Genomic DNA, 107639 nt, shown 5'->3' with positions numbered 1-107639 from the left:
AATATCTATTATTGATTTTCTTATCCTGCAAAAGGAATTGATCATTCAATTGATAATAGAAATATCTGAGAATGAATTTAATAGTAATTGGTATATTTAGTATAACTATATTATGAAGATGCTTTAATATGTTTAAATGATGTGTTCTTATTATGTGTTTTAATTCTATATTTAATATTCTATTATGTTAACTTGTAAGTTTCTTATTCTATATATTTATGGATATTCATATTGATGGATATAAGATTTATTATGTAAATATATGTCTAGTAGATATTGCTCTAACACACACTATATTTAAAGACAAGAAATATTTTTCCTACTTGACAAAAAAAAAAAAAACCAATGTCAATTCAATATCTGGTAGTCTAAGATTAATTGAAGGCTCTAGAAAAGCTAATATTTTACTACCTTAAGGAATAAAGTAATAGAAGATGTATTATTTTCTATTAAGTCTCAAAGAAGTTTATTAAGTTTTAAAAATATTTGTTTGAATAGATATCATATTGAGACAACAAATAAAAGAGATACTTAATACCTTTATATTACATCTATTATCTCAAGTAGAAAATGTATGTTGAAAAAAAATTACTCGCTCTATTCTTAGAATTAAACAATATAAATATTACAATAATTGAAACCCATAGTAAATCAGAAGTTTACTAATAATTTTAATGTTTGGCATAACCGGTTGGACCATCTCGGATCAATAATGATGCAAAAAAAAATGATTGAAAATTTATATGATCATTCATTGAAAAATCAGAAGATTTTTTAATCTAATAAATTTTATGTGCTGCTTGCTCTGAAGGTAAATAAATTATAAGGCTATCACTAGCTAAAGTTGGGATTGAATTCCCTACGTATTTGAATAATATTCAAGGTTATATGTGGATTCGAACATCCACCATATGAACCATTTAGATATTTTACGATTTTAATCGATGCATCGACTAGATGGTTACATGTGTGCTTATTATCAGCTTACAATTTGACATTTGCAAGCACATTTTCTTGATTATGTAATCAAGATTATTTGTCTTGATAGTGCTAGTGAATTTACATCTCAAGCCTTTAATATTGCATATTAGTTGGACTAACTATTGAGCAGCCTGCTGCTTATATTTATACACAAAATGGTTTAACATAATTATTTATTAAACACTTCCAACTAATTGCAAGCTTATAAAATTTAAACTCCCAATATCTACTTGGGGGCATGCCATTTTGGATGGAGCAGCATTTGTATGCATCAGGTCAAATGAGTTATTATAAATTCTCTCTATACAATTGGTTTATGGTCAGGAACCAAATATTTATCATTTAAGAATTTTTGGATGTGAGGTATATGTTTCAATTACTCTACCACAACGCACAAAGATGAGTCCTCAAAGGAGGTCAGGAATATATGTTAGAGATAAATCTCCATTTGTAATTAAATATTTAGAATTATCAATAGGATATTTATTCATGACAAAGTTTATCAATTGTCATATTGATGAAATAATTTTTCTAACATTAGGGGGAGAAAAAATAAGCATCTAAAAAAGAAAAGTTCTTATAATAAATTATCATTATTTAGTTTTGATCATAGCAAAAAGCAATATGAACTTGAAGTTCAAAAGATAATTATTTTACAAAATATAGTAAATCAATTGCTAGACGTATTTACTGACTTAAAGAGTATAACTAAATCTTATATACCAGCTGCAAGTGCTCTTATTAACATTAATGTCCTTATAGGACAAGGCACGCCAAAAGCATTAAAACCAATCGATTCCAAAGATAAAATTCTCAAAAAAGAAAAAAAACAAATATTTAAGATGGTCAGAAGGAGGAAGTAAAAAATCTAAAAGAGACCCCTGACATAATTGATAAACATTCTAAAAGAAATTCAGGTACCTGAAATCATTGAAAATAAATATATCTCAATCAATTATGTCATGATGGAACCGGAAAACAAACATCAATGATATTTTGTATATAATATAGAGCTCAATATTATGAAAGAAAAACGAGGATTTTAAACTTATATTTATTGAAGAATGTAGACATATAAATGATTAGCCAATATGGAAAGACGTAATCAAAGTGAAATTAAATTGCAAAACGTGAAGTTTTTGAATCTGTAGTCCATACATCAAATGATGTAAAACTAATGAGATATAAATGAGTATTTGTGCAAATATGAAATGAGAAAAATAAAATTATGAGATATAAAGCACGGCTTGTCGCGCAAGGTTTTCTCTAAAGATCTAATATTGAAGATGAAGAGATATTCTCTATAGTGGATATAATTATAATTCTATATTAACTAGTCTAGCAATAAATAAGAAAATTAAAATGCATCTAATGAATGTAGCTACAGCCTATCTATATGGCTTATTTGATATTGATATTTATATAAAAATCCTTGAGGAATTTAAGTTGCCTAAATCACAAAATTTGAATTCTTGAGAAATTTATTCGATCAAATTAAATAAATCTTTGTATGAATTAAAGTAATCCAGACACATGTGGTATAATCGCTTTAATGCATATTTGTTGAAAAAAGGCTATAGAAATAATCCTATATACTTATGTATTTTATAAAAGGGTTTAGATATGAATTTATTATAATTGTTATTTATGTTGATAACTTGAACATTATTAGAACTCCTGAAAAGTTATCAAAAGCCGTAGATTACTTAAAGAGAGAATTTGATATGAAAGACCTTTGAAAAAATAAAGTTTTGTTCGAATCTTTAGATTAAACACTTGACAAATAGAATTTTTGTCCATCAATCAAATTATATCACAAAAATACTAAAATGATTTTATATGGAGAAAGCATATCTATTGAGTTCACCAATGTTTGTAAGGTCATTAGATGTGAAAAAAAATCGTTTTTCGACCTTGTGAGGATAATAAAGAACTCCTTGGTCCTAAAGTACCGTATTTTATTGAAATTTGAGCACTAATATATCTTACTAGCAATACATGACTTGATATATCAATTGCTGTGAATTTTTTAGCAAAATATAGTTCTTCTGCAACTCAAAGACATTGAAATAAAATTAAATATATATTTTGATATCTCCGAGAAACAATGGATATGGGCCTATAATATTCAAATGCATCAAAATAAAATTTAATTAGTTATGTAGATGCAAGATATTTATCTGATCCACACAAAGCTCGATCTCATACAGGTTATTTGTTCACATATGAAGGTATGGTTATTTCATGGCATTTTATAAAGTAAACTATAGTTGCTACTTCTTCTAGCCATGCAAAAATTTTAGCAACTCATGAGCAAATCGTTAATGTGTTTGGTTAAGATTTATAACTCAATATATTCAAGAAACGTGTGGCTTGTCAACCAAGAAAAAAATTCCAACAACGTTATATGAGGATAATACTGCTTACATAACACAGTTAAGGGAAGGATATATTAAAGGCGATTGAACAAAATACAAAGTTCGCTAAAATTCTTCTTCACTTATGATCTCCAAGAAAATGGTGAAATAAGTGTTCAACAAATTCAGCTAAGTGACAATATAGAAGATTTGTTCACTAAAGCCCTTCTTACTACAACATTTGAAAAATTAGAATGCATCATTTCAAAGATCTCTATAATGCAATCATAAGGGAGAGTAAAATACGCACTGTACTCTTTTCCTTCAACAAGATTTTTCCCACTGGGTTTTTCTTAATAAAGTTTTTAATGATGTAGTATTTCAAAAGCCTATTCTTGAAAAGATTATGTACTCTTTTTCTTTCACTAGGATTTTTTTTTTCATGAGGTTTTTTTCTAATAAGGTTTTAATGAGGCATATTCTTAATACAATGAATATTCAATGGGGAGTGTTATGAATATTTTTGTGAATATCCATTTATATTATCTATATCTAGATTTGATATAAATTAGATTGGATTAAGATTTAATCCATCTAATCCCTAAATGTTATATTTATCTTGTAAATTCAATCTAGATAAGGGGTTATTAACTTATGTGCTTGTTTGGTTTGACTTTTTTTTAACTTATCTATCTCTTAAAAGTAAAAGTCATGCCAAACATAAATTTTAAAAAGCTCTTAAAAGAAAAGTAATTTTTTTTAAAGAATAAAATTTAAAAAAAAAAGAGTTTATGGAAAAGCTCTTATGACGAGAGTTTTTTTCTCTTCTTTTAAAAACGTAAGAGAATTTTTATTTTTGTTTCAAAAATATCCTCATCTGTTAAATATAATTACAATATTACCCTCTGAAAAAAAATATCATTTATGATAATTTTAACCAAAATTATAACTTATAAAAAAAATTTACCAAACAATTTTAACTTAATTTTAAAAGTTATTATTTTTCATAAGAGCTTCATAATAGCTTTTATGCTAGAAAAAAGTTAGGCCAAATAAGTTCTATAAATAGACCCTTTCACTTCATTTGTAAATATATACTTGAATAAAATCTTCTTACTCCCTCTAAATACTTTCTTTTATAGTTTTTTTTTAGATTTATTTTATAACAAAACTAACTATTTATTGTTTCATTGTATTTTATCATTATAAGTGAGGTTATTTTGTGCATTAGAATGTTTAAGACCTCCTTATTAATGAAATTGAAGTTAAGATTTGATTTCTATTAAACCACTCTCCGATCCCAATCGCATTAACATTTAACAACTAAGTTGCAAATTAACTTGAATCTCGTAAAATATGAGTTCCCTGACCAGCTTTGGACACAACTCCTAAAGCCTTTTTACTATCCGGGCTTAAACTTTTGCTGCCTTTTTCTTGAAATCATGGCCCGGACCTCCTCTGTGGCTTCTTTGGAGGGGGATTACGAGCCGAATATACACACAATTTTGCACATTCAAGGCAGTAATTAGACGATCAGAATACTTTTCAAAATAAGCTTACTAGAGGGAAATATGGCTGGATATTGCTTGTATATCAACTGCTGAGTGGGAAAGAAAATCTTGGTGACAATTATTATTATGAGACCTCATTTAATTTGTTTATAGCCACACTCCAACTGACAATCAATTGGGAATTCCATGTTACAGCCAATTTAATATAATTAGACTAAAATCAAAAATTAATTTAATTTAATTTCAAAAAACCAACTATTGAGGAAACCATGTTTATGAAGTCTTGTACAATCGATGTAGGAAACAAGAGCAGATGCCAATTATAATCATAGACAAACATTTTACAACCATCCTTGGAAAACTATATACCCCGTTTATTGGATTGTTGGATATTATGCTCACACACTTGAACAAATCAACAAACTCAAACCATGTTTTAATTAATTGCATCATGCCAAAATCAATCTTAATTACCATTTCCATCCCAGCTCAAGAACCTTGTTATCGAGACCAATATTTCCTTTTCTCTGCCCTGAGGCACTGACCAGATTCCTCGTATTTTCAAGGTTATGGTTCATGCAAAACCCCCTGTCATTGCTTGGTACCTTAGCTTGATCTGATCTTCCAATTTTCCTATTAATAATAGCAGGGCTTGCCCCTGCTCTCAGACTCTTAGCCCAATCAAACTTCTTACCATTAGAGCCAAGCATGCCTTGCACATTGTTTGATCTAGAACTCCGGGGTGGCAGAGGCAGACCCTTTTGATGATCAGGAGATTCTTTCTTTGTCTCTTTTATCTCAATTTTGGTACCACCCTCCATTTTTATACTTATATTCACCTCAGAAAATGTTTTCTCCTTGGTATCACATGATTCTGATGTGTCCTTAGCATTCCTTTCCTTTCTGCGCTGGTAAAGCCGGTGCAATCTGAGTGCCAGATGGCATATCCCGTCTTTAATCTCTTCCTCTAAATCTCTTTCAATGTCACTTTCAAGCTCACCTCGAATCTTCCATTCCTCTTCAGACTTAACTGCTCCTTGGTTTTCCTGCTTCCGGATTTGAGACCTTAAATGGTTTTCATGACTAAAATCAATCTGCACCACCGCAATACTATAACTTAGCACAACAATTAACCTCTAAATTAAACGAGCATTTACTTGAGTAAAACAAGAATAAGAAGATGCAAAATTGCATGGTCACCCTGGAGTCATCAGCAGATGGCAGAACAGATAAATCTGCAAGAACCCAACAAATGATGCAATCAGCAAAGCTTAATCAAAGTTCATAAAACAAATAACATTATAGCCAGAAAAAAGAAACTGAAGAACCTAGTATATCTGCTGGTTTGGAGTGTTTGGCCTGCTGGTCCATCCTCTAGATTATGCTTTTCCTTGTCTTATGTGTGGTCCGGATAGCAGTGGCAGACCAGCCATTTAAAGCCGAAGTACAAGGATTAAGACGTGTGGAAATGGGACCAATGGTGGAGTTGGAACGAAATGGACTTGCATGGGATGTTTTTAGGGACAAATGACCGTTAGAGAAGTTATTTTAGTTGGCTGATTGAAATTTAGGGGTCAAATATCTCTAAATGAAGAAGGAGACAGAATCATGAATTTGCTATGTATAGAGAGGATAAGCGGAATGATATTTTCCCAAAATAAGTAAGTGCTTTACGTGGAAGGGATCAAAGGGGGTTTTGGGTTGCCCTTAAAGCATAATCAATATAGGGTACAGTACCCACATGCTTGATGTGTGTTCTTGGATAGTTACCCTTCACTAAGGCCCTCTCATAGGTTGGTTGATGGGGCACAAAGCTTCCGCTCACGTTTTTCATGTTCCCATCCCGTGGGGTCTTGTGGTTGGGAAACTTTATGTAAAATTCTTGCTTTTTACCTTTCTAAGGGCTTACTTCAAGGGGCCCAAAATAAAGGTGCCAATCTTTCAGAGCTGATATGAAGCGGGTAAGGTGATTGAGACTTTGGAAGACTATTAAAACAGCCCTCAAATGGCTCAAGCCCAGGCCAATCCCTTTTCTATCCTGCCTCAATTTTTAAAAAAAAAAAAATTCATAAATTGTGTTTTTCCCCATAGTTTCATGGAGAAAATTCCAACATGAACATGACATATTCTACTCAAGAACAATGTTGAGTGCTATAGATAATCTCTACATTTATTTTATACTAAAATTCGAACATGAAGATTTAAAACACATGAGTTATTAAAAAGGATGTGCTTTCCTTTCCTCTTTTTAAAAATTATGGATTTTGTATGATGAGAGAAGTACTATTGTTGTATCCTACAAAAGCAATCCTACCTTATCTCAAAACATTCAACCTGAAATTCTAATTCGTTTTGAATAATTAAGGGGAAAGCCATAAATGAAATTTTAAGACTTGTTAGTATTGCAAGTGAAATTCTATTTTATTTATTTGATAGGTATATCGTACGTGAAATATTTATTTTTTATTTGTTTTTTAAATAAAATTATATATAAATACAAATGCATCAAAAGTGTAAAATTTGAAGTATAAATAATTAGAAAATTTTATAATAGTAATTTATAAGTTATTTAATCTTATTAAAATTAAGAAAAAGATTTATATACAATTAAAATTTTATTTTTAAATTAGATAAATTTTACTATATATTAATTTATAATAAAAATATCTTTAGTAAAAATCTTTCAATGCAATCAGAATTTTTAATTATAAATTGAATAAATTTTATTAATACTTATGATAAAAAAATATTAACAATAACAATTTAAAATATAATGAATCAAATCTCTGTTTTCGTTAATCGAAAAGTATTTCAACATCCGTAATAATATATATACAGATAAACCTGGCATAAAACAAGTAAATAAAGTAAATCGTTGGTATCAGGAAGATATTAAACAAGAAAGATCATCATCGGCCAGATCCAATTAATCATAGTTTGCTCCGAATTATATACAATGTTCTTTACCAATTTATAGGACGCATTTCATTCAAAACAAACAAAAGTCTCCATTGACTGAACAATTTGTATTTGCATGATACGCATGCATGCTTTGTTGGCAAATTGCTAGTCCACAGCTGACATTTTACAATAATTTAGAATTAGTCATTAGTATTTTTTTTTTCTTCGCCATTTTATTCATTCTCAATGAACATACTTAATTAGCAGTTTGATGTTACCAAGTAGTGTACTAGTAGAAATTGTTATAATTATATCATTTTTTTTCTTACTCTATGAGAACAATAAACTAAAGTGAACAACCCAGTAAGAACAATTTCAGTGATGACAATGACAATGATAATAATAATAATAACAAAACCAATTATAAAAATACTTGTAATGGTCAAAATTGTCTTTTATGGGTAAATTTGGTGATTTTCTCGATCTTACACAAATAATTAGAATTACACAATAACAAGTTTGGCTACACATACCCATATAAGTATTTTTTGAAATTGCAAGCTCGTAACATTAATTTTCATGAAAAAAATAGATAATGTTCGACTACGAAATATTTTTTTTTAAATATATATGATGAAATTTATCGAGATAAAAGCTACTGAAACTTTGGATTTGAACCTTAATAAAGAAGAATATTAGGATAACATTAGCTGAGTCAAGCTTTAAATTATTATCACTAAAATAATAACCAATTACATGGTTGGTTCTCTTGATTTCCTTCCCATTGAAAGCGATGGAGTTATCACTAGGCCAAGACTCCACCATTGTCATGATCTAATATAAGAATATAAAAGCCAAAGTCTTTGCAAAAGAGGAAAGCGTCCTATGTGGAGGATTTATTCTTAATGAGTGATTATCATTATGAGTTGATACATGAACACTATCTTATTCATAATTCAGTAATCAAAATAAAATATCTAATCAATTATGAATATAACATCAAGTAATTTATAGTAATACCCATTATTACTGCTTTCCATGAATTACTTTCATTCGAATTTATAAATTTGAGTGTTTTATTCCATAAGCTATAAAGGGCAGTATAAGATTCTCAACTTTGTTAACAGTTTTCCTTTTTGCACGTGTTATGTATTTCTTGATATTTTTAATATTCTTGCAATTATATTTGTAACGATCTAAGTCCAACTACTAACTCAGTAGTTTTTTGGGCTTAAACCATGTGATCCTCAAACGCTTGAACTCAAGTTGCTAGTAGTGATGGACTTATATTGTTATACAAGTCTTAACAAACATATTCATATCTGATGTGGGGTGTGAGTTATCACAATCTTACCCACTCAAATCCTTGATGTCCTCATCAAGGCCACACATCACATCCATGGGACCAAGATTTTATCAGAGTAATGTGAAAGCTCATATCGGACTGACATAGGCTCTAATACCATTTGTAACGACCCAAGTCCAATCATTGGTCCAGTAACTTTTTGGACATAAATCACATGATCCTCAAAAGTTTAAACTCAAGTTACTAATAATGATAAACTTGAATTGTTATATAGGTTTTAACAATTATATTCATATTTGATGTGGGATGTGGGGTATCACAATAAAAAATTTGAAGGAATTAGTGAGTTCAACTACTCAACAAATAACTAATACCTCTTCAGCTGGATTAAGCATGCTTAAAACATTTAGGCCAAAATGTCATGAATATAAATATCAAAACAAAATATTGGGTAATCTTATTCAGAACCATATACTTCAAAATTTCTACATTTAGATAACAGAACAAACATATTCATAAATATTTAAATTTTAGTGGTTTTCTGTAACATGCTATGACCACACTTAACCCCTGTGGTATAGGTCAGAAATAGAACCACAATTAACCTCGGTGGCACGGGTCAGAAGTATATCAAAAGTAATCATTAGCTGCACTGAACAGATATCACAAATACTACTATTTTGTAACCAGTGCTGTGGATGGGAAATCGATCTCTAATCACAGAATACATGTCGACATGGCTAACATTTAACTCCCATTGGCAGAGTTAGAGCATAGCCATACTATGAGATAAAATAGAAACATATATTTTTAGATTACTCAAATTTCATAAAATAGTATATCAACTTTATCAAGCATATCTCATACGCCTCAAAAGTATATTTGTTTCAAACTAAATATTTATGTTTATATTCACGAAAACATATATACATACATTATACAAAATCATATACAAATTTTAAAATAAGAAATCACGCTTTGCATAAGCTACAGTCTAAATCCAACATATAAAACTCATATACATATACATTTTGTATGCTCAATTTGATTTTAATAAATCATAGGACAAAATATCATATATTATGTACAAATTCACATTGAGGCAAATTTTTAGAGTGTGAAAACACCGAAGGAATATCAATCACTTACATAATTTTGTCAATTTCACTTTCAAGCAACAAATCAGAAAATTTTCCTAGTAGCATAATATTTCAAGAAACACATACAAAAATCATAACTAAATTTGTAAACAGATCATGCAAGGTGACTTTTCGTTGACCATCCTAAGCATTTAGGGTGTGTAGCGACCTCTATTGAAATTTGGCAATATTTTTTTTAATTAATAAGATAATATTTTATTATTATATATATTTTGAATTAAAAGAATTTCAAATAAAGTTGAGAATTAACTTAAATCATAAAATTAGTAAAGATTTTAATTTTTGATAGAAATATGATATTAATTTCATATAAAAATCATGTTTGTAATTTTTCCTTAATTTTTGATATTTTTATAAAATTTACTAACTTAAGAAATAAGTTTACAAAATATAAATATATATACTTGTAAACATAAAAATATATTAGAAATCACACATTTAATATTTATGAAGTTTACAGCAAAATTTATCACATATTAACTAAAATTGAATTTTTAAAAAAATAAAAAAAGAATTTTTTATTTTTTGAAATTTTTAGAATCTAGATAGCCATTGGGCCTACTTTGAGCTCTTGTAACTTTTAACCCGAATTATTTCTAGTGATAAAATAACCACCAATATGAAGTATTCATATCATATTACAACACCAAAATTTGTTTCGAATAAAAAGAATACAAAATTCCTAAGTTTCGAAAGCTAAAAAATCTCGAAATCATCATAGAAATATTCAGATTTATGGGTTTCTAATATCAACTAGCCTAATTTAAGGCTTTAATTCTCTTAACATAGGAAGGCCCTAACCAAGCCATTGACGCCAAATTAAACATCTCATTTCATACTACAAAAGCTTTCAAAGAAACGACCAAAAATGTTATCATAATATTGAGTTCCGATGACTCAAAATTAGATTGTCAAAACTGTTGAAAATCAGGTTCCAATTAACTTCAAAAATTTGTATCTTCCTAACCGCAAGACCAAACGAGATGTTACAAAAACCATTGGAAAGATCTTTTTAAGACCTTTCCATTGGTACCCATCATGCCACTAGAGAGTCATTGAAAAAGTATCAGGATTAAATAAAATTTTAAAAAAATATAAATAATTTAGGACTTTTGTACCCAAACTATGAAAATACAACCCTAAACATACCTTAATCAACAATCTCTTGAATAGTTTTTCTTTTCCTCTATCTTTCTTCTTCCTTGGTGTTAAGCTCTTCTGACTACCTATCGTTTGAGTTTGATAAAATAAACTGACGTGAGTTTTCGTTTTTTTAAAAATTGTAAAATAACCTAACCCCACTAACGTAAACGTGATAAATAAAACTGACCTTAACCCCACTAACTTAAATGTGATAAATAAAACTGACTTTAATTAAACTTCTTTATTTACTTAAAGACCCCTTCTTCTATTTTCTAATTATTAAGGCACCCAAAATACTAAAACAATATTTATTTATTTATCTTTATAAAACTATAGCTTAATAAATATATATGTTTTTATAATATATACTTTGTGAGGAGTATTACATCCTCCGCTCCTTCAAAGAAGTTTAGTCTCTTAACTCTTACCTTGGTTCTCAACAAGGTGAGGATACTTCTCTTTGATATTTTCTTCCAAATCCCAAGTCACTTCTCGTTCTATATGATTACTCCATTAGACTTTAACATATGAAATAGTCCACCTTCTTAGAACTTGCTCCTTTCTATCCACAATACGTATAGGATGCTCATCATAGGACAAATCTTCTCTAAGTCTCAAAGGAGCTAATTCTACCACATGATTAGGATTTGGAACATATTTTCTCAACAAAGAAACATGAAACACGTTATGCAATCTTGATAGTGCAAGTGGAAGTGCCAATCTATAAGCCACATCACCGTCCCTTTCCAAAATCTCAAACGGACCCACATAACTAGTACTAAGGTTTCCTCAAATCCCAAATCGCATTACTCCTTTAGTAGGTGAAACTAGCAAGAAGACATGATCTCCAACCTTAAATTCTAACTTCCTTCTTCTATTGTCTGCGTAACTCTTCCGTCTACTTTGAGTCGTACGAAGATGTTTTCTGATTAACTGAACCTTCTCAACTGCTTGTTGAATAAGATTTGGACCCAATAACTGTTTTCACCCACATCATCTTAACAAAGATGTGACCTGCAGTTCCTACCATACAAAGCTTTGAATGGAGCCATTTGTATACTAAATTGATAGCTATTATTATAAGAAAATTTCGTCCATGACAAGTGTTGATCCCAAGAACCTCCAAAATCGATGACACAAGCTCTCAACATGTCCTTAAGAATTTGATTAATTCTCTCAGACTGACCATCTGTTTAGGGATGAAAAACAGCACTAAAATTAAGTCTGGTACCCAAAGCTTTATGCAAACTCTTCCAAAATTTTGCCACAAATCGAGAATCTTGATCAGATATAATGGACACTAGCACCCCATGCAATCTCACAATCTGCTCCACATATAATTTCGCTAACTTTTCTAATGACATTCCTATACGAATAACCAAGAAGTGAGCAGACTTTGTTAATCTATAAATAATCACCCAGATGCCATCATTACCTTTTAGGGTTCTTGGCAAATCAAATATAAAATTCATAGTAATTTGTTCCCATTTCCATTCTGGAATGGGGAAGGGCTGCAATAACCCTGCTGGCCTCTGATGTTTAGCCTTAATTTGCTTACATGTTAGACATTTGGCTATAAACTGTGTAATCTCTCTCTTCATATTGTTCCACCAAAAAGTGTTCTTCAAATCTTTATACATCTTGATACCACCAGGATGGATTCTATAATTATTATAATGAACTTCCTCCAAAATTTCTCTTTTCAATTCTGCATCATCAGGAACACAAATTCTATCATTAAACTTTAAAGGGTCATCGTCATGAATCCTAAAGTCTGGTTTCAAACCAGATTCAATCCCAAGTTTAATGTGCTGAAATCAAAGATCATCTACCTTGGCTGTCTTAATCCCGTGAATTAAAGTTGGTTGTACTTGTATGTTAGCCAATAATGCTTAAGAACCCTACATACGTACACTAATATCTATCTTTCGCAAGTCCTCCAAAATTTGTTTTTAGGAAGTAATCATTGCAGCCATGTTCCAAGACGTCTTTCTAAGAGCATCAGCAACTCTATTCGCCTTACCTGGGTGATCATTGATGGTCAAGTCATAATCCTTCAACAATTCTAACTATCTTTTTTGTCGCATATTTAACTTTTTCTACATGAAAAGATACTTCAAATTTTTATGATTTGTAAAGACGTCACAAGACACACCATACAAATAGTATTTCTAAAACTTTATTACGAAAACCACTACAGCAAACTCTAAATCATGAGTAAGATAATTCTCCTCATAAGGTTTTAACTACCTAGAAGTATAAGCGATCATCCTATCATCCTGCATAAGAACAAACCTAAGTCCCTTTTTGGAAGCATCACTATAAACAACAAATCTCTTACCACTAGTAGGTATGGTATCAGAGCCTGGGCCAGTCCGATATGGGTTTTCACATTGCTCTAGTAAGATCTTAGTCTCGTGGATGTGATGTATGGCCTTGGTGAAAACATCAAGGATTTGAGTGGGTAGGATTATGATACCTCACACCCCACATAAAATATAAATGTGATTGTTAAGACTTATATAACAATCCAAGTCCATCACTACTAGTAACTTGAGCTTAAGTTTTTAAAGGTCATGTGGTTTAGGCTCAAAAAATTACTAGACCAGTGATTGGATTTGCATCGTTACAATATTTTTCTTTAAATAATGTAAAAATTTATTATCAAATTAATATTGATTTTGTATTATTTGATTATTTTTCTTCTCTTTTGTCCTTCCAATTTTAACTGTGTTTTTTAATATTTCTCTACGAAACAGATTTAATTCTTCTTTTATTTTCTTTTCTTTTGTAGTTGCAATGTTTTCATAGTAAAAATAAACAGATGTAATGTTTCGAAAAAGAATTTGAATAATGGTGAATTTCTATCATTAAAAATTTGATTTCCCTTTTTTTACTTAACCTCTTTTAAAATTACTGAATTTGATCTATATCTGTATTTTGACCTTTCACTAAAATATTATTGGTTTCAAAGAATAGACTTTTACAGCACTCTCTCTTAAAGCAAGCACAGTGGTGATGTACAATAATTTCAAATATTTGAGTGAGAGGGGTCAAAATCCACCCCAATCAAACTAGCAGGTGCAAAATGTGAGTAACCTAACACCGCCCCAACGTGGCAGTCCACACGGCTAAATGACCTAACTCGGTGATCTTTTTGAGTAAAAGAAGCCATAATTTTCGCCAAAATTATTCCCTTTCGAATCATGCTTCCATTAAAAGGAAATAAAATTAAATAAAAGAGAGAGAACCATTTTCTTAGCTTATTGTCTTCACATAATAAGAAGAGAACAGATTGGTCAACAATGAAAGAGGTAGAAAAGACTTGGAGTTGGTAATTAAATGCTGAAAGCGGAACAGAGGATAGAAAAGTGCAAACCGCAAGCTGTCACCAGTCATGACTTTGCTCTTTGCCAAAAATAACAAGAGATGCGAATCTATAAGCTCTTATTTTTAGCCCGTGGCCCATGGCCCATGGCTGGGGTAGGTAGCCAAGTACTTTGACTCCATCGACGAGTCAGCGGCTCCCTGCCGCTACAGTGGAATCCAATTCCATTTTCAACTAATAATCCACCATTTTATTCGTTAATGAAAAAGTTGAAAGCAGAATCTATCCAAATAAAGCTACATCTTTTAGGAAATACAAAGAAGCAAAATTTTCCTTTCCTTGATGACCGCAATTAGAGAAATCGGGTGTTATTAACAATTACTAATATAATTTTTTTTATAATATACATGTTATTGTTTTTATAGTATAAAATATAGTATAAAGAGATTAGATTTAGAGTAGTAATTATTACTATTATTTATTTTATTATCTATGTATTGGCAATTTGATGACCATTGCATGCAAATTGAGATTTAATTTTAAATGGAAAAACAAAAGGTTAATTTGGTCAAAAGAACTCCTACCCCGTTGAACTTTGAAAAGCCTCCTCGGTTTTATAAGCCAAAAAAATTTTGGAGTTTGTACGGCCAAAACCGGCTGCCGTTTTCAATTTGTCTGCTTTCTCTGTCTCGTTTCCTTTTTCCTCCTTTTCTTCTCACTCCCTCCAGTACTTCAGTTAACCAAACGGACCTTCGATCATTCTCTGCAACGACCAAAACAAAGAGAGAAAAAAAAAAAAGAATAAGGAAGCCAAATCTCGACTTTATTTGTCATTTCATGGAAACTCTCTCCCATGCGATCACCACTTCCTCTTCCCCAAAGTTCACTCTGCCTCGAAACGACAACGTCTCTCGTCGTCTCCTCCGTTACCGCCATGGATTCAGTTCTTTGAATCTCCGTACACTAAGATCGCAGAGGAGGAGTAGAGTTTTCTCCAAGGTTGAATGTAGTCAAAGCTCGAACAATAACATCGATTTCAGCGATCCTGATTGGAAGTCCAAGTTCCAGCAAGATTTCGAAAAACGATTTAATATTCCTCACATCACCGATATTTTTCCCGATGCTCACTCTTTTCCTTCCACATTTTGTCTCAGAATGAGGTAATACAGTAATTTTGCTCCTCCTTATTCCTTTCTTCAATGTTTTAAGCTGGTTTTTACTTGGAATTGTTATTTGTTTTACTTCAAGAGTGAGAAACATGTAAAATGCAGTAGTAACTTTCTTTTTCTCTTCGCTTTGGAGTCCAGTGGAATTTGCTTGAAAATTTTCTGTTTATTTTTTCCCGATGTTTGATCGCCTTTGATTTTTCTTAATTATTTATTGATTTGTAGTTAAAATAATTATTTAAATTAATTATTTTGATTTTTCTTACAGAACTCCGGTTACTGAGGATTTTGCAGAAGGTTATCCATCGGATGAGGAGTGGCATGGTTACATAAATAATAAGGATAGAGTACTTCTTAAGGTAAAAATTTTTCATTTTATATTTTAAATTTCACTTTTTTGAACCAGTTTCTTCAATATATGCCGTATCGATCAAGTGCTGAATTGTAATATGAAGAATTGAAAATTTTCTTATGCTTTTCATTGAGAGCTTGGAGATCATTTTACTAAATTTATCCTTGTATTCAGTTTTCAAAATTGAAACATCCTAGCTGTAGAATAGGTAGTTGAAAAGAAAATTCAAAATCACCTGAAAAGTCTGGCATAAATAATTTTAAGAAAGAAATCTGCTAAGTCTTGCTCTTTTAAAGGTAAATTTTTACTTGATTAACACTGTTATATCTTAAATCAAGATATCAGTTGAATTTGTCAAGCTCTATGGAAATAAGACTGCAATTATTTTGGTCAAGTATCCATGTCTAATTTTGCATCGGTCACAATTTCTGAACTTTTAAATATCTCAGGTCATACATTATTCGTCTCCAACATCTGCTGGTGCTGAGTGCATAGATCCTAACTGTTCTTGGGTTGAACAATGGTAAATATAACTCTCAACTGAATTATAAGGTGTTGCAAATTGGCAAGCCATGCATTCTATTGCATTAACTACAACACTTTCATTACATGCTATGGTATTTGAAATAATTTGTGGTAAAATAATGTTATGTTGTTTTATCATTATTATTTCCAATTTTTGTTTTGATTTCAGAGAATTGGTAATTTTAGATCCAATCTCATCACATGTGTCTACATTTCTTGTCATTTTGTGTATTTCCTTTTCTTTGTCTTTGTTTATTGTTTGTAACATTGAATTTCATTTGGCAGTCTTTCTTTATGTTTAATGTTTGCAACAGTGAAGTTCATTTGGCAGTTGTAATATTATGTGAAATGACATGTCATCTTAGGGTTCATCGTGCTGGGCCTCGAGAGAAAATATATTTCAAACCAGAAGAAGTGAAAGCTGCAATTGTTACTTGTGGTGGGCTTTGCCCTGGTCTCAATGATGTCATTAGGCAGGTCAGTGTCGTTTTTAAATTTAAATTTTGCTGCTGGCCGCCTGTTTGTAATAATCAACAACTGCTAGGCTATCTATTCGATTGAAACCAGCATACTTTCACCGCTGTAGTTATGTAAGAATTAACTGGTTTTTAATTTTCTGTCTCCTGCAAAAATCTAAAGTTTATTTGAGGTGCCTAATGAATGAGATTCAGGACATGGAATGTGCCTCTGACTGTTGGCTTGATAAATAGTTTCAGTCTAATTTCCATACACCGTGTACTAAGGGTTTTCTTCTACTAGAAAACTGAACAACAGTAATTGTTTTTTTGTTTGGACAAAGCAATTTTGCCTACTTTATATGAGTTTGTACAAAATTCCATGAATTTATTATTTCACGTTTCATTGTTAGCATACCATATAAAAAAAAAGGTATTTACAATATATTAATTGAGATTATAGTTAAAATTCTCCCTTTCATGGTAGGTTAAACTGGTGAAGTAACAATGATTGGATCTTAGCCCAATAAAAGTTGGTTTGAATTGAAGTTTCATATTGTTCTGAAATCTGATGCTTTAGTCTTTATTGTTCTGTACATAATTGAATAATTAAACTTGTGCAGATTGTCATCACACTGGAAATATATGGTGTAAAAAACATCGTGGGGATTCCTTTTGGTTATCGTGGATTCTCTGACAAAGACTTATCTGAAATGCCGGTAAGCCGTGTTTCTTTCCTAATAATGGTTTGTTGATATCTATTGTTTCATCCAAGATTTTCTGTTGTTAATTTGGCTTTGATTTCCAGCTGTCAAGGAAAGTAGTCCAAAATATTCACCTTTCAGGTGGAAGCTTGTTAGGAGTTTCACGTGGAGGACCCCCTGTCAGCGAAATTGTCACTAGAATGGAGGTGCTCAAAATCTTTTACTATTATCAGATTAACTTACAGTTGTCTTGAAGGCATTGTAGATATCGAATTAAAATTTTCAAGAGGCCAAGTATGTAGTGTCTCTGATGTGTATCTAAAATTGATGTCAGGAAAGAGGAATCAACATGCTTTTTGTGCTAGGTGGAAATGGTACTCATGCTGGGGCCAATGCTATACATAATGAGGTTCATATCAGATCTGATGTCTTCTGCATTTATAGCACTATTTTTAATCTTTAACTTGCTATTTCCTCGGTTTTAACTATCCCAAATTCAAAGTAGGGACTCAGAGAAACTAAGGTAGGTTTTTTTTTTTTTAATTTCTCCCCTTAAGTACAAATTAGTGTTTATAAATTTGTTTACTCTTTTAATTAACTTTATGGCATTTCAATGATTTTACGGAAATGGATTCAGATTTATTTTCCATATTTGGTATTTCTAAGCTATGTTTTCCATTTCAAATTGAATTTGATTGAGAAATCTGTATGTATGAATAATATATTACATCAGGAGGGATACTAAAGGATCTCCTTTTGAGACTAAGAATCTCTGAAAGTTGTGAAAACTAACTTTATTAGAAATAGGGGTGGTTGTGTTTTCTTAAATATATATGCTTTTACACTTTTGCTTTCAGTGCCGTAAAAGAAAGTTGAAAGTGGCTGTAGTTGGTGTGCCAAAAACTATAGACAATGACATTCTGCTGATGGACAAAACCTTTGGTTTCGATACTGCTGTTGAAGAAGCACAACGAGCAATCAACTCTGCATACATTGAGGTATATCAGCTTTGGTTATTGGTGTTGATATAAAAATCTTGTTTGACTTTTGAATTCATGCGTTATATAATTCCTTTCTACATAAATTCATGTGCAAAAACTCCTTGCTGTTACTAATTCGTCAATGTTAAACTTATTACTATTTCTTTTTTCTCCTTCAATTAATTACCAGGCACATAGTGCGTACCATGGAATTGGCATTGTGAAATTGATGGGTCGTAGCAGTGGTTTCATAGCCATGCAATCATCCTTAGCTAGTGGACAAGTTGATATATGTTTGATTCCAGAGGTATTTATGCTGACTGTTAACAATGAATTCACATATGCTCATCACAGTCTTCACTTGCATGTTTTTAATTCATCCAGCTTATTCATTTTCTAGGTACCTTTCCATCTGCATGGACCTCATGGCGTATTAAGGCATCTGAAATACCTAATTGAGACAAAGGGATCAGCTGTGGTCTGTGTGGCAGAAGGAGCTGGGCAGGTGACTAAATACTTTATGTATTTAGCTATTTGAGTGCTTCTTGGAAGTGGTATTTTAATCACAAATTTATGGTTCTGATGTGCATAGTAAGAGTGGTCAAATAACTCCCTCTTTGGATGTCTAACTCAATGACCTTTCCATTGGTGAAGAAGATGATTTTTTTTTTTGTTTGACAATATTTAAGCTTTTTCGTGCTGTCGGTTTGATTTATTATTGCTTTTCATGTTTCAATTTTTAATCTGTTGTCTATTCTTTTGCTTTCTTCATTTAAATTCTTTTTAAAAGTTTTGGATCCTTCTCAGTTTCAGTAACTACCTCTTTTCTTATGAGGATTAGAGATGTGGAATTAACTCACAAATAAATTCCCCGTGTTTTCTCTATTATATGATGTTTTGTCAGTGTAAATGTTGTGAGGCTCAGATCAAATTCATAGTTGCTTAGTTGAAAGGATAAAAGCACCAATAAGTTGAATATTGTGTCCCCTCCTATATTAGGTACTTTCAAAACAGGAGTTAAGGCACCAGAGTATCTCTTTAGGTTTGTTTAATGAATTGTTTGTCATCTTTTTCCCTCTTTGAAGAGGAAGAGTCAGTTCTAAGAGATATTCAAATTTGATAGCATGATATACTGAGTAAAATATGTGATTTGAGCTTCCCTAAGGTGCTGCCTTTTGTTGCAGAATCTTGTTGAGAAAACTAATGCTACTGATGCATCTGGAAACATTGTACTTGGAGATTTCGGTGTGCATATCCAACAAGAGGTATTTCATTGTAGTTTCAACTGTTTCTTGCATTTGCTTATTTGTAAGCTTTTGGCTGAAGAAATAAAAATCTAGTAAGATTATTTTTTATTTGTAGTCACCTAGTCCAGTTATTTGCATTCTTCCATTAAGTAACTCAGTATCTTCAAAAAGAAAGATTAAACTGCATGTAGCCCTGTCCCATAGGGATTACGTCTCTTTGTGAAGCTACCAATCATGCATTATTTAATTGACTTGAATGAGAATTGGTACATGAGTTTTTATAATCACCAAATTGTCCTTTCTTTTTGTGTTAAAATTTCATTTTATTAATGATTATGCAATTTCATATGCTAGATTGCCCACAAAATTGTCAGAGTGCTTTTGGTTTGATTTTGATTATATATGGATCAGTACTATGCACATATCTCACAGAATAAATCAAAGTAAATTCACTGATAAGATGATTACTAATTTTTATTGGTATTATGTTTTTGTGGATCAAGTTATTGCATTTAGTGATGCTGGTTATCTTTATATAGTAATTTTCACTGCGTTAAGATGTAAGAATCTTCTCTGAGGTGGTAATCTTAACCCATTAAAAAACTTAAAAAATAATGCTATACCACCTAGCCCCTTAGAAAAAATGCTTTCATAACCTAGGTGCCTCTTTTTGATTGTGTTTCTTAGAGATGGCAACATAAATCTGCTTTATAGGTCCTTTCATTGGATGATGTGTTTATTTCTCTAAGTATATTTGATGAACTGTTATGGTACTAAATGCTAATTCACTATCTTCCTGCCAGACAAAGAAATATTTTAAGGAAATTGGCATCCCAGCCGATGTCAAGTATATTGATCCAACATACATGATCCGTGCATGCCGTGCAAATGCATCAGATGGAATTCTATGCACTGTTCTAGGACAAAATGCTGTAAGTTTCCATTACTTTCCCCTCGTCCCCCCCAACGCAATTAATGCATTTGGACTGCTTTGCAGAACCTTTTTTTCTTTTTCATTTTGATACAAGAAGAGAGTGCTATGGCTTGAACCTAGCATCTATACCATAAATTTCCCCTACCATCTAAGCTATATTAGAAACCGATAACATGGAAATGACTGGTATTGCTTAGATGCAAGCTGCTAAATGAGCTGAGCTACTAGAAACCAACACTTTCGATAAAGTAAATTCTGTCAGGCAGTCTCAGATACTTGAACCCAATCGGTCTGGAAAAATTAAACCCAAGTTTTATTTTCACCCCTTTGTTTGATTTTAAACAGTCACCTTCACAGTAGAGTTTACTGTTGCCAACCAATTGCAAGCTTTGCAGTTAACTAGGTCTTTGCTTAAGTCTCCTAGCATGTCACATCCTAGGCACATATTCATATAGGGTTGTTCAAGTTTGCTTAGAGGCAGCTGCTAAATGAGCTGAGGTACTAGAAACCAACACTTTCAACAAAACAAATTCTGTCAAGCAGTCTTAAATACTAGAAACCAAACAATCTGGAAATATTGAATCCTTAAATTTTGTTTTCACCACTTTGTCTGATTTTAAACAGTCATCTTTACATTAAAGTTCACTGTTGCCAACCAATTGCAAGCGTGCAGTTAACTAGGTCTTTGCTCAAGTGTTCTAGCATGTCACGTCCTTGGCACATATTGGCATATAGGGTTGTTCAAGTTTGCCCTAGTTGAAAGTGGAGATCATATTCACGCTGGTACAGTAATAGGTAAACTTAAAAGGAGAAAGGGACATAACTTTAGGCTTTGTTGATTTACTATAATTTTATTGAAAAGATTGAAGCCGTGGTATTTATTATGCACATTTTATGTTTAGGACTGATCTCTGGAAATGTAGAATTATGATGGATGGATGGATGCATGCATTTGCAGGTTCATGGTGCATTTGCTGGATATAGTGGCATTACAGTTGGCATATGCAACACTCACTATGTTTACTTCCCCATTCCTGAGGTCATTTCTCATCCCCGGGAAGTAGACCCTAACAGCCGCATGTGGCATCGATGCTTAACTTCTACAGGCCAGCCCGACTTTGTCTAATTACAAGGGGGTTAGTTTAATCAAAAGAGTCGAGAAAATTTAAGTTTCCACATTGTTCATTAAAGGACAGCGAGCTAGCTTTTAGAAATTTTCATTTTAGGCTGCTCATAGGCTGTAAAAGAAATAAAACAAGAGATAACATTTCCACCAAACTAAAAAAAAAAAAAAATTAAGGTATAGTATCCTTGCATGGGCTCTCACCAAGAACACCAATGCAATAATAAAACATCAGGGGAATCACCCTGTAATTGTCTTTAGGAATCATTTTTGGCTCAGAATGCAGTCAAACGGGGAATTCTTTCTTATGTAACAAACACTGTTGTAATTTTTGAAAATCAGAATATTAAGTTTTGAACGTTAAGGGTTCCCATAAACTAGCTAGAACTCGTTAAACTAGGTTCTCTGGATTTAATACTATTATTACAATTCAAGGGATTAAATTTTGCTGATTCTGACTGGTCAAACACATTCATCAGCTTCTCGTTCGGTGGAATCAATTCTTCTGAATTAATCACATTATATAATACATTGGTTAGCTCCCTTTAAGTTTGGAGTCTACTTTAATTTCCTAAGACAGAAATTCGCCTCAATTGTTGCAAAAGCCAAGATGGTATCAAACTTTGTTCAAATGGGAGGTCATTATTACTTACTATTAGTATAAAACAAGCAATCATATATTAATATGCATTATAACTCACTTAAAATTTTGATACTTTGCTAGGTCTCTATGTATTGATCATTTGGATTAATATTTCATTTAATTAAGTAAATAATCTATAGCAATGAAATTAATTGATAAATAATCTAAGATTTTAAATTGAAAACGAAAGTAAAATTTCAATAACAATAATTGAAGGAGCGACATGCATGTATGTATACTTATTCCTTAATCCAATTCTTTATTTCATCAAAAAGGAATAGACAGATAAAAGGCAGAAGAGAAGATGACAAGCAAAGGGACGCTGGTACTCGGAAAGAGAAATCTGAACAATCCCTTTTACCCATCTCCCCCATTTCTTTTTGTTTTCCTTTTGTTTTCTTTTCCCTTGTGTGCCTCTGTCCATCTCCTTCCACACCACCTCCACCATGCACACACTTACACTGAGTAAAAGTGTTTTTTCTCCTTCTTGGGTCTCGTGTTGGTCTGTGCTTTGATTACTCTTTGCCCTCACATTTCTCTTTCTCACCTCCCCGTCCCGTCAACATTCATTTTCTCGGTAAATACAAACCTCAGACATCCCCACAAAGTTACGCAAATGAAATATATATACAAAGTGTAGTAAGTAATAATGCAGCAACACCCACAACTCACTGTTCACCGCACAGAAACGTCCACCATCTGTTTATTTTGAACTTAGACTCTAATTAGCCATTAACAAACTTGTTATCGAAGTCTTAATTACTACTTAATAGCTTTAGTATGAAGACATTCATGTTGGAGACTACTCTCTGGTAGTTTCGGTCCAGCTAAAATTTTAGACTGGGGAGTGCTGGTGGGGGAAGAGGTATGGGACTATCCTAGGACTATCCATGAACAACGACAATGTGTTATATATAGCAACATTTTCTTTCTTTTTTATTTCTATAATGTATGTTGAAAGAGGAAAATTCGAGTTTCGAAGTCTAGTCTTTGGTGGAGGTATGGGACGAAATGTGGCTACCATCGAACTCTTTCCTCTCACCATGAGTACCCATAAAACACAAAATTTACTGTTGTTCAATTTCAAAAAGGAGAAATTTTTACTGCATGCTCTTAAGATATGGATCCTCTTCTACCAACCCAATCCAGTTTTTGCAGTAAGACTGTAGCACATACCGCAGCTTTGGGTCCCCACAAGGACAAATGTAGGGCAGAAAAGGAAACAGAAAACCAAATGTAGAGGAAAGTGTAGCTGTGTGCAAAAGGAAAATTTTGCTGTAAATCAGGTGCTCATAGGCTCAGAAACAGGAATGAGCTGGCCATGTTACATTTTTGCTAGCTACAAATGCAAATTTTATAAGTTTGCAACAGTCTCAAGACACTTGTCTGTCTTTTACTTCTTTCTGTTGGTATTCCCTCCTTCAGATGTCCTTAGCACAAATGCCTGTTTCCCATTGGGATCCCTTAATGACACAGTCAGTTACAAATGGGGTTATTGGTTTTTAGTTTAATAAACCCTGATTGACCATGCTTAGCTGTTGTTAATCAGTCAAAGTTGCATTCTTTTACTCTTCTGTACCCTCTGCTGTTTTTAAGGGTGACTGCTTTTGAGTTTCAGTTTAAGGTAAAAGGCTGCACTCATTGGACTGGAAAATTCATTTTTTTCCCAAGAAAAGTGTAGCAGAATCTCAGTGGATACTTTTTGGGGGTTCTTGATCATGTCTTTTTTTTTTTTTTGTCTACCAACCCATTTTAATTCTGCCATCATGCACATGGAGAGGATAGGCATTGTTTCTGTCTGTTTGAGTGATATAGGAATCTATATGAAGACAAGCCTTAGTGATTCCACATCCTATAAACATAAAAATCTATACATCTAAATAGCTTCTCACCAAATCACAAGAAAAAGCATTTCATATTTGTTCTCCTGCTTATTTTATATTATTAATAAAATATTAGATAATTTTCTGAAGATTGTTATGGAGGTAGAGAGACGGCAAAAAAATATTGTAATAATCTAAATTTAGTACTTTACTTTTGATGATAAATTAAATTTGTTACTCATTTTTAATGAGTATAATATTATTATATTATGCTTTGTAATTTGATTCAAAATTAATAAAAATTAACTGTAAAAGAATATTCTGTGAGGAAATAAAAAATATTTTACAAAAAAAAAATAATTTTTTATTATATTTAAACAAAATTAAAAATGTGATAATTAAATTACTTCTGAATAAAAAAAAAGTGATAAATTTGATCCATTGTCGTGTAAGTTGCAAATTTTAAATCGTATTTCAAAATTATTTTACCAATTATGTAATATTCTAGTAAATAACTTAAAATTAAATCTCATTTGATTAATTATGTACAAAGCTTACTTTTACGAAGGGGAGTATTATTCTTATCCATTAATGTCATTATTTTTTGTTCTCAGTTCATTGATATTGCTTTGTTAAATTATATAAAGGTGTTATAATGGGAGAAAAACTTAAAAGGAAAAGGGACAATTAATATATGTAAGTGAATATGATATATTTTAATATGTCTTTAGAGATAGTTAAAAAAAAAAATAACAATAGTGTAAACTATGTCATGATTATGGTGAATGACAGATAAACTTATAAGGACGAAGACATTAGCTGCTACATTTTACAATGAAAACATTCAGGAGCAAAATATGTTTTAGGGGAAAAACCAACATAAATTAAATAGGTCTTAATAGAGACAAAATTATGGGGGACTTTTATATATTTTTTTAAATAAAAAAAGGGGGGAAAGAACACGTGTAAATAGTTGATGTCGAAGTCATGAAAGAGCCATGATACTAAGTGCCCATAATCAATAAGTATGCAGTCACAGTCTCTATCAGCACTGTGGATTCCCAAGGTTTCTTATGCGCAGAGCCTTTTCTTTTTTACTTTGCTTTCATCATTATTTCAGAATTCAGACACAAACTCAAAACACAACACAACCCAAACCTCAGATGTTGACCGGTCTCACGCTCGAAAACAAAATGTTTTTTTGTGGGCCCACACACTCAGGGGGAACTATTTAAGGCCCTTTTCTGATCCCAAGACCGGCCAATAAACGACACCGTCTCGTGTTTCATGTCAGCAGCATACTATGATATGAACAACCTTTTTTTGGTTTTTGGATTGGATGGTCCATAAGTTAATTACACTCCAATTGCTGCCAGAAAGAATATTTGGTAATTTGCTTACAATTTTCCATTTTGATAAAAAAGGACAAAAATATAATAAACAAAACTTAGAATTTCCTTTTTACCCCTCTACATATATTCTGACTTGATTTTTTTTCTCTCATTTATAATTGAAAGCTACAACCAAAAAATAAAAATAAAAAAAAAGAAAAAAGACTGTAGTATTTCCTTCTTAAAAAAAAAAAAGACAACACCTTCATTTTTTGGGTGGACCACCATCCACTGCTTCTGCCTGTGATAAACTATAAGCTGTTGTTGAGGGTTCTTGATTATATAAACAGCTGGTGACATCTTTTCGGGTTTTCATGCTTTAAGCATGGAAGAAGCTGAATCATTTTTCACCTTAAAAATTTATTCATATTGAAACTCTCTCTTTGTATCCCATTCTCTCTCCCTTTGTGCTCCAGAACCACACCAAAATTCCCATTCAACCAAATTGATTGACTAAAAGGGTGTGAAAGGAAGGAAACTCAGATCTCATGACTTGAAATCCACTTGGGATGGTTTGTCTTGTTTCCTCCTTTTAGTGTCTGGACTAGTATGTGAGGAATTTGCACATGACCCAACTGTTATTTCATCACTTTTATAGCTCAAGCATGCAGCATCCAACACCCCAATGGGGCTTTGGGGAACAGAGGAAGCTGAGGGGGGAGCTGCCACATTAGCATTAGCAGACCCATTAATCAATAACAAATCTTTCATCAGTTCAACACACTTCAACACTCTATCCTGCAAAAATCCCACAAGCAACAGAAGAGAATCCTCATTTCACTGACTCATCAAAATAGTAAAAAAAAAAAAAAAGATCAAGAGTCAAGATCTTCTAAGACCTAACGGCAAAAGCAAATTTGTCCTTTCTTTGAGTTTTTTCTTCTGTGGGCACCACACCATTTTTTAATGTTTTCTTTTCTTTTTTTTTTTACCTTTTCTACAAGGGTGAAAGATGAAATAGCCTTATCAATGGCTAATGTTTGCATTTCTCCTGAAACAGAAATCGCCACTGCTGCACAAATTTCAGAAGGCCTGAACTCCAAGAAGTCAATACCTGCACTCATTCCCACCAAACACTGCATCAGTTCAAACCCCATTAATCCTCAATAACGAAAATGTAACAAAAATGAATTAGACAACAAATAGACAGAGAGATAGAAACCTTTGATTGTGCTCAATATTAGTTGTAATGAACTAGAGATCAAAGATGGTGATGGATGTTGACCATTCTTAATTTTGCTTAGGAAGTAGTCAATGAAGGAGCAAGGAGTAAGAACTTGCATTTTCCACTTCAATGTGCTTAACAACAAAAGCTCCATTCTTTGTATTGTTTTAGCTTCAAAGACAAACTTTGGTTCTCCCACCTGCCCACAACAAATCCACACAATCAGGAAACTCAAATTGAGAAAGACAAAGTGATCAACATCTATTGCCAAACACATTAAATCAATCTACATGTTCTAATCACCTGCAAATCTACAGACAGAGGCACTTTAGTCTCCTCCATTTTGGCTGCAATTGATAAACAAGCTACAGCCAGCAGTTGAACTGTCCATGTTTTACCTCTCTATGTCATGTTGCCCCAAAAGATAGAGAAATAAAATCAAAGACAAAAAAAAAAGAAAAAACAAATAATCAGTGGCTGTGATTATGATGTAAGAAAAGAAAGAACCAAACTTGAGGCTACTTCGTGAACCTACAGGTAATTCATAAACTGATAGGAACCGATCCAAGTAGTTCATGGATAGGCAAATAGTCAATGGTCCAAAACGGCAATAAGCCGAAGCCTGTTGATCACAAATGAAAAAAAAAGTAAGTCAAAGATAATTTAACCGTTTCATAAACCAACCACGAGACCATCATTCATAGCGCATTATCAGTAAGGAATAAGCCAAACGCATAGTCCAATTCAGTATTAAAAAATAAAGAATGAAAAGGGAAAACGCAGAAAGAAAGCACAATGGCAATTTCAAGTCGCCAGAAATGAAAGAAAAAAACATAATTAAAAAATAAACTTTAATACCAAAAATCTATCAATAGCTCGGCAATTGATTGATCCAAACAAAGTATGAAGATCCCGTAACAAAACTAAAAAGAAATTAAATAAGAAAACCAAAGAAAACTAAAAAACTTGCACAATGTCATCAGTTTTGCTGAGAAAAGGCTATAATGCTGTTGAAAAACAAAACCCCTGTTACAAAAACCAGTTAAACATCAAAGTAAGGCAGAGAAAAAACAATTATCAATGGATCAAACAAGCAAAGAGCCAAGAGTTCCATTTGAATATAACTGATACAAAAGAAAATACAAAAACCAACAAACCTTCCAAATCCATTCAAGAGCCTCTCTCCTAACACTCAAGTCCAAATCCCCACCTCTCAGTCTCTTAAGATAATCAGCTCTAGGCAAATGCTCCATCTCTTTTCCAATCATTTCCTGGATTCTCTCGTCACTGTGTATTGCAAAACCAGAACTACCCATTAAAGACGTTGATCTATCGTTTATAAAACAAGGGTCTTGTTGATTAAAGATTTGGTTTTTAAGGTGGTGGTCGGAAGGGGAAACCCCAAACTCATTTATTGCATCAAAATCAAGACCACCATCAAAGCAAGAGCTTGTGTTCTCTGAACAGAGAAGATTTGAGGCTGAACAGTCAAGATTTTCTGCCATTTTTAAGAGAGGGGCCTAAAAAAGTGAGGTACTATAAAACCCCAAAAAAACTACTCTACTCATCAAGGTTAAAGCTTTGTGTATAAAAGGGTTTATCAGTGGCTTGTGGGGAAGACCCTTTTTTCCATTATACAATAAAGCCAAAAAGAGGAGAGTGAGAGTGTGGGGCTAGGGAGAGACTGTTGTAAAGAGTGAAGCTTTATGTAGGGGAAGACAACTTGAGTTTAGGGTAAAAGGAGAAACGAGGGAGAGAGAAGAGGGCTGGCATAACCAAAAAAGAAAGAAAATAGAAGGAAAATCTTTTAATTAATGCAAAAAAAAAAAAAGGAAATAAACTTACTACTACAAACATTTTCTTATTTTATTTTCATGAGAAATGAGGATATTTATGTTTTCTATGAGCCTAAGGTCTTTTCATTTCTTTTTATATTGATGTAATTTAACATTATTTTTTTAATTAATTTGAAAGATTATAATTATCATTATAATTAAACAAAGAACATTTATTGAAACCAAATGCAAAATTTTATAAGCTAATTAAAATAATTTTAATGCTAATCATTTATTAGTTTGAAATTTAACTATCTCGAGTTAATAGATAATTAATAAAGTCGTAAATGCGCTACATAAAAAAACTGATAAAACTCAGTTGAATAATAATTCGACTTAAATTCTTCACATTTCTATATGAGGATAAATATTTAAAATGTCAATTTAATACGTTACACTTACACGTACAAAAAAATAATACGCGATGTTATATTACTATAAGCTGTGTTTCTTTATTTTTTTATTATAAAAATTTATTTCATATGAAACTTAGGTAGAGCTTTTAAATCAATGTAAAAATGGAAGGGCATTTATGATTTAACCATTCATTCAAATTTGTAATGCCATGAGGATTTTTGGTTAGTATTGTTAGGGATTTGGTTGTGTGATGAATGCATATGATTGGTGATGATTTAACTATCATTCTATATAAAAGAAAAACAGAGAGATTACATATTTAATTTGGGTAAGTAACTTACAAAAACGTGAGATTTAGTGGGTCCACGCTTTTTCCCCATTATGCCCCTCATGTTTATTAATATTTTCACTTGTGGCCATTATTGCTCCCAAAATTTTTTAACATGTTTTACTGAGAAACATACACACACACACACACACTCTCTCTCTCCCTCTCTCTCTCTCTCTCTCTCACACTCACTCTCTCATTTTAAATGGACAAATAGTGATAGTCAAAAATGGGTTGATGCTTCTTCATCATTTGTACATTTGAAAATGAACCTAAGCTTTGTCCTCAATAATACATTGTAATTTTAGTAAAGAAAATAATTAATGCAATGCTCAAGGGGACTTCAACAAAAGAGGAAAGAAAAATATATGAGGGCCTGATATGGAGAGGTCTGCCTTCAGAATTTTCTGCTTATCTGTTTGGAAAGGTTAGCTATCTTGTCAATCTGAGTTTTGCCTCCCAACATTTGCTAAGGTATGGCAGAAATAATTCTAACTTTGCCTTTTCTATCATTGTTCAAGCTTTTGATAATTTATAAATAAATATATATATATATATATATATATTTCAATAAAAGAGAGCGTTACGATTCGAATGTACATAAATAAATCATAATTATATTGTTTTATGTAGTTGATTGTGTGTATAAATATGAAGTAAAGTTCAAACTTCATACACTCATTGACTAATGAAATTCTCCTTCTTTTTTTGGGTCGGAAAAGGGATAGATTGCAAAATGTACTGAACGGATAACAAGCATATATATATATATATATATATATATATATATATATATAGCAATTAAAACAAGAGGACAGGTGAACAAGCCATTTCTTAGTGTAAGCCGAATGACTTCAACTATTTTCAATGTCTTTCCTTATTTTTTTGGCCCCCGCCCGACAGCTTTATTGTTCAATCCATTAATGTGTGATGTGTCCAGCTAAAATGCTAAGGCAGTGGGAAATAATACCATAAAAATTTCAATGGACAACTATAGTTTTGTTTGACTGAATGAATCTGATAATACTTGAACGTTTTACTCCATGATTCATGTACAAGGTGGAATTCCGACTAACTTTACTGTCTCAAACACCAAAAAAGAAAATTTCGATACTTTGACTATGTAGCACTTTTAATGGTGCATTGATGATAAAAAAATAATAATAATTACATATGAAAGTGTGTTAAATGATTTGAATGTAATTGAAGTTGACGAGACATAAATAAAAAGCGTGTGTAAATAATTATATAAATTTTAAAAATAAATATTTTACATCTTAATTGTTTTGAATTATTCAAAAATTAATATATTTGTCATTTTTTTCTATAATTGAGAGAGAGGGGATTCGAACTCTGCTCTTTAAGTAAGGAGATTATGCACTTACTAATGAGACAAATATTCAAGTGCTTTTTCATCATTTTGATCACGAGGAGTATAATTTTATTTAACTCGGTAAATTCTTTTTTTTATATATAGTCTTATGATTATTATTACAATATAAGAATTGGGCAAGGATCTTTGAAGTGTTCATGTCTAAAACCTTAAGCTTCAACTTTAACTAATAACAGAAGAAGAATTGTAAAGTGTATCAAACTAGAATTATTTCACATTTTTAAGTAAACATTTTCTTGAGGATAATAACACAATATAACAAGGAAAATAGAAATAATCATAATGTTAAATGCTAATTATAAGCTTAAAAGACATTTATTCCATGTGGGGTATAGTTGGAGAATAAAGATAGATACATGGGAAAATAAGTGAAATGATGGGTTAACGGGGGGGTTGTGTTGAAGAATGATCTGGGGCAGTGGACCATGGCAATGTCATGTTCAATTCAAAGGAGAACACGTGCTCCCCTGCAACCCTAGCAGATGCCAACTAAATTTAACTATTTCTTCTAATAATTCCCATTGTCAAGCCCGTGCTTTATGGACTCGAAACCCATTGAAGGAAAGCGAGGGAGAGAATTAGACGAGTAAAAGACAGGACTAAAGAGCATGCATGCCCCCCAACCCCAAGCTGCAGAATCAGAATGAGCAAATGAAAGAAATGGGGAATCAAAACCTGCCCATGCATAGCTTACCTTGCATCAAATTGTTTACAGTGTAAACACCCTGGATGTCTAAATCAATGTATAACACAAGAATAGCAGCTCCCTTCCTCCATCAATCAATTCGGCTAAGCTTTAAACGGGTAGATCATGACATTATGATCAATCCATTTTCCAAAATGACTATTCTACAATAATATTTTCTTTATTTGCAAACATTAATTTAAATACCCCGTATTTCAATTATGTGGAAGCCAGTAAGCCATTTTTATGATTTTCTCTTTGACTTGAATGATTGGAAGTAGTACTAAAATAGTCAGAAAATGGGAATAGCTAGCTAGACATGGAAAATGTAGTGTCCAATTATGAAAAAAAAAGCAAAGTAGCCTAGTAGCTAGGAGTTCTACCGGCATGTACTATTTAATTATATTCATCAAAGAATCTATTTATTATTATGCGGATTGACAATATGACATTATTTACACTATATTTGTTTGATGTTTATCACAATCACAAGGGGCTGACTATTTACTATATCGTATTATTGGTGTGGCATGGCCTTTTATTCCTAGAATGTAGTTCTTTCGGTACCATGTAAGGAGAGGTTGTCCTTGCTCGTACCATTTGGCTTCAAACATTGAAACAAATTCGGATATGCATATTTCATTAATATCTACCTCCTGCTTCTTAACTAATTAGGTTTTTGGATTAATTGTTAATTAGAAAGTCATTCACTTTCATGAAAAGTGGTTTTCGCTTTGAGTTTTGTTAATGATTTTTTATCATTTTTTATATCAAAGTTTTTATTTGATGTATATAATTTTTTGAGAAGTCGATCAATTTATTTATTGTAGATTTTTTCTCCCGAAAAAAGAATGCTACTTGTTTATATTGCATGAATTTTAACTTAGAATGCTGAATCTTGCAATCAAGAAAGACGTTGCAAATTGAAATCTAAAGACACATGCACGCATATCCCTTTAAACCTTTTGAAGACTTTAGGAACACAAATTTCCAAGGCTTTTCCATCCTCTAGTAAAAGATGCTCCCCACTCTCCTATAGATAAAATAGATAATTCTTTCCTTTCTATCACCCCTCTTTTTCTTGGGGGGTTTTCTCCCAAAAATTCTTTTGGGCCAAACACGAAGAAGCTTTACTTCGAAACACATATCACGTGCACATTACAAAATTCCAATCAACAGCCTTAAATCACTTTTTCGTAAGCTAATAAGATCCAAATCCAAATTAATTAACAAAAAAACTCTTTAATTTTGGATACCCCATGGTAGGATTGTGGTCCAATCTCCAAACACAGTCTTTGATAAGTTTTTTTTTTTTTGTTTTGTTTTTTGTTTGGGATAGTGTTTGAGATTCGAGTTCTCGAGAGTGATTCCTCTTAAACCACCCTCCATATTCTTTCCATCAAAAGCATCCACAAGATCAGCCATGGCTTCCCCCTGCAAATCCATGGTAAGCGCTGAACCACCAATATAAAATAAAATTGTCTTCTCTGGGATCTACACTGGCTCCACATGTCTCCCTCCAGCCATGCCACTAGTGAATTATATATTGCATATTTTCTTATCACATTCATTTGCTTTGGAAACTAGCTAACATATCTCATCGCAGCTACAGCTAGTTATTCTTGGCATCTGCCAGTCTTTAGTTCCAAGATTTGAAATATGATGAGAATATCCAGCTTTCATTGAGTACTTCAATTTGATATGCAAAATAAACTTGAATTTAAATTTATTCGAACTCGAGAATTTAAAAATCATGTTAAAATGATTTCAAACTTATTCAAATTTAAGAAAAAATTTGGAGTGATATCCACATTTGAAATATCTGAATCTAAGATCACTCAAATCCATGCTAGAATTAAAACAAGCCTATCCGTATCAGAATTTATAACTTTAATTCCATAATTTCTAGGAGTCACAAAAATGATTTATTTGCAAACTAATGCAAAAGAAATTCAATGTGGAACGTGTATGATAATGTTGTAAAACTTAACTGGCAAATTAATTTACATGTTTCTAGAACAACTTCATGATCGAGATCCTGTCCTTGTTACCCCATTTTGGCCAAATTTGGGAACACAGTGGAGTTCAGCATTCCTTGATTGTAGGCAAGGGGCCAAGGCCACGAGGCTGAAAGGAGATTGACAGTGATAGATGTGTCCAATGCATTGGAAAATTCTTGGAATTATGGAAGCGTGTATAATTTGAATACGATCAAGACCTCACTAAATTCGATCAGAAAGTTAATGTTCCGTCATTATAAGCTGCATTTTTCAGATGTCTAGGAATAGAATCATGCTTTTTTTCTGGAGGGGAAGAAAGGATAGAAAATGGTCCTTAATCTACACTACATGTACACACCTGATAGACTGGATTAGAGAACGTACATAGCATCCGAGCCCACTTTCTGAAGGACCGAAACTATCAAACAGCTTACAATTCATTAATCTGCCCCTGCATGAACCCCACGGCAAAGTTGCGGTTAAGTAAAATTAGTTGGATAGGATTTTTAAGATTACTAAGAAGTAAGGGAAGAAAATGATTCAGTCATTTTCAGTAAATTGTGTGCTAACTGCCAACCGCCTTGTCGCTTGGTAGTAACCAGTCACTTGTGTTAGGTACAAAGTCCAAAAGTTCGAAGTAAGTATAACCCCTTCTTCATCAGCTTGCATGCGTATGGAGTAATTCTTTGTTTAATTTGAGGAATGGGATTCGAACTTTATTGTTTGATCAGACATGTATGTACCAATCATGGAAGACAAATGCTTGAGTGCCACATATGGAATATCAACAATGTGTATTCTGTTCTTAATTCCATTATCGTAAGACCTGGAATTGAGGTTTCTAATTCACAATCCTGCTTTTGTGTCTAGCATTTTCTTCCTCAGTAACAAATTTGGGGAGGCTAATCAGCTGCTGACAGTCACGTATCCCTGAAAACTGTACGAAACTTCTTAAGCGGAAGTTAGGTATACTGAGTTCGCAGTTGAATAATGAGAAAGCTGTCCTTTGTGGGACTCCTCGATCAAGCTGTACTGAACCGCAAATGGTTTCCTCTTTGCTGAGGATAAAAGAAAGAAAAAAAAATCAGAATGTTCAACAATTTCATTCACATCAAACTGATATTTGTAACATTAATATCCAATAAACACAAAGCTCTGTTCACGTTCATAAAAAGCCCAAGCTTCCAAAGAACCAATGTCCTTTCATCTCTGCAAATTATATTGAATAATGTTCAGGGGGATTAACAATTGTCATTGCTGCAAATGTAGTGGTTCAACAGTTATTATTTTGAAACCCAGGTGCTCAAGAACCAAGGGGGGAAGCCAGTAGTCAGGAACCACCATGAGGCCTGAAACTCATTCAAAATTCATAGTAAGGACCAAACGAACCAGAATTAGTTTCTTTTGCAGAAAGTCTATTCTTTGTTTTTAACGAGTGAGATAATTCTCCTGCCTAAAGAAAGCTGGAAAACCGGTTGCAAGGAACAAAGTGCTGACACCATCTCCATTAAAATTTATTTGATGTATGTCCATGCATTCCCTATTAGCCTAGATTTTCCCCCAGGCCTCAGCCCTAAATTTCTTTGGTTCCGTGTTGCTGCAAGCATACACTCGGTCCAAGGCAGGCAGCCAAGGCTCCTCTTTGGAATTGGATTGAAGTGGGCTCGTAGTGGCTTCCAAGGCTCTTTTCGAAATGGCATCAGATTGAAATGGGCTCACATCTGCCCAAAAACTTAAATGGGAAGATTCACTTCCATCTCAGAACTCTTGCTATAGGATTAAAAAAATATGTATTTCAGAGTATTTTATTTATTAATTACTATAAAATTTTTATTTTAAAAATAAAATTTAAATTTTTTTCTTCTAACAAAAAAAATATACTTCATCTATGTCATATTTAATGTTTACTTTGTAACATATATAATTGATAATTAATATTAATATTTTATATATTTTTTTAAAAATTTTGACATGATAATATGATTATATAATATTTTTATTTTTTACGTCAACATAGAGTGAGATATAAATAATCAGTGATATTTTGATTAATTAACTATCAATTATTATTTGACTATTAAAAAAAAACAAAAAAATTTAATTAAACAAAAGTAAAATTTTATATAAATTTTTTAAAATAATTCATAAACACTTTAAATTATTATATCTTATAAAAAAATCGGAGGATAGACATTATTTGCTATATCTCAAAAATTGGAGAAGAAAGGAAATAACAGTAACACGCTGTCGTTTAGGCTTAAGATTTGTTTATTTGGCTGCTTAAGAACATTGAAAACAATAAAAAGTTGTAAATATTGGTTCTAAACTTCTTATTACCGAAACAAGGAAGGACAACCCTAGACCTAAAAGACCGCAGGCCACCCTTAATAAATACTAAAATTCTCCACTGTGCACTTCCAGAGTCGCATTTCTCTCATAACTTCAAGCTTCACTCTCCTCTTTTCACTCAGAAAGATGGAGCTCTGTACGAGCCTCACCCAACCCATTTCCACTCTACCTGCCGTCAGATTCCTGACCCCAACTCTCTCTCTTCCCTCTAAAACCCCTCTCTCTCTCCACCAACCACCGCTTTCTCGCTCCAGCGCCCGCGGCCTCCGTTCCCGTAAGAAATCCAAAAACCCTAGCCTCTCTTTTTGTTCCTTATTTCATCTGCCTTTTTCATTCTTTTACCTCATTTTTTGTTTTCTTTTGATATGTTGTTCTTGGAGTACTGTTTAGGAATTTTTTTTAATATATTAGAAAGTGGAAAGCTACACTTCTTAATTAAAAAAATATTACTAGGGTAATAATTATTCTTTTTTTTTTCGACTTTGTAGGGGTTTTGTATTTTAACAGCCCGTTGCCTAAAGCAACAACATCCGAAGAAACCTCCTCGACCGGTCCGAATAGATTTTTCGGTGATGATCGGGACGGCGTGGTCACATTGGAAGAAGTTCCGGCGATGGAGAAGAATAAATACAATGAGAAGCTGCCGCCGGAAGAACCTAAAGAAGAGTCGGGTGTCGATGTGGAATCGCAAATATTTCAGTTTTTGGAGAACCTTAAAGCAAAGGTTTTCCCATTGCTTACTCACTTTACACTGTTTCAATATGCATCATCGTTTCTATTATACTTGTGATGTGAAAGGTTAATTTCTGAATATAAAGAGAAAAGAAAACGAAGGTTGATTACTTGTGTTTTGCTGAGATGCACTGTTTAGAAACATAAAATTCATTGCTTGTTTGATCTTACATATAATTAAATGGCATGTTATCAAATTGTAAGGAAACATTTATGAGTTGTCTAACAATTAATTGTTCAATCATTTGGAAGGTGCTTTTCTGGCATTAGAATGAATTGACAAAAAGAAACATCAGAGTTATTTTTTTAACCTCGTTAGTTATGTTACTAAGTGAGAAAAGAAAATTTTTTGGCCTTTTGATGTTACTTTTTGTTGTCAAATTTGGTTGCAATGATGAGGTTTTGGAATCATTGAATGGCATTTGTTGAATGCTTGATGAGACTTCGACCATTGTGTTGATCCTGAGCGGTTACCTGAGCAACCTAGTGACTTAATTGTTTTATATATTTCCTACTTTTGTGTCCTTTATTATGTTTTGTGTTCTGATTGGATGTTTTGGTGATAAGCTATTTGTTTCTTCCCACTCAAAATTCTTGGTTGGTATTAACTTGTTTTTCTGTCAGCTGCCATTTCTTCTTACCCCCACGTTCCTTTTTGATAACAAGAGCCATTTTCCAATTTTGGTTGCAGTCAATCACTTTTGTTCCCCTCATTGTTTTGAGGTTTTGTTTATTATGTTTTTTCTCCAGTTCTTCAATTAAAATTATAACGGTTGCCATGATGAGTATCAGAATTAGTTAAAGTATATTGTAAATACTTGATGAAGAGTCGACAACTTTGTCGAACTGAGCGGTTACCTGAGCAACATGATAAGCTAATACCTGTTCTCACTTAATGTTCCCTCCAAGGATAAAATATTGTCAAGTTTTTGTATCACTAAATCATTTTGCTACCTATGCCTTGTTTTGGATATTTCCATTCATTAAATTATTGCCTGTCTTCTCAAATGCAAATTTTTACTGTCATAACCATCAAAATTTGGTCAAAGGGTAATTCTTTGTTAGACAGTGACAACCATTTTCATGTGAATTGTTGTCTGAGCAACATATTTTCCCTTTTCAGAACATACGAACTCTTTCTATCTCTCTTTCTCTTGGTTACCATAACTTTTCTGTTTTTCTTTTACTTTGCACTGTTAATTGCTTGAATTTAATTGAATTATTGTTCTGCTTCTCTTTTACCTATATGTTCTTTTCTGTTTTAGTCTTAGGCCTTTGAAGCTATTTCATACGTGTATCACATAGCTTCATTTTAAATTCTCACTTTTCCATGAGTACTTGTAAATTTTGCCCCAAATCCTTGGTAGCTAAGGTTAGATCCACCCTTTTATTCTTTGCCTTGTTTTGGGTTTTATTTACTAAAAGTGTTCAATTGTTTCTTCAATGAATATGCAAATTGGTTGCCGTGATGACTACTAGAATTTATGAAATTTTTTATGAAACATTGACAACCATGTCAATCTGAGCGGTTACCTGAGCAACACAATTTGTTTAAATTCATATACTTCCTCAGAGCAAGATTTAGGGTTTTTTTTTAATTCCCATTTATAAAAAATTTCACTCTCTTTAGGGTGCAAATGTTTTTATGGATGATCACTAAATTTGATGAAAGTTAGGGCCATTTCTGGCTGAGATGTCAACAATGAGGTCGAAGTTGGTTGTTATCTGGGCAGTATGATTTTTTTTAAAAGTTTTTTGTATCTCTTTCGTCATGGTTTTGGCTGCCCCTTTTTGCATTAGAAGGTTTTCTTCCTTGATTCTTTCCTGAGCAACTCAATCTATGGAGTTTGTCTGTTGCTTGTCTCTCTCTCCGACATTATTTCCTCAAAGCTGCTTCATTGCTGCTTGCCAGTTTAGATTTTTGCCTGATTTATTTCAAGTTCTTGATCCTAGGCTTAAGTACTTCCTCAACCTTTATTTCTTTTTTAAATTTTTTGCATCACTGACCCATTATTTTTTCTTTGTAATGTTCTCTTTGAAGAGTGTTTCTTCATCTGTTACTGTTGATTTTTTTTTTTATTCTTATGCCCTGTCTTTTTTTTTCGGTATTCTTTCTCTTTGTTTTATTTTAATTTTGATCATTTCAATGTAATGAGAGAGAATAATATGGTTGATGTAAGAAGAGGATGATTTGAAACACAGTGTTGCTCTCAATACTATGTTTATTTTTAATTTCAGAGTTTAGTTGATTTGCTTTATTTTTATAAATTCTTTTGGTTTGCCATGGTTTGAGGTACTGATGACTTGATCATTAAATGCTTGCAGCTTGACTCTGAAGATGCAAATTCAATTATATTATATGGAAGTGGCGCCTTGGTTGCTTTGTGGCTAGCTTCAGCTGTTGTCAGTGCTATTGACTCAATTCCATTGGTATGTTTTAAAAATTTCTGTGATATCTGAGTTTCTGGATCATAAATAAGATATTTATATTTCTTTTGAATGATGATTTATATTGTAACATTCAGTTCCCGAAGTTGATGGAAATTGTGGGTCTTGGCTACTCACTCTGGTTCGGCTCACGGTACCTGTTATTCAAGGTAGCAATTTGAGTGATTGATATTGTAAAGAATCCCCAAATGACGAAGAGAATTTCTAATTCTTTTGATTATGCATTTGGCAGAAAAACAGGGAGGAGTTGGCTGCTAAAATTGAAGACCTTAAGCAGGAGGTCCTTGGCTCAGATGATGATTGATGTGGGATCTATTTTTGATTTACCCCGAGTTGTTTGTTACATAGAAAGATGAAATGCAGAGTTGAATATTTTCTCTAGTTGATATTTAGGCGCTTAGTGTACAAATATGTCAATAATTAGACGAAAGTCAAAGCATCAAGATAAGGATTTATTGGTTTGTTTTTCTATGGTATCCATTTACTTCTTTCGTTGGCAATGGTTATTCAACACACGCATTCGTGCACGTGTATGTATATATGCAATGGTTGATCAACAACTGGTTGTCTGTTCCAATCATCTTGTATGATTTTGTTGATGATCAAATAAAAGCCAAGCTAGATGCAGAAATCAGGAAACACCTTATGGCTATGCATGTTATTGCGAGAGAGAGGGAGGGAGGGGTTCTCACTGCTCTATTTCACGGTGCAAGATTATAAAAATAGGGTGGAAATTAGGATCAGATCCACTGCTACGGTTATCTAATCATTAAGCTGCAACAGTGACAGCCGACAATTATTAATGGCAGAAATTAATTGTATTTCAACAAATTCTTGACAATTTGTTGTGATTTAAATGTGTTGAATAGAATCTAAATAAAAGTCAGAGCAATTGTTATACGGATTGTCAATACCACAAATTAAAGATGCCAAATCTAACCAAATTTAACAACATACTGCATTCGTATTTGTTAATATATATATATATATATTAATAGCATGTTTAGTTGGGGGGAATAGTTTTATTCTCAAAGAATTTTGGTTGCTTTATTTGGTTGAAAAAGGGTTCAAGGAATAGTCATTTCATAAAAATGACTATTCCTCAAAATCCTTTAAAGTTAAGGAATAACTAATACCACCCTATCCAATGATATTAACTATTCTATGGTTGATGAATAACTTCAAATTTTGATAAAGACAAAAATATCTCTTACAAATTTAAAAAATTACAACTTCATTTGTATAAAATATTATTTTTTTCTCTCTCCTCTTTCTCTCACTTGATTCCAACTTTTAATAAAATATTAATATTACATTATAAAATAAAAATATTAATATTTAAATTATCAATTATTAATAAAATAATTTATAAATTATTCCTATTTAAAAAAATAAATTAAAAATAAATAACATAATATCATTTTAATTATATAAACAATATTAATAATTAAATAATCAATTCTTAATATTTTAAATAAATTACCAATTATTAATATTTAAAAAATAAAAAAATAAAATAAAAAATTAATATAATACTATTTAAATTAAATAAAAATGTTAATATTTAAATTATCTATTATTAATATTTTAAATAAATAATCAATTATTAATTTTCTAAAATAAAATAAAATAATTGATCATAATAATATTTAAATAAAATAAAATATTAATATTGAAATTATCAATTATTAATATTTTAAATAAATTATCAATTATTAATATTTTAAAAATAAAATTAATCATAATAATATATTAAATTAAATAAAATATTAATATTTAAATTATTAATTATTAATATTTAATTAAATTTTATATTATTAATATTTAAAAAATTTAATAAAAAATAAAATATCATATAAATAATAAAATATTTTTTTATTTTTTTTATTTTTTTATTTCAAAATTATTGTTATCAACCAAATATTACAATAAATCATAATAATTATTATTATCTTATTCTCTTTGTCATATTAAATTAAATAATAATTATTTTATTTTATTTTTATTTATTTCGTCAACTAAATCGTATGATAAGTGTTTTACTAGAGTGAAGAAATTAGTCAAAACGCCTCGTTATGGAAAATTGAGAGAGTCTAAGATGGCTCGCCATATCTCAAGAAGTCACTCCCATCACATGCTCTGTCTGTGACATATGTGTAAAGGAATTTTCATGAGTCATAAAGTCTTTGTTGAAGAGCAGTGTATAGGCACCAAGACCCAAGCTCTCTTCTTTAATCCATCCTCTAAACCCCACCCTAAGCATATCTTGCCAATCCTATCATATTGTACAAAACCAAAAAAAAAAAAGATTGTAGTTCTAACTTAGAATATACAGCTACTCTAATTTTATTTTATTATATTTTAAAGCTAATTAGCTAAACTTTATAAGTTATAATAATAACGTAATAAAGCTTTGTCTTTTCTTTTTCTTATTTTCTTACTCTTTTTTTTCTTTTTTGGTGTTTCTTAACGAGTAAGTCTTATTTAGCGCGGAAAGCCAGTGACCAATGGGCATACAGCACACTCCCACTGAGGACTGAAAGCAAAACTCTAATATTGGGGGTCCACTGGGACCCACTAATTTTCGTAAAGCAACCCATGGTACCGCAAATCGTGTGTGCAACCGATCCAAACTAAACGAAGCACCATCCAAAAAAATTAAAAAAAAAAAATCAAATAATTCGACCGTTCTAACGGGGCGCGCTTCTGCTTGCCACGTCAATTTCACGTTAATTTTACGCCTCTCCGTTGGTTTTATGTTGTCGTCCTAGGATCGGCAAACTCCTAAACTTTGTCTTCAAATACTGATTCTTCATTCTTCTTACTTAAAAAAAAAAAAAAAAAACTTTTTTCTATTTGAAGAAAAGAATAATTATAATAAATTTCTATAAAGCAGAGAAGAATGTTTGTTTGAATAGTGGAACAAGACCAATTATTGTTTTTTTCTCTTTAATTCTCTCACTAGCATTCCCATTCTCCTTACTCTTTGTGTGAGTAATTCTTCATCTCTTCTCTCTCTTTTACTAAACTTGGTAGAAAAAGTCAAGTTTTTTCTTTTGGTCGGCGGCATTTTATTGAGTTTTTGTGATACCCTTTTGCTTGTTTGATCATTAAAGCACAAATGGGATTTTAGCAATTGGTTTGTTTGTACTCTCTGATCACTGATTGGCATGTGAAGTCGAATTACAGAATCTTATTTTGTCTGTTTGGTTGGTGGGAATTCTCTAACAAAATAAAAATGCCGGTGGCAACTTATAGTTTTTTCTACCTTTTTCCGTTGATTTTCCTTTGATGTATCAAATAACAATTAAACAAAGTGAGGCTTTTACATTTTGGATTATTTTTTTTTTCTTTTGCTGGTTTTGGTAAAGTTCGAGTTTTTCGTATGGAGTATTGGACTTTTGTTTTTTACCACACTGCTTGGCTGGCAAGACAGATAGAAAAGACGCCGCATTGGAGTGTGCTAGTTTTTGATGAGCGATTTAGTTTGCTTTTGCTCTTTTACTTGTGTGTCTTGGCTTATTAGTTCTTCAATTGTAGTTTGGGTGTTAAAATCTCTCTCAATTGTTGGATTTTAGGTGAAGAAGAAGAAACTATACTACAATGTTCACGCGAGGCCTTGACAATGATGTGCTAAGATGGGTTCGCGAGGTGAGTCATTTCGATTATATACTTGCAGATTCATATATCTGTGCGTTTGTTTAGGTATTTGGTGCAAACATATCTTTATGTGAATATATATTTCGGTGTTTAGTGATGTTAATGTTTACAGTAGTTTGAGTGTGGTCTGAGGTGCTGGAGAGTCTGATCTTAATGTTTTAAACTTGTTTTAGGGGGGTGGTGCCAAGAGCAGAGATGTTTTTAGTATGGCAATGACTGCGAGACAAAGACCTGATCCTATTCCCAGTTTAAGAAATGCTGGATGGCACTCTGGATTGCCTCCAGCGAAATTCCATAATGGACATATATCTTCAGGTGTAATTCCAGTGTCTGGGGGAATATCTGTTAGTGGCAATGATGGTGGTTCAGGATCAGACATGGACACGTCATCTGATTCAGATGAGTGTCCTTATGACAGGCAGTACTCATTCATATCATCTCCACAAGATGATAAGGTGCCAACTGTTGCAGCTGCTACACGTGCTGCTTCCTCGCAGAAATTGGAGGCTTGTGGTAATAGTAAAATTGAGCTGAAACTAGGAAATAGTGCTCAGAGACCAGCACGGGTTTGTGGTGGGAACCCTTTTGGGAAGCCTGACAGTCAAGAAGAGCAATTGTCAAATTCTGCCAGTAGCACTGAAGTTTCATTTATGCAGTATAGAAGCAGTGATGGTGTTGCACCTCATAGAGAAGCATATAATACAGAGAGTTATTCTTCTACTGTTACTTCTAGGGTACGCAATGAAATAACATCTAAACAGGTTTGCATCTTTCAATGAACTTGTTTTGGATGCAAAAGCTTTTTCAGTACTCTGTGGATCAGTGCATTGTGATGCTAGCATTCTGTTACAGCTAGGTTTTAGTATGTCCTTTCTCAGAAATTTGCTTTTTTCATTAGGTTCCTCCTTTTACTTTTTCTTTGTTAAGTTGTTGTTCATTTGATTAAGTTGCTTAATTTGTGCCACTGAAGCTTTAAAGTTGAAAATTACTTGGCATTTTTTTTTTCCTTTTTGTTCTTGGTTATACAAATTTAGGGATATATGTAGCCTTTTTTTTCCTAATGCAAGATATATTGGGTGATACCACCAGGTCAATGGGTAGGCCACCTGGGGTTTAACATCCCAAGTGTTAATTTTCTGAACTTTCTAATTGCTTGAACCGGTTACGGGCCTGAAGATGTTTAAATGGCTTTATTAAGAGGTATTTTGTAACTTGAATACATGTGCAATCTGGAATTGATAAGATTGAAATAAGAGACTTCTGTGATGCTTGACTTAATTTTATTGTTAATCTAAAGTCATTACACTTTGTGTTGTACTCAACTATCTAAGTGCATGTAGGTTTTTCATAATGGAAGAATGCAAAAAAAGAAGCCTTCTTATGATGATACCATTGTTCAGGATAACACCAGGGATGAGATTCTCAACCCATCTGTCAGGTGTGTATGTCTACATCTCTACCCTAGTTGCCTTGCTGTTATAAACCAAAAGTCATCAAGACACTACAATCATGCAATTATGTGTTACAGGACTGCAGACAGTGGAGGAGTTGATGAATCTGCTAGTAGTTTAACCACTCGTCACCCCATTTTTCATGCAAGGTTCGTTAAATAGCTAAGCTAAGCACACATTTCTCTTGGTTTAGACATTATACTTTCGTACAGTTTAGACAACTGACTGCATTGATTAAACTGTTCCAGTGGGCTTGGCCCATGGTGCACAGTGCTGTCTTATGATGCATGTGTTCGTTTATGCTTAAATTCATGGGCCAAAGGTTGCACAGAAGAAGCTCCCTACTTCTTGAATGGTGAATGTTTACAGTTGCGGAAAGCATTTGGGTGGGTGCATATATTCCCTTCTTTGTTTCTTTTGTATCTATTTTTGGTACTTATACATTATTTGTGGGAAGGGAGATTTGAACCCAGCTCTTTGAGCAGGGGGATACATACACCTACCATTGAGCCACATGCTCGGGTGCTGGCACTTGTGCATTGTTGATTAAAGGTTAATATGTGATAAAAGACACCAGGATAACTCTTGAATGGAAACTAAGATTAGTTGATTGAAACTGATCTGATAGTGTAGTTCTAATAACTTGATCTGCTTTCTGGGATGAAAATATGATTTATTATGCACATTATGAAATATGGGGTTTTATATAAGGATTGATGGAAGTGGGCTTACCATGTGGTACTGCTGTCATGGTTAGCTCCTTGCCTTCCATCAGAAAACATGTTATAATCTTTGGAAGAATTTGCGATGTGGGGTGGTTATCACTCATGATTGATCAAAAAACCATAGAGGTGATTTGATTCTTGGAAAATATTTCATGTCCAACGTAACCAGCAGGGTAAAGTTGCTAAATATATGTAGGTTTTCTTTGTTTACCGTTGAAGGAATAGACAGAAGTTGATGGTTAGCCATGAATTTGTTAATATCCATTCTGTAAATAAGCATTTTTAGGATGTACTACATACATACAACCAGATTTATTGCATCTTAACCAGAGCACTTTGTAGAAAAGCCCAGTGTTCATGTGAGTGCACATGCCTTCATTTGTGCATCTGTGCATGCAAGGTTCAAACTTTGTTGCCTGTATTTGGATATGCCACACATTCACATCATGCTCTTATTTGTTAACTTAAGCAGGTCTTGCTACTGCTTTATGATGTAATGCTTGCTGAATATAGTTTTTTTGCTGCTTGACTTTGACTGCCTGTCTCTGACTATTTGATTTAAATTTCTAGTTTACAGCAGGTATTATTGCAACCAGAAGAAGAGCTGTTGGCAAAACAATCTTCTGAGTTAGTCAGTGAGGCAGCAGCTCGTAAATCGAAGAAGACCATTGGCAAAATGAAAGTGCAAGGTACTGTCATGTTTCCAAAAGTATTTCACCAAGTCTTTAGTACATTTTGCATTTTTTAGCCTACAAATTTTATCCTCTTCCTGTTTGACAGTGCGTAAAGTAAAAATGGGTTTAGACCCTCCTCCTGGCTGCAATCTTTCTATAGTAAAGATGGAATCTCTTCATCAACATTTCTCCAATGTAAACTCAATGTTGTATTCTGGATGGGAAGCACTTCGGAAAGTTCGTGTGACTCCCAATACTCCTGTAAATGGTTCTCTTTCAAGGCAAAGTCTAGCTTATCTGCAGGCAAGTGGTCAGTATATAAAACAGGTCACCAAGCTCTTGAAAACTGGTGTGACTACTTTTCGCAGCAGTTCAACATCATATGAAGTAGTTCCAGGTATTTAAACCCCTTTTATGATTTGATATTTAGCACTACTAATGTTTGTTTGCTTGACGTAGTCAACAAGTTTTAACATCTAATGCTGTTTTTTTGTTTGAAACGGCAATCACTTGCATACTTGATGATTCTAGAGTAGTTTGATCAAGATCAGACATCTGCATCACTGACAATGATTTAGAAATCTACTGCGATGAGGCCAATACTATGACATGGTAGACAAATTGGTAATCAGGGTATTTATTACTCTTGAACATATCCGATGTCCATACAGTTCAGTGGTTTCAACATCCTTTGCTTGGTCATGATGTTTCTCCTAATATTTGTTGCTTCTCTCATTATCACCTAATAACTCCTTAAAGTTTCCTAGAAAGAATGTATCACTAACATTAATGTGGTAGTCTCTACAGTTACTCCATAATTTTAGTGAATTAATGTTGTGGTATATGAAGACATGTCAAACTCATCTTTTAATGATCTCAACAATTGGTACCAATTATGTGAATCTTTGGCACTATCAAGGAGTAAATAGTTAATGTTTAAGAAATAACTTGACCAGGGTGAAATGCTGCTTAGGTATCCATAGCAGCTATCACCTGCAGCACCCTGCGGCAACTTGTCTGATACATGTGAGTTACAGGAAGCAAAATGCCACACATGTAACTACTGTAATGTTTCATTCTGAATGTTTAGATGACTGCCTTTGTTTCCTCAATTTAATTTCATTGACGGAGTGCAAAATAGAACCTGTCCTTAGTGATTGCAAATATCTAGCTATGGTAACTAAAGTTACAGTCAGCACTCTGATATTTTACACTGGGGGGTTGCAAGGGGATTTGTTTCACCTTCATCATCATTGTGTGAGAAGTTTTTTCAATAAAGCTTTTATCATATCAAGTAAGCAAAACCATATAATATTTGGAGAAATTTGAACTAAGAGAAAGTACTTTCTGAGGTGACTTGCTCTCACTCTAAGTTTGTAGTTGTACTTTAGCTGGCTGAGAATAAGAAGGCCATTGAGGAATAAATTAATTGTTTTGGTTATCTGATAACACTCTAGTTATAGGAATGTATGTCAATACATGAGACCTTGCATTAAATGTTCTTAGCAAGGATATGGTCCTAAGTAGAGCATGATTTGCATAATAGGATCTATTTTACCACCAACAGGAATATTGAGAAGGCTTAGGTTGTTGTTGTTGTTGTTGTTGATGATTAGTCTCCAAGAATAGGATACTATTTTCAGGTGCATTATCTCTTGACAGATTGATTTTGTACTTGCTTTTTGCACTATCTAACTTAAGGTGATAATTTTAATTCTCAGAAACATACTGTTGCTTGTTGAAATTGAAAAGTTCATCTGAAGAGGATGCGATCAGAATGCAACCAGGATCCAGTGAAACCCATATGTTGTATGTAGCTTCTCTGGCCTCTTATATATCTTTACCTCCCCCATATCCTTTCCCTTCACTTCTCCAAAAGGCTTGCTTTCGTAATACTTTTTTCCCTGCTTCATACTGTGTTGAAATTACTTTCCTGATATTTTGCCACACAGCTTACCTGATGGTCTTGGTGATGATTTGATTGTCAAAGTTCATGACTCCAAGGGGCAGTATTGTGGTCATGTACTAGCACAAGTGGTTTCTATTGCTGATGACCCTGTAAGGACTTTTTGAATAAGTGCCTAGTCTTTAAGGCTTAGGTAGGAAGGCAGATGGTTACGCTGAAAGTTTAAAACATTGGTTATGCAGGGTGACAAGCTTCGATGGTGGCCATTATTTCATGAGCCAGAACATGAACTCGTTGGCAGAATTCAACTGTATATACACTATTCAACCAGTCAAGAGGAGAATAATATTAAGGTACATGCAACGTAGTCATCCAATAAATTTTAAAATGACTCCACTTAAGTTTTTTTTTTTAATTTTAATTTTTCTTTTATTTAACTGGTAGATTTATAGTTATTAATGTCTTGGCCACTAGCTACCTTTTTACTATTTGAACTGAAGCATGATGGCAAAAAACAACTACATTAGAAGTGCCAGTAAGACTGACTTTTTTTTGTCTTTTAGTGTGGCTTTGTTGCAGAAACTGTGGCATATGATTTTTTGTTGGAAGTTGCAATGAAAGTTCAGCACTTTCAGCAAAGAAATTTGTTGCTACATGGCCCTTGGAAGTGGTTGGTGAAGGAATTTGCATCATACTATGGAGTATCAGATGCATATACCAAGTTAAGGTATGGAGATGCACTACAATGGTAGTTGATGTTGTAATCATTGGCAGTTTTAAATTGCTTTGTTTTGTTTGAATTTCTTTTCGGCTGCAGATACCTTTCTTATGTCATGGATGTGGCTACACCAACTGAAGACTGCCTTACATTGATATATGAATTACTATCTCCTGTGAAGGGCAATAGCAAGCACAAATTAAGTCACCAAGAGGTATGTGTGCTATTTGAGCCAATTTTTTTTATACTTTGATTTTTGAAGTGCTCTTTATTTGTTTTTAATGTCATGTGTCTGGTATGTTAAAAAATAACTGGTCACTTTCTTCTTATTAAGTTGAGCTAATCAGATAGTATCAACTCAGAAAAAGAATTGTCAAACAGTAAACAGCTTTTCATATTCTTGTCAGTTTGGATCTTCGGATTCACCACCTAATATACAAGTCACTTACTAGAATGTTTCTTCAATTTTTATCTTAATTTTGATTTAGTTCAGATGTGCCCCTTTCAATTGACATTTGGATGCATCTCTGTTACATTTTAATTTTTATCCTTTAATCTTGTAGCATATGACAGTGAAAATTACACGAAGGCACATACATGCAGACATTAGCTTATATACATGTTTTGAATAAACACAAACTCATTTTTTTTTCTTATTAATATAATACTGTAATATCAAACAGAACCGCATCCTAGGGGAAATTGAGGAGCAGGTCCAGCAGATTTTAACTTTGATCTTTGAGAATTACAAGTCATTAGATGAATCGTTGCCATCAGGGATGATGGACGTTTTCAGGGCTGCCACTGGATCACCACCTCCTTCCTTGGTCCCTGCTGTCAAGCTCTATGGCCTATTGCACGATATATTAAGTCCTGAGACACAACTGAAGTTCTGTGGATATTTTCAGGTATAAATGACTTATTTCTTCAGAGTCATGGTTTCATAAATTCCTTTCCTGTTTGTTCCCTTTATGAATTAGCAATAACCTCGCAGGCTGCTGCAAAAAAGAGGTCAAGAAGGCACCAGGCTGAAACAGATGAGATTATTTTGAGCAATACTGAGGGTGCATTGATGGATCCCTTGACTCTTTCAAATTCTTATCAGAAGATGAAATTGTTAATTTTGAGTATCAAAAATGAAATTTTCACCGATATAGAGATCCACAATCAGAATGTTCTCCCTAGGTGAGTTTTCTCCTTACTTCATGAGATCATATATACCAAATAAATATTATAGTCCTGGCACAATTGGCTTTTTCTTCCCCCCTCCCCCTTGTTGATCTATTATGACTGTATGTGTTCTTATGTTGAAATTTATTTACACATATGGCTATGCATTCAAACTTGTGAGCAAATGTTGGACATGGTTATGTGTCAATTTTTACTCATTTTTCCTTATATTTGGAGAGTAAAGATTCCATATCCATGTCCAGTTTGAGGTTTTAGATAGGTTTCTGACATGGGTACTTTAGGATAAATGAAGGGTTGTAGTAACATAGCATCTAGGGTACCTTGTAGCTGATTAGCATTAAAAGTTTAGCGCACAAAAGAGAGAGAATTTCTTGTTAATAAGAAAGAGCAATGCAAATCAGTTCGAGGTGGAAGATTAAAATATGGAAAAAGGGTTAAAATTGGGTGAATGCAAGCTTTTAAATGTTTTAAAATTGCATAGAGTTTTGGTCTGTCCCTTCTTTGCAAATGTTTTCTGGCTTTGTCAAAAGACTGCTTGGATTCTTCTGTGCTAATATCTGTCAGTGCTCTATTTGACTTTTTTGCAGTTTTGTAGACCTTCCAAATCTCTCTGCACCCATATACAGTGTGGATCTTTGCAGTAAATTGCGAGCATTTCTTGTTGCATGCCCCCCTCCTGGCCCCTCTCCACCTGTAATAGAACTTGTTATTGCAACAGCTGACTTTCAAAGAGATCTGTCTTCCTGGAATATTAAGTAAATTTTTTTAATTTTTTTTCTTCTTTTACCTCATATATATATATATATATATATATATAATAAAACTTGTATTATTCTTGTTCTAATATATAATTTCTATTGGTTTAAATCACTTTCTGTTGATTTCTAGTCTTCTCTGATATTTTGACATTTTCCAGTCCCATTAAAGGGGGAGTTGACGCAAAAGAGTTGTTTCACTCTTATATAACCTGTTGGATTGAAGAGAAGCGCCATTCTTTACTTGATTCATGCAAACTAGATAAGGTACAAATCTTATGTTGTGGATTTATGTAACTGCATTATCAAGTTGATGGAAAATGCTGTGTCTATGATAGGTCATATGAAGTTGATTCAGTTTTATTTTTATCTTATTTTGTCATGGTTCAGGCTAAGTAGTTCTTGGGCATTTGTGCATTTTTCCCTTGTACTTGCTTATTATACATTTGAGAGAATCATAATTGATATTGCTTGAAATATAATTTGAGCTCCTCATTTATGTATGTATATATATATATATATATACACACACACACTAGGGGATTACCAAGTGTGCAATGACTGATTAAAATTGATTGTTAGTAAACTTTTTCTATTTTTTCCCCTTAATGACAATTTTCTTGGAATTGATTTCTCTTAGGTTAAGTGGTCTGGTATTAAAACACAACAATCAACGACTCCTTTCATTGATGATATGTATGATCAACTAATGGAGACATTGAATGAATATGAAATAATCATTTTCCACTGGCCAGAATTCACTATCGTCTTGGAAAATGTACGTTCATCTGCTCTATTGTTTTATCTTGAATATTAACTGTTCTTCCAGATTTAAACATATATGGACTACAGAGATGGCATACATAATCCCAAAGTATTGATATTTTTTTTACTTGGATTTGGTGGATGACATATTATGTTTATATAATTTGTTGGTACTGCTGTAAACATTATGGAATATGGATCAGTAATATCAAATTTGTAAAATGGACCTGTAATATAAAATTAGGTAAGTTTTGATATTGAACCTTAAGTCCTGGTTTCAGCATAACAGTTCTGTTAGGTTCGCTCTTAATATGGCATCTTACTATTATAATGGTTTGAAATTTACAACTTATGGCATTCATACTTTTCATTAATTAATTCAAAATTTGGTAAAGAAGTGTCATTAACAAGTTATGGAGGTTTATATGATTAACCTTATTGTGTCTGTTCTTGTTTATTTTGCTTTGTACGAAGTGAACCAGTTATTTTCTTTGGTACTTGTGGCTATGAAAAGGCTATTGCAGATGTTGAAAGAGCCATTATTAAAGCTTTGGAGAGGCAATATGCTGATGTTCTAGCTCCACTGAAGGACAGCCTTGCTCCTAAGATTTTTGGCAAATATGTTCACAAATTCACCAAAGGAACAGCTAGCATCTACATTGTTTCAGATGAGGTAAACTTTTGTTCATTTACATGTTTTTCTGATTTGTACTGTTTTATCTCCTAGAACTAAAGAAAAATGATTATTTTTCAGTTGGGAATTCTTTTGAATTCCATGAAAAGGATACTTTATGTACTGCATTCCAAGATAGAATCCCAGTTCAAATCATGGTGTTCTTGCACTCCACCTGGTGGAAATGCAATCCCAGGAGAGCGTCTCAGTGAAATAACAGTGATGCTAAGGGCTGAATTCAGAAACTATATTCAAGCAATAGTGGAGAAACTTGCAGAGAATGTGAGTATCCTCTAGAATGCAGCAGATGCTATTTTTGGTTTATTTTAATGCTTTTTAGACTCCTACCATTAGTCATCCTCAACTCCTTTTCCTAATAGTAACTTGACATATGGACCAGACTTTATTCATATTGCTATCTCCTTGCTTTAGATTCCATTTTTCTTTTCCAGCTTGCTTTTTGGGTAACAGTATCAAGGATACTTATGCCAAGTCTTTGCACAGCTGGATGCATTTGGCAATGTTAGTATTATGGACATATATGAATGCACATGTATATACTTGTTATGCCCATGCATCGATATGCCTTTTTCAAATAATTGCTTATGCTTTTTCTTTCTTTATTTTTATGCAGACAAGAGTTCAAAGTGCAACAAAATTGAAGAAGATAATCCAAGACTCAAAGGAAAATGTTGTTGAGTCAGATGTAAGAAGTCGAATGCAGCCTTTGAAAGATCTCCTGATAAACTTGATAGAGAACCTCAATTCTGTCTTTGAACCTCATGTGTTCATAATTGTCTGTCGAAATTTCTGGGACCGGATGGGGCAGGTACATTTAGCAAATATCAGCATGCCTTACCCAAAATCATGAATTTATATACCATATTCTATTCTCTATTTTTTTCACAGGATGTACTACACTTTCTGGATCTGCATGCCTTAACCAAAATCATGAAATATTCTCTATTTTTCACAGGATGTACTACACTTTTTGGAAAATCGAAGAGAGAACATGTCCTGGTATAAGGGCTTAAGGATTGCAATTTCTGTAAGTCTCACTTTGACCTTTGAACTTTCTGATATAAAATTGGATCCCTTGTATGAACTTGGCATTTTTTCTTTTGATTTCGAGCAAGTCACTCGAACTTTCATCACCATCAGGAAAAGTTTTGGGCTTTTGCTATGAAGATAAAATATTCTGTTAAAGCTTTGATATAATTAACTGCAAAAATAATATTGCATTTTTGTATAAAATGGGTATTTGAGGGGTTAACCAGAAGATGTTAAGGTGCATTGTCTGATTGATACAGTCAGAGCTCCTTGATATGTAAACTGTAAAGCTTCAACTATAACCATCTTGGAGTAAATGGTTATGAATATGGCTTGTTACCACTGGTATGCTGAGATATTCTTTTTTACCCACTTGCACCACTCAATTACTTCTTCTTTTTTTTCAGTCTGAATATTCAGCTTGAGCTGAATACTTTGCCTACAGGATACTGAGATATCTGCTTGGATTAGCTTTTGGTGCATCCTTTTTTGTTATATCTGTGCTTGGTAGCTTGCACGGCATAAGCCATTGCTGCCTTTTCTTTTGGCATGATTTAAGAATGATATTTTCAGAAGTTGAATAGCTAAGAGTAATCATGATTGTGACATCTGCTGCCTCAAGGAGAAAATTATCCACGTGTCTGACATATCTAAATTAAATTTTGTTATATATTCTTTTCATATGTAAGCATTTAAAATATCTAATAACATCTTCAACTATCTTGCAAAATTTCGGTTGATTAATCTTGTGATCAGTGAAAGTTCTTTTAATTTGTTATTATTACATTATTCTAAGTTGCTTTTAAATCTATTTATTCTCGTAATAAATTGATTTGAATATGCTTTTATTTTGTCATTTTCCACATACAATTATTTTCCCCATTGTTCATCGGCCTCTGTGGCTTATTCCTTGTTCATATGCATCACCATACTGCAGATTTTGGATGAAATATTCGCATCACAGATGCAGAAGATGCTTGGGAATGCACTCCAGGAAAAAGATTTGGAGCCACCTCAATCTGTGATGGAAGTGCGTTCTATGTTTGCGAGGATTTTGTAAATTACAACAACTACGATATCTAGGGTCGATTTTCCTGTACAGATAAGTTGAAAATAGAAAATGGTTTTACAGTATTACTCTGCTAAAGGGAAGACAAACAGCGGACCTGAAGAGGCTACCCAGGTGGATGGTTCAGCATAAATTTTGACCATGTTTTAACAATTTAGTAAAGGTTCCCCACCACAGCCTTCGTGGTGGATATCATTGCTTTGTCTTTTTATTGGAAAATATAGAAATTTTGGGAACTCAACAGTGTCATATCCAATTTTTTAACTCACCAGCCTTACATCCAGTTGAAGCTGTGTGTTTCTTCAGTTGAAAGTTATCAAACAGGAATCAGTTTAATTGCTACAGCCTCGTCGCATAGGAAGTGAAAGCGTTCTTAGAAATATGAAAGTGTTCTTAGAGTCTATTTGGTTTGGTTTTTTTTAAATTTAAAAGTTATTATAAAATTTTTATGAAAAATAATAACTTTTAAAATTAAATTAAAATTATTTGATAAATTTTTTTTATAAGTTATATTTTTTGTTAAAATTATCATATAAAGTATTTTTTAGAGGATAATATTATAATTATTTTTAATAAATAAAGATATTTTTTAAAATAAAAAAAAAAAAAAAGCAGCTCCTCTTTATAGTTTTTTTTTTTAATTTTTGTTCTTAAAATAAAAGTTATTTTTTTAAAAAAATTTTTAAAAAATTTATGTTTGACTTGATTTTTACTTTTAAAAGATAAATAAATTAAAAAAAAATTAAACCAAACATGTACTTAAAAACACAAGGAATGTTATGTCTACAGCAGCCCTCTCCTTGCAGACTTATAGAATTCATCTGTTATCTATCCAGTTCAGGCTTATGGAATTCATCTGTTATCTATCCAGTCCACCTGTTGACTACACCATGACTACACCATGTAACTTTGCTGCTTTTTTTTTTTTATTTGAGTAATTAATTTAGGATTATTATTTTACATTGAATGTAGAGTTTTTAAATTTCACAAACGTTTTAAACAATTGATATGTGCTCGTTTTTAATCATTTTTTTTAGTTTATTAATTTATTTAATTGAAGGTTAATGAATTCATAGTAACTTTTTAAATTCGTTTATGAAATTTTAAATTTTCACTGTAAATATTAAAGCAATTCAATATAGGATATTGAATATGAAAGAAAATTGTCTTGGTATTTCCCTAGGCCACGTCTTTACAACGTGGATGGCTCTCTGTCACTTCTGAAAACTTGTTGGTATGTCTTTTTCCATCTAAGCTTGGTGCTTTGTGACATCGAGCCACCTCTTCTGGAAATACTTGGACGGCGGGACTATGCACTAACACCATTGGTTAGCACACGCCATATTCCGCCAAATATTAATAAATACAACCGAACTACTAAAAGAAAAATTCAAACTTAACCATACATGTCTTCTGTTGATATCTTCCAAATCGTCTTGAAACAGATTAAATACATGTATTTATTATTAAATTAAATGTTTAAGTGTCAAGTAAAGAAACTTTGATATAACTGAATAAGCAATAATACAATACTTTATTTTATTAAAAAAAAGCAAGCTAAACATTTAAAATTATTAAATGTAAAATCAATAACAAATATTATTAGCAGACACAAATTTCACTACAAGGACAGTTTGATACATGTAAAATTTAAATTCTGGTCTCTTGTATATAACAATCACTAATTAAAAAATCTTATCTTTCTGCTAAGTTGTGCTTCCTTGTTTTATTGATGCATGTGATATTTATGCCTTTTTAAATAAATTTATTAGGTTTTGATTTACGTAATAAAAAATAATTTTCTGTGATTTAAAAAAATTTATTTTCATTTTTAAATTTTAATTGATGATGGTACAAAAAACTTTTATCTTTACGAGTAGGTAATACTTTCGTAACATTCAATGTTTGTTTATTGATGGAAAATTGACATTTCTTTTTGCTTTTGGCTTTTAGAGTTGTTCGTGGGCGGGTTTAAACCTAGCTTTTACTATATAATTAATATGCCTAAACTATGTATCAAAAAATCATATGCCTAAACCTATTCTAATCTGAAAATTAGAAGTCAAGTTTGAGGTAGGCCTAACTCTTTAAAACTCAAGTCCACTTGTTAAACTCTTCGTTTTTCTTTTAATGAAGAAAGAGGTTTGTTTCAAATTGAATATTTATTTATTTTTAATTCGTTTCTAAATTATGTTAGGTTTCATTTTTTCAATACCCACATCTCTTTATTTTTTATGTTTTTTTTTTTTACTTTTTGACATTAAAAATATATTTTATCAATGTTATTAAATAAATTTTAAAAAAAATTAAAAATAATAAAATCGAAACATTTTTCTGAATCTCCATGTAAGCTGAAAGTGGACATCCAATTTAAAATGGATGGAATACCTATTTTAAACAAAAAATGGTACATGCATTTTCCATTAAGCAAAATGCTATAATAATTAAAAAATTTAAATTAAGAAGTGAGAGCCTAGAAAGGAAATTTTAGGACTTAGATTAAAGAGGATCTTGCAATTCAAAGTATATGAGAATAATAAAATTATACTTTCAAGCATTTGATTTAACAATAAATGTATGCATCACTTGTTTAAATAAATTTAAAAAAACTTTAAAAAAATTGAAAACTATTAGTAAATATATATAACGGGACACAAGCAAATATAAACTTTAAAAGGAAGAACAAATATAAACTTTAAAAGAAAATTGAAAACTGTTAAGTAAATAAATAAGTAAATATAAATTTTAAAAGAATATTGAAAACTTTTATGTAAATAAATATAACGAGACACAAATATCAACAAACAAAAAAGAGTGAAAGAAAATTAATTAAAGTAAGCAAATGATTTTATATTGAATTAACAAATGAACTCTATATTAATGTGACTGATTCATATATTTATAGCATAGCATGCTAATGATAAGATGATACATTTTATTAATGCTTGAATTTGATCATGATAAGTGAAAAAATCTTATTTACACTTGAATTTAATCTAGATAATATATTAATCAGATAGCTTTATTTTGTTAATAACTTGATTAACCTCACCTTTCAAGTGTTTAAGATTCATAAATTTATTATAAATGAATTTCATAAAAAGAAAATGGTGATAATTGAATGAATTAAAATAATAATTGAAACACTAATGGAGGCGAGGGCGACAGCGCACATTGTAAAGTAATTTCGTTGAAAGTTTATTGGGTCCAAGAAAGTTGTCAACCAACGATTATAGATGCGGTAATGGTGCCAGGATGAGTGTTGAGCAAACCCGGCTGGTTGGTGCCACACATTCATTGTCCCCCCGCCTATTGTCTTGTCTGGACAGGTTTATGTGCCGACTACAGCCTAGTACTATGGAAAGTGTAGGAAGAACCAAACTCAACCTAAAAAAAAAAATGAAATCTTCTTAGCTCTTGCCTGATTTTTCTCTCTGGGGTCGTATTTGGATGAGATGTTTTGTGAATAATACTATGTAATAATTCAGTGATCAAATGGCGAGTTGTTCTTTTCAGCGTATAAAAGAAATTCCTTCAATATCTATGGAATTTGTTTGTAATTCATTTAATAAATTAAAAGATATAATAAGTTTTAATGTAAAAGAATGGAGTTTCAATTCGAATTCTCATTCTCATATAGTCAATGCTTAATTCGTACATGACTAAGGAAGGGGGATAAACTTCATTCTTTTGTTTAAAGCTCAAATCAGAGAAAAGAAAATTTCTACTCGATGGCAAAGGCAAAAGACTTTCAATGCCAATAGGAGTAGGACCCAAAAATTGTGAATGGCTATTATATTCGGCAATAGTGACAAGTAACTGCTTCAAGATCGGCCAATCAGCGACGCCCTGTTTCACTGTTTTGGACAAATGCAACATTTTTTCTTGAAACGAACTCGTGTGGGGTAGTCTTTTCTCGTCGGTAATTCAGACTCATCCCACATCAACCATCAGAGGTACCTAAAAGGAAGATACAAGTCGACATCAATTGATTGGGACTATCTTTATGATTGTTTGCTAAGAGCGTACAGTTCCCTTCATTTAGGTTTTCGCCGCGTAGTGATTAATGAGTTGGACACTAACAAAGTAGCAGTGGCCATCGTTTTAGGTCATTTTTAATTTTCAAAAACGTCCCCCCATACTTCATAAGGTAATTGCAAAAGAAGCTGCCCCTAAAAGCTCCATTTTCTCACCTTATACTCTCCAAAATTTCAATCACCATATCTCGAAATTTCCTTGGGACTACTTATAATTATTGATTTTCATCATCTGTGCCAAATAGATGTCAACTGAGAGTAATAGTACTATAATTATAATTAATAAAATAATATAAAAATGTTAGCAATTCTTAGTTCTGCATGTACCCTTTTAAAGTTAGGGGAATAAGTTAAATGTAAAATTGGGAGTGCATGTTTTCTTTTTTAGTAAAATATCTTGATTTTTTAAAATTTTAATTATAATTCCACACAAATCTATTAATTTTTCAAATAAATATTTTATTTTAAATATGTAAATAATAATATTATTTAAATATAAAATATTTAAAATACTTTTTAAAATTTTTTTCAAGTTAGCCGGTGTCGAAACTGTCAAATCTAACAATGCTCCCTTGGGGAACACTAGATCGATTCTCCTTTGGGGAGCACCACTCTGCTCCTCAAGAGAGCACCGATTTAAGCTCCCCAAGGGAGACGATCACCAGATCAGCTCCCCAAGGGAGCAACAGATTGGTGCTCCGTAGGGGAGCGTCGGTCATCTGGATTTGTTCCTCGGCTAGGTTTGAGCAGGAGATGACCAATCAATAGACAATATTTTATTTGAATAAAAAAATTAAAAATTATAATTTATATAATAATAATTTTTAAATTTGATGGACGGTAAATTTATCTAAAAAAATTGTCATATCATTAAATTAATAAAAATATTAACTATTGATTAACATATGGGTTTATGTGTCTAACAAAAGTTTTTTTTTTGAGACGGATTATCTAATTTAAAGTGATGAAGATATTTTACCCTTTTTTTTTTTTGGCTAAATGAGAGTATTCGTGGTTATGGTTATTCAACTTTGATCAGCCGTGTAATATTGGTACTATTGTTTTTGGAATTCAAAATTGTAACATTCCACATAAACAATGAAAACCACCCAGAATAATAGCTTATGCTAATATTTAATTCTGGGTTAAGAAATAGAATACCAGAAACAAAAGCTATAAAACGGCAAACAAAAGAATCTATTGGAAGCCAATGAAATAAGAGCAAATATTATATGGTGATCTCAGTATTAAAATAAGAATCCCAGATATAAACATTCTTTCATAATCAGACGCAAGACAAACTCTGCCTCCAGATTCCAGGGAATACTAATTTTCCCTTCGTTCCCAATTTTTTAACCACATAAAACGGAAAACCCATTACGTAACTTAAAACATAGAATTCCTAAGATTCTTTTTCATCATCGTCCTCGTTGATATATCTCAAAACTCCTTAAGCAACTTCCGAACCTGTTCCAACGTGACAAAAAGCACCACCGTAAAAGGTCCCTGTCTCGAGATCGTTGGTATAAATCCCTTATACAAAGCCATGGGCCCTTCCGCCTTCACCGTCTTGAGAGCACAATCCAAAGCGCCAGCATACGGCGGCTTTTGCCCAGGCTCCACCTTCATGTTCATAACCCTAGTCTTGATCACATCAACAGGATTCGAAGCCACCGCCGCCACAAAACCCGCCGAAAAACTCGCTGCCACGTGTGTCCCAAGCCCGTCTTTCATCAACCCGTTTTCCAAGATCATTTCTTTTATCTGATCGTAAGAAGCCAGCTGCGATGCCGTCACCAACATTGCACGGTTCACCGTAAGCGACGATCCGCGCCACAGGGAAGTGATTCCTTCTTGTTTGCTCATGCGGGTGATAGCGTCAATAACGCTGGTGTAGTTACGGCGTTGAGATAGAGGGAGACGGCCATCAGCTTGCATGCGAACCATTGCCACGTCAGCTGGGTTCCCGACGGCTGCGCCGATCCCTCCGGCAATTAACCCAGCGGCGATTTTACGGGACAGAGGCATGGTTTTGGTCTCCTTGTCGGTCCATTTTTGTTTCAGGATGTCGTACAGTCCCATGCGGGTGGTGGAATAGAGGGTCTGGCGGAGGACAGTGGCGGAGACGCCGGAGAAAAGAGCTGCCACGCCTTCGGTTTGGAAGATCCGGATTCCGGTGGCTACTGGTCCAACGCGCACTGCCGCGGATGGTGGCACGTGGATGGAGGAGGAGGTAGCGGTGGTTGTGGGAAAAGCCAAAGCAGGGCGGAGGGTTTGGACAGCAGGGTTCGGGACTTGTGTTTCACCCTGGAGTTGCATTCGGACTTTGATTAAGTCAAGCGGGTGGGTGGAACATCCGGCTACAATTGAAGCTATGCCTCCTTCAACAAAACCTTTGAATCCCATTTTAATTCTCCAAAAAAATCTAAACTTTTTGTTGTTTAGGAACCTGATTCTTTAACAAAGTTTGCTTGCAAAATAACAAAACAATGACCTTTGTTCAAGGCAAAAGAATGAACTAAACCGATGGGTTTTGTTTTTTTTTTTTTTTTTTTTTAAAAAGAATTATGGTCCAAAAACAAAGAGAAAAAGATTAAACTATTGAGACCAGTTGGAGTTGGGGTTCATCTCACTGGAAACCAGGAGATGGGAATGGAGACCAAAAGCTATTGAAGAAGAGTGAGGAACGCAAGGCCTTTGAGACATATGCTGGGAAGAAACTCTTTTTTTCTTTTTTTTGACAAAGAAAAACAGTAGAAGCAAATGAATGGATGGTTTAATTGTGAGACGAGGAAGCGTATTTATAGCTGCGCGGAGGCTGGTCGCGTGGGGGTTCAGCGAAGCCAGGTGGGAATGCGGCTGTTACGCGAAAATTGGAACTGGACAACATTTAAAAATTTGGGTGGAGACTCTGGGCTGTGTCTACTTGTTGACGCGTTTGTGCCTTTGGTCTAGTTGGGCTGCCTCAATTCTTCACCTCTCATCAAAGCATTTGTTTAAATTAAATTGGAAAGTTCCTTAATGTTTCTTTTTCTGAAGTTGCCATTTGCCAACGTTGGCTCGAGCCTGCCACGAGTCTATCAGGTAAAGAGCGGGTCCATGGCAATTTGAGAAGTTTTGTTAAATTCAAATTCAAATGTCTGGCCTTTTATTTTCATAAAAAAAATGTAAGACTTCTTAAGCTTTTGTTGATTTTTGTTTTCGTTTTTTTGGTTGGTGAATGACTCAAAATTGGGGGACTCTTGCTTCTTATGATTGGTCGGTCTCACTTCTTACGTGCGACCTAATTTTAGCTCTTTCATATCATACTTCGTTTCTTTGTTATTAGCGAGAAAAAAGAAAAGGGAATCAAAGCATCATAATATTCTAAAAGAGAAAATCACAATACAATTCAATATGTCAATTAAAGAATCGGCTTTGAAAGAAATTTAACCCTTGATATATGGTTTTTATCATTAACACTAACAATTTCTAAATTTGTTGTGATTCCAATTTGGTACTTGCAATTTGCAAATTCCATTGTCAAAATAAAATTAATTGTACTTAATAACTAGATAAAAAAATTACTACTTTTTGGTTCAAAATTGACAAAAACATTGATGGCCTTTTAATTAGGCTTAATTATCAACTTCTACTAAAGAAAGGACGCAAAGAAATTAGTACAAGCCAGAATCACATTTTTATCTCACCAAAGAGAAAACAGCCCATTTTCTATGACCATTTGTCACAGAGACAATGATGGATAGAAAATACAGGGAAATTATATACTTATCGAAACATTTTTAAAAGCTTGAACAGATCCCACCTAATTAGTCAATTAAAATCATCATAATTTTTTCAGTAAGTGTTGAAAGAGTTTGGGGGTTAAAAGTGACAATTTATGGCCATTAATTTAAAAATCAATAAAAAAATATATTGAAGGGAGAAGTGTCCAGTGCGAGGGGCCAAATGCTATTATTGACTGACTGGGATTCCGATCTCCCACTTGGAACTTGGAAAGGTCATTTTGGGGCTTCTGCGGTCCTCTAAACGCCATCCACGTGTACGCATTAATTAAGTGTTGACAAATACAATCTTATCAAGGATGGACTTGACTGACCGGGTCAGGTATGACCCGCTTTTGGTCAGTCTAGGTGAGATTTGGGGCAGGCTTTCGAGCCGCTTGACTTGTAGCCGTTGGGGCCCAATTTTTGAAAAGAAAAGTTATAAGTTGAAAAATTTTGCGTCGCCTGAGAGATTCGAACTCTCGCGGGAAAATCCCATGTACTTAGCAGGCACACGCCTTAACCACTCGGCCAAAGCGACGGGTTAGAGAGAGACACTAAAGTATCTGCCTTTAACAATACATTATAATACTAACATTTTGATGATAGTTGACATAAGTAATTGGTGGTGGATACAATTGGGAAGATAAAAAAAGGGGCCGAATTAATATTAAAGTTATACTATTAGCAACATTTAGAAATAAAGGAGAATTGGAGAAAATTAAAGACAGAAAGTAGTATATGGTCAAATTATGAGAAAGCATATATTCTTTTTCGTTTTTTTTTTATTTTATAATGCATAGAGAAATTTAAATATAAATTTTATTCGATTCTTTGCATTCGTAATTTCTTTTTATTAGTCAATTTGCATGATTGCAAATTTTTTCCATTTGCAGATCTTACAAAGTTGTGCTCTTCTTGATTTTGATTAGACAACTTGATTATTTCAACATAATACTATAGATCTATAATTACAAAAGTAAGAATATTCAAAGTAGGAGGGAAGAGAAGAACATATAAAATATCAATTTCCTTTTTCACTTGTCTCCTGTTTAAGGCACCCTGTGACCTGTAAATTTCAATAAAAGAAATTAGAAAAAAAAAAAAGACATTCGTTTTTCTGCCAGCATATCCCAAAACCATACATTTTGATTGTGGAACATTATGTTTTTATATTTGACTGACGAGACATGTTTTGCCAGTAAATTTCATCCTGATCATAAATCCGCTGCCTTGCGCCGTCTAAGGAAAGTCGAACATTCTTTTATGAGTGGAGTGCAAAGGCTCAAGAAATTCTTTCCTTTAAAAGGTAGTGGTAAGCTTCTGTAACACTCCTGGCCAAGGAACATTAGCCATGATGCTTGGAGGTTGTGGTAGTTATTGCTTTTGGATTGGCTCATGGTTTGATACCATTTGCCGGACTTGGGTTTAGGTAAACATCTAAATCAACATAAACGAAGGACTCCATTTTCACTCTTATTAGATTTTAGCTCTCCCCACTCTTACCCTTTACAACTAGATACTTGAAAGTCAAATCGGAACCAAACACAGGCTCTGTTGTTGTGAGAATCGGGCTGAACACCAGTGTATATTGATTACTAGAACAAGATTTAAACATAAACAAAGACAGGTCTAAGCCTAATGATATTCGGAAGGTCATCAGCCATAAAATGTTTCATTAACTCAGGTGTAAAATCCCATAATCTTTTTATTGAAAATCCAGAATCATCACTTTTTTAGGGAAAAAGTTGCACTATATGAAACAAAGAGGGACACGGGGTGCATGAACAGCAGCAGGGTGGAAATTGGCCAAAGCCAAAACGGAAACGGGCAAAAATAGTGATGAAGAGTTGTTCATGTCCGTCCAAATGCTTGAGTTTGTTAAATATATTAGAATAATACTAAAAGAATCGTACTCTAACAAAATAAAATACAATTAAACTGGACAGAGGCGGGCTTAGACTTGGAAAAGGAAAAACATTGTCCGGGTTGACCTGAATCGGGCTAAAGTTTTTCACCTAGACAGGCCGAGGGGCCCACGATCAGCTCTACTTAACCTGCACAATTATCATTTTTTTCTATTTAAATTATGTTTAAATTACTACTAATTATTATTTTAAAAAAATAAAAAAAATCGAAATTTACTCTTCAAACAAATAAATCATGAACCAACAAATAAATTAAATGCTCAAATATTATTCTTATTTTAAATAATTTTTTCGATTTTTTGTGACCCATTGCAGCATCCGGGTGGAAAGTGCGCACGAGGTAAAGGAATCTGTCTGCAGCCCACTATCATTCCAATTGCCAAATGCGTCAACCTTTCGCTCATAGACTGCAACAACGAAAGTCCTCTTAATTAAAGTTCTACACGTGATTTCCAAAGACAAAGTTTGAAATAACGTCGGGGAAGAAAACCACATATAATGTTCTGTTGGCACTGCTGAAAGGTAAAAAATTTAATATATAGAGTGTACTTCATATCAAATAAAATAAAGATATAGAGTCTGGCACTGGGGTTGGCCCTACCCACTTATAACCTCCCTTTTTGCCAGAGGAACAATGCGGACTCCGATGAAGTTCATTGTCAGAATGGACGTGAATAGATCTTGATTGCTTTTCTACTTTGGTGGCTATTAAATGCAACACTGTAGACTGTACTTCACAAAGCTCTTCCAAATTCCAAGAGCATGGACTTAAGCGTCGGTATGCCTATAATTATAAACACTTGGCTTTAGCTTATCTTCTTAAGCTTATGTATTTGTTTTTAGTTAATATGTTATTTGGGCCACCCACATCTGTTGTTCAGTTCAAATGCTTGTAATAATTTTTGTTGTGGTGTTCTTTGTTTCTTTGCCACCTAAAACATTCTTTATTTTTTTGTGCATACTCTTTTTTAGTGGACGGGTTGGGTTTGAGACGAGCAGTTATCTAACTTGCCTATAAAAATTAGTAGTATCTACTCATATTTTTAGAAATTAAGACATTATATTGTTGTTCTTTATACTTCTATTTAAATTTCACTTGTCTAAACTCATTACTATAATAAAAAAATCAAATTTAATTAAAACTAAGCAAGAAATAATAAAGTGTATTAGCAATTTAAATTTATGACTTGATTTAAAAATAATACTAACCGATTATTTCTTTAGTTTTTGGGTTACTATTTTGCCTTTCCCATATTATTCAAAGAAGAAAAAAATCAAAATTGATTTTGTAAAAATGAAATATTTTGAACATAATATTTTTTAAAAATTATTAAATTATTAAAAATAATATTTTATTTTATTTTTATTAAAAAGCTTATATTTTATTTTAATTTATTTTTTATAATTAATTATTAATTATTTAAAATAATTAATTAAAATATAATTTATTATTTATATTAAGTGATATTATTGATATAATCTTGACTTGACACAATTACGAAACAATTTTGTAATTTACCGGTCTATGCTGAGGGAGGCCAAACACGGTAGACAGCGAAATCCGTTGTCAAACGATAGAAAAAATAGAAGTTTTTGTCTTTAACACGACAAGACAAAATAAGAAACCCCCGTAAAAATTAATAATAGCAAACGGTCAAATTTGCTTTCTCTCTTTCAGATCCGACCAGATGCTCAAATCCTCGCCTCACCCTAACCACCGCCTAAATTTCCCATTTTGCCCCTCCAACCACCAGCACTGTCACCGCCAGCGTCGTCGTCGCAGAAATCTATGTATAACAAAGCCACCATCATCCTAGGTTTTCTCTGTTCAGGACTGATCCTCGGCGCCGGCTAAATAAAGTGGAATAGAATAAAATCTTAAATAAAAAATGCTGGTTCCTGGATTTCTGGGTTTCAACGGCGTCTTTTTGGTGTCGTTGCTGGTTGTTTTTCTGGTAATCCGGCATAAGTTGAGGAATGCGGCGGCGAGGAAAGAGGAGGTTACGAGGTTGCTCGAAATGGTCTCGCATGAAGCCGCCGTGGTGGAGGCTCAAGCCACCAATGAGTACGGTTACTACCCCAAGAACCAGTGTGCTGTTTGCTTTGCTCCTACCACAACGCGCTGTTCTCAGTGCAAATCTGTTCGTTACTGGTTCGTTTTTATTTTTCCCTTTTCTTCTTCTATTTAATTTTGACCTAAATTTTACGAATAGGATTGTCATTTTGGGCAATTTGTTTGTGGTTGGTAGAGAGTAGGAGCTACTTACTTAGTTTCAAGAATTTACAGTTGGGAGTAATTGCAGCTGTTGAGGGTGAGTTGAATAATTAGAAAGATGAAAAATTTATTGCGGCTTTAGAGGTGGAATGGCAGGATATATGTTTGAGGGGAAGAAGTTAAAGCCTTTAATTTTGATGGAAATGATTGGGATTTTCCCATTTTAGTTGCGTTTTGATAAACATTATAATTGGGCATGGTAGTTGATTTTAGTGAAGTTTTGATCTTAGGTTGTGTAAACGCTTGTTAGATTGATTGTTCTTTTAATCAAAGATTAGGGAATAGATTGAGCTGAATTACTTCATTTTCCCAGGAATGGTCTATATAGTTATCAGATTTATTATAAGGTTTGTATGGTGGTGGTATTCTATGTTCATGATATTAGTGTTTATTGGGATTGTTTTGAGAAGGAAGTTGGGAGGCCTCTTTTTTCTGGTGTTTAGATGAGTGGGTGAGAAATAAAAATCTACCTTTCTGGGGATGGACATTGGGTAGATTCATCTTAGGAATGCAGGTCGTATTATGTGCTTATCAGTAGCCACTTCTGGACCATTTATTGAAATGCTGCTTGTCAATACCATATTGCTAGATACGTGTGCTTACTGCTTGGGTTCTGTTGTTCAGCATCATTCTTGCTGGTAAATGGTACTCTTCATGCCCTTATATTATAGAGCTCATGGCACCATGAGAGAAAGAGTGCTTTAAAATTTAAAGATGTAGAAGAGAAAGCCCGGTGTTCATCTTCCGTTTAGCTTAATTAAATTTTCATTCAACTAGTGGATTGGCTATATGAATCCCTTTGCTTTAGCTTAAACAAAATTTGTGCTGCCATTCTTTTTAAAAGTTTTGGCTGTGCTTTATCATGTTGTTATGTCAGTTTTTATCTCCCTTAGTTTGCTCTGCAAAATAAAATACAAGATGCATGCATTTTCTTGTAAATGTCTTTAGTAATTGTACTGGATATTCAGATATGTTATTGTGCCATTTTCACCCTTTTTTGGTATTGACTTCTTCGTTTGTTCGCATGTAGTTCTAGTAAGTGTCAAATAATTCACTGGAGACAAGGCCACAAGGATGAATGTCGCCCCCCAACTGATTTTGCAGTAACAAAACAGTGTGGAATTCACAGTAATGATTTTGAGGTGGAAAGAATATTTAGGACAGCATCTGACACTTCATCAGTGGTAGGAGATGATGATATTGATGCTAATCTAAAGCCTAATGCAGATGCCAAAGCAACACATAATGGTTTTGCTCCACCCAGTTCCTCATTGTTAGCTGGTGTGAGTCCATCTGGTGCCAGTAGTGAATCATTGGTTAATGTCTCTCCCAGCAGGACACTTCTGTCTGGCCCTAATGACGAGCTCGGGAGGCAACTTCCTGATGATATTGCCACTGCTATATCTAGAAGCAAGACTGCTGCTAAGAAGATGGAAGAAGCTATCTCACCTTCTTCAGAGTCTAATTTGACCTATTCTGTAAATAATCTGAGCAACTTAAATATGAAGAAATCCACTCATAACGCTGAAGAGGTTGAATTTCAAATGCCATTTGCTAAGGGCAATAATCTCATGTCTGATGATGTCCATCCTGCAAAATCTGTCTATAAGAAGTCAACAGTAGCAGTTTTGTCTGAAATGTTAGTTACTGATGCATCCAAGAAAAGTAACTCAGCATCCCTGAGCTCTTCAAGGCCTAAAACTGTACCTAATGATAGGGAAGATGATTTGCAACCTTGTGAAACCAAACCTGTCAAAACTTCCTCATGTAGTGCTTCTGATGATCATTCAACTTCAGCTGCTGGAGGGCATTCTGTTCCCAGTTCTAAGTTGGGCTTGCCGGCAAAAAGTAGTGCTACCCCTACTTTGCCACAGACTGGTAGTAATGGCTTAAAAACATCAATGCGGAAAGCTGTACAGCAGTTTAAAGCCTCCAAACAGTCAAAGTCCTATCTTTTTGGTTTTGGTAATGAGTTTAATGTAAAACACAATTACAAGGTAGTTTCCTTATTGTTATGTGTTTTTGTTGAGAGTCTCATAGTTTGCTATGTTGTATTGTGACTTGAGCACTTTTTGTTGTGGTTTGACAGATAATCTTTCCATATGAACTATTCATGGAACTTTACTCTTATGATGCGGTGGAACTATGCCCATTTGGCCTTAATAATTGTGGGAACAGGTAATCTTGATATTTATATAGGTTTTAATTTCAGCTCATAACAGGTATGTTTTGTCCAGAGAATGGTTTCAAGTAGTGTGCATTTTGTGAAATTTATTTTGGTGCTAATTTAGCGTGCTGGAACTTATGTATAGCTCTTCACCTTTAAAGTGCAAGACAGGTAAAATGATACACTTGATGCTTAGATATGATATGTCACGGAGTTCTTGTCCCCTTCTCCCCCCCCCCCCCCCCCCCCAAATATTAACCTCTTATCTTTTGAATTGTTGTTTTTCCTCTACTATGATTTGGTGAGGCATGTTTTCTGTTCAATAGTCAGTTTTTGAGTTGCTAATTTTATACTTTTCCTTTGAAAATTACTGCAGTTGTTATGCTAATGCTGTGCTTCAGTGTTTGGCTTTTACTCGGCCACTTACCTCATACCTTGTCAGAGGGCTACACTCTAGAGCATGCAAGTTTCTGGTCATGACTTTTTCATGATTTCATTCCTCATTCATACCTCCTCTTTAATATGATGTTCATTGTTGCTGTGCAGGTCGAAAAAAAGAGTGGTGCTTTATTTGTGAGTTTGAGTGTTTGATTTTGAAGGCAAAGGAAGGGGAGTCCCCTTTGTCACCAATCAGGATATTATCCAAAATACAAAAAATTGGAAGTCATCTTGGTCCTGGGAAGGAAGAGGATGCCCATGAATTTTTGAGGTGAACCAACTGTTAAAAGTACTTTCTTTTTGTATACTATTTTGGTATAACCTTCTCAAATGTGAATTAGACTTCACATTAGTGAGATGGCAGGTATGCTGTTGATGCCATGCAATCTGTTTGCCTCAAGGAAGCAAGGGCTGCAGGTCCTCTGGCAGAAGAGACGACTCTAGTAGGCCTAACTTTTGGAGGTTACCTTCATTCCAAGGTTGTTCAAAATTCTGATGCTACATTAATGTCCATTTATTCATATAACTTATTGTTATTTGATGGACATGAAGCAATTGTGATTTTTGCTACCTTGTTCTTAAATTATGATGATTGGGTTTTCAGATAAAGTGCATGAAGTGCCTTGGTAAATCTGAGCGGTATGAGAGGATGATGGATCTACCTGTTGAGATTGATGGGGATATTGGAAGTCTTGAGGAGGCACTTGCACAGTTTACAGCTACGGAAATCTTGGATGCAGAGAACAAATATCATTGCAGTAGGTTCGTTGCTTTTTAATTTGCCATGTCATTATGTTGTTAATATTTTGCATGTTACCATGCTTGTTGGCCATTGTAGCTTATTGTTAGTTATCCTTGATTCTAGCCTGTAATTTTAAAATCCCAGCTGATCTAATATTGTGTTATGGCTTTTCCATCCCAGTTTTGGCATAAATGAACTCTGACTATTTGACTGTCATATTATTACAGTGATTGTTGAAATCTCACTTCTGTGGCATATTTGGTCCTACTGTGGGAGTTTTGTTAGGATTGGCACGCAATTGCTGCTCCATGTTCAAAGCAAATATAAAAATTTCTAGGGGTCACTGTAACTGTTTGAGCTTCTAGTGATAAATTCTCCATCCTCTTGTTATCAGGTGTAAATCTTACGTCAAAGCAAGAAAGAAGTTGACAGTATTAGATGCGCCTAATATTCTCACCATTGTTTTAAAGCGGTTCCAGGTAATTTTATGATGGCAAGTTTCTATTTTTGCGCTTCCATGTACTTTATTTAAATGTCAAACTCTTGCTCTACCATCCGTGCTTTTGCAGTCTGGCAACTTTGGGAAGTTAAATAAGTCGGTTCAAATTCCTGAGGTCCTTGATTTAGCCCCATATATGAGTGGAACAAGTGATAAGGCTGCGGTTTACAATCTCTATGCTGTGGTTGTTCACTTGGATGTTATGAATGCTGCCTTTTCGGGACATTATGTGTGTTATGTGAAGAGTTTCCATGGGGAGTGGTTCAGGATTGATGACAGCACAGTATGTACCTTCTACTTACTAATATATATGGAAATCTACCTATCTGAAATCATCATGAGATGTATCACTGTACATAAATTTGACTTGTGCAGCCTATTTTGTAGGTAATACCAGTGGAGCTGGAGAGGGTCTTACTTGAAGGGGCGTACATGCTCCTCTATGCGAGGTAATGTGTAAAGAAATGGTGGGTTTTTCTAAAGTAATTTTCTTTTCAGCACAAATAACTTTAGTTCTTCAAAATTTTAGGCGCTCTCCAAGGGCCCCTGCTTTGGTAAGAAACAATCTTGAGTGTCATGGTTTGAGGTTCAAGAAAAGGAATTTGGAAGCTGTTCCTTGTAGCCAAAATACATCCAAGACGAGATCTGACTCTAATTTTTCAAGGTTGGATCCCTCTATAGCACAACGGAAGCATAAGTATCCTTCTGATACTTCAACCCGAAAGCACCTGTTTGATCAAGAAGATTGGAGGTTTCATTCAACGCAAAGAACTCCTCCAGCTGATTCGTCGAGTGAGAGTTCTTCCATCTTCAGCGGCTCATCAGATGCAAGCTCTTGCAGCACAGCAAGCACCAAGGACTCTTCAAGGAGTGAAGACTTCTCTGATTATTTATTTGGTGACATGGGACCCGAATGGTACAGCCAATATGGGATTTCATCAGATTCAGGGGCGGAGATGGATGGCCGTGATCGGTGGCTGGAGAGGGATGGGAACTCCACATTTTTGTACACTGACTCAAGTAGACATCGTAGGAATAGTAACAGTAGAGCATCTGATTTTGAGCAAGTCGGCTGGTCTAATCCTTTTGATGTAAGATCATCCGGTATTGCATTGAGGAGAGCAAGCGTCGATGGATCATCTCAAACGTTTTATTGAGGTTTGAGTTGACATAAAATCGAGCTTTCAGTTATTTACTTATTGTTGTAATTCAAAAAGCAGTAATCATCATTTTTTTTATCCCTAAAATTACCTTATAATCTTCTACTTTAAACTCTCAAGTTTGCTGTCCATGCGCGGTTGGCCTGCCCAGGTCCGTAGATCAGGCCAGCTGCACCTTTTGACTGACTTTGGGGATAAGATTTTGAAGCTCAAGCCTCGTCCGGCCCAAGCTGTTTATCGTGTATTAAAAGAAAAATCTACTTAAATTTAATTCTAAACTTTATTTAATAGTAATAAAAATATTATTATAAATTATATGTATTTTTTGTTATCTTATGATGATAGAAGATCAAGAAACACAAAATAAGTTTTTATACTTGATTTAAATTTTCAACTAAATTTTAATTTTTTTATTGCATCCAATTGAATCATTTAACATATATTTATATTTATTAAAATCCTTATTTAGACAAAAATTTGTCATGCGAGCTATGTGACTTAAATGTCCATCAACTGTCTGTCTACGTGGATAATTTAAACTAGTGGCATGTCTTATATGGAAAAATGTTTGCCACGTGGAGGACCCAACTATTGGGAGGAAAGTTAGACCTCCTTAGAGACACATGGAAATTCTCATAGACTAATCAAATTAAATAGAAAAATTATAGAAGGTTAGGATTGGACCTAATTTATTATTGTAGTATGATTCAATATTACATTTTATCATTGTATTTTGATTTCATTGAATTTTATCACCGTACTTTCGTAACAGTAATATTACAAAATAGAAAACAAAGAAAATTATTATGATAATAATATTAAGATTCTTTTTTCTCATTTTGTCTAACAATCTTTTTATACTATCTCAATTCAATTGGAATCTCGTGAAACAAACAGAAAAATCATCTAACTCATTTGATATTATTTTTTATTATCTCATGAACATTTGTCATTTATGAAGTTTCCATACTTATTTGATCAATAATACTTTTAAAATGTATAAAAGTTAATCTTCGTAGTCTCGTCGACTAAGTTTTGATTCCAATGATGAGTTTTTAGAAGCTTTATAAATATCAAAATCAACTAGTTTTATTTACTTTATAAAAACATTACAAGTAAACATTTATACCCTTTTATTTATTTATTCAATTTAATGATTTTTCTAATAATCGGAGAAGGCGAGAAGCCCATTCATTATTCATCCATTTTGTTGGGAAAGAAGATGAAAAGAAGCTCCAACCAGAAAAAATAAATAAAAAAGAAAAGGAATAATATTAAAATGGGTGCAAACGTCGTCGTAACTTTGTCCAAATGGAAATGGTCTTTCCACTTGAAACGGCGGCTGGAAAAGAAACAAGAGCCTATGAAGTTTTTGAAACGACAAACAGGAGAGAAACTAAAGCCACCAAAACAAGCAAATGCCAGTGGCAATAACAACACCTGGCTACAGCTACTGCCACAAGCTCAACCACCGACTCTCCGCCTCGCTTTCCTCCCTCTGCACCGCCAAAAACCCAATGGTCACCACCGCCAGCAGCTCCAGCACCGCCTCCAACGCAGGCGCGTACACCACAATCAAAGAAACAGTAACATGCGAGAAAGAAATAAAAAAGAGCAAATTCATCGCCATCGCCGGCCCTATCTCCAACGAACAATCCGCTCACTCTTTCCTCAATCAGGTTAAGGATCCGCGCGCCACTCACAATTGTTGGGCTTTCAAGGTATCTAATACGACGCCGTGTTGGTAATAGTTATCCGATTCAATTCAATTCGGCTCATAAATTGACGGGTCAAAGGATTATAGGTTGGGGATCAGTACCGGTCAAATGATGACGGCGAACCTTCAGGAACGGCGGGGAAGCCGATTCATTCTGCCATTGTTTCTTCAGGTTTAGACAGAGTAATGGTGGTCGTTATTAGGTAAATTTAATTACTTTGACAATTGATTTTTCGCCATAATTAAAATTAAAAGGACAAATATGGATTTTTTTTATATGAATTCAGGTATTTTGGAGGAATTAAATTGGGAACGGGAGGACTTGTTAGGGCTTATGGTGGAGTGGCTTCGGAATGCTTGAGAAATGCTCCGACTTGTCTTGTAAAATCTAAAGTAAGAATGGAAAAGACTTTGTTGCTTTTACATTTGAAAAGTTTATTTTTATGATTTCAATATTTTGAAAGACTAATATTTTATTGGAATTTTTGTAGGTTCCGATCGGTGTGGAGATTCCTTTCGATCTTTTGGGAGTTCTGTACCATCAAGTGAGCATTGTTTTTGATTCAAAATATGTCTCTTTTCTATGTAACTTGATGTTTTACGGTTGGTTTTATCGTCTCTGTTAAGCACTTATCTGCATAAAATGTTTACAAATAGAGAGCAGCAACTTACCATTTTTTTCTCTATTAGTATGCTATAGAGTTTTGCCTACTTTAGTTTATCATTCACGTATCGCCATTGGAATGTGTATGATTCGTGTAACATCCTTGAGATGTCACTTGCTTGTTTCCTCTAACAATGGCTCACTTTTGTAGTAAACCAATTCTTTCATGTTTAGTGGTGGTATTGCTTTATCTGAAATTTTGTGAGTAATTTTGTGACTTTCTCAAATTAATCATTAGCTGGGATCAGTTAGTTAATAGTAAAGGAAATAAGCTTTCATTTACCAAGGGATAGGATGATGTTAAACTATTGATATTTTGAGGGTGACATGTTCTGCTTCCTGTACTCTTGCTCTGGATTTTTCATTTATGTGTGATATAGGTACATTGATGAAATAACTAATTACAATTGGCGTGTGTAAGTTGCAGTATTGAAATTTTCTGAATCCATTCTGTTGCTCCCATTTGCTTATTAATTTTCTTGGTCTTAAAATTGAACCTTCGATGCATCACAGGCTGAACTGAATGTTTGACTGTATGGTCATTTTGTTCTTCTTTGTTGCAGTTACAATCTTTTCAAGCTGAGGACATCAAACAGGATTATGATACTGGCAAAGATGGGATCACCATGGTTTCCTTCAAAGTTGATTTTGATCGGGTCGAGAAATTAGAAGAAACTATTAAAGCCAATTGTAGCAGAGAACTTGTGTTTTATAAGCACTGACACTGACTTTGCTATTTACCATACACAGAGATTGTCTACAATTATTCAAGCTTTGGACCAACAGATGTAGGATTGGTATGTGCTGTATATCTCTTTTCCCTGCTGAGGAGCCAATCCTATTTACATCTTCTTAGCATCTTGTTTGGGGAAATGCCTTGTGAAATTAGTCAAAAGCTAGCACAAGAAACTACTAAATTCTTTCCTGCCTAGAAGTAAAAGTTTGTTCTTGGGCTATGCCTTGATTAATTTGTTGTACATAGTATTCAGTTTGACAGTAATAATAGATCATGGGAAACCCTTTTTTACAGACTTCATCGCAAGTTTTTTAGTTTATAAGTGCTGAGTAATAACCCAATGTATTGATGCATATTGCCTGCCATGAGCTGGCTCAATTGAATATAAACCCCCTCCCTAGTGGAACAGAAAAAATAAAATAAAAAACTTTTGTTGATGTTCTTGCCAATTCAAGACTCAAATTTAAGCGACAGGTTGAACTCACATGTTGATGGTATGCTAATGCAATATATTTACCATTCATCAAGGTCTTGGCAAAGGTGCTTGAATTTTGAAGCACAAATCTACCCGAAGAAAATTAAGTCGTAGTTTTATACAAAATCTTAGTAGAGTTGGGGCAATCATGTTTCAAAATCCTGTTCTTTGTCATAGAACTGCAACTGCGAAAATGATTACACGAAGCACTATTTACCATTATTCTTTAAATATACTCTTAAACCTACCCTTTTCCATTGCTCTACAACTGCTAGAAATTACAACAGAATAATCAGTGAGTGAAACGAGGCTTCCCATTTTTCATCTTAGGTCTATCTACGGCCATCTTCAAGGCCCTCTTAAGCATACATATACCTTCATTTCCACTAAGCCCTTTTACCCACAACACACTTTTATTCCTTCCTCCTACAAACACCATCTCTGCTCTTACAACCCTCCCATTCACCGTCCTCACTGCCCGTGTCAGATCAGATATCAGCTCTGCCCTGTCGTCACAACTGAATGTTGCCTTCAACAAACTCCCATCGCTTTCACAATAACCCAAACTCAAGTTGTCTGACTCACCAGGGAGCACACCCTCTAAGCTTCCACGACAAACTGCTTTCGTTTCTTTTAGTCTCTTTTTCAACTCCCTTACCTGCCTGATTGTCTCGCCCAGCACGGATGCCTTGTCCATCTGTTGCATGAAATGAAACGATTGCTGAGTACCCTTTCATTATTAATGAGCTGGTTTTTTTTTTCATTTGTTCATTAGTAGAATTCGAGAAATTTCTGCAAACAAAATATAGAACTTAATCTAACCTTTGATGTAATACTAATTTTGTTCTATCATCACTTACTTTGATCAAGTTTGGTAGGATGGAACGGAGTATGTCATACTGTTGGCAGATACGCTTTCTTCGATGCCTCTCAGCAATTCTATGTCTCACAGCATTGGCTATGTTGGTCTCAGCCTTTGATTTCGTCTTCCTTGGCAAACTTTTCAGGAGTATGTCAATGGTGGGAATCACTTGTTGCGAAAGGCTGTTTGGCCTTGAGCATAACGCTGAACTATAGTAACCCCCAAGAGGATGTTGTATATCTTGTTCTAACTACAAGTACAAAACCCGAAGGTAAAACGCATGGTTTTGAGAAGATAGCTTGATAAAGGAATCAGAAAAGGGGTAAAAACAGTAAATCATTACCTGTTTCAGACGGACCATGGGGGACCTCAGGTTTGCCTCCAGTCAAAATTGTTCCTTCGAAAGAAAGAGGAAGAACAAATGTTTGCTCTCTATGGAGAGATTGGGAGAGAGATTTTGATCCAAAGAGCATCGTACAAGATTATTGCCCTTTACAGGTAATTAATAAGACGGGCATATGTATGCATTAAAGACAGGAAGAACAAGAGATATCACACCTTATAAATGAGAATCGATGTATCGAACATGGGATGATTTTATCTTATTTATAAGATGTTGTAATCTTAAGTATTTGATAAAATCCTGACATTTAATTCTAAGATATTGGAATGTGAAATTGTTGGTGTGATCTGATATTAACTCTATGGATTATGCAGCCGCGCCACCTCTCTACAGCCGGTGGCTCTCCGGCCTTTCTTTCCCTCTTCTGTCCCTTTTTCCCGATCAATTGCACTCAAATCTCCCTAACTCAAATCCGGGCCGCAGCTCCTGAGTTTCAGGAGGCAACTTCCCATAACCATCCTTTCTTAGCTCACTAAATTGATTTAGACGCCAGACTAGCTTGATTTAGACGCCAAGTCAGTGACTGATAGCAACCATACAAATAACTTGCCTAAACTCTAAACCCTAAATCCCTAAATCTTTAACCTGAACTCTAAATCCTTAAATCTTAAACCCTAAACTCAAATCATTTCTCAAATATAATACATTTTCAAATCTCATTTTTTTTTACTTTTTTTGAAAAAGTTATATTATCATGGCTGATTTTGTCTTCGAAGTCAAAAAATACAAACATTGATAAGGGCTAGCAAGGATTTGCCACTTGATTTCAATCCGAGTTAACGATAGTTTAGAAGTATATTGTCACCTATCTAATTTACAAGTTTGCTTCTATGCAAAGCCTCTGCAAAAAGAAGAAAGATATAACTAAAATCTTGTGGTCAATTCTCTTTATCGAAAAGTTATTTTTTCATAATTAATAGACTGTACTTTTAAAAAATTCTCTGATCACAATAAAAATAAAAAAAATTAACGGAAATGAAGTTGAATCTTCTTCATTCCTTTTTCTCTGGTTTAGATTAAATTCATCATTGCTTGTACTTAAAACTTTTATGAATAATATGTAATTAACTCTTATTTTGTTAAAAAAACAAAAACTCTATCGACTATGAATAGTCCTGAAGTTTGTTCCACAAGTTTATCATATCATTCCTCACAGACTCAGTTCAAAGAAGCGAATATGAGAGTTGCCACAATATTGGACAATGCTCAAGACAGTCGAACACCATTTCTGCTGCCTATATACCATGAAATTTTTGCATGATTTACCACACAATAAATGAAAAAAAAAAAAAAAAAGGAAGTCCATGGGTTAAATTATCTACTATTGGATTATCAGGCCTAACAATTTGGTCCAAGCTTTATAACTGCTCATGACACATATTTTGCACTGATTAAAGGCACCAGACCATGACAACTAATCTGTTAAAACAGGGACTTGGAAAAGAAGAACAGGGGATTTTGTTAGGTTACTAGGAATGATCATATAGTTTTTCCTTTTCTCCTTCCTTGAATGTTTAGTTTTGACCCATGAAATGGTAGGAATTCCATATGCAAGCAATATTCTGACTTTACCTTGAGAACACGATCTGGTGGAATTTCATCGTCTGCAGGGAAATAATTTGCTGAGATTGATAGTTCTGCTGGTGGTAATCACCACAATCATCTTCTATGGCGTTATCTGAATAAACCACCATTTTTTTATTCTTTTCCATTGAGCTGTTTCTGACATGAAACTGTCTTGCTCATTATTTGCCATTTTATCAACTACTAATTCACCTCTAACTATCATTGTTAAGTTCCATTGGGACCAATCATAACTAAATCAAGCCAGCCAAAAAATTAAAAAAATTGTCCATCAGCTATTCAGCTCTCTCACAACCATGACAGAATTAGCAAGTTCAACTAAAATCAAGGAAAGCTTTAGAAAAATAATTTGTGATTTGTGACTAGATACAAAGACCATAAGATAAATGCATAGCAAGACCAGCTTAACATAAGAAATTGCTAATGCCATCTAGGAATATCAAACTGTGTCTGTGCAATATCACCAACAGCAGGTATTACTGGAAAATCTAAAGTGGACCTTCTGCAAATTCATACCAAAAGAAATCACAAGTGTGAATGAAGACCAACGGAGCAAATAAGAACATCTCATGAGAAACCTGAAATCAGAGAAGTATGAAATATATTAGAAGACTTCATTTCCATTCACTTGGAACCCTCCTGTTTCATCAATCTTCTGATAGATATAGAGATTTGTGGAGCGTTTCCATCAACTTCCTTCTATCCATTTTTTCTTTCTTTTTCCTCATAGTACTTTCTAAGAAAGTGGACCCATAGTCAATTGACAAAGCTGGAATGAAACTGTTTGAGAGACAACAAGGGAACCAACCTTCAGTGTCCACAAATTCATTCATATCTCACAAACCCTTAAGTATCCACAAATTTATTCTTACTTCATAGATAGGCATTTTAATCAGATGGAACCAGCTTCTCTAGAAAGGCACTTTCATAGATCTTAATATGTTTATATTAGTATCTTCATTAAAAGCTAAAATTGTTTAAACACTGAGCGTGCAAAACTTGAGAAATATTATCAGGAAATTCAGCTTTAGTCCTCAATCAAGCTAAACTATTTGATGCGTAAAGACAAATGTAAAGTAAATCCTACACAACTGGTTATAACAAAATTTGTTCGAGAAACAGAGGTTGACACTATAATCGCCATGATTATCGAGTCCCTTCTAACATGTCATCTAAACAGTGAAAAACTCTCCCTTCAAGGACAAATAGTTAAACAAGAGATAAAAGCACATACTTAAGAACCATAACACAGTTTCCATTACTAATAACCATGAAATAACAAGAATTATCAAGATTCAAGAACATTACAACTACTGCATTTCGTTTTCAACTATGAGATTAGGAAACACATTGTCAGCGCCCTACACAATTTTGCTTTCCTGTTGAACTGTCTACTGTTAAAACCATATAGGCACAGAGAGGACTCCCTTTACAACCCTCAAATAACCATACCCTCTCCATAGACTTGGATCAATATATACCCTTCAACCCAACAAATATATCATCATCTCCCTCAAAGAACTCCAACTCATTCTCAATACAACCATCCTGACATCCACTTCCAACACCTACTCCTCCACCACTTCCACTTCCACAATCACCATCTCCAACTCCATTCCCAAGCTCCACATTCATTTCTAGAACACTCATCTTCTCAACTTTCTTCCCCTTTACCCCTTTGCCCATCATTTTCTTTGTATTCCTCGGCACAGATTTTACTCTCGTCATTACACGCCTTCCTTCACCAGTGTTCAAAACTTCTACTTTCACTTTACTACCCTTATTTTTCACATCCATATTTTTCGTCTCATCAGCACTATCATCAGATATCTCCACAACCTCATGCTTTTTCCCAGTATCTCCCCCACCAACCTCTTTCTTGTCACCCAAGAAACTATCCCCAAAACGACCTAATGGAAAAAACCCATATCCAGAATAATACCCACCATCTTTCCCTTTCACCAACAAACTTTCCGGAGGCGCAGCCACCGCCACTCCATGAAACCCTTTTCTACAATTCTGACAAACCAAGCAACACTCTTCATACTTCTTTTCATACTCATACATGTAATAACAGTATGGACAAACAGTCCAAAACGTGCCCTTCTCATTTTCACTCTCTAAAGGCGCTTTGTTTGGCTCTTTTTTTCCACTTCTTTCTTGCTTTAAATCATTCCTTTTGAACTCATTGCCATCGCAACCCATGTTAAAAAAATGGCTTTCCTGTTTTTGCTCGTATGAAATCTTTGTTTTGGAGGTATGGGTCATTGTTTTGCAGTGGGTTGAATGTTAGCAACTTGTTGAGTAAAAAAGAAGCTAATCAGTCATGAGGGTTTAAGTCTTAGAATGGAGAGAGCGGGTTCTGATTACGGGTCGGGTTTTCAAGAGTCGGATTTTCTTATAATGGAGGAGGAGGAGGAATTAAAGCAATAGTGGGGACGTGAAAAGAAAGGCTGGCGAACGATTAGGTGAGGTCCGGCTGATTCGGGTCGCATTCTTATTGGCGAGCGAGAGCGTAGGGAGAGGGAGAAACTGCAAAGATATTGAAATACCGAATGTGGACATGGAGTGGTGAAGTAGGATATGAGGGCGTTTTGATCATTTCTCAGCCCTGCAATCTGTACATCCAGGGGTACAGTGAGTGTCTGAGTGACGCAATTCTTCTGCTTGAGCAACGAGGATAATACCCAACGGTTACCTCTCATCAATCGTCAGTACAAATTTTTGTTTTGTTTTCTCTTTTCCTACACTTTTATCACACGAATTTGGAAAACAAAACAACTTACAATTATCATAATAATAATAATAATAATAATAGTCATTGTAAATTAAATTTTTATACATCTAAAATTTATTTTGATTTCATTTAATTCATATTTTTGTTATTTATTAAAAGTATATCTAAACGAATCTAGCACCTTTACTTCAACCCCAAGTAGGAATGCGATGCACATCTATATTTTTCTTTCCAGGATGATTCATGTGCTGACGCAAGTAAAACAGAGGTCCAACTCCTATTTCATCCTTTAAAATCCTAAATCAGCTACCATTATTTTGCCACATCATTTAAATATTATTGAAAAACTAAATTTTGATAAGAAAAATAAAGACAATACCATTCACCCGGTGTGAATGCCCATGTTTGTCTGCATTGTTCCATTTGCCAAAATAACAAACTCTGACCTGAAAGCAGAACAAATAAAAATAAAAAATCAAGATTTAAAAGCCAGTTTCAGAATGATCCTTCCTTTCTATCATGTAACCATAGGCATTCACCTGTCTCACCAACAAAATATTCAGCTTCATTTGACCCCAGAAATGATGTTTTTATGTAAACAAAGACCACCAACTGCTTCAGGAGTATCTTCTAATATTCCTATTACTATACTTTCTTCATCTGATTCCTACATGCAATATCACATCCATTGAGGAAGCTAGGGAATCTTACGAAACAACTAGTTACACCAACTGAGTTGGTTTCGAAGAATTCAAGATTGGGTTGCCCGTTACTCTATCTTGTGTTGTTGCTAATGGCGAGGTGCTTACTTTTCTGCATGGCCAGTACCAAATGCGTCTATGGAGGAAGTTAGTGAAATAAAAAAGAAACTAGTATTAAATGACCTTCCACCATATTGGAAGAACACAAAATTGGGTTGCTAATTGCTCTGAGTGCTATCTTGTGTTGTTGCTGATTGGTACTTGCTTTCTTTTCCGGATGCCCAGTACCAAATGTGTATAAATTCCAGTTGCAGCCACAATGGAGACCCCTATGTAAGTGCATAGGGTTGTTGCACAGACATACAGGTACCTGGACATATTTGTGTCATTAGTTTTACCACAAGCAAAGTAAATAACACGGATTACAGTAAATCAAATACTTCTATGGTTTTTACAAAATAGGTTAAATGTTACTTAAGAACAAGAACACCAGCTATCCATGCAATTTTTTGACATCATTGCAACATGCTTGCAGACACATTTGAATCATCTAAAAGCAGCAAAGTTTTTCTGATGAGACTTAAAACTTACTTGGGTGAGAAAACACTCCAAACAAATAAATGATTCCTCATCAACAGCAATACAACTGTGTACGCAGTCAACAGAATTGAATTGAAGACCAGAGGAACGAGGCAAGGAAAACCAAGCATCATCATGAGAAGGTCTCCAGCATCTGCTTTCTCAGGAATTACAAGATGGGCAGTATTCTTCATAGAGATGTACATTACCAGGCTAAGAAGAATAAACATGGGGGACGCATAGGTGATAATAAACATTAGAACGCCAGACAGCAATGTTGAGTGACTTGATATGCCCTTGCAATGAGCAAAAAACAATATTGGGAAAGTTAGATAATTTAATTAATATCAATATCTTAAATTTCATATGTATAGCAAAGATTAAGTTTGAATACAAGTCTTCCAGTAAAAAAAGGTCTGCATTCGAGTGTATATTAACAGTGAGCAAGGAAAAAGAGAGTACATACAATGAAAGCTCCAGCAACATCAATAGTAGCTAGTGTATTGCTATTTCCTAGAGCAAAATGACCAGCCATTCCCAAGTAGTACAATGCTGCAATCTAAGAAAACAAAACAAAGTCCTGACATTAGTACCAGAAAACTGTTGGTCATTTCATGAGTTCCTAAAAGCACTTCACACCTTTTCAACTTATTTTTGTTCATGTATGTACAGGCTTAATTTCTAACGTTTGATTTTAAACAAATTTAGAGTTTCTTTGGCAAAGAGAGAAAAAAGCAAAACACAAACTCCAGAACAACAGAGGGGGGTGGGGGTTTGAAGAATGAAAAAGAAGAGTACTAAGTCAAGGATGTACTAGTGCTCATTAAGGAGAATGTCCTTATGAATTTAAAAATGAGGCAATGAACACTGAAATCTAACTCTCACAACTATGAACATCATAAAATGCACAAACTAATCCTTTAGAATGAAACTATGAGGGGGCTCTCAACCCTTAGCAATTAGCATGCTCCTTTCATCCAAAAATTCACTTGAGAAAGTTCAACATGACTCCTATCTATTTATTGGGATAGTAGCATGCAAAATTACTTGTCTTCAACACAAATGAGAAAATAAAATAATTAATCAGGAAAATATAAGGTAGCAACTGACCTCTATCCACTCTTTATATTGGGTTCCATTACTAGCAAAATAGAGCAAGCTGGCCAATATTTGCACAAGCAGCAATAGTATGGGTGTTGAGTTAATTGGCTGTTGGAGCAACAGCTGCAGAAGACACCAACAATATATGTATGACCACCCAATCACATATAAAGAATCTCTTAATTCCACCAACGGAAACTTCTCTTGAATGCTAAGAAAAAATGAAGTAGGTGAGAGGGTATTATCAGTAGGGCAAATCTTAAAGGTTGAAAAAGGAATAAGCCATGGCAAGGCCACAACAATCCCCATAGTCGCAGCACCAAGAATTGCATAGATTATTTGTGCCAATAAGGTAGCTCCATAATAAGTTGACGAAAATGTATAATCCTGATATCTTATGATATGCAACAAAACCAGCAATGCAGACATCAGAAAGCTAAGTCTGACCATCTGAAAAAATTTTCCCTTTGATTCTATTGAAAATAGAGCACATACACCTATGCTGATCACCAGGAATGCAGATATTAGCTGAAGCAATTTCACATAATGACTCCCAGCCAGTTCAAGCCATTTAGAAATGTCAGGTAGAGTAGGCCAGTTTACACCACCTTGATGCCAGCCTCTCAAAATCCTTCCGGAGATAAGCAGCAAAAAGATTAAACACATTCTAGAATAAACTTTTCCACTTTGTCCTTTGTGAATGCCAAGAGAACTTTGGACACCAACTGGTGCAAGGGACTGTGCTGTTTTACGGAGTAGTAAGAGATAGAATGTGGATACCACAAAATACCATATGTAATGCTCTTCCTCTACCATAGAACTTGATCCCATACTTGTAACAAGGATCAAGATAACACCAAGAATGAATGTCTCATCTAAAGACCAGCCATTCATGCTATCATTTAAGTTGGAGGGCTGTCGCTTTCCTCCCAGATAAATTTCTCTGACCCAGCAAAACATCAGGCTTGATAATATTACACATGAGATAAACATTGTTGCTAGTCCAACAGCAAGTAGCTTAACAGGTTTCTGCCCAAAAGAAAAAAAAAAAAAGAATTGTTCAAGTTCAAAATGAAAATAAGGTTAAAAGGATAGATAAGATCTTCAAGAAAAATAAATAAAATTAGTCAATGTTTTTTTTACACCACTCCTGGAATATCACTAATTAATTTTTATTTTAATACGAAAGAGACTTAAAATTTTTCAATCAACTCAGAAACTTGTTAAAGTAAATATACATACATCAGTGGATCTGCGTGATAACCACTCACTTGCAGATTTCAGAAACTTGTAATATGCTGCTGCAGTCCTGCTGTACTCTTTGTTGCTAGCAAACCTACAAGTTACACAACAACAAATGGTAGTAAAAATATTTGTAACTGGATAATATTTAATGATTGTGATGCTAAAAAGTGTAACATGCAGAAAACCCACTCAGAGCCCCCCTTAGACTTCAAGGAGCTGTGTAGAGCTTCCGCTTCCATATACAAGCAACAAAGCATATTCGCTGTACTATGATTGCACTCACTAGGACCAGAACTCTGATGATTACTGAATACATCACAGGGGAAATTTCTGCATGGTAAACCTGATAACTGAGCTTGCAACAATCTGAGCAACTGCCAAGAATTCAACTCCAGAGCCCTCAGACGTTGGTCCTCTGAATTCATCAAGAAGGAAAGGAATTAGATGATCACATCAGCTTAGACAGCGTATGGGCGTAAAAGGGAGTGATTTATTTTCTAATTTGAAACATTCTCTCGCTAAAATTCCATCCCTATTTATCACTTCGGGCTAGAGGTAATAATTTGGCCCAAACTCCACCGGTTTCAAATACGCACATAATGTATACTTTAAGACTCTTCTGTTGCACCCTGTGCATAACTGTAAATGTGATTCAATGAGTCCATCAAGAACAGCATCTTATGGAAGATGAATAGAGCAACAAATATTTGTAAAAAATTTCCATACTCCAGGCTACAGAGGAAAAGCATGCCACTATGATATCATCTAGGAACAAGGCAGACATAACCTTCAGAAAAATTATATATTTCTTTTGCCAAATAATATCCACTTTTTCCCCTTTTCCTTCTACATTTTTGTTACTACTTCATGACTGATCAAGAAAGAAGTAGAGATGAACCTTTTAGAGAATCAAAAGCCTCTCTAATAAGAACACCAACATTGTTCTTAGGGATTGGCATACCAAATAGAAGAGCCAAGGTGGGTGCAATGTCAACCTGCATCAAAAAAATTTTAAAATTAGATAACTCTATCAGTCATTATACTACAAAAATTACAATAGCATGGTTAACCAAGCTCTTGAACCCTGATCTAATATCTGGAAGTTCTCATCACTGCTAAAGCACTAAAACGTTTCTTTCACCTACTGAGGGTTTCCATTAACATATAAGGAGAAACTTGCAAATGCTCAAATTTCCTCAATTGAAGGGTAAGAGTAAAAAATGATGAAAAACCTAAATGAAGTTAATAGGATCCCATTCTAGCACTGACAACTTTCAGTGGAAGAAATGATGTTTAAGTCCCTATTAAGTTACAGAAGAAAATGATAAAAGTGGTATACTGGTATGCTGGAACACATATGCACAATGTAACAGATGAAGAGTTTGTGATACAGCTTGAGGAAACATACAGAACCATCAGAAACTATCCATAGCAACAATATAATGTTGGGAAGTTTCATCATTTAATTACCTGGTGAATGACTGATGCATAGTCAAAGACATGATTCCTCAGGCCAATAAAAAGAGCTAAGGAGTCAGTTTCTTCATATGAAGAACCCCCATGATTACCATTTTCTGTCATGCCATGATCACTTACTACCATCTACATGTGAAATAAATGCAAATATCAGTAAATCCCAAACAACAGATGATTCAAAGGCCATAAACAAACCAAACTCTCAAGAGCAACAAAAAATAGATCTGAACATATATAAGTAATCACATCACATGAAAGCAAGATGCAGCATGAAGTGGTAAGAGGATCAATCAGTCACCACCGAATATCTCATATTTATTTATGAGGAGACCAGTTTTAATGGGCCAGCAGTGAATATGTGGGCATGCATACATGCTAATGCAAAGGGCTTACTAAAGCAAGCCAAATGCACTTGAATTGTAAACCAAATTTACCCTAATGTTGCCATGGATGGAAAGACAAAGCTCTACTTTAAGAATGCTTACTTGACACGAAAATACTGCTGTAAACTAAGAAGCCTTCACACATAGAGACACTCAAGTCTCTGTGTCATTTGATAACATGAAATATAGACGTATTAAAGAAGTCTTGACTTCCTTATTGTAATAGTCAAAAGTCCTTTGCTCGCATATAGAGAAAGAAGGTCAAATCAAAGCTCTATAGGGGTCTATGTGAATAAGTGTTTAAACACCTTAGTTTGAAAACCAAGAACTAATGACAATAGAATGGACCAATATTTACTCACAAGGCTGATTGACAACATTGATAGCTTGCTAACACCAAATTCCCATCACCAATTGCCTAGCAAAAGCTTATATATCATTTCCATTTCCATAACTGTTAAATGACTGTCATCAACAAGAACTTGCATGCATGCAAATAAACACACCCACATTCCAATTAGTAATTGGCTTACAAAAGCTTATATATGTATTCCCTTTTCCACAAACATCAATGACTGTCAAGAAAAAGAATTTGCATACACACATATAAGCATATATAAGCAAGCATATTCAAGCATACACAATCACAATGCTGCTCATCACTATCTAGTCTGTATATCATTACAAAATATTCATTGAAACCTCAAAAATCTTTCTACCAAATACATAGAGGTAGTTTCACAAAATGATAACCACAATTTTAAATCCAGGTGTAATTGTCAAATAACGATCATAGAAAGTGCTGGAGACAAATCCATGACTGGGGGCCAATTTTGCTGCATTAAATCCTCCAATTTTCCCCTATATGTTAGGAAACTCTCTGATTATACATCAAAATTATCAATCTTACAAGATTCCAGAAAAGTAGGGATCCAATTATTTGGAGCCAGTATATCAGTTTGATATCAGTAATTCAAGAAGAATTAAATAGCACAAACCAAAAGTGTCCGCCCTCTGGCATTTCCTTGGGACTGAGTGGTACTTGAATGAATCAACTTCACCACCTCATCCATCTCCTTTAGCTTTGGGGCCATCAACATACTAAAACAGATGAACAAACATGCAGATGAGATTCAAAAAATACAACAACAACCAAACAAACAATCTTTTTCCCACCATGCAAACCAATATGTATATCAAGTAACAAAGGGAGAAAAAATCATATTAATAAGATGGTTAAATTATACTAGCATCCTTGAGTTTTGATCATATTAGACTTCAAACATGCATTTTGCTCAAAAAGGTGATATAAGGATACTGAATTGACAATTACACCTCATTTCGACACAACACAAATCAAATATTTTATACTGCAAACACAAATTGTCCTGAAAATAACACTAAAAATGAAAAAGAAATTAAAAAAAATAGAAGCCAAGAGACGCGATGTGAATCATCCAATAAGTAATGCTACTGGGCAAAGAGCAAATAATAAGTAATGTCCCAAAAAATGCACCAACCTATACTTTAAAAAGGAAATGTGTCAAGAATTACACTATTCATATGTGTATGTGTAAAATTAGCCAAATATATGTATCTTCACTTACATCTCTTAGTAAATAAAATTGACCAAATATGCTAATAAGCTCACATTATAGCTCATGTTCATGACTCGTATCTTTTTTATTTTATAAGCGTTCATGACTCATATCAAGATTTATAATTATACTGCTCTCTACTTTAGTCTTTATGTATCATTATTTTATCCAGCTTTGCCTGTCATCTAGATTCACAATTACAATTTGATCCAAAGCCAATCAAACAAAAGAAAAAATTTGAGAAGGAATTAGTCAAGAGAGAGAAAAAAAAATTGAGACAGAAAAAGGATATAATTTTAGTGACCATATTTATCCCAAAAAGAAAAATTCAAAGTAAAACAACATATTGATCATCATTTAAAACACAGCTCATGCCAAAAGGCTGCATTTAGATCATAATGAAATGTAGGCAGTTCCACAAATATGTATAGCAACAAATGTTACTCATTTAGGTTCTAATGACAATGTTTTATGCAAATGTTAGTCATATGCATGTATGTACACACACACGCGAGCGCGTGCGCGCGCACACACACATGTATATGCATTTAGCACGACGGACATTAGTCATTTGCAATTTGAATTAAAATCTCTTATGCAAATGCTGAGGATGGGAAGTGCATCGCAAGAACATGTTGCCTCAGAATCCAATTATAGCCTGAATTGAAGAATAAGATTGCAATTTAGCTCATATGAAGATAAAGGCATAACCTAACCACATAAAAAGTACCTGCTCCGGCCACCGATATGTCCAACATGATCCAAGCCTAGATAATGCAGAATCTGGAAATAGTACCAATTAAAATCATGCCACAATGGAGGTGAAGTGTACCACCAAGAAAAATATAATTCAAAAATCAAATTTTCAGCTTAGCTTTTAGAATAACTAAATATAATTACTAATGCAAATTTGTAATTGGACACTTTCATATAACCAAAATAGTAACTTCTCATTCTCATAATACAGAGAGTTTATCAAGAGCATCAGCATGGGAAAAGCAAAAGTTCTTACTAAGGTGTGATCAGACCACTGCTTAACATTAGAATAACATAAGAGATGTAAATCAAGGTGAGCCGTACAGAAGTACAAAGTGAAGAGACTACAACCAATAGGCAGGCCCAACACAACTCAATAAAGCCTAATCAAACTACAAAGAGAAAACCACACAAACAGAAAATCTTACTCTCATTCTGCTCAATCTAGGGCCATTTTTTTTTATTGCATCATGAACCATACTTTTCTTTTCAATATAGACAGCACCAGAGTCCCCTTCTAATTGTTGGAGTACTTGCATTAAATCATGCTACGTTCATGCCACTCTCAAGTTTATACAACATAATCACTGTTTTTCAAGTATTTGCAAAGAGAAGAGTTCTAAAGAGGCAGAAATCTCTAAAAGACAAGATTCCCATATCAAGAAACACTGGAAGTAAATTAACAAAGAACATGCACTTAAATTAAGACAATGAAGGAAAAGCATCCCTATGCTTTCAATATAAAACACCAACAAAGTACATAGTATTGGCATATTATATTAACCTTCAAAGTAGTCAATAAAAACTACATTAACTATAAGGAATTTACATATAAAACAGATCAGCATACAGGTTGGAGCCAAATAAGACAACAAACACCTGAAGTGTGTAACTAAAATGTTTGCCAAGAAGCCCAGAAATAAACCTGTCCTTGGGCTGGGTGCCCACCAAGCAGACAGAGGCTGGGCCTTGACAGGATATTCTAGGTGGGCCCAGCCTGACCTGGGACAATATAACATTAATAAGATTTTTTTAATTTAATTTAAAATCTAAAATATATTTAAAAAATATGAAAATATTATTATAAATTTTTTCTATTTTAATAATAAATTTAATAAACGGGCTTAAATGGACAGATCTGGATAGGTCCGGCCTGGCACTAGCTTTTAGAGGTGTCAACTTGGCCTGGCCCTGCCCATGAACACCTCTAACACAAAGAAACACATGCTCAAATCCCAAACAGAAACCTATAAAGCTGAAAATGAAACTTCACACCTTACACAGGCCTTTATGTTACTACAGTTTATACTGAATGTCAAAGAAATGCACCAGAAAATTCTTCATTAAAAGAAAAATCAAAGACCACCTTAACCACCGGCACCAGAATAGCATGAAAGGAAAGATGAAGTGGTAGCCATGACCTTTTTAACTTTAAGAAAGGTAGAAAGTACTTAAGTTGGCACCCTTTGGTGTTTATTGTGTTAAGTTTCTCCAATTATAATAATCAAAAGTAAATAAAAAGAAACTGAGACAAATATCACAATAAAAGATATTACAAGATATTTCTATTTAGATCATTTAAAAAAAAACAAATGCTAACCATAAGATTCCAGTCATCTCTACTAAGCTCATCTCCCAAATGTCGCGAAACATTTTGATCTACTTGCACGGTATCCTTAACCTGTATCAAGACCAAATTTAAGTAAATGTCACAAATCAGTTTACTTAATTTTTTATACTTCAAAGAGAAAAGACTGCATGCGAAGAATGAGAGATACATAGAAGCTGCTAACACCGTCATGCCTTTTGAATACCCCAGGAAACAACTTCAGCCATGTTTCATCACCAAGCATCACCATTTCCCAACCAATCCTGAAAAACTGGCCTGCAAACCATATAAGTGAACAATGAAGTTGTACCCGTCAATAGATTCCTTAAAAACAACAAGTAGTCATCAATTACAGAACTTCAAGAAAGTTATATGATCTAACCAAGAAGATTGTCATCCAACATAGCCTGTGTGTTAAAATTGAATGCCACATCCAAGAATCCTCCAATTGCACCGGACACCATAGCCTAGAATGACAAGCTAATGCTGTGAGGCCCAAACCATATCCCCACAAAACTTATACTTTTTTCCTACATCTTTAACTAGGAGAAATTATTACATAAGTTCTAACCCAAAAATCAGAATGCAAAACCTCGTAAAATTAGTCCTATCAGCATATATGAATCCACATTTTAATAACGATAACTTTTTCAAATAAATGAAACGTTTGGTCTCGTAAATTCTGCAATGACCGAACTGAATCCTGATATGCTGGGCTGCGGCTGATGTAATTGGACGGATGTATGTAATATTTTCCTTTAAGAACATGAATAAAAGACCACACCTTCAATCTAGGCATTGTGACAGTTGGAGGGGCGGCCTTAGCATGGTAACCAACAGCCAATCCACTGGCTAGCAATGACTGAATATAAGGCATAGCTTCCAAACATTGCTTACTAGGAGGTTTCCCATTCTTGCCAAGCACGAATTCTGCTGGAAGACCATCAATAACCTAAACTAAACTAAAATCCTTGTAAATTATACAACAAAAACTCATACTTATCCTTAAAAATTAATCAAACAAACAAACCAAAACTAACTTACCATTAAAATTAGCCTATCAAATAAAGAAGGAATCCCCGACAATTCCTATAATACAGAAAAAATAACTTCAAATTTTCAGAACAATTAAAAAACAAAACACACAGTTTTTTGCTTTTTTTCACTTTATGTTATAACTACTATTAGAACGAACTTTATATAACGATCTGAGTTGATCGGACGGCAGAGTCGTTTCGCTTTGATTCCCAACTGAGTTGCAAATAGGTAAGTGGAAACTCTCCGAGCCACTGAAGATAAAGCAAAGCAATGTCGAAAAGAAAATTAAGATAAATTTTAAATTGAAAATGACATTCTTTTTTGTTTGTTTTTTAATGGAAAACTGTTTACCTGGTGCCGGTGAGAGCCGGTTTGACGGGAAAAAAGCCGAAGACGAAAAGAGAAAGGCCAATGATTTGAATGATGACTCCGGTTAGAGTGATCAAAGCCAGTTTGGTGCAGGTGAGTGGCGGCATTTTTAAGGAGTTTGAATTAGGAAATGCTCAAAATCCCTAAATTGCTTTAGTCTAATCAATGGAGTTCGGTCAGAGACGAACGAGAGAGTGAGGAACGAAGGGACACATACATAGGGAGAGAGTTTGAACATGTATAACGAATTTTGGAGTTCTTGTCTTTGAGAATGACTTTATAAGGACATTTCTGTCAATAGGCTTTTTCCTACGAAGTGGCCAGGTTCGTACAGAGGATATTATATTTCTCCTCTTTGATAACCTTTGCTTTTTTTTTTTTTTGTCTAACCAATGGCAAGTTGACTGGAAACAGATGGTATCAAAAATAAAAAGGATTGTTGGTTGCTGCAGCTTGCATGGAAATGATGGTAACAAATTGCACAAAACTGCCATGAAAATTAGCCGCAATAGCAGCTGTGGCGACGTGTGATACAATGGGCATCAACAGTTTACTAACCAGCTTCCAATACAATGATTCCTTCGCAAATCGCAACAAAGCACTGCAAAATACAGGTTTACAAACACCAGACCAGGTTGTCCCTCCCAAACCAAGCTCCCTAAATATAACAAAAAAACCCCACCCAAGCATTCCACATTAGAAAACAAGGTATTCTCTAATTTATTTTTAACTCCCTTTTGCATTCACGACTTCACATCTTTCAGCACTCCCCCTTTTTCAAGCTCGCCGACTAGATCCCTTAGTGATGGAACCTTCATTGCCAAAGTCCTGTACAACCTAGAATACCGAGCTCGAGTGCCATCTGCAGTCCTAGCTAATGCAAGTAAGCTAAGAGCCTCCGGGAGCTCTGAGAATACTTGTTTCATTTCGTCCAAGCTCATATTTTCTAAAACAGATGGTCTTGGAACAACCCTCACAATTTCACCACCCTTGGGTTCCTGAACCCGGGCATCGGCTTTGATGACCAGTTCAGAATTTGAATTCGCTCCACACTTGATGATAAATGGGGTTGTTGAGCCTGTGTTGAATTGTAATACGTTCCACTGTGCCACATCAGTTTCAGTACCAGATCCCAAATCTGCAGATGGCTTTCGAGCATGGTATGTCTCCTGCATGTGATCATCCTCTTCATTGATTGACTGCAGGAATGCATGGCAGATTAAAGAGCAAGTGAGAAAAACACTTGAAATACCATAAATGGAAACTACAATAACATATCAGATGCAGCATGAGGTTTGGAATCTAGAAAGCATTTGTACCGAATTTATCATCAAAATTCAAATATTAAATTGCATTTAAAATATTTAGAAATTCCCCCTTCCAGTTTTCCCCTGGGACAAATAAAACCCACTTCTACAATTTAGCATCTTGCCAATAAAATAAACCGTAACTCTTCTTTGCTATTCTTTTAGCATTCACGACAACTGTAAAACTTTGCAATTCAATTATCAAAAGTATTAGAGTAAAATTATCTTAAAAAGAAGTCATTTTCCTACTGGAGCACTGGACAGTCTACTTTGTTCATATAGTTTTGTCAATCTTGTTACTAACAACCCTACAAATAGAAAGCCCAGGTTCAAACAGTTACTCCACATGCAGGATGCAGCCAAATACGCAAAACACATGTCTCATTCACAACACAGAGAGAATGATTCATACTGATATTAGACACCTTAAACTTTTTTGGAAAATAGCAGCATAGATTTCAGACATTTTAGGAATGATGACTATTTGGCAAACCATCCTGATCAACATATAAGAAAAAACCATGGAAACCTAGTATCAAATCATTCCCATTTCAGATAATTCCTTTAATCAACAAGTACGAAGCATAGGTTGAAGAAAACTTGCAGCTCTAGAAATACTAAAAAGGCAACTTCATACCTCAACCAGGCGCCGAGCATCTGCAATTTGCCTCTGAGCACATGGATGATCAATGTCAAGAAGGGAGGGCATCCGTTCCGTAAGCTCATCTAGAGATGCTAGCATCGCTTTCTTCTTAGCTCTACTCATGCTGCTCACAGAGGACTGCCTCATTATATCCTGTTCATATATAAGAGTAATGTTAACCTTCTTTTTATTCTACTGTAAATCATCTAGTAAAGTACACAACAATTTTTAGAATATAGCTAACAACCTTGACTTGCTTCAATATACCATCAAGAGAAATCAGAGATGCTAAACGGGCATCTTCAGCTGCAGTAGAAGGATTCTGAATGGGTGAACCACCATTCTCTAATGTTAGCAAGGCTGCATCACTTCTCATTTGTTGCAAAATCTGCTCACAGCAAAGAAATAACATTTAATCTGTCAGCAAACAATTTTGGACAAAAACAAGATATTAGCTGGTTTCAGCTTATGTTCATCCTCAAGCAAAATGCAGCTAACAATGGTACTAAAAGGACAAAAGCAAGCAGATAACGGTACACCAAACAATGTCAACTGGAGTTGAAATTCAAAATGTTAAAGAACATGAGATCAAAACAGATGAATCATTCAATCTAATCCAGAATTCTTATTGAGCTTGACAGCAATTTCTCAGCTTTCCCATAAAAGAAGAAATATCATAGACAAGAACAATGGGGAAAAGGATATTGAAAAGAAAGAATAAAAATTTATTATTCTTTCATCCAGAACAAATTAGTGAATCAATATTTTTATTTACTATCCCTTTTCCTGATACATGAAGCAATCTAATTTCAGCCCATGATGAACAAATTTCTCATTTAGCAGGTCAAGGTAAGGGTGATGGGCATTCTGATTTAGGCAATCAGGTCCACCCCAAAAATCATCTTTAAAGAGTCAAGGCCTTGTTCAAGAAATCTCAACAAATTTGCTCAGCAGCCACAAGATTTCTCTTGCTAACAAAGATGAATTTTTTACTCATGCTACAATATGAAGGCTAGCTCCAGAAATATGACTGTAAAAAAGCTACCTCAAATGTTGGATAGAGCATTTAGTGCTTCTAATATTTCAGCTCAAACAATATAAAATCCTCTTTCTTTTTGTTATCTTCTCAACTTCCATTACACCCACAATGATGTAAGAAAACACCAGTAAAATGGCCTAGTTAAACGGAAGAAGATAACCAACAGTATGCACAACACATCTATTAAAAAGTATCAACTTTGGATAAAACAGTGACAATGCCATGTAGGAAAGATAATTATAAAATATTTATGGGGTAGAAAAAGGAGTACGATGATTGAAAGAAACAACTACCTTTCTTCGTTTGTGATCAACAGATTCAAGAGCTGAACGCAGCTTTGCCACATGGGCAGCATCATCGGCCTCTTCCGTTGCTAGAGTGCCAGCAATATCCTGACAAAGGAGAGTGATATTAGGAATGTCTACATTAAATCGTACAATTGGGGTTTTTTATCTTTCTTTCTTTTATGGGGGGGGGTGAGGTGGGAGTGGGGGAAGAAGAATTTGTAGGAAACAAGTACAAAGTCTTGGGAATTCAAAATAATAATAAATAAAATAAAATATGACATTGTAGCCACTACTAGGCACAATATACAAGAAACATAGCTAAAAAGCGCATCTAGCGCCATGTATAGGCCACTATTAGAGCAAATCCCCAAAAAACACAAAGCTAAGACAAGAATTAAAAAAACGAAGAACAGAAAAACTGGAACACCATAAACATGGCCAGATAAAGGAAAAATATATTCGGTGAACCAATCCTTTCAATTTGAAAGTCGCAATTACAAAATTAAGGTAATGGCAGAGGAAGAAACACATTTACATTAAATCTAGAATTCACCACCTTCCAACTTTTTATTAGTTTTTCAAAATCTAGCCCAAAAGGCTACAAGGGAATGTTTTAATTGGAACTTCATCAAGGCAATGAAATTTACGCTATTTGTGGTTAAAGAATAGTAGCAGAAATTCCTCCCACCCTCTCACTAAAGGTGACTGCTTACCATTATTTGTTGAGTAAAAAGGTAAATGGTAGTCGTTAGAGATGTATGCACTTAGATGTGAGGTCCAGCATGCTGAACTTACTGTCAAGAGTTCATTCTGTTAGTTTTAAGGATCATACAGGTGTAAATAAACATAATGGACACGTTTCTTTTTCTTCCTGTAGGTTATACTTGTACTTTTCCCACATTCTATACAAGGTTCTTTTTCCATGAACTTTAAGGCCTGTATGATTGCACCCAAACAGATAGCTAAACACCAATCCCTGAGGTAACTGCCATACCTTCAAGTGCTGCAATTGAGAAGTGAAGACCCGCTTTGCATACTCAGATAAAAGCTGACCAAGAGCATCTGTATTAGGAGGCAGCGCAGCACCAAGTCCAGCCATCCAACCATCCATAATAGCAGTTGAAAGAAGCTCTAGCTGACCAGTGGTCCCCCCCGATGCTTCATCCCCTGTAACAGAAAGAAACTCAAAGTTTTCTGCAAGCCAGGACCTAATTTGCCGCTGCAGCTCACCAGCAGGAGTATGTACAAAAAGAGCAGCAAGAGCCTTGTTTCCAACTGCAAAGCTTTTGGCTTCCTCTTGTATTTCTCTGAGCTTTCCACCAGTAACCTGCTGCTGCCTCAGGGAATCCTGCGCATTTAATTGCAGTCTTGTTAAAGAAACTTTTGATAGTCACCATGCCACATCAAGATATTTTCAGCCAGACAAATGTCTCCAATATATCATAGGGGTGACACATATATAACTATTTGTTTTTATGAGAACAATTGATAGTAAGAAGCACCAGCAGCGACAGGGCTAGGGTTTTCTCCAGCCCACGCACATAAAGGAAAAGAACCAAAGACTTGTGGCACATACCTGATCAAGTCCACGTATCCTTGAAACAACTGACGACAACTTTGATTTCTTTTCTGGCTTTATATTTACTTTAAAGCCTTGGATCTGCTCATCAACATAGCGCACAGGAGATCTTCCAGGGCTGCTACTCCGGCTGGAACTTCTACTACGTCCTGAATTAGGTTTTTCTAGAAAGCATTCAACAGGAGAAACCTACAAATGAAATAGATGAAATACACATACACCTTGATAAGGATGCAAGTGACTATACAAGGTGATAGAGAAACCAGCATCTAATATATTGTTACCTTGATGGACTGCAGCTCAGGTGATCTAGCAAGCAGAGATCTTATATATAAAATTCTAACACGGGAAACAAGCATGGTATCCATGACTCTCTTTGGTTCCATTTTCCGGATGAAAGCAAAAACTGCATCTCTGATTTCAGCAAGAATTTCGTGCTCTCTAGAAGCACCTGCTTTAATGACTGCTGCCAAGACCTGCAACATTGTAGATAAACATTAGCCGTCAAATTTTGTACATCTCCACCTTTTTATATCAGAATGCTATAAAGTGATAAAATCAAGATGCAGAGATGAATGGCTTCCTCAAGTGACTTGTCCTAATGTTGAATCATGGATAATTTGAGAAATATTGGATTATTCTAGCTTTACACCAGGGAAAGAATTAGAAGATAAACGGAGTACATGCTTTTAGAAAATAGCACAATAATCTTTATTTGTATCAACTCTTACAGGACTTGCTATCATTTCCAATGAAGGGAAATCATTAAACAAATATAGAATACAAATAACCTACAAAAAATCTAAATACAAAATAGTAACAATACTTTTTGCAATAAATCCTCAATCAAAAGCCAAGAAGCCTGAATATATAAAGTATGACAAAATAAATACACAAACGGAAGTTGTGTTTCTTTGTGGCCCCATCCATAATGATAAAACATCTTTCCCCCATTTTGAAAAAGAGCACATAAATTTTACAATCATAGTTAAGACCAAATGATTAAACTAATTGGGAAGTTTACCAGCATCAAAAGCTTGTTTGCTCCATCTGAAATAGCAGCAACACTGTCATATTGGTCAGGCTCAAAGTCAATCAGTGCAGCAGTAAGATATTCTCCAGCAGGTGTGGTTTTAAGTTTCTCAGAGCTTGCTTTAATCAAAGCACCTGCACCCTCAGTCTTATCCACAGCCAATTGCAAAGGAACAACATCCATGGAACGCCCCTTGTTATAATCGTTCCTGTTTAAAGACAATTATAAAGGAGTTGAACAACCAGCTATGAAGGTAGTAAGAAACAAGAACAATTGAAGCTACTGCAAAAATGAACTGAAGTTAGCACCTCCCCAGGTCTCGAGGCTGAGCATTTTCTGCTCCTTTAGAAAATGGACTTGAAACCTGTGGTCACAATATTTCAGCCCAAATCTTAAAATACTTCCTGAAGAATAAGACCTAAAGTAGCACCTAAACTTGTAACCAAAAAATATAATGATGGAACAAAAGAACACAAGTTACAACAAGGCTACTTATTGATGCTAATCTGAAACATAGATGTTACAGTATGACAATCATGCTGATTTGATGCATAGAAAAGAAAAAATACCTGTGGTGATCCAACAGTGGATGCTTTCTCTGTTAATCTATCAAATAGTTTCTCATTTTCTTCATGCAACCTCTGCACAATCAATAACATTCCTATAAGAACAAAACCAAACTGTAGGGAGAACGTCTTCTCTCATCATTTAAGTGACTGAAAAAAGGGATTCAAGAATAAATAAGTGATACACTTTGAAAAGCTAGCTGGCAGAGTTCAAAGATATATTTCTGGACCCAGCATCTAATAGCTCAGGACGGAATTAGATACTTTCCTATCAATGATCTAAGGGCCATCACTTATGACTGATTGTTGGATTGAGGGTCAATTTCTTACCTTTACTAATTTGATGTAATAACAGAAAACTCATTTATCTCACCTCTTCTTTAGTTAAACAGTGGAGTAACTAATTCTATACACAGACACACTCAAGAGGTGTTCGTATTTTTATCAGCCCAAAGTCTGCAAGGCAAAGGGAATAACTAATTCTCAGCACCCGAGCATTTGGTTTAATGGTTGGTGTATAATTCATCCGCCGAAAGAGTAGGATTCAAATCCTCCCTTTCCCAAATCACAAAAAATAATAATAAATAACTAATTTCTCAAACTCATATTATCCTTATCCAACCACTGAGGACTTCGTTTCAGTAAATCTTTCACCATGTTGCTGCATCTAGAGCAAATTACTGCAATACAAGCCTGCTACCCATGCTTAGCTTGACTAATAAGGGATTGGTACTGTTTTTCAGAATAACTACAACATAGCTCATATGGATGGGTCTTTTCTCTGAAAACATATACCTCAGCATCCTAATTCAGCCACTCTCTCGGTCCCACTCCATTCTGCCACATGTACATTCTACGAGGTCCCGCTACGTTGTCCTCTTTAAAAGTCAATGACGCATTCAAAACATTCCTAATCTATACCCCAAATAAAGAGCACAAAATTTATAGAAAAATTACAAAAGAAAAGGTGCAATAAATGAGTAACAAAGTTTAATGATGTTTCCTAATTAATAGATAGATTTTCGACTGGAGTACAGTTATTTTACATAGGATTTCCTGTTTTGTTTCTAGCCTTAAAAAGCAAGCAACAACCTCTGACATCACATCTTATATATCCAACAAAAAGATGAGGTGAACACCAAAACTTTTGAAGTAACGCACATCACTAAACATAGTACTTCAACATAAATGAACAACAAGAATATTAAAATTCAAGGATTTATGGTGAAGTTCAGCAGACCTCAATCAGTGCATCACGTTTCTTGAGTTCTTCCTCAAGTTTCTTGGTTACAGCGGAAGAATCCATACCATCTGCTGCTGTTTTGGATATTGTTGAAACTCCAGCCATTTCTGAGCTAAAGGACTTACCCTCACTAGAATGAATGGCTTCATTGAGTTGTGATTCAAGACTTTTAAGTTTTGCCTATATCATGAGGTTTATGTTAGAAAGCAACCATATAGACATGAAATATCTTGATATGTAGAACAGAATATGGATGTGTGAATTCCTTAATCACAAATTTAAACCAAATTCATCTTTTCTCAGTTTTATTTACACGAAAAGTATATGGATCCATACATACATACAGAGACACTAATATATATATGTGGGAGGTCATGGGGATTGATCTAAAACTAACCTGCAATGTCTGAATCATTGAATCATATTGTTGCATTTGCACTTTTTGGTCTTGTTCTGACTGTAGCAATTGAGCTACTTGATTTCTGAGCTGTGCATTCTGTTCCTTCTCTATCTTATGCTTGTCGGCAAGCATAACATTCTCAGACTGCATCATGAAATATTACTTAAATAGTTTAGCAAGATGCATGCCCAAAGTCAAGACAAAATAGACAATAGCATACAATTGTCATGCATAAAACAATATATAATGCTGAACCTGAAAGGCAATACTTCAACCCCCTCCCCTTCTTAAAAAAAAAAGGAAGAAGCACCAATTACTTTATTACTTAAACCTTACAAAAATGCCCCTAAAACAAGCATTTCTCATTTGCACGTGGGTAAACATTGAAGAACCAAGAATGCATGCCATCTAAACCATTCTGTCATGAAAACAATATGAAATGGTCATGAGATAGTCATATGATGACTTAAATAGTAAAAGGAACTTCCAACAGACAGTTGAAAGTCATAAAGCAAGAGGAAAGGGGAGGATGGGGCTGACATCACCAAAAACAAAAATAGAGATAGGTGCTAGGGGGTGTAAAGTATGCTAGCAACAAAAAGATCCAACCTGGAAATGTCAAAAACAAGTCAACCTGTCACGTAATATTTAACATCAGAAAAACCAAACTCAGAAGTTACAAAACCTTTAGATCTGACTGCAGAGTAAAAGAAACTTTCCACGCCTTCTGAACTTCATTGAATAGTAGGACACACTGATCATTTGACTCCTTAAGTGCTTGTTTTAGCCCCAAAACCTCTTGTTTCAGATCTTGAATTTCCTTGTCCTTATCATAGAGCTCCTTGCGTGCATCATTTGCCTAGGAGAAGAATTGCAAGCTATAAAGATGTACATTCCAATAATTGTTCTTGCATCAGTGATTCAATGTATTGGCAGCAAGAGAACATTTCTTATGGATTTCAGAGAAGAAATTTCATAAACTTTATTTCTGAGGAAAAGGAAAAGGGAAACAAAAACTGAAGTGACATCAAGTCAATTCTCGGCTTCAACTTTGTTGAACTACTACTTGGTTTATTTGTTTCTCTTACTCCCCTAAGGTTGTTCCTGGCCCATCGGTTCTCTCTTTCTCCTAACCTTCAAAATGAGTATTGACCAGCTAGTAGGTAAAACTCTTTCCTTCAAATAAAATTTACTAACTTAATTCTGCTTGCAGCAGCATATACCAGTTCATTGAAAAAGAGCACATACACAAACACTAGTTGATAGTGTAAAATAAGCAGTTTACTCAGAAATCAATAATAGTGACTTACAACATCTCTCCATTTCTTAATAGTATCTCGATTTCCAAGGCTTAGTACAGAGTTTCGAGCTCGTGCAGCAAAATTGAGAGATGATAATGTCTCAGACAGATTTGGAACATTTGGACAAATGTTAACTATCATCAAACTTTTTGAGCTTCCTCCTGCAGAAAGAAATATGTTTCAGAAAGATGGAGGGAAGAGAGACAGATTAACAATGATAACTTGGTTCAGAAAGTTGAATTGGTAAAAGGTATAAAGAAAGAACTCTGTGGATTACGAAAGAAACTTTGACATACCAAACATTTATGATTAACCAGTAGAACAAAAAGATAAGAGGAGTGCGATAGCCAGCCCACATGATTTAGGATGCAGGGTAGTTGCATTAATGAGACCACTTAGATATTCTAGACCGCTTGGTAGAATTTCTGTTTGGTAAATTTGATAAACTTTTAATAAATGACAACTTTGCCAGTGAGCAAGCTAGACTTCAGCCATATAATGTGTATGACAAACCAAAAGAATGTTACTTGATCAATTAAATTCAGGTTGCATAAATTCAGTATAAATATGGGACTAAAATGAGGGAAAACTTATTTCATGATAAAGCTATAAAACATAAATCTTTTACAAAACCATGTACAGAATTTTGCAGTATGTTTAAAAAGAGGAACGCCAGGGTTTTCTGAGAGCATAATGAACAAAATTATCATATGCTATAAAGGTAAGACATGCAGCTCTTTTACATAATTGCGCATCTTATATTCTGTTTGACAGGTAGGGAAGATTATTACAAATTTTTGTTCCTTATTATTGAGAATATCTATCCAGCATAAACCCTTCTCTTAGTTGTTCTACTCTCTTAAATCCTGTTGTTTGCAGTAGGGGACAGGAGAGCCAAAATTAACTACTGCAGCAAAATAGACCTCAACAAATAGAAAAAAGAGGCAATGAAACCAACAAATTCTCCTTTTGGCACTCCTACCACCACAACTCTGGCACATTTTGCCATCAGACTCTGCTTTGATGTAAACAACTATACACGTGAAAACAAGGTGGAAGACAAAAGCATTAAATGAAATCTAATTTTTCAGTGCCATTCTAAGCATAACAAAGTGACAGTAAAGCTCACATATATAAGAATCAGCAGGATACCTAGCGAGTCTGCAAGTATATTGGTTAGCATTGAATTTTCATAAGGAATAGTATCCTTCTTTGAGGTCAAAGAAGATAAAACATCTCCCAACCTACACATGCAACAACGGGGCAGAAATGGTTAAAGTAAAATCAGAAAAACTGGAAAGCAGTCTGAAATTGAGAGAGATAGATATCATTTAACATAATTAGATAAAAAGTACAATCTCCTTCTGCACATACTTCACATGAAAGAGAAAGCAAACCTTTCTAATAAATACTAGCAATAATTTTATTTCCAAATCACAAACATAAAGTTGAGATAGCTTGTTCTTTGACCAGAAATGGTTGTATGAAGAAAAAGGGAGCAGAAAACCCAGTATACACATGCACTTCCTCCATCTTTCAGTAGCTGTCTCTCTTCATTTCTACTTTGTGGTGTCCAAAAAATATTTGTCCATCACCAAAAGAAAAAGACCAATTATCTTGAAACTTCCAACAACCACCTTTGATATAATAACATTTTTTGTCAATTGAGAACATAGAAGGAAAAAAAGGCTACTTCATTTTTTTGTAAGTTGTCAGCAATAATTAGTCGAATGCATTTAATGCACTGCCTTAATCCTTGAGCTTTTCCAAAGAGGAGGTAGCAGAGCAATGAAACTTCAATGCATGCAGCCTTCCATGATCGTTAAGCAAGCAGAAAACATGATATCAGTACAGGAAAAAATAATAGTCAAGATGACATACGCTGAAAGTGATTTCATAACATGCAGCAAGTCTGTCACACGCTCCCCACTATCATCTTCCAAAATTTGACCTTCACTTCCAGCCAAGTCAACAAGAGAAAGCTTGCTGTATATGTTTTCTCCACTGATCAGATTGTTATAATATATGTGCAACGTGATGATCCTGACAAATGCAACACAAGAAATCCACAAAACTTAAATATATGACACTCAGTATGAAAACTATAGGTGATTAACGGACAAAAGAAATAGAAGAATCAATTGTTTTTCCACATCTCAACCAAAATGTTGGTATAAAACCAATCAAGCTAAAAACTTTGATAATGGGTTTAACATAAAATTTTATTCCCTCAAATAGACATTTTGAGTGAATGGTTTGATCATTACTGGTCAATTGACCATAAGTCTACATATCAAAATATTACTGATCATGCTAGAGTTGAGAGGACTGGGCAGAGGAGAAACAACGAACAATTTGTTTTCATAGAATTAACTCTATCAAATAGCATGCCCAATACTTTGAATGAGGAAAGAGAGGTTGAAAGTACAGGCTTTAGGCCGTACAAATGAGAAACATTGAACTTTGATGTGTCACTTCCCCGGCTTTGGAATGCTGCTTTCAGGACTTTAGAGAAGTCCAATGGGTTATCAACTTTGTCCTGCACAAGTTCTACAGAAGATTCTGGTAATCCCAAGTGAACCTTTGGTAAAGTACTCCCTGATTCTGAGAGCAAATCCCTTATCTGTAACAAAATTTAAACGGTCTGCATTAACATACTTCAATAGGACCATGTTCCCATTTAAACAATCAGTAGAGAAAGTAAGTATATGGTGAGTGAGAACAGTGAAGACACCTGTTCATTATAGAGATCAAAGGCTGTGACTGAGAAATTAAATTTAGAAGTTGAAGTTGAATCTGAGTTGGCTAAATCAAATAGCTCCTCAAAACAACGAGCATATAAGCCACGGTCATGGCTAGATCCTTCCTGAGAGAAATGAAAGCATGTCAAATAAAGACAGGCCAATATTAATATTCTAGAGAGGCTGTCAATAGACAAAAGTCCCATGACACTAGGCACTCCATTAATGAAAGTGAAGACCTCTTAGTCAGGTCAACATGAATATCCTAATCAATTTGTTTGATATAACCCAACATAAAACATAATTTAAAAACCAAAACAATAGAAAAAGGGGGAAAAATGAAAATATCATATAAAATGATGACGAATCACCAATCCATCCAAAGTACACTAGTCATTCTAATCATCCATACACAAACAGACAGACCGGTCAAAGACAGCAGACTTTCCACATTAAAAACTCGGAAGACAGAGAAACCATAGATATAATAGAGAGGCCTAGAAAGACATAACTTGTGATACAATGTGCTCCATTGGAGAAAGTAAACACCACTACTTTGACAAACATGCATATCTAGACCATCATATTTGATGTATCCAGCATGTTTATGAAAATTAAAAGAAAAAAGAAATAACCTTAGGATGATTTAGAATCACCAATCCATCCAAAGTAAACACGTAGTTAGTCTAGTTTTATATTTATAGATACATACATACATACTTGTGCACACACAATATATATATATATATATATATATATATATATATAGAGAGAGAGAGAGAGAGGGTGGAACAACCATCGTGTGTGTCTTTCCCGACCGCGTTTGTCCATAAGCAAATATGGAAATATTATATCCATCCAAAGCTGATTGCACAAATGGCTGAACATCACTGAATAGCTCAGCTGCAGAGAAGATTTTGAACATTGTATACTTAAGCAATACATATAAACACTATCAAAGCAATAAAAAGTACTGTGCATATTATGCCAGCCACTCATTCTGTTCAATTCCTTTCTTGCTTAAATTATAAACAAAATTAGATGCTGACCTTGTCCAACATGAGGCCCATAAACTCTATCAAATTCAAAATCTTTTTTGGGGTTGGCGATTGAATCATCACCAGTATTTACGCGGATAGTGCAATCATCAGGAAATTCAACAATGGAAGAACCTTCTTCTTCAAACAATGGTCTTGTACGACAAAATACCTTTATGTTTCCTGAAATAAAAATCTAGTTTCTCAAACAAAACTACTACCACCACGACATTTTAAGTTCACTATGCAGAAACATAATGGGTGCTAGTGAATATCTGAAAGTGAGAAAGGATGGAGAGAGAGTTTAGAAAGCATAAAGCTGAAGATTACCTTTGGCTGTCAATAAGTCATTAAATAACCTTCTCTTCTCATTGATCAATGGAGAAATCCTAGCCTCACTTTCAAGGGCAACTTGATCTGCCATTTATATTTAGATACAGTTTAAAACCATCAACAGAACCCAGCAACAACAGAACCTTGCGAGGAAGATGGGAAGATTGTGCAACCATATGAAGTATACAGATATTTTATGAATTTGCAGTAATGTACAAGATATAAAGCTATTCACTTTGTTTTTCCCCTTTTTGGGTTACTGATATAGAGAATACAAACTGTTATATCTAATCACAAATACTAAGGACAAACCTAACAAAACGGTGCCATACCATTCAACAGCAAATGCATCCTATTGCAGATAAACTCATTATATTTTGGTTAATTACCACATTACCAATGTATTTGGTCGTCACACTTTAACTCCCCTCATGCTTATATTTCCATGCTTTAGCAAGAAACTTCCATTAAAGGGTATTAAAACAAGACTGAAATGGCATCGTTCAGCACCCCCTTAAGGAAATAAAGAAAAGGGTTTCCTTTTTCTATTTTTAATCAAATAATTAAATTTTATTTTGCTCTCCTCATTTTTTCTTAGTGCTTGGTTTAAAGCACATTTCTTTTACATCTTTATTCTTTTTGAACAAGGAACCAACACAATGTGCTTCTAAACTTTTCTTTTTAAGACTGTTATCCGAAAGTTCCTCGCATGAGCACAAAATCATAACCAACAGGACAGCACAGTGTTTGTATTAAAAATTACAAGGTGATTAAGTTTAACGAGTAAATAAAACCAAACTATAGTGGAGTATATATACTTTACCCATATATATGCAAACGAAGCACTAAATGGCTGAAGAAAGAGGAATGAATTAATGTGACCCAAACAAACTTGTACTAAACCTTAATATCTTACCTAACTTACGAGTTTTCTCTGCAAGAACACCAAGGTAACGTGTAACTCGATCAAGTTTAGCGTTTGAGTATTCTTGCAGATCACTCGCTTCTTGTCTCAATTCCAAGTAGTCTTCTTTTGCAAGCTGCCAAATTAATATTAAACAACTTGTATCAAACACAAGAAACTACTATCACATGATAAAGAATGCTTGCTAAATCACCACATAACAGCATCCATCTGACCCAAAATAGTTTTCACTCAAACCCCAATATAGTTTCTGATCTCAAAGACATCATTTGCAAGCTGCAAAATTAAAATGAAACAACTCATATCAAACACAAGAAACTACTATCACATAATCCAGAATGCTGCTAATCACCACATAAGAGCATCCATCTGATCCAAAATAATTTTCACTCAAACCCCAGTATAGTTTCTGGTCTCAAAGACATCATACAGCACCAGTCATGATTCTAGCCTTCAAAAGAAGGCCGGAGAACTTTTAAAAGAAAAAAAAATCTTGCATTCAGATTTAACTTATATGAAATGAGTCAAAAGCTATTACTTAACTCTTAATTTGTGCTCAATTTCAACTCTAACAATCACCTAAATTTGCATGCTATCTATTCAGACTTCAAAGCAACAAAAAAACTCACGTGATAACATTGAAAATAATTTTTTAATAGAGTCAAACAAACGTATCACATCAGACAACCGGATACAGATCCCTTAATGCTTTTTCAAGAAAAACAGGCAGAACTTGTAATCAATATTAACATGAGACTAATTGACTTTTGAATCATCAGCCAGCTATCATGGTTCACAACCTCAAACTACTGTTTGGGCATGACTCATGTAGTCATGTTATTGCCCCTCTAGGATGTGCATACATCTATGTCTGGATTCAATCTCAGAACAATAAAACTGCCGCAAGGGAGGGCGGAACATTTCTCTTCACCATTCATTGGGCAATAAAGTCTACACAAACATTGTAAAAGCTGGCCTATCAAATGGCACTTGACACAGTGCACAATCTTACAACAGTTCAAACCAACTCAATATGGATTACTAAGCAAGACCCGTAGCTTGGGTAACAAGAATTTGACCAGCATTACAATTTCTCAACTAACTGAGTTTCCTTTCCTACATGAATACTAATTAACAGTTCCAGTCCATTTTTACAACTTCTAACACTTCAAACTAATGACTAAGCCGATTTATCAGGATTTAGTTTCAAAATTCGCTTAAAATTTTGTACTGTGTTTTAAGTTTCTCAATTAATTTTCAATAATTTTCCAGCAAAACTTCATTTCCTTACCGAAAATGACATGAAAAAGAAAAGCATTTCCTACTTTGTTAAATAAAATGATAGATTAAAAGAAATTACTTTAAAAAAATTGCATTTTAATTCATGAAAAATAGTGCTTTGTTAAAAATCTTATTGTTAATGACTAAAGCGACTTCTTCAACTCCATCAAAACACATTGCAGCTAATTCACTCAAAACCACCACTAATCACTTGAAAACTTCGCAATCCGAAACAGATTTTCACCGTTACCTTTACTTTATCCTTCAACCGCTGCACCTTAGAAGCCAAAGCCTGCTTAGAAAACTCCGAAGAATAAGGCGACAAAGACGCCGCCGAGATCGAGTACCGCCGCATCATCGGCGCAGCACTTAACCTCCGTTGCTCCTCCGGCGACGATGGCGACGGCGACGACTGCCGTGGCTCGAAGCCACTCACTTCCCAGTTCCACCGGTTATTGTTGTTACTCCTCTGCTCCCCCATCACTCAAAAAAAAATTAAACTAAAAATCTTAAAAAAAACAACCTAGCTCAAAAATTCAAATCTAAAAAGCTCGGGTATTTCAAAATCTTGTAGTAGTAGTACTGAAGTTTTTGATGAGCTTTGTTTGGTTCATTTTTTTATAATTCTTTATTTCTCATTTTTCCCTCTTCTGGGATTATAAACGAGGGATGGGAAAAACTGGGGGCAGCGAAACGAAGTCGTTTTGGACAGTGGGGCATTGTCTGAATTTTATGAGGGGACAATGTGGGGAGATTTCGGACGCAAGAAACTGTGCGCTCGGAAATGCTTTGGGACTCGCTCTCACGAAGGGATTGTTTTCTTCTTTTTCTTTATTTTTGTGTTTTATTTTTAGACAAACTTTAAAGGGGGGAGTGGAGGAGCATCTGAATTTCGAGCGTGTGCTTGCGTATTATTCTTTCC

The 107639-nt window shown here is 34.2% G+C and overlaps 12 protein-coding genes and 4 non-coding genes across 23 annotated transcripts; 8 read left to right on the top strand and 8 right to left on the bottom strand.

Moving 5' to 3' along the window:
• Nucleotides 1-5270: 5270 nt before the first annotated feature.
• Nucleotides 5271-6220, bottom strand: LOC18611482 (uncharacterized). Its single transcript, XM_088810060.1, has 3 exons — nucleotides 6178-6220; nucleotides 6043-6084; nucleotides 5271-5912 (listed from the first exon to the last, which is right to left on the bottom strand). Exons 1-3 carry the CDS (start codon nucleotides 6218-6220, stop codon nucleotides 5320-5322), a joined length of 678 nt encoding a protein of 225 aa, XP_088666186.1. The 3' UTR covers nucleotides 5271-5319.
• A 9105-nt stretch (nucleotides 6221-15325) lies between these two features.
• PFK5 (phosphofructokinase 5) lies at nucleotides 15326-22625 on the top strand. Its single transcript, XM_007047754.3, has 13 exons — nucleotides 15326-15847; nucleotides 16122-16212; nucleotides 16655-16728; nucleotides 17096-17207; nucleotides 17809-17904; nucleotides 17994-18095; nucleotides 18224-18298; nucleotides 18747-18887; nucleotides 19060-19176; nucleotides 19270-19374; nucleotides 20054-20134; nucleotides 20920-21048; nucleotides 22009-22625. Exons 1-13 carry the CDS (start codon nucleotides 15525-15527, stop codon nucleotides 22174-22176), a joined length of 1614 nt encoding a protein of 537 aa, XP_007047816.2. The 5' UTR covers nucleotides 15326-15524; the 3' UTR covers nucleotides 22177-22625.
• Nucleotides 22626-26073: 3448 nt separating this feature from the next.
• Nucleotides 26074-28899, bottom strand: CYCD2;1 (Cyclin D2;1). The gene is made up of 6 exons (XM_007047753.3): nucleotides 28353-28899; nucleotides 27731-27817; nucleotides 27499-27597; nucleotides 27193-27394; nucleotides 26963-27084; nucleotides 26074-26768 (listed from the first exon to the last, which is right to left on the bottom strand). The coding sequence occupies exons 1-6, from the start codon at nucleotides 28698-28700 to the stop codon at nucleotides 26517-26519; spliced, it is 1110 nt and encodes a 369-aa protein (XP_007047815.1). The 5' UTR covers nucleotides 28701-28899; the 3' UTR covers nucleotides 26074-26516.
• Nucleotides 28900-36131: 7232 nt separating this feature from the next.
• LOC18611478 (CURVATURE THYLAKOID 1D-like protein) lies at nucleotides 36132-39791 on the top strand. The gene is made up of 5 exons (XM_007047750.3): nucleotides 36132-36416; nucleotides 36631-36866; nucleotides 39200-39304; nucleotides 39400-39471; nucleotides 39555-39791. The coding sequence occupies exons 1-5, from the start codon at nucleotides 36269-36271 to the stop codon at nucleotides 39624-39626; spliced, it is 633 nt and encodes a 210-aa protein (XP_007047812.2). The 5' UTR covers nucleotides 36132-36268; the 3' UTR covers nucleotides 39627-39791.
• Nucleotides 37261-37356, top strand: LOC148764452 (small nucleolar RNA snoR128). Its single transcript, XR_016024335.1, has one exon. It is a non-coding gene; the product is annotated as a small nucleolar RNA snoR128 (small nucleolar RNA).
• Nucleotides 37648-37740, top strand: LOC148764451 (small nucleolar RNA snoR128). The gene has a single exon (XR_016024334.1). It is a non-coding gene; the product is annotated as a small nucleolar RNA snoR128 (small nucleolar RNA).
• On the top strand, nucleotides 38335-38415 carry LOC148764450 (small nucleolar RNA snoR128). Its single transcript, XR_016024336.1, has one exon. It is a non-coding gene; the product is annotated as a small nucleolar RNA snoR128 (small nucleolar RNA).
• Nucleotides 39792-42167: 2376 nt separating the features above from the next.
• Nucleotides 42168-54301, top strand: LOC18611477 (uncharacterized). Of its 2 annotated transcripts, none has more exons than XM_088802925.1 (23): nucleotides 42168-42312; nucleotides 42901-42973; nucleotides 43156-43716; nucleotides 44323-44420; nucleotides 44511-44582; nucleotides 44682-44819; nucleotides 45729-45847; nucleotides 45939-46229; nucleotides 47554-47641; nucleotides 47785-47890; nucleotides 47981-48091; nucleotides 48302-48465; nucleotides 48556-48670; nucleotides 49140-49364; nucleotides 49451-49641; nucleotides 50235-50402; nucleotides 50564-50669; nucleotides 51043-51180; nucleotides 51682-51840; nucleotides 51922-52122; nucleotides 52475-52669; nucleotides 52817-52888; nucleotides 53828-54301. In XM_088802925.1, the coding sequence occupies exons 2-23, from the start codon at nucleotides 42926-42928 to the stop codon at nucleotides 53948-53950; spliced, it is 3489 nt and encodes a 1162-aa protein (XP_088659051.1). In that variant the 5' UTR covers nucleotides 42168-42312; nucleotides 42901-42925; the 3' UTR covers nucleotides 53951-54301. The 2 variants fall into 2 exon arrangements, with proteins under 2 accessions (XP_088659051.1, XP_017969636.2); XM_018114147.2 differs by having other exon boundaries at nucleotides 43156-43743.
• A 4911-nt stretch (nucleotides 54302-59212) lies between these two features.
• UCP5 (uncoupling protein 5) lies at nucleotides 59213-60776 on the bottom strand. The gene has a single exon (XM_007047745.3). The coding sequence runs from the start codon at nucleotides 60400-60402 to the stop codon at nucleotides 59437-59439; it is 966 nt and encodes a 321-aa protein (XP_007047807.1). The 5' UTR covers nucleotides 60403-60776; the 3' UTR covers nucleotides 59213-59436.
• Nucleotides 60777-62219: 1443 nt separating this feature from the next.
• Nucleotides 62220-62301, bottom strand: TRNAS-GCU (transfer RNA serine (anticodon GCU)). Its single transcript has one exon. It is a non-coding gene; the product is annotated as a tRNA-Ser (tRNA).
• A 3019-nt stretch (nucleotides 62302-65320) lies between these two features.
• Nucleotides 65321-71067, top strand: UBP17 (ubiquitin-specific protease 17). The gene is given in 12 exon segments (XM_007047743.3): nucleotides 65321-65840; nucleotides 66994-67960; nucleotides 68053-68141; nucleotides 68507-68592; nucleotides 68677-68839; nucleotides 68933-69047; nucleotides 69173-69330; nucleotides 69705-69789; nucleotides 69880-70092; nucleotides 70197-70258; nucleotides 70339-70948; nucleotides 70950-71067. Coding segments are annotated over 12 exon segments (2835 nt in total). The 5' UTR covers nucleotides 65321-65577; the 3' UTR covers nucleotides 70974-71067.
• A 1218-nt stretch (nucleotides 71068-72285) lies between these two features.
• On the top strand, nucleotides 72286-74386 carry LOC18611474 (ribosomal protein S5 domain protein). Its single transcript, XM_007047742.3, has 5 exons — nucleotides 72286-72690; nucleotides 72774-72889; nucleotides 72974-73079; nucleotides 73178-73231; nucleotides 73914-74386. Exons 1-5 carry the CDS (start codon nucleotides 72388-72390, stop codon nucleotides 74070-74072), a joined length of 738 nt encoding a protein of 245 aa, XP_007047804.3. The 5' UTR covers nucleotides 72286-72387; the 3' UTR covers nucleotides 74073-74386.
• Nucleotides 74387-74758: 372 nt separating this feature from the next.
• LOC18611473 (transcription factor bHLH131-like protein) lies at nucleotides 74759-76547 on the bottom strand. The gene is made up of 3 exons (XM_007047740.3): nucleotides 75767-76547; nucleotides 75422-75673; nucleotides 74759-75258 (listed from the first exon to the last, which is right to left on the bottom strand). The coding sequence occupies exons 1-3, from the start codon at nucleotides 75782-75784 to the stop codon at nucleotides 74854-74856; spliced, it is 675 nt and encodes a 224-aa protein (XP_007047802.2). The 5' UTR covers nucleotides 75785-76547; the 3' UTR covers nucleotides 74759-74853.
• A 2097-nt stretch (nucleotides 76548-78644) lies between these two features.
• LOC18611471 (uncharacterized) lies at nucleotides 78645-80197 on the bottom strand. The gene has a single exon (XM_018116884.2). The coding sequence runs from the start codon at nucleotides 79676-79678 to the stop codon at nucleotides 78881-78883; it is 798 nt and encodes a 265-aa protein (XP_017972373.2). The 5' UTR covers nucleotides 79679-80197; the 3' UTR covers nucleotides 78645-78880.
• A 443-nt stretch (nucleotides 80198-80640) lies between these two features.
• Nucleotides 80641-91357, bottom strand: LOC18611470 (Alkaline-phosphatase-like family protein). 7 transcript variants are annotated; one of them, XM_088802860.1, is made up of 18 exons: nucleotides 90985-91357; nucleotides 90791-90884; nucleotides 90640-90684; nucleotides 90380-90547; nucleotides 89978-90062; nucleotides 89765-89871; nucleotides 89587-89667; nucleotides 87961-88013; nucleotides 86631-86733; nucleotides 85244-85375; nucleotides 84672-84768; nucleotides 83963-84188; nucleotides 83771-83864; nucleotides 83024-83557; nucleotides 82538-82651; nucleotides 81894-81986; nucleotides 81440-81723; nucleotides 80641-81218 (listed from the first exon to the last, which is right to left on the bottom strand). In XM_088802860.1, exons 1-18 carry the CDS (start codon nucleotides 91107-91109, stop codon nucleotides 81083-81085), a joined length of 2571 nt encoding a protein of 856 aa, XP_088658986.1. In that variant the 5' UTR covers nucleotides 91110-91357; the 3' UTR covers nucleotides 80641-81082. The 7 variants fall into 7 exon arrangements, with proteins under 7 accessions (XP_088658986.1, XP_017975282.2, XP_088658983.1 ...); XM_018119793.2 differs by having other exon boundaries at nucleotides 82538-83557; XM_088802857.1 differs by lacking the exon at nucleotides 90985-91357 and having other exon boundaries at nucleotides 82538-83557; nucleotides 90380-90525; nucleotides 90791-90883.
• A 133-nt stretch (nucleotides 91358-91490) lies between these two features.
• On the bottom strand, nucleotides 91491-107358 carry LOC18611469 (kinesin-like protein KIN-14B). Its single transcript, XM_007047735.3, has 23 exons — nucleotides 106968-107358; nucleotides 105428-105551; nucleotides 104509-104595; nucleotides 104191-104361; nucleotides 103938-104044; nucleotides 103135-103266; nucleotides 102845-103023; nucleotides 102282-102443; nucleotides 101553-101644; nucleotides 100410-100561; nucleotides 99785-99958; nucleotides 99097-99243; nucleotides 98697-98879; nucleotides 97460-97531; nucleotides 97199-97254; nucleotides 96882-97098; nucleotides 96142-96333; nucleotides 95855-96046; nucleotides 95273-95626; nucleotides 94285-94383; nucleotides 93200-93340; nucleotides 92947-93105; nucleotides 91491-92201 (listed from the first exon to the last, which is right to left on the bottom strand). Exons 1-23 carry the CDS (start codon nucleotides 107196-107198, stop codon nucleotides 91746-91748), a joined length of 3879 nt encoding a protein of 1292 aa, XP_007047797.3. The 5' UTR covers nucleotides 107199-107358; the 3' UTR covers nucleotides 91491-91745.
• Nucleotides 107359-107639: the final 281 nt, after the last annotated feature.

Source organism: Theobroma cacao, chromosome 1 (genome assembly GCF_053813885.1).
Source record: "Theobroma cacao isolate CCN51 chromosome 1, ASM5381388v1, whole genome shotgun sequence".
Lineage (NCBI taxonomy): Eukaryota > Viridiplantae > Streptophyta > Magnoliopsida > Malvales > Malvaceae > Theobroma > Theobroma cacao.
This window is presented reverse-complemented; position numbering and strand designations above follow the sequence as displayed.

Bases quoted from the DNA above. Each gene is read 5' to 3' on its own strand.
- LOC18611482 (XM_088810060.1), bottom strand. From the start codon at position 6,220: ATGGACCAGCAGGCCAAACACTCCAAACCAGCAGATATACTAG. The intron at 6,085-6,177 runs GTTCTTCAGTTT...GGGTTCTTGCAG, and splicing joins CAAACCAGCAGATATACTAG to ATTTATCTGTTCTGCCATCT. The intron at 5,913-6,042 runs TGCAATTTTGCA...ACCATTTAAGGT, and splicing joins TGATGACTCCAGGGTGACCA to CTCAAATCCGGAAGCAGGAA.
- PFK5 (XM_007047754.3), top strand. From the start codon at position 15,525: ATGGAAACTCTCTCCCATGCGATCACCACTTCCTCTTCCCCAAAGTTC. The intron at 15,848-16,121 runs GTAATACAGTAA...TTTTTCTTACAG, and splicing joins ACATTTTGTCTCAGAATGAG to AACTCCGGTTACTGAGGATT. The intron at 18,888-19,059 runs GTATATCAGCTT...ATTAATTACCAG, and splicing joins TCAACTCTGCATACATTGAG to GCACATAGTGCGTACCATGG.
- LOC18611478 (XM_007047750.3), top strand. From the start codon at position 36,269: ATGGAGCTCTGTACGAGCCTCACCCAACCCATTTCCACTCTACCTGCC. The intron at 39,305-39,399 runs GTATGTTTTAAA...TGTAACATTCAG, and splicing joins CTATTGACTCAATTCCATTG to TTCCCGAAGTTGATGGAAAT. The intron at 39,472-39,554 runs GTAGCAATTTGA...TGCATTTGGCAG, and splicing joins CACGGTACCTGTTATTCAAG to AAAAACAGGGAGGAGTTGGC.
- LOC18611477 (XM_018114147.2), top strand. From the start codon at position 42,926: ATGTTCACGCGAGGCCTTGACAATGATGTGCTAAGATGGGTTCGCGAG. The intron at 47,891-47,980 runs GTAAGGACTTTT...TTGGTTATGCAG, and splicing joins TTTCTATTGCTGATGACCCT to GGTGACAAGCTTCGATGGTG. The intron at 51,841-51,921 runs GTAAACTTTTGT...ATTATTTTTCAG, and splicing joins TCTACATTGTTTCAGATGAG to TTGGGAATTCTTTTGAATTC.
- UCP5 (XM_007047745.3), bottom strand. From the start codon at position 60,402: ATGGGATTCAAAGGTTTTGTTGAAGGAGGCATAGCTTCAATTGTAGCC.
- LOC18611474 (XM_007047742.3), top strand. From the start codon at position 72,388: ATGCCAGTGGCAATAACAACACCTGGCTACAGCTACTGCCACAAGCTC. The intron at 72,691-72,773 runs GTATCTAATACG...AAAGGATTATAG, and splicing joins ACAATTGTTGGGCTTTCAAG to GTTGGGGATCAGTACCGGTC. The intron at 72,890-72,973 runs GTAAATTTAATT...ATATGAATTCAG, and splicing joins GTAATGGTGGTCGTTATTAG to GTATTTTGGAGGAATTAAAT.
- LOC18611473 (XM_007047740.3), bottom strand. The intron at 75,259-75,421 runs GTAAGTGATGAT...TTCATGCAACAG, and splicing joins TCCTACCAAACTTGATCAAA to ATGGACAAGGCATCCGTGCT.
- LOC18611471 (XM_018116884.2), bottom strand. From the start codon at position 79,678: ATGACCCATACCTCCAAAACAAAGATTTCATACGAGCAAAAACAGGAA.
- LOC18611470 (XM_018119793.2), bottom strand. From the start codon at position 91,109: ATGCCGCCACTCACCTGCACCAAACTGGCTTTGATCACTCTAACCGGA. The intron at 90,685-90,790 runs GTTCGTTCTAAT...TCTGTATTATAG, and splicing joins AACTCAGATCGTTATATAAA to GAATTGTCGGGGATTCCTTC. The intron at 89,668-89,764 runs GTATCTCTCATT...GTCTTGATACAG, and splicing joins ACGGTGTTAGCAGCTTCTAT to GTTAAGGATACCGTGCAAGT.
- LOC18611469 (XM_007047735.3), bottom strand. From the start codon at position 107,198: ATGGGGGAGCAGAGGAGTAACAACAATAACCGGTGGAACTGGGAAGTG. The intron at 103,024-103,134 runs GTGTCTTCACTG...ATTTTGTTACAG, and splicing joins TTGATCTCTATAATGAACAG to ATAAGGGATTTGCTCTCAGA. The intron at 93,106-93,199 runs GTTGTTAGCTAT...ATATATGAACAG, and splicing joins GTATATTGAAGCAAGTCAAG to GATATAATGAGGCAGTCCTC.